Source organism: Bufo gargarizans, unplaced genomic scaffold (genome assembly GCF_014858855.1).
Source record: "Bufo gargarizans isolate SCDJY-AF-19 unplaced genomic scaffold, ASM1485885v1 fragScaff_scaffold_726_pilon:::fragment_2:::debris, whole genome shotgun sequence".
Taxonomy (NCBI): domain Eukaryota; kingdom Metazoa; phylum Chordata; class Amphibia; order Anura; family Bufonidae; genus Bufo; species Bufo gargarizans.
In genome coordinates this window covers 183,384-300,662 of record NW_025334173.1, presented here as the reverse complement: position 1 = coordinate 300,662, position 117,279 = coordinate 183,384, and the positions used below count along the sequence as shown (strand labels likewise).

At 45.5% G+C, this 117,279-nt stretch overlaps 1 protein-coding gene across 1 annotated transcript; it reads right to left on the bottom strand.

Moving 5' to 3' along the window:
- Positions 1-13,561: 13,561 nt before the first annotated feature.
- On the bottom strand, positions 13,562-91,047 carry INTU (inturned planar cell polarity protein). Its single transcript, XM_044273541.1, is given in 18 exon segments — positions 13,562-13,982; positions 14,301-14,491; positions 19,736-19,925; positions 21,777-21,877; positions 22,246-22,272; positions 22,274-22,594; positions 22,596-22,751; positions 24,151-24,369; positions 24,980-25,042; positions 25,553-25,606; positions 39,423-39,612; positions 39,815-39,892; positions 41,092-41,181; positions 46,007-46,125; positions 54,969-55,172; positions 65,990-66,075; positions 66,986-67,545; positions 90,790-91,047. Coding segments are annotated over 18 exon segments (2,868 nt in total). The 5' UTR covers positions 90,897-91,047; the 3' UTR covers positions 13,562-13,870.
- Between the last annotated feature and the right edge of the window lie 26,232 nt (positions 91,048-117,279).

The window sequence follows — 117,279 nt, the reverse complement described above, 5'->3', positions numbered from 1 at the left end:
GGCCAGGAAACACGGATCACGGATGCGGCTGCCAAACGGTGCATTTTCCGATTTTTCCACGGACCCATTGAAAGTAAATGGGTCCGTGAAAAAAAACGGAAAACGGCACAACGGCCACGGATGCACACAACGGTCGTGTGCATGAGGCCTTTTGGTTCCAGTCGGTCAGCTTCTGCACCGATGGAGTCATGTGTGACACTGCAGCTGGAAAACCCCTTTTGGACACGGACATTAGATTTTTGTCATTGGATCATCAAATTCACATCAATGGGGGAATCTTGGGCAAGGGTGCTGGCACAGGTCACCGCTCTGCTGCATTTTGGTTGCGGCAAAGAAAACTGCAATAAAAAACTCATGTGGTCTTGTAACATACCTGCTGTTATGGCCTGTTTTCTTCCTGCAAGGGGAAAGCACACAGCAGGCTTAAAGGGAATCCGTTACCATGAAAATACAATGTAAGCCACAAGCAGCATGTCACAGAGCAGGAGATGCCGAGCAGATTGATGTATAGTTTGACGGGAAAAGATGAATTTGTATTTATCTTGTACTTAGTTTAACTTCAAAGCTCAGAATGGGCTAGAATTTAAGAAGGCGGTCCTATCCACATGTGTTTTTTTGCAGCACCAAAAACACAGCAAAGCCGCAATGTGTGCCAGAACCCTAAGGGCTCTTTCACACAAGCGGATCCTATGAGGGTAATCCGCTGCGTGAAAGAGAACCAAGCCCCATTCCGGACAGCAGAGACACAGAGCATTAACATGATTGATAATGCTCCGTGCCTCTCTGTGACCTTTTTACTACAAAATCACGGTGACAACTGTATCTCAGGCCTCTTGCACATGAACGTATTTTCATTCCGTTTTTTTGTGGACCGTATACGGAACCATTCATTTCAATGGGTTCGTAAAAAAACGGAAGGTACTCCATGTGCATTCCGTTTCCGTATATCCGTTCCGCTAAAGGATAGAACTTGTCCTATTCTTGTCTGCATTACAGACAAGGATAGTACTGAAGTGACAGCTGTTCTGTTCCGCAAAATGCGTAATGCACACAGATGTCATCCGTATTTTTTGCGGACCGCAAAATACATACAGTCCTGTGCAAGAGGCCTCACTGTGATTTTGTAGTAAAAAGATCACAGAGAGGCACGGAGCATTAATAATCATGTTAATGCTCTGTGCCTCTGCTGTCAGGAGCGCGGCTTGGCACTCTTTCACGCAGCGGATTACCCGCACAGGATCCGCTCGTGTGAAAGAGCCCTAAGACCACATGCACACGTTGCGAATTATGTGCCTTTTTTCCCACAGCATAGTACAGTACCAGCAAAGTTTGCAGATTTTTATTTTTTTTCCATGCGGAAAATGACCTGCTGTGCAGATTTCAAAATCTGCCACATGTCAGTTATGTTTGTGGTTTTAGATGCAGAGTTCACTCTCTTCCAATGAAGGATGAGATCCGCACCAAAAACCACTGTTAGAAATTGCAAGTTTTGGTGCCGATATGCTGCAGAAACGCACATAAATCTTATGCGTGTTCACCCACACTCGTGTGCAGGTTGCCTTAGGGTGCTGCCACACGTTCAGGCTTTTGGATGCAGTTTTTGAAGCCAAAATCAGGTGTGGATCATAACAGGATAGAAAGTATTAAGGGGATATAACTTCTCCACTCCTGGTTTTGCCTTCAAAAACTGCATGAAAAAACAGCCCCTAAGAACTCTGAGTCTTTCAGCCAACAATTATCCCATATTGCTGCCCACCAGGGGTGCACCTAGCCTTTCTGCTGCCTGAGGCGAAAACTGAAATGCCCCCCCCCCCCCCCCCCCCCCCCCCGTGCCAATTTCTTAATCTAACCCCTTTGCCACAATGAAAGCGCTCATTGCCCATGACCCTTCCGCTGCCCACCTCTTGCCCTTACCTGGTGCTGCCTGAGGCGATCGCCTCACCTGGCCTCATTGGTGGTGCACCCCTGCTGCCCACTGTTGTGGTAAAATATTAATAGTTGCAATCAGCTCGCATCAAAGTTTGTGTAAGGAAAAAGGCAAATCCATCCTCCATCAGCTACTGCCAGAGAACCACCCAAATGCTACCATCTTGATTGAATTCTCCTGAGCATCTCCCCCCTCCTCCTTGCCCAGTGCGTCCTTTATTGACTAAAACAAAAGGTGTAAAAGGGGCTGGCCCAAGACAAGGATACAGGAAGTGATGACATATCAAAGGACAGGGAGGGGCAGCCAATGTGGCTGTGCAGACAATGGACACACCCCATCCTTGAACACATGTATACAATAATCTACCATTACCACTGAGAGACATGATGACAATCTATAAAACACACACACACATCCTAAGATAAAATGTCTGAATAATAAAATTTCCACAACACCACCAATATGACTCTTTACTATCAATTTGTATCCTGTGTATGTTCTGGCCTAATTCTGCTTTAAAGGGGTTGTCTGACTTCGGCAAATGGCATGGATAGTATTATTTTTTTTGTATATGCATTTTATAATCAGTACTAAATGTCAATTATAATAAGCTACTGTATTTGTATGCAGAACGGTGGAAGGAAAGCTGCATGAACCAGTCACTCAGGCAGTATCAGATGTACGATTCCATGAAAAAAATAGTTCCCATATCACCTTACAATCAACACAGCGCAACTGTACGTCATTGATACATAGTGAATGGATAGAGCAGGTATTACACAGCAGGCACCTGACTACAATGACCAGGCTTGCAGATGACTAGGTCATTTAACCCCTCAGATTATGTGGTCAATAGTCACTACAGCTTCTGAGGGGCTAGACAGAGGGGAAGGGGCTCCCTCTGTTCTCCGATTGGAGCCCCTACGGCAAAATCACAGGTTTTCAATTGCTTACTATGGCAGCCTGGGGCCTTGTGAAGGCTCCCTGGCCTGCCATAGCAAACTATCTGTTAAGCCCTGCCTTAGTCATGCTATTGCGGTATATGGTATAAGCCAGGGATCAGCAACCACTGGCATTCCAGCTGTTCTGAAACTAAAACTCCCAAAATCCTCTTTTAATTTCTACGGGAGTTACAAAAAAAGCTGAATAAGTCAGATGTAAATGTTTTGGTCAGCGATTGTGAGCCAAAACCAGGATTGGAGCCTCCACAGACATAAGATATAAGGGAGAGATCAGCACCTGTTCTGTGTTTAGATCCACTCCTGGTTTTGGCTCAAAATCACTGATGGAAGTCACTGGCCAAAACACTGACTGTGTGAATGAGGCATAAGTATGCAGGTCAGGAGTTGTAATTTCATAGCAGCTGGAGTGCAGGGGGTTGCTGATCCCTGGTATAAGCAAACAGATGATCCCATATGCCAGATTTTGTTTTTAACACAAAAATATACATCATTTTACATATAAAAATAAGCATAAAATAAACATAATTGTTATCACCGCCTCTGAAAATATCCAAACTTTTTTTTTTCATTTAAAAGTTTTTTTTAAAGTTTTTTTATTTAAGTACCCCTAGGGGACTTCAACATGTGATCATTAGATCGTTTATATAGCATAGACAGTCACTGTACCTTCACACAATTTCATTTCATTTAAAGGGTTTTTTAGGGATTTTAATATTGATGACCTATCCTCAGGATTCCAACACCCGGCACCCCTGCCAATTGGCTGTTTGAAGAGAAGGCCGCACTCTGTGCTGTCTGGATCCAAAGGTCTGTTCCGCGGTCCCGCAAAAAAAGAATAGACATTTTACCATAGGACGGGTCGTGCAGGTTTTGGAATATGGATTGTGTAATCCAAATATGTTTGTATTGTACTGGTCTAAAACAAATATAATAAAAATAAAGAATGTGTGAATCTTATGTGCAAATCTAGTGGCACAAGACAAAAAAACGTTTTATAATGCTAGTTTCACATCTGCTGCACCAATTCTGGCAGGCTGTTCCGGCAAAAATGCAGAGAACTGGACAGAAACCGCTGAGCGCAGGGAGAAGGTCTGAAGATGGTGTTCTGGTTCTGACAAAGCTGCCAGTTTGATTTGATGTACTGCTCCAAATTAATTAAGATACGTGCACGGAGAGATCAGACAGACAACTCACTACATGGAGTTAATCAGTATCTCTGGTTTATTTCTGAAAACAACATGGGTTTCATGAGAGGAGGGAGTGGGAGGGGGGTGAAAGATAAAGTATATATTTTCTATTGGCTATGAACTCTCTACTTTTCTGTAACCTTGACGGCCAGAGGAAATTCCTTCTCCCTCCCCCCTGGGTGAAACCGTTACTTCTTTCTTTGTAGCTGCTTGCTTGAGCTGAACAGAAACCACAAAGAAACACATGATAAAAACACAAAGTAAGATTCTAGTTTATAGGTGTTGGCTGAATGCCTGGCCACCATCTTAGCTCAACAAGCAAGTATCCATTTTGTATCAATAGTCCATAACAGTCCCCCCTTGGAGACTTGATTGTAGACTTTCCCTTCGCCTAGCGAATCCCCTGGGCATACCATTCGTATCCTCTTCACCCGCAGTGGCGACAACCTACCCCTTATAGGTAGGCTCCCGGTTGCTCGGACTTGTGGTAATACCCTGGGATTCATCTCACCCTATCTCAGCCAGGCATCATTGTGAGGAGGGGGAGCTGTGTTGAACGATGTTTCCTTCTGTCCTTCTTCATCATAGAGGAGCATAATAGGTCGTTCATCAGTTTTCTTCATTCTTTTTGAAAAGCGGGTCACACAAATAAGAACGAGCTTAATCACTACATATATCACCAATATTATTAGGGCTACCTGCAATATTACCTGGACAATTCCCATGAGCCAACCCCCAATACCTTTGAACCAGTTATTGGGGTTAAGGGAAGAGAAGGTATCAGACCACCATGTATCTTTATCAGCTTTATGTGCATCCAGCCATTTATCTCTTAAATCCGCCATTTTCTCTATACCCACCTTAACTTGCAAATTACCCTGCGGGTCTATGTAATGGCAACAAGAGGGTCCCACAACCTGGCACATACCTCCATCTTTAGCTGTAACATAATCTAGAACTAATGTGTGTTGGTTGGTGACAATGATTAACTGGTTTTGCACAATGTTTGAGGTATTCATAAGTCTCATCACTTCCCATATTTGGTCATCCAGGTAGTCTGTTGCTACTACCAGATGATCCCACATCTGCACTATCATGGGATATATGAAGATGGAACTAACAGTTTTGTTGGTAATGCTCATCTCTACTACATGTGGCTTGCCATTTGGTCTGGGTGTGTTATCTTTGGCCCTATGATACAAGGTGTGTTTAGGTACTGCATTTATGCCAATTTCAGAGTGTGGTACTATAAAGGTGGCAGGAGTAAGCTTGGCGATGGTGCACAGTCCTGTGACATTCTCAGATAACCATTTGTATGCTTTGTGTCCACAAACTAAGTATATATCTTCTGGAACTGCTACTGCTGTGCCATTGAATAATCGGGTAATTAGTTTGGCTAATTGTGTCCCTTTCACCAACTCATATCCTTTTGACTGACTTTCGGTGTCGTTAGCTAATATACCTGTCCGGAGATCCTGTACAGTACGGTGGTTACAGGGCAGATCCTTTCCGTTCTCAGCATCTACACCAATACACTGCACGTGGCTGTCTGTTTTTGAATCATTGCAACCTGAGTGTATGTGTGGACTAAATGTCATACCTTTGGTTTGTACTTGGAGACAATAACAGTGTGTCCAGCTAGGAAAACATGTGACATTAGCCCAGTGTCCCATTCATTACCCAGTGGCGTGAACACTGCAGATATGCTCACTGTCAAAGTCATGATCAGTATGTGAATCCTCATGGCTTATTGTTCCAGGGTCGTCGGGACAGCCTTTACTCTTTTACAATGTGAGGCGTGGATCCAGGTAAGCCTCCCTTCGAGTTTCACAGAGGTCGGGGTAGTCAGCAACACCTGGTACGGCCCCTCGTATCGTGGTTCGAGGGTGTTTCTGACGTGTTTCTTGACCACCACCCACTCTCCAGGTTTGAGAGTGTGTATTCCCTCTAGGGAGTCAGGATCTGGAATGGAAGAGAAAACTTGTGCACATATGTTAGACAATTGTTTACTATGGGCAATCACATATTTAGCAACAGATTCATAATGCATTTGCATGTGGGAAGTACTGTCCCATCCTAGGCCGTGTCCTAAACAAAATTTGGTGTGGAGGCCTAGGGGTGTGTCTAACTGAAAATAGTGCTATTGGCAGGCATTGTACCCAACTGAGCCCTGTCTCCCCAGTCATTTTCAGCATCTTGGACTTCAGTACCCTCGTTCAGTCGTTTGACTTTGTCGCTGCTTTGGGGTCTGTAGGGTGTGTGATAGGCTAAGTGTGACCCTACCATCTTCCAGACTTCTTGGGTTAATCTAGCAGTGAATGCTGGGCCCTGATCACTCTCAATGACCTCAGGTACTCCGAACCTACAGACAAGCTCCTGCATCAGTTTTTTTGCAGTAGTGGTTGCTGTCTGGTTTCGGACAGGGTAGGCTTCTGGCCACCCAGAGAACAAGTCTATCACTACTAGCACATATTGAAACCCTTGGCACATTGGCATCTGGATGTGGTCAATTTGAATCCGTTGGAACGGGTACTGGGCTTTGGGGAGACATTTGGTTGGTGTAGGCTCAGGTCTTCCCGGGTTGCACTGCGCACAGATGAGGCAAGACTGAGTATGCCTCACCAGGACAGGGGTTATCCCTGGGGCCATTGTCTATTAGTTCTTTCATGATGGTCTTAGATTGGTGGGTGGGCCCATGAGCTATTGAAGCTATCAGAGGATAGAGAGCTTTGGGCAGAGATGCTCTCCTTCCTTGGGTCCACAGTCCAGATTCTTTCTCTTCTTGGGCTGACTCTTTTAGCCAATCCAATTTTTCTTGTGGCGTGGCCTGTTTCTGTATTTGTTTCAGGAGGTCCTATGTGATTTCTTCTTGTTCCAGGTCTTCCTGTGTTATCATAATCTGGTCTGACTGAACTCTTTCCTCTTTCACTGCTGCTTCCTTCGCAGCTTGGTCAGCTAGGGCCTTTCCTCTGGCTTCAGAGGTGTCAGCTCGAGTGTGCCTGTAGATCAATAAAATCTTCAGATTCTCCAGTATACTCCCCCCTTGGAAGAGGAAGGAGTGCAGCAGGATGGAGGATGTGGCACCTCTGAATGGTGACATTATCTGGCAGAAGCAAACTACACGGAAGCCGGAGGTGGCGCTGTGCAGTGAGGTGTTTAGGTTGAGTCTGCTGGAGGATGGCAGAAACGTCATGGAGAGCCAGAATAGTGAGGGGATGACCTAGCACAACGTCAGATGTGACGTTTAGAAGAGAGCTGGCAGCATGGATAGCTCTGACACAGGAAGGGGCTTCTCTGGCTACTGGGTCCAGTCTCTTTGTATGGTAGGACTTTGGGGTCCTTCAGGGTCACAGTGACTGGTGGGACATTGAGGTATCCAATATCCTGGGGTCCTCTGGCCCAGAGAGTATTGGGGATGAGGTGCAAAATGGTTTGCAGCGAATCCCCTTGCTCATATAAATCAGTGCAGAATTTTATTGTCAGACATCCGGCATCTGTGGGTGTCACATAATTTGAGTAAAAACCACAAAGACCAAGAAGCAAGACAGTTTCTTATCAGAAAGAGGAGCTTAAACTAACACAGCAGAAACCAACATTTCTGTGAAAAGAAAAAAGGTGGGGGTCAACTGATCCCCCGCAGCTGTCCTGCAGTGTGGTGAAATGATCTGCTTGGAATGATCTGCAAATTTAGCTTTTGTCCATTTCTGTAGTTGTTCTATAAAGAATTCTCCAGACTCATGATCCCGGGGGCCAAAGTTAGCACCTTTAAGTTCAGGGATGTGGATTTGATCCATCATCAGTGTGGAGTATTCACCTGTCTTGTTTTCCACTATACTTTGCAGGTCCGACCATGTGCACCCATAGGTTTGATGCACTTGGGACAGCTTCCTGAAAAAGGGCATGGGATGGGTCTCAGGGTCAGGCAGTAAATTCACTATGGTGAATAACTGTTGTGGGGTGAAAGACACATATTTTGGTGGTCCCTGTGGCCGGTTAAGTGCTAGGGCTTCTTTCAGTGTCTCAAGGTTTCCCTGCTCAATTTTCTGTAAGTTCTTTTGTAACTCTGTAATCTGACCCTGCAGTATTTGATCTTGTGAACGTCGTGATGGGCGCACGGTCATGGGTACAGTCCACTGTGGTGCCAGGGGTAAAGTTGGCGGATCACCGTAGTCTGTCGGGGTACCCCGCGAAGGAGTTTGCATATTACCCGGTGCATTTTGTATGCCCATTGTGGATTCTGCAGCACCGTCTGCATCCCCCTGTTCTGCTTCATCAGGTTGCCCCCCTACCATTATAGGAGTAAGGGTGGCAGGTGAATGGGGTAGCATGAATGTACCGTCCGGGTTTATCATCGGGTACAGCATAGAGATCACCGGGACACTAGGGGTGACATAGGAGTGACGGGGGGGGGTCCGGACCGAATGATATTAAAGGTCCGTTCATGGGCGTTGCCTGGGGTCAAGATGGCGCTGTAGCTAACACGGGAAGTGATGGGACGTGCCGGGGAGTAGTTACCAAGGTGTGGTTTTGTGGGTGGGGAACCCCACAGGGAAGGCACGTATCACGGGAGCAGGGATTCTGTTGACCACATGTTTTGCAGGTCCACCCACCTGCTTTCTTCCCGGCGCCATTATAGGGTGGTGGCTAGTCATGTATCAATGCAACACCAGGCTTACAGAAATATCTGTCTTTTCTCATCAAAATTTAGTTCCCCCCCCCCGGTCTGTTCAAATTCTTTACTACAGTCCAACCACACACGGACCATGTCTGTCAATTAATCATCTTCTAACTTCCCTCTCTTCTCGTTTAACAACACTTGCCAGGTAGCACTACATAGGATGCCTCCTTTACAGACACTTTTAACTCTTCTCCAACTTACTTAATCCTTTTATGAAACGTTTGCCTCTCCTGTCCGCCACGTACTGTTCAGGTGAACAGTAACCCTTCGGGACACTTTCCTCATTTCCCATTATCTCTCGTACCTACTGAAGCCGCCTAAAGACCTCTGCATAGAGTAATCACTGGACGTGAAGACCTTTGAGTTCCGGTCAGCACACTCTGGGCTACCGCGAACCGCTCTCCACCCATCTGTGATCGTCCCCTTTATGGAGATTTGAGTCAGACACCGGGCTGAACTCCGATACAGGAACACAGGAGAACTCCGTGTCTCAGTCAATGATACTTGTCAACAGGGTCTTCACAACTTATAGGCACAACACAGTACATCAAGACTTTAAGAAAACATATGGGGTTCTTACTTTCATGCCCTCGAGGACGTCCCAGACTGCTTCCGCACCCCTCCCTCAGACGAACACCAAGAGGCTACACCAGGGGACACTTTATAGGCAAGGTGACTCAATTTTCCTACCTCATATCACGGGTTGCGATCCCGGTGTCCGTTAGTGCGCCTCTCCTCGTCTGGTCTCTGGGGGTACGGGAACAGAGGGTCCAATCCTCGAGCCCCACGATTGGGCGCCAAAATTGTTCTGGTTCTGACAAAGCTGCCAGTTTGATTTGATGTACTGCTCCAAATTAATTAAGATACGTGCACGGAGAGATCAGACAGACAACTCACTACATGGAGTTAATCAGTATCTCTGGTTTATTTCTGAAAACAACATGGGTTTCATGAGAGGAGGGAGTGGGAGGGGGGTGAAAGATAAAGTATATATTTTCTATTGGCTATGAACTCTCTACTTTTCTGTAACCTTGACGGCCAGAGGAAATTCCTTCTCCCTCCCCCCTGGGTGAAACCGTTACTTCTTTCTTTGTAGCTGCTTGCTTGAGCTGAACAGAAACCACAAAGAAACACATGATAAAAACACAAAGTAAGATTCTAGTTTATAGGTGTTGGCTGAATGCCTGGCCACCATCTTAGCTCAACAAGCAAGTATCCATTTTGTATCAATAGTCCATAACAATGGGACTGAGACAGTAGGCAGTGAAATCTGGGACAAACAGCACATGTGAATTGGTAGATGGAAATAAGAGCAGATTTGTAAAACTCTGTGACCAGGGGTGGACTGGGAACTTTAAAGTGGCCCTGGAACAAACAAATAAATAATAAAAAGTGGCCCCATTTTGTAGTCAAGTGCTAACTGATAGAAGGCAGGCAATACCACCCTAGTAGAGCCAAATACCACAGTGCATCACAAAATACATCCCCAAAAACTGCCACTGGCCAGCTGACGGCCCCCTGGGAAGTTTCCCTGTAGGGTCTATGGCCAGCTGGCCCCAGTCTGTGACCAGCTTTACAGCTGCTACTAGAGACAAACAAATTATACAGTGCACTCTATGAATCTAGTGCAATCATGAGGGAGAGCTCCCCCCAGACCCCTCTCACCAGTTACTGACAGGCACCGTCATTCACTGATGAGGAAGGGGAGAGACGAGGGAGCACTCGCCTCATGAATATAGTCCACATATACATTGTTATTTTTTTTGCCAAATATGCACAAAAGTGGAGGCTTCCCTTTAAATAAAAATTCTGTACTCCTTATGTAATATTTTTGGCATTTCATAAAACAACATTTAATTATTTTGGCTTCTAGGATTAAAAAATAAAATAAGGTTTTGGATATGTACAGTTTTAACTGTAGAAAGTGCCATGGTTTCTTCTTTCCACTAGGTGGCACCAAAGCAGCGGTTATAAACAGCATAACTTAGGTTCTGGTCATATTGATACAGATCTGAATTGAAAAAAAATGCATCCTAAAAAGGGAGGGTCCTAATGGGTGGCATTTTTTATTTCTTACTGGGTAGGGTGCTTTAGGTGGCGAAGCTTTTCTGTCTACCAAAGCTATGAAACCAGACAAGGAGGAGGCTAACTGATGCTGACCTGCGTATACAAATAAATCATATTTTTGTAAACTCGCTTTACATGAATTAGGAAAGATGAGTTTTCTGACCTGGCTGATTTTTCTGCAGATTTCTAAATTTTTACCCTGCTTACTGACATCACAGTTAAAGCATACAAACCAAGAACATTACATCTATAGTCAAAGAATTTTGATGCATGAAAAGAGGCTACTTTTGCATTTGGAGTGCTGGCTCTTGGACGTCCAACATTACCACATCAAGCACCAGTCACAGGCTTTTCCAGGCCGTATCTAAATATATACTCATTTGTGCTCAAATCAGTAATTTGTGGGAATGAAAATACATGGTTGTACCAGAGGTAATGTAGAAATTGCTAGATACGACTACTGGAACTTAAGACAGAGGATATAATATGCTTATCTGCCAAAAAGCAATCACTTTATTAAAACAAGAAAATCCTGCTACGTTCACATAGTTCCTGGAATATGCTTTACCGTGATATTAAATGGTCAAGTTTCCAGGATTTCTTACAATCTGAGATAAAGTAAGACATCTCAATTTAATTGACACTTTTCACTGTGTAAAATGAAGCTCCAGTTGAGGGCAACACCGAATTTCCAGATGCTAGGCAGAAATACCCCCATTACCATACTAGCTGCATAGCTATGTTCATACCAGGAAGGGCGACAGCCAGAGACTTGCTACCACAAAAAGTGCCCCATTAAGCAGTGTCCATACAAATATGCTATGCATAGGTCCCCTACAATGACACACGTACCACTCCATGGCCCTAACAGGAACATAGATGAAAGCAGCCTAGTAGCCCCACTTGAATACAGCAATAGATTCTCATGCCAATGCCTCCAGTGAGTATTGGAGAAGAAAAATCTGGCAGGACAGCCTCATTGAATCCTTGCCACTCCCTCCTGCCCCTCCGGCTGATTTTAATTAGCATGAGTACATAGTCTGCTCAGCATGCATGCTGGTACTTGTAGCCCCTGGATTCAATGAAGGCCATTTTGGCTCTACATAGACACAAATCAAAGGGGGCCCAGCATGCATGTAGGACCTGCACTTCCTGGATTTCATGGTTGCTGTTATGGCACCCAACAGGTGAGCTTTAGTGTTAGGACCCGTCTTATAGAGATCGCCTTGGCGTGCGGCAGATGGGCTCAAATGATTTTGTACAAAATGTATTTGCTAAGCATCTCTAAGTTATTAGCATAGCATTTGCAATGTAATATACTTTTGTACTCTACTTTTGGTTTGTAGAGTGCTGTTGCACCATGTGTTTGTCAGCCTCATTGAATCCTGGCAACTTTGGCATGGGATTTAGGAACGAGGAGAAATGAAACAGGCCTATGAACGGTGTTCCACTGACAAGTCATTATTTTAGTTAAAGGTTCCACCAGATCTGAAAATCCTAGAATTTATCACCATCTATGCTCTTCTCATCCTCAGGGCTCATGCACATGACTGTGGTGTGCTGTCCACATCGATATATGTCAGTTTTGCAGCCCCGCAAAAGAAATAGAACATGTCCTATTCTTGTCTGTTTTGCTGAAAAAGGATAGGACAGTTCTAGAGTGCAGGACAAACTGTTCCGTATCACAGCCAGCATCAGTGTTTTGCAGATCTGCAATTTGCGAACCACGAAAAGAGTTACGGCTGTGAGCATGAGCACTTAGAGGTACTTTTGGCTGTGTCAAAATAATGGCCCCCAAGATGAGAACAATGGGGAGATTTAACAGTTTTTGTGCAATTTGCGCCATATCTCATTTTTACAGCTGGAGATGAAAGTTGAGACCAAATGTATTAAATGTCATAAAGAGCATAATAAATGAAGTTTAGTACAGATTTGCTATATTTTGATGGAAACTGCAAGATTTGCCAACAACTGGGACATTTTTTTTGCCAGTTTGTGGGAGAAGAGCAGAACGTACTGAATATGGCCAACTCTGTGGGAGCCTGCGACTTTTTAACAGAAAGTCTCCATTTCGATTACTGCACGCGACCTTTCATGAGTTTACTCCTCTCTGGGATATGCTAACATCACCTATATTTGCGCCCTTTCTCTGATAACACATTCATAAATGTGATGGTCCTAACGCCACTTTATTAACCACGCCCACCCATCTCGGCAGATGTCTATTTCGGCATGAATCCTTTTTGGAGCGAATACTGACGGTATGTGATTAATTTGGAGCAAGCTAGACGGCTTGCAATTTAGAGCATTTTGCATTACTTTTCGGCGCAGACTGATTGATCAATCTTCCCTGATGTCACCAGAATGTGCCTTTTATGAGCAGCTATTAGCTGATGATGCTAAGGCCTCATGCACACGACCGTTCAGTTTTTTGCGGTCTGCAAAACATGGAAGCCGCCCGTGTGCCTTCTGCAATTTGCGGAATGGAACAGGCGTCCCATTGTAGAAATGCCTATTCTTGTCTGCTAAACGGACAAGAACAGGACAAGTTATATTTTTTTTCGCGGGGCCACGGAACGGAGCAACAGATGTGGACAGCACACTGAGTGCTGTCCGCATCTTTTGTGGCCCCATTAAAGTTAATGGGTCTGCACCCGAGAGAGATATAAAAAGCACAGCACTCCTGGATAGAAATAAAAAAGATTGTACACCAAAATCAGACTCCCTGTAAGTGCAAACATTTTTATTTTTAACATTGTAAGTTTCAAGTAGAAAATAAACCACAATCATTGGTATATTTAGTCAGTAAAAAAAATGCAATAGAAATAGTAAATGTAAAAAAACAAACAAAAAAAACAAAACTTTTTTTTTAAAATAGTTTCTTTAAAAGAAGCAATGTGTCAACAGGTCATCTAGAAAAAGAATTTAGTAAAACCACAGGAAACACCCGTAAAAATCGGTCACAAGTGCAAGTATAAGGCAGACCGCATGGACTACATCAAGTGCTGTTGAAGACATTGTAGTGGACAAGTCCTGCTTGTGGCCAGCACTACAGTGGCATCCCAAAGGAGAGTTTGAAGGCCAGCTCCACAGCAACCTCTGTCACCGAGTCGTGAAAGCAGACATAAAACTCCTGAGGCTGCGGCTGCAGGAAAAGTCTCCTAGAAGAAAGAAGCGGCAGTCATTCTGGGTGATTAATGTACCGTGTGACTTGGCATGGCTGCAGGCCCATTGTTCTGTCCTGCATCACTAACACAGCACTTTATTAACTATACATACTTTTCCCTCTTCCTCGTGTACATATCAGCCGGCTGCCTTTTAGTGATCATAGCAACATTTCATTAAACCACTTCAGCTCAGCTATAACCAAACCAGCATGTGTGAGGTTATGTGCCAATATTCAGTCTTGAAGGAAAATCCCAGTTACCATAAGATTTAAATCAATGACCAAAATAGAAAAAAAAGTCACTGCTTCTTACCCTATTACCCAGTAAGACATTTTGGGAGGTGATTTCTTCTGGTCAGTCCAGTTCTCAGGAGAACATTCAAATAAGACACCATGTTCCTTAACGGGACCGAGCCCTGTAAAGTCCCTGCACGTATCTGCCTTGGAATTGCCATGTCTCTGCAGGATTATATAAGCATTCGTCTTCATGTGGTCGTCAGATATCTATGTCAATTCACATTCAGGTAACAGCCATAATAACGACAGGCAAAAAATACATTATATCAGGGATCCAGCTGTTGTGAAACTACAACTCCCAGCATACACACTTACTTGGCTGTTCTTGTAAATCTCATAGAAGTGAAAGGAGGATTCTGGGAGTTGTAGTTTAGGACATCTGGAGCCCTGCATTATATGACTGTTCATATGTACAGCACCCTGGAAGAAGTAATAGTAATACAAATAATAATGGTATCAAACACAAGATTACCAGGGTAAATGCCACCAGCAGATGTTGCAGCCATGTTTCATTTATGAAAGGACAAAACCTCAATAGGTCAGCCCTTTGGTCATATTAGGTAGGTATTTTTAGGTGTGGGAGTTTTCCAAGATTGTAAATAATCATGCTAAATATAGTAAGAAAAAAACTAAATAAGCCATTACCTGATAAATCCACAACCATGCCAGTGTTCTCTTACCTTGGTGCAATGGAGGTTGTGCCCCTCTACCCACGTGACCTCTTCACCTAATCACCAGCCTCAGTGGCCTGGAGCTGCACACCACTGGAGCTAGTGATTTGCTGCAGCATTTAGGCTGCGGGCACACAGTGCACTTCTGACATGCAGTTTTCAGTTCAGCAGCCTTGTTAACCCTGGTGTTCTGCACAGTGAAAATGATTTAATTCATTTCAGCTAGCTACAATACAAAACTGCATCTATAGGGCTCATGCACACGACAGTATATATTTTGCGGTCCGCAAAAATACGGATGACATCCGCGTGCATTCCGTATTTTGCGGGACGGAACAGTTGGCCCTTCAATGCGGACAATAATAGGATATGTTCTATTTTTGGGCGTTACGGAAATATGGACACACGGAAACGGAATGTACACGGAGTAACTTCCTTTTTTTTTTTGCAGACCCATTGAAGTTAATGGTTCCGCATACGGCCTGCAAAAAAAGGCAACGGACACGGAAAGAAAATACGTTTGTGTGCATGAGCCCTAACTGCATGACATCTGCACTGTGCCAGCACCCTCACAAGGGAAGACGGGCACAACATCACTGTAGCAAGGAAAACAAAGACCAGCGGGAAGCATTGGTCTTCCGATCACAGAGAACGCCTTTAAATCCATAAAATGGATTGTGAAAGTGATTATGGAAAGAAAAAAACAATAGGATTTTACCAAAGGGTTGTTAAGGGCAACTACTTCAGCAAATGTAGAGAAAGTTAATACAAGATACTTACTAATGTATTGCAATTGTCCTTATGGTCTCTTGCACACGACCGTATGGCTTTTTCAGTATTTTGCGGTAATCAAAAAATACAGATGACGTCTGTGTGCATTTCGTTTTTTGCGGAACGGAACAGCTGGTCCCTGATAAAACAGTACTATCCTTGTCCGTTATGCGGACAATAAGGGTACTTTCACACTTGTGTTGTGAGGATCCGCCAGGCAATTCAGTGACTGAACTGAAAACATCCTGAACGGATTGCTCTCCATTCAGAATGCATTAAGATAAAACTGATCAGTTTTTTTCCGGTATTGAGCCCCTAGGACGGAACTCAATACTGGAAAACTTTAACGCAAGTGTGAAAGTACCCTAATAGGACATGTTCTATCTTTGAACAGAACGGAAAAAACAAAAATACGGAAACAGAAGGCATACGGAGTACCTTCCGGTTTTTTTTGCGGATCCATTCAATTGAATGGTTCAGTATACGGTCCGTATGTAGAACGCAAAAAAAACGAACGGAAAAAAAAAAATGTTCATGTGCAAGAGGCCTTACTGGCATCATTCATTTTTCCATCACATTATTACAGTGCTCGTTTTCCAGAGGTTATGACCACCCAGTAATCCAGCATCCGTGGTCATACTTGCACACTATATGAAAAAGTGACGGCCTCTCTCGTGGCTGGGACCATGGGAGTGCACATAGGCCGGCGCTTTTTCTTATAGTGTGCAAGCTGCTGCTGGATTGCAGGGTGATTGTAACTTTTGGTTATGAAAAAAAATTAAAAATTTTAAATTATCTTCAGCAGTTCTTGTCACAAAGCGTTAGGTTTTAGCCTAGCCTATAAGTCGTTATCTCTGAACTCCTGACAGCTCATAAACATTTATTCTAGCCATATTCTTATCGATTTGATAAGAATTTAACTACAATGAGTGTTTATGAGCAGTCAGGATGGAGAGATAAGCTTCACAGGAGTGGTCAGCTGAGTTCTCTGACCGAACACAGTGTAAACAGACAGCTTGCTACTAGGGTTGAGCAGTATACCAGTGTCTGCGATATACCGCGGTATTAAGAAACGGCGATATCACCGTTTCCTAATAACTGCAGTATTTCATGACGTCATAGGAGCGGTCGCACATTGTGCCGACCGCTTCTAAAACGTCCATGTCCTGCCGACTGTATACATGTTGGTCCCCGCAGCGGTCACATCCTCCTTGCTCCTATTTCCCCATGACCCTGCCCACCAAAGTGACACCAAGACCGAGAACTGTGGGCAGAGAGCGTCCCCGTACCTGCTGCAGCATCGCATCCTGGAGTCCATAGAACTCCCAAAGAGCCTGGGAGAACAAAGCTGGGAACATTGGGGACCTCCTGATTCTGGACCCTAGGGTATCCCTCAGGGGGCATGTTAGTCCCCGCAGCGGCCGCATCCTCCTCGCTCCTATTTAGCCCTAACCCCACCCACTAAAGTCAGGAAACGGCTGCAAAGCAGCAAGTGAGGGAGGCTATGCAGGTCTCTCTCGGGGAGTTATCTTGGCCCTGGCCTGCCACTGTCCAAGGCAGGAGAAGTGTGACAGTGGAGGAGGACATAAAAGATAGTGGTCCTCTTTTCCTGCCTAGACTCCCTGAGGCCCATCAGCAGCACCTGCACAGGGCTCTTCATCTCTACCCAATAGAAGGAGATGGGGAATATACCTGTCAGGAGTCCCATGAGTAGAAGCCCCACACAGTATAAGGTCTCCCTGCTGCCCACATACAGGAGCAACAAGGAGACACTACTGTATACTGTATGGGGCAACAAGGAGACATTATATTGATTTGGGGGAGGGGGGTATAATTTCACCAAGTGGCGAGCCCCATGCAGTATAATGTCACCTTGGCCCCAGCCGCCCCATGCAGTATAATGTCACCTTGGCCCCAGCCGCCCCATGCAGTATAATGTCACCTTGGCCCCAGCCGCCCCATGCAGTATAATGTCACCTTGGCCCCAGCCGCCCCATGCAGTATAATGTTACCTTGGCCCCAGCCGCCCCATGCAGTATAATGTTACCTTGCCCCAGCCGCCCCATGCAGTATAATGTTACCTTGGCCCCAGCCGCCCCATGCAGTATAATGTTACCTTGGCCCCAGCCGCCCCATGCAGTATAATGTTACCTTGGCCCCAGCCGCCCCATGCAGTATAATGTTACCCTGGCCCCAGCCGCCCCATGCAGTATAATGTTACCCTGGCCCCAGCCGCCCCATGCAGTATAATGTTACCTTGGCCCCAGCCGCCCCATGCAGTATAATGTTACCTTGGCCCCAGCCGCCCCATGCAGTATAATGTTACCTTGGCCCCAGCCGCCCCATGCAGTATAATGTTACCTTGGCCCCAGCCATCCCCATGCAGTATAATGTCACATTGGCCCCAGTTGCCCCATGCAGTATAATGTCACCTTGGCCCCAGCCACCCCATACAGTATAATGTCTCTTTGTGGCCACATACAGTATAATGTCACCTTGTATCCTCCATACAGTATAATACCTCCTTGTGGTCCACCGCCCCATACAGTATAATGTCTTCTTCTGGTCCCAAATGTTTTTCTTCTAAATGGCCATTTATCGCGATATATATCGTCATCACAATACATTTCTCAATATCGTTATCGTGGGAACATTTTTGATATTGCCCAACCCTACTTTCTACTAGAGAATCTTAAAGGGGTTTTCTAGGATTTTAATACTGATGATCTATCCTCAGGATAGGTCATCAATATCAGATTGGTGGGGGTCTGACACCTGGCACCCCTGCCGATCTGCTGGATGAAGGGAAGGCCGCTCTCCGTGCCAGCGCAGCCTTCGCTTATTTGTTTATGGGTTTACGGCTCTGTAGTATACAAATAGGAGGCTTCCCATAGAAGTGAATGGGACAGTTTGTAGTTACAACTGCTCACCGATGCACTGTCGACAGCGAGCAGGTAAACGATCCAGCTGATCGGCAGAGGTCTGACACCCGGCACCCTCGCCAATCAGGATAGGTCATCAATATTAAAATCCCGGAAAACACCTTTAATATATATATATATATATATATATATATATATATTTTTTTTTTTTACAGGGATTTAAAAGTGCAGGTGAGTTGTGGGGCTGGGGCAACACCCCTGGAAAGTCAGTGGCTGCAATATAGGTGCTTGACCCCAACACCCTATACACAGTCACACTATATTTGTGGAGTGTGGGAGGAAACCCACACAAACTCATTGCAGATTGTGTCTGTGATCGGATGCGAACTTGGGACACCAGCGTAAACCACTGAGCCACCTTGCTGCCCAATTGAAAATTGATTTTAAGCTCAAAATGAGAATAATGCAATAATTAAAAAATATAAATTCCCCACCCAAAAGGTGTCCTTTACCTTTAAACACCTAAAATTAAAAGAACATTAAAGGGAACCGGTCATCACCTTTAGGCTGCCCATACTAACGGCAGAATAAAGTAGACACAGGCAAGTTGATTTCAGCGGTCGGTCATTTATAAGTTAAAAGTAAGTGGTTGCCGAGAACCAACATCACAATCATTGCAGACTGGGCCTGCAAAAGAGTCCCGGCCACCTGAGAAGAGTCATGGTTATTCATGAAGTCCTGCTCTCCTGCCCACCTGCTGATGACTGATAGGCTTCTACCTAATTTTCTCCCTTTCTGTCTAGGAGAGAACTGCCAATCATCAGCAGATGGGCGGTGAGAGCAGGACATTATGTATATCCATGACTCTTCTCAGGTAGATTGGACTCTTTTCCAGCCCTGGGCTGTAATGATTATGACCCTGGTTCTCGGAAACCACTTACATTTAGCTGATGAATGACACACCGCTGAAATCAGCATTTCTGTCACTACTTTATCCTGCCCTCAGTGAGGTCAGCATAAAGTTGATGACAGGTTCCCTTTGAAAAGTAATATTTAGAATTAAGTAATGAACATTTATTAATAAACATGTGATACTTGGTGCTGTTTTTATGTCAAGAGAATCGTACCTCTTCCATAAGAGTTTGCTGAAACACAGAGCGTATGGACAGGCAGCAGCGATGGAAGTTCTTTATCAGCAGAGGGTGAATGGCGCCACTGAGGTCCTCCACCTCTCTGTGTGTTGGAGAGATGAAGACTCCCTGCACAGTTTCCAAGTATATGTAATGAAAAAGTGTATTCTCTGACCCCGATGTTAATCTTGGATAAAAGGGGAAAAAAAAGAAAAAAAAGAGGCATTATACGGTGCAGAAAAAAACACAAAAATAGTGCATCACATGACTAGATGGCATTAATTACAACACAGTGGTAATAAAACAGCCTGTTACCACATTTTGCCCTATGAAACATAGTGGGGGTTACAGTAACCTGGTCTGGCTAGGAGGCAGATTTGGCATATGCCAATTGTTCTTGCAAGACAGGACAGCATTTTCTTATTTAGCGATATAATTGACTCCTTATGTGATTTTATGTTATTCTGGATTCAGAATAAAAACGCACTACTTGGCCAACACTAGTAATTTTAGCATGGACTTGTGAGGTCCAGGTTTGCGGCCCAGCTTGAGACACCCTGCCGTAGACAATGCTAGTGAATACTCTTGCTCAGTTTAAAAAATAATTGAAAAGCTGAGCCCCCAAATTAGGGGTGGGCGATATGGCCTAAAATCTATATTGCGATATAATTTTAAGCATGTGCGATATGCGATATATATTGCGATATATTGTTTTCTATATTGGGGGGGGGGGGGGTGTTTAAATATTTATTTATTTTTACTTTTTATTTATTAACTATTGGCCTCCTTAAGGGCTAGAACCCTTGTCATATTCACCCTAATAGAGCTCTATTAGGGTAAATAGGACTTTACACTCTCCCTGCTGCCCTGTGCATAGTGCACACAACAGCAGGGAGCTGACCATGGCGCCAGCCTCTCATGTGCTCCCCCAGCCTCTTATCCCCCCCCCCAGCCTCTGATCTGCCCCCCTTCCCCAGCCTCTGATCTGCCCCCCTTCCCCAGCCTCTGATCTGCCCCCCTTCCCCAGCCTCTGATCTGCCCCCCTTCCCCAGCCTCTGATCTGCCCCCCTTCCCCAGCCTCTGATCTGCCCCCCTTCCCCAGCCTCTGATCTGCCCCCCTTCCCCAGCCTCTGATCTGCCCCCCTTCCCCAGCCTCTGATCTGCCCCCCTTCCCCAGCCTCTGATCTGCCCCCCTTCCCCAGCCTCTGATCTGCCCCCCTTCCCCAGCCTCTGATATGTCCCTTCTGGTAACGCAAACCCCCCCAGTATTAATCATTGGTGGCAGTGGCCACAGGGTCCCCCCCCTTCCCCCCCATCATTGGTGGCAGTTTGCAGTTCCGATCGGAGCCCCAGCAGTGTAATGCTGGGGCTCCGATCGGTTACCATGGCAGCCAGGAGTCACGCTGCTGAAGTCCTGGCTGCCATGGTATGTTAGTGAGCAGAGAGCAGCGCATTATACTCACGTGCGCTGTGGCTGCCGGTCGCTCCTTCTCATAGGTCTGTGCGGCGCATTGCTAATGCTGTAAGCATTAGCTATCCGCCGCACAGACAGAAGAAGGAGCGACCGGCGGCCACAGCGCACGTGAGTATAATGCGCTGCTCTCTGCTCACTAACATACCATGGCAGCCAGGACTTCAGCAGCGTGACTCCTGGCTGCCATGGTAACCGATCGGAGCCCCAGCATTACACTGCTGGGGCTCCGATCGGAACTGCAAACTGCCACCAATGATGGGGGAGGGGGACCCTGTGGGATATGGCCGGCACATTCATTGGTAGCGCAGTGGCCACAGTCCCTCCCCTCCTCCTCCTACTCTGTCCTCATTGGTGTTCAGCGGCAGCCGCGCACAGTGGGGAGGGATTCCCTCCTCCTCCTCCCTCCTCTGTGCCGGCCGACTCAGGAGAACATGGTGCGCGCGATCATATCGCGGTCCGGCGATATGGCGAAAATCCATATCGTGGCCCAAATTCATATCGCATATCGCCTATATCGCCTATACCGCCCACCCCTACCCCAAATCTTTCCCACTTGTCACTTACTTCACAGTGTTATATAGATCTTCTGCTTCTCTCTCTGAAAGGTTTCTTCTCAAGCTTCCCAAATTAAAAGGATTTGGAAGGGTGTATTTTTTCTTGCTGATCTGAAAATACAATACTATATAGTAAATGTATAGTATAATAAAACGTTGCACATTCAATTCTATTACAATTGAGAGTGAGCCTATATCATGGGAGGAATATAAAAAAACTTACTTGTGATCTGTCTACAATATTTCACCAAGTCAAAAAGTAAAATATCTTCAAGATTAATAGGATGGGATGGAGGGAGCCCACACATATCTGACATTGATGGCTTATCCTTGCGATCCGTCATCAGTGTCTGAGATGTGAATACCCCTTTATGTGTAGAAGTGGGTTGGCTCTAAGGACCATCCAATGCATTTATGGTTCACAGATATTGAGAAATCAATGTGTGGTTAGGCGTACCATTCACTCCACGAATACACACCTTAAGAACACTCCCATTCCCTCCGCTTCCTTTCTGAGCCTCCTGAGCCTTGCGATTCTCTCCTTCCAAATTTTCGGGTCAAGTCTGGAGTGGAGTGGAATCCAACACCAGTGTTTTCCCCTAAACCTTCACTGCCATTATCAGATCCTCCACTACTCCGAGTAGGACTTGGTCTACGAGTTCTTAGAGAAGTCTGGGAATCAGGAAGCGGGCTCTTCTTACTTAATGACTGACTGGCTTTCTTGGGAGTCTGAAGTTTATTCATCATGACAGAACTGACAACACTGTGGAACTTGTCCCGTGCAGAAGGAAGGAACCAATCAGCACATGATAAGCAGGGATTTGGAGACAGTATTCAGCCTTTCTTCTATACTTGTGTCCAGCATTTCTAACTGAAGAAGACAAGCTTTCAGTTGATCGACATATATGTAGTCGGGCCCTGGATTTCCAACTGCTTTAGAAGAGCAGCCGCCAGCTTCTAGTAGTGTGCACAGCATGAAATGTTTCTGTCAAAAAAAGTTGTGTGAAAGTGAAGTCGATACATACTGTAGATTCCTCATTTCTCATACAGGAACATATAGTGGTTCAAAAAGTCAGTGATACAGATAGTAAGAAGAACGAAACAATGACTCAAGATGTTGAGATTTTCCATGACACTGACATCATGGTACTACTTTCTTAGCACATGCAGTAATGTGTTCTGTTGCCAGATGAGGGGCGCAAGTGTTCTAGTTACAAAGTTTCCTGGTTGATAAGGTTGAAAGAAGACACAGGTCCTTCAGATCCTATCTATAATCCTAATGTGTTGATCCAGAGGAAGGCAAAAAACGCTGTGCGGCAGATGCCAATTTCCCCACTTTAGAGGAAATATTCCTTCCCAACTCCAAATAGGAAAATAAATCCCTGGATCAGTGTCCCGTCCCCAGAAATCTAGTACCCATAACCGGTGAAATTATATCTATCGGAAAAGGCATCTGGTCCCATCTTGAAAGTTCTGCCTTCAAAACTGGAGCAATTTCCAGCAAAGATGAAGTTTTACTTTAAAGGGGTTCTTAAAGGGGTAATTAATAAAATAAAATTACTGAAAATAACTAAATATAATTTTATTACAAACACGTTCCCAAATAGCTTTCATTTAATTTATAATGGCTTGTTTTCTGTAGTCGGATAAACATCAGGGGAAATAAAATGGCTGCTACTCTACTAGCACACACAAAACCCGTCCTAATAACACCGCTGGGACGGGTAATTCAAAACTTCAAGGCAGTTAACTAAAGAGCTTTCTCAGCCCTCCTAACTACTCTTGCTGTCATAATCACGATCTTACATACAGCTGATAAGATATCCGTATGTGTAGTAATAGGAGCAAAGTGAAAGTACAGAGAGGAGGACGGACGGGTGGGGGTAATGAGCAGCAGCGCTTGTATGCAGTCTGCTACATTACCACAGCCCACAGTAGTCTGTCTTGTCCCTCCTCGCTGTACTTTCACATTGCTCCCTTACCACACACAGTTGGTATCTTAGCAGCTATATGTAAGTTTTGAATTATCCCGTCCCAGCTGTGTTATTAGGACAGGTTTTTGTGTGCTAGTAGCGGCCATTTTATTTCCCCTGTTAACTGTCCCCTAGAGAAAACAAGCCATTATAAATAGATGAAAGCCATTTGGAAAAGTGTTCATAATAAAGTAATATTAAGGTATTTTCAGTAATTTTATTAATTCCCAGAGAACCCCTTTATGGTTTATATTATTTAGCGATGTTGTCATTAACTAAAGAGACATTTTCTATTCCAGCAAACAAAAACACCATTGATAAAAGAATATTACTTGGACCCATATACTGAGCAAAATGAGTCACAAAAATGAGCGTTCCTGGATATACATATAATTCTGGAGAAATGCTTACCAGGCCTACGATGAGAAGGAAGTACCGTGCCTCAGGCTGACGGAATGCATTCCTGCTCATTGATCCATTCTGTTCTAGATGATAAGAGGGATACACCTCCCTCCATACCACAAGCTGTCCAATCCGCTCTGATGCCAACGATAGCAAACAATAATGTCGGCAATAAAGGGCAACGTCAATCAGATCTTCCGTGGGCAAGTGATTAGCCAACAGATAACCCTAAAAGTAGGGGAAAACATTTTAGGCTTCTTTTTACACTGGCGTTTTGGATTCCGTTTGTGAGATCCGTCATGGGCTCTCACAAGCAGTCAAAAACGGATCAGTTTTGCCCTAATGCATTCTGAATGGATAAGGATCCGTTCAGAATGCATCAGTTTGCCTCCGTTCCGCTCTGGAGGCAGACACCAAAACGCTGCAGTGGCAAACGGATCCGTCCTGACACACAATGTAAGTCAATAGGGACGGATCAGTTTTCACTGACACAAAACAAAACGGATCCGCCCCACATTGACTTTCAATGGTGTTCAAGACGGATCCGTTTGGCCAATATTAAAGATAATACAAACGGATAAGTTTTGAACGGATGCATGACGTTGTACTGTCAGTGCGGATCAGTCTGTGCAGATCCATACCAAATGTGAGTGTGAAAGTAGCCTTAGTAATAAAAAAACTAATGTTCACAGCAAAATACAGTTATGTGATACCATTTCTTCTTGGTCTGCCCACAACCCCCCTGAGCCCATGACTATGTAGGAGTGGTCCATACAATGACTAAGACCAAGATCCGCTGATCCAGGACTTGTTTCTAACAGTTTCAATAAAAACTTACCTTGTAAAACAGGCAAGTCCCTAGAACCATGTACAAGCGTCTCATCTCATAGTAATCTTCAGACTGCAATGGTAGAAAACAATCACTAAAACACAGTGACCTAATTAGATGATTCAGGATGGGTTTTACGTTCAGGTTTTTATTCATACAGTTTCTGAAGCTAAAGCCAGGAATGGATCATAAGTAGAAGACATGTATAAAGGAAAGACAGCCTTCTCTCCTTATTGAAAAAAAAACAAAACAAAACAAAACTAAACATGAAAACCCAAAAATTAGCACCAAGGGGGTCATTTATCAAACTGGCGTAAAGTAGAAATGGCTTAGTTGCCCACAGCAACCAATCAGATTCCTCCTTTCATTCTCCAAAGGAGCTGTCCAAAATGAAAGATGGAATCTGATTGGTTGCTATGGGCAACTAAGCCAGTTTAATAAATGACCCCCTAAATGTCTGCCTGAAACAGCACACACAAGTGTTTCCGCTCAACCAAAGTGCCATATAAAATGGTTTATCAGTATACACAGTGGCATCCATTCAAGTATACAACTACTTCTTACATAATGGGAAGCGCTTACCAGCTCTGCAAAATCGAGTGCCTCCAAATCACTCAGCACTGTATCAATCTCTGTCTGAAATATTAAAAGAAACAACCCACTTAGATATGACACAGTGCACTAAACTGTTTCTTTGTTTCCACTAATATGGCTGGCCGATGTCAAGAACCAGAAGACAATACACATAGGAAAAGGGCAAAAACAGAAACCCTCTGCCTCATTAAAGCTCACATATCCCTCCGTAGATGGACAGGAGCCTGAAATCTGCCCCTACGGTAAAAGTAGTGTGCTGTTCCCCAAAGGTCAAGAGAGGAACCAACGAAGCTGGGCTGCTCCTTCGGCCATATAGCACCAACACTCGATACCTCTTTGCAAGATCTTTCCGGGTCCATGTTAGGCACATGGCACATGAGTTATTCATTTACCTTACAGGCAAAAAATAATAAAATCACATGGATTTAAACACAACATATAGAGGCTACATGTTATAGATATCTTCTGTCAGAGGTATAGAAGAACATATTTCCAATAAGCCCTATGGATAATTCGGGAAAAGAGACTCCCTCCTCCACAACAGTACATAAAATCTGATACTGCAGCCCAGAAATGAAATATTAATAATAAAAGATGTGGTGCTGTGGTGTCTACTAGAAAGATTACACCCCGACCTGGGGGTGAGGAGCGAGCACTCTCCATTACCTTCCATTTCAGTCAGGACTAAACCCCCACACAATGACTTTTACTTCAAGTGTCCATGGCAATGATGAAACCAGCTTGGCGGCTTTGTCCTGGTGCATACCTGTCACTGCATATACGTTCTATGACTTCAGGGAAAGCTCTGAGATTCCCAGCAGAACACCATACAGGTTGGTAATTCTGGTGCAGATGCGGCACAGCTTAAAGGGGTATTCTGGTTATAACAAATTATCCCCTATCCTGTAACTATCAGATCGTGGGGGTCCAACTGCTGGGAAAAATAAAAAATCACACCGCCGCTCCATTCATTTTTATGGGACCACTGGAGAGAACAGAGCGCTGTACTAGTAATGAATTGAGCGGTGGTATGCTTTTCCAACCAGCGACTCCATCCATTTCAAGGGGGGCTCCACAGTGTATTGGACCCCTGTTCTTGTGATCAGTGGAGGTCCCAGTGATTGGACCCCCACTGATCTGACACTTATTCCCTTTCAACTTATAATAACCGGAATACCCCTTTGATGCGTTCTTGAACTGGTTGAAATCTTTGGTCTGGCATCTTTTTTAATGACAGATGCCCGGTTGTGGCCATAGAATAACATCCTATCTGTATGGCCATCCTTGCCAGGCTATGAAGTCCATACAGCTGCTTCTGATGTAAGCGTCATATTGGCTACAGTTCTACAGCAATCACTGAATTATCATGAGGCAAGAACAGAGGTTGGTCTGTCTTTAGACTCCATCAACAGCAACACAAACCCTTTATTATAGGTCTACTAAAGAGTTGTCTGTGGCATTAAGTTCTTATATTTCCATACATTATGGGGGAGATGTATCAAAACTGGTGTAAAGTAGAACTGGCTTAGTTGCCCATAGCAACCAATCAGATTCCACCTTTCATTTTCCAAAGGAGGTGTGAAACATGAAAGGTGGAATCTGGTTGCTATGGGCAACTTAGCCAGTTCTACTTTACACCTGTTTTGATAACACCCTCCCCCCCGTTATCTACAGATCTAAATCCATATCCTTCACACTGGGGGGGGCGGGGGGGGGAGAGGTTCAACCAAATGTAAGTAATGTGTAATTATACCAGAGAGCTCGTGCTGAGGTAAAAGCAGAATATTGCTAAAAAAATCATCCGAAAAGTCAGCTCAGTGGCTTCTGAAGACCTGGAAGTGAGTGGCAGTGTATTTTGGCGCTGCTGGCAGTGCAGATTGGGGCCTGGTTCCTGTAAGGTGATGCATTCTTAAGCTGCATAAACCACACAAAGCATAGTTATCCTTATACACAGCCAGCTAAAAGTAAAGTGGATTAAATGTCGCCTTCAAAGAGCCCAGATAGGATGGAATCCTTCCAGTACCCATTCGGCACGACCACCTCTCAGCTTTAATTAAGACTTGAAAGTCCCAAGAAACTCAAAGCAGTCTGGGTCCGAGGCTAAACCTGTGCTGTTTCTTTCAAATTTAATTAATGCACTGTATTATTATATCTCCTTTTACTATGTTGTTTCTACGTATTGTTTCTCTGCTGCCATCTGCTGGCCGGAATTTGTATGCTGCACGCCTTGTTCCTTATCTATAAAGTTTTTCTCTGCTGGGCGTGGTTTTAGCAGCCTTGGTTCTTTGCAGTGCTGCACTCCTTGTGACTGGAGACACACATCTTGGCTTGGGAAGGCATCAGTTTTTGACCAGCAGTTGCCTCAGCAGTTGCCTCAGCAAAGACATCCACATCACAGCATCTACTGCATCACTGTACTGCATCACTGTATGTCACTGCTCTGGATCAAATAAACCCACGTTCGATTGCATCCTCATGTCTACGTCTGGATCCATCTAACCTGAGCATCTGCCGGTCCGGTCTGCTCCACTGCTTGGATACGAAGGTAGGACAGTCACAAGGTCATTATCAGTTACACCTTCATTCGCCTTCATGTGGGGACAGAACAGTCAAAAACTGCCTTAAAGCCTTATACCCCAGTAAATACCCGTCTCAACGTCCAATGCCCGGCTACAGGTTCCCTCAGAGCCCAGTGCCACACTCAGGAACCTCCCTTGCAACAGGCCCACTCGCAGCAAATCTGCCCGGCAACAGTGCACGTCCCACAAGCCCAAGGGGAAGCACGGCGTGTCCGCAGTAGATATACTCTCGTCTGGAAGTCCTCCACTACTCGCCAAGCCACTTTCTACATCCTATATTAACCCTTGCTCGCAGGATATAAGAACTGTTCACGCACGCGGGGCCTCCCTCAAACCAAAACCCCGCAATTCACTCAAAACACTTTAGGAACCTTATCGGGGTGCCTCATCTGAGCCGCACGGCAATTTTCAGCCCCCAATTCGAAAGTTCATTTTCTTAAAGAGACAGCGCACCTTAAATCAAAATGGCCGAAAAGGACCTCGTACAGTTCCCCAGTGATGAAACAAAGGAAATTCAACCTGATACTGATCATTATGAAGAGCTGGAGGTAGAATCCACACTTCCAGCAGACCAAGTCACGCGACCAAGGCGCTCTCTCAAACCAACTATAAAGATCACAGAAAATTATCACACCAGGAAAGATGAGCTATGTGACAACCTGGAAGAGCTATGGGAACGAGTTTCCTCCCTCATATCAGGACTTAAGTCCTCCTCAGGCGATGCCACCAGTTTACAAGTTGCCGTCGGGCGGCTGAACTCAGCCCATGAAAGATACAAGAGACTGTCCACAAGGTATATAACCTTTCTAAAAGACTCTAATATTGAAGAAGCCCCATCAGAATTGTGCAAGGCAGAATCAATAGACAGACAAAGAGACGCCATGGTGCTGGACGCTAAAGATAAAGTGGAACTCCGCATCTCTCATTTGCAAGAAACTAGATCACACAGATCGCATTCATCCAAACATTCCTCGCGGTCCTACAGATCATCATGCTCTAGAAGCTCCGCCCTGAGCGACAGATTACTAGAGGCTCGCATAAATGCAGAGCTATCCAAAGTGAGGCGTTCCTTCACCGAAAAGGAAGTCCTTGCGAGAACAGAAGCACAGATGGCGGCGGCCAAGAGGGCAGAAGCCAAGAGGGCAGAAGCGGAGGCAGAAGCCAAGAGGGCAGAAGCAGAGGCTCGAATAAAGATCCTTGAATCAGAGAGGGAAGAGGAAATTGCATTAGCGAAAGTAAGACTACTTGAGCAAGCATTGAGCCAAGGCTTTGATTCAGTCTGCTTACCACCAGAGGAGATAAGACGATCCAGTTGATCGCACCAGTGACTATGTTCTGAAACAGTTATCTGCACCGCCCCCAGTGTGCAGTACTGTCCAAGCCAATAACACTGAAACCTCCAAGTCAGCTCTACCTGCAGTGCCAGCGATACCCACAGCACCCGAGCAACCCAATAACAGTTCGCCCAGGCGCGCCCTCTCAAGGGCAGTTATTACAGCAAGATGGCTACCAGGTGTTTCCTGGCCTACCTCCACAGCTCAAGCAGGCAGTCATCAGAATCTACAGAGGCTAGACCACAGCTCAACCCTGCAGCAACATCATTCTACCCGGAAGCATCTCACCCTTTCACGCCAGCACAGCCTATACGCCCCAGGGGCATCACAAGTTGTCATGGCAACAAGCAGTGAGAGATCAGATATGTCTGAGTTTGCCAGGTTTATGGTGAGCAGAGAGCTAATTAACACCAGTCTCTCAAAATTTGATGACCGTGCGGAGAGCTACAGAGCCTGGAAGGCAACCTTCAAAGCTGCCATCGCCAACCTCAACCTAACTGCAGAGCAGGAGCTCGACCTCTTGATCTACTGGCTGGGCCCAGGCTCCACAAATCGCATCAAGAGCCTTAGAACTGTCTATGTGGGACAAGCAGAAGCAGGTCTCGCTGCAGCCTGGCAAAGACTCGAACGCACCTTTGGCAGTGCAGAAGCAATAGAGAAGGCACTATTCAGGAGACTGCAGAACGTTCCCAAGATCAGTCTCAAGGATGTCCACAAGCTTCAGGATTTAAGTGATTTGCTCATGGAACTGGAGCTCGCCAAAAGAGATCCTCGTCTGTCCGGGCTGTGCTACCTGGATACTGCCCATGGGGTGAACCCAATTGTCGTGAAGCTACCATACAGCCTGCAAGAGAAGTGGGCGGCATCAGTCTCAAGGTACAAAAGAGTGCATGACGTCACCTTTCCCCCATTTATTCATTTCTGTAGGTTCATCGATGAACAGTCCCAGATGAGGAACTGACCCCAGCCTCGACTTCCTGGAGTTCAATACTACAGCTTCAGTGACACCATCATCAAGGTATGAAAGTATTGTGCATAAACACAGAGACTTTAAGAGCAGCGTGAATGTTAGGAAGACTAACCTACTATCATCTGCAGTACCCACTGGTAAACAGTACACTACCTCATCAGGAGACAAGGCCTTCAATCGTGAATGTCCCATTCATAAAAAACCACACTCACTGAACAAATGCAGAGGATTTAGATCCAAAACCATACAGGAGCGCAAGAAAGTCCTCACCGAGCTTGGGGTATGTTTCAGGTGCTGCTGCTTCATTGGAGCACATGGCTAAGGACTGTAAATCCATTATCAAGTGTGAGGAGTGTCATAGTGAAAGACACGCCTCAGCTATGCACCCAACTCCACTCACAAGGGATTCACCGGCTGCTGTCACCACCAGTCCCGCTCCAAGTCACGGCGGGGAGCCCCAAAATAACGCCTAACACAGCCACTGCTGTTTCCTGCTCATGCTTGGACGTATGTGGGGAGGGCCAGAGTGAGAAATGTTGTGCCCGCATATGCCTAATCAAGGTCTACCCGGAGGGGCTACCAGAAAAGGCAGTAAAAATGTATGCCATCATTGATGACCAAAGTAACCGCTCCCTAGCAGGACCTAAATTCTTTGAAGCCTTTGGAATAAAGGGACCGTCAGAACCCTACATCTTAAACACCTGCTCGGGTCGCATAGAGACTAGCGGCAGGAGGGCACAAGGATTCATCGCTTGTTCCGTCAGTTGGAATACAGAAATACCTCTACCAACGCTGATCGAATGCGATCAAATACCCAACCATAGGGATGAAATTCCTACCCCGGAAGCTGCATTTCACCAACCACACCTAAGGCACACAGCCAACGTTATCCCACCTATGGACAACAACGCCAAGATTCTACTCCTGCTTGGCAGAGACAATCTAAGGGTACACAAGGTGCGTCAACAGTGTAATGGTCCCGACTATGCACCATACGCCCAGAGACTGGACCTGGGATGGGTAGTCATAGGAAATGTATGCTTGGATCAACCAAGAATCCACTCTTTCAAAACGTACGTGCGTGGAGATGGACGCACAACTTGCATTAAGCCTTGCCCTCATCACTACGAGGTGAAAGAGAAGCCTCCAGACCTCATACAACCACCTGACGACATTCCTCCCTTCTTTGCCGACAACTTGGGAAGATTAATCTTTCACACAAGCAAGGACGATGATAAAGTAGCTTTGTCAGTAGAAGACAGAGAATTTATCAAGATAATGGACAATGAGTTCCTTAAAGACGAAACCAATCACTGGGTTTCTCCATTACCCTCCGAGCTACCAGGGTGAGACTCCCGAACAATAGAGAACAAGCTCTGTCTAGATTTAACTCTCTTCAGCGTACCATGAACAGTAAGCCTGAGATGAGAGAACACATCGTTGCCTTTATCGACAAAATATTCCGTAACAACCATGCAGAACCAGCTCCATCCTTAGGGAAGAACGACGAGTGCTGGTACTTGCCTTCATTTGGAGTGTATCACCCACGGAAACCTAATCAAATTAGGGTTGTTTTCGACTCAAGGGCCGAACACCAAGGCAGGCAAATTACTGAGGGCAAATTACGGTCTAGCAGGCCTTTGGATTATAGGTATGAAAAAACGTGTGGCCCTAAGTACTGCATCAATGTGTGCACTGTCGTAAAGCAAGAGGAAAACAACTACACCAACAAATGGCCGACTTGCCTGCAGATAGACTATGTACAGAGCCGCCTTTCACCTATGTTGGCCTAGATGTCTTTGGGCCATGGATGGTATCCGCACGCAGGACCCGCGGCGGTCACGCAAACAGTAAGCGTTGGGCCGTACTATTTACTTGCATGAGTGTGCGAGCAGTTCACATAGAGGTGATAGAATCTATGGACACATCCAGCCTTATTAATGCCTTAAGACGGTTCTTCGCAATCAGAGGACCAGTAAAACAATTGAGGTCTGACCAGGGAAGCAACTTCATCGGAGCCTGTAGAGAACTTAACATCGACACCAAGTCCATTCAAGATCAGTTGGCGGAAAAAGGTTGCACCTGGATTTTCAACCCTCCTCACAGTTCCCACATGGGGGGCTCCTGGGAGAGAATGATCGGCATCTCACGCAACATCTTAAATTCTATGTTGATGGATGTAAACTCGTCTAGACTCACACATGAGACTCTAGTTACTCTTCTCGCTGAAGTTTCAGCCATTATCAATTCAAGACCCCTTGTGCCAGTGTCTATGGATCCTGAAACACCAGCCATATTGACTCCGGCTATTCTACTTACCCAAAAAACTGAGAGTACGCTTATTCCTAGTGGAGAATTCACTCATGCTAACATCTATCAAAAACACTGGAAACGTGTACAATATCTAGCAGATTACTTCTGGAACAGGTGGCGAAAGGAATACCTCAGTGTTCTTCAAGGAAGAAGAAAATGGCAACACCACAAACCAAACTTGAAGGAAGGAGACCTTGTATTGATGAAAGAGCAACAAACCGAAAGGATTGACTGGCCTGTTGGGCTAATTTCAAAGGTTTTCCCTAGCAAGGATGGTAAGGTCCGGAAGGTGGAGTTGAAGATCTTCAGGAAAGGCGAGCTTAAAACGTTCTCAAGACCAATCAATGAACTCATCTTAATACTACCCATCGAGAACGTCCCTGACGGGTGAACAGGACTGTATTTAGCTTCGCAGATCTTCTCCATTCCAAGTTGAAAACAGGACTATCTATGTTTTGCATTCTAACATGTTTTTTTTACAGGTTGTTTATATTTTATGGACATTCGTCATAGTGAAATCCCCAAAGTGAATTTCAGACGGGGAGTGTGCTGTTTCTTTCAAATTTAATTAATGCACTGTATTATTATATCTCCTTTTACTATGTTGTTTCTACGTATTGTTTCTCTGCTGCCATCTGCTGGCCGGAATTTGTATGCTGCACGCCTTGTTCCTTATCTATAAAGTTTTTCTCTGCTGGGCGTGGTTTTAGCAGCCTTGGTTCTTGTCACTTCCTGTAGCCATTTTCAGTGCTGCACTCCTTGTGACTGGAGACACACATCTTGGCTTGGGAAGGCATCAGTTTTTGACCAGCAGTTGCCTCAGCAAAGACATCCACATCACAGCATCTACTGCATCACTGTACTGCATCACTGTATGTCACTGCTCTGGATCAAATAAACCCACGTTTGATTGCATCCTCATGTCTGCGTCTGGATCCATCTAACCTGAGCATCTGCCGGTCCGGTCTGCTCCACTGCTTGGATACGAAGGTAGGACAGTCACAAGGTCATTATCAGTTACACCTTCATTCGCCTTCATGTGGGGACAGAACAAAACCTCTGTTTCCAGGGGCAGCGTTGTGGCAAACGCATCCAGCTGCCAGACGGCCGGGCACACACAATGAGCGGAATCTGGCCTCGTCTGCAACAAGTACATTCAAGGTGACTACTAATACACTTCATTTATAATAGGGCATATAGAAATCCCTTCTAATATGCGCCTCAGCTGCTGCAGAACCTCTTCAATGATTGATATGAAACACCCCATTCATTTTATAGAGAAGGTCTGTAGCAGCTGGGAAACAGAAAAGCATTATACACCCTGCCGATGCTAAACAGTGATTGACATAAAATAATTTACAACAGTGATTTGTGAGAGACCACTTCTGTAGAAAGAGGGTTAAAGCGGCCGTATGTAGTGTTGTCTGGCCTCCGGACCGCAGGGGGAGTACCATTAGTTGCCAAGCTGCGTCTGAACTTGCCATTTGAAAATATGAGAGACGGCTACTTGGCAATTAGTGGTGGTAATCGGAATGGTCCATGGTCAGACCATACTGTGTACAGGCAACCCTGAGGCTAGGTTCACACCTGAGCGTTTTACAGCACGTTCCTACGCGCTGTAAAACGCTCAACAGGCAAGAACCAATGATTCCCTATGGGAATGGTTGACACCTGAGCGTTTTACAGCGCGTACGATCGCGCTGTAAAAACGCCCAACGCCACAAGAAGTACATGAGCTTCTTTGGGGCGTCTTGTCGCACGTTCCCGTACATAGACTTCAGCGGAAACGCGCGACAATGGGCGTTCGCTTGTTCCGGAGCCGCGTATGCGAGACGCCCGGAGAATCGCGCATACAGAGCGCTCCATCGCGAACGCTCAGGTCTGAACCCAGCGTTGGGGCTTGTTCACACAGTGGATTTTGTGTACACATAATCCATCTCCCATTGTTGGCAGTGGAAGTCCACGCAGCCATTCATTCTGCTGCAGATGACTTCCACACGGATTTCCAAACCACATCAAGAAGGGACCACAGTTAGCAGCAGCGGGTGTCTGCACATGGATTAGCCCCATTGAATAGGACTTAAAGGGGAGTTATTTTTTTGTCCTTGTATGTTTCTAACTAATAAAATGTAAGGGGTTTTCAATGCACTTACTGCATCTGCAGTGGCTGGTTTCTCAGATTCCACTGAGGGTCACATGACCTGTGATGTCAGCTTCTCTCTGTGCTCTGATGATGTTTAGTGCACAAGCCTGAGAGAGCAGATATGAGTCTGTACAGATGTCACTGTGCTGGCCACGCCCCCGAGCACTGCTGTCTGCCCTCTCCTTGGAGTCTTCAGGAATCTTTAACCCCCTTCTGCAACTCACACTCAGGGCTGGAGGCTTTACTGAGTAGCTGCAGACAATTAAGAGACACAGGATCTTCCCTCCTCATCCTGCAGACAGAGAGCTGACAGACCGGAGGAGTTCTGCAGAGCATTGCACAGAAACAGTTAGGGGGGGGGGGGGGGGGGAAGATCCTGTGTGTATCAGCGGTGTCATTGTACAGCTGGGACTTGTAGTCCTACACATACAACATGCTGCTAAGCATCCTAGCAGTCGGACATGTCACTCAGGGCAGCACATTTACTCACTCCCTTTGCAGAGCAGGGGGAGGGGCACTAATATTCATGAGGAAAACCTCTGAGATTACCGTTATTGCAGGTAAACAAAGGACCAAAAGAGAACCAGGGAAATTAGGAAATAGAATTTTTGTTTGCCTAAAACTTGCTTAGCTTAGGGTACTTTCACACTTGCGTTGTTGGATTCCGCCAGGCATGCGGATCCGTCTCACAAATGCATTGCAATACCGGATCCATCTGTCTGGTTGTCATCCAGAGAAAACAGAACCGGTATTTATCTTTTTCACATTTTTAAAAGGTCTGCGTATGCGCAAACCCGGATTAGTTTTTCCGGAACACTCGGGCCGGATCCGGCATTTATGCATTTCAATGGAAAATAATGCCGGATCCGGCAAGTGTTCCGGAATTTTGGACGGAGAAAATACCGCAGCATGCTGCAGTATTTTCTCCGTCCAAAAAACGTACAGTGACTGAACTGAAGACATCCTGATGCATACTGAACGGATTGCTCTCCATTCAGAAAGCATTAGGATAAGGCTACATGCACACGACCGTATGTGTTTTGCGGTCCGCAAATTGCGGATCCGCAAAAAAAAAAACGGATGACGTTTCTGCGGATCCGTTTTTTTTGCAGATACATTGTAATAATAAGATTTCTCCCGTGCATCCCCCATACTCTGGAACTCGCTACCCCAACATATCAGACTCTCACCTAGAGTGGAATCCTTCAAAAGAAACCTGAAAACCCACCTCTTCAGACAAGCCTACAACCAATGACCCTGCTGCCTCTATACCGCCATGACCAACTTAACCCGCACCTACTGTGTCCTTCTCCCATACCATGCAGATTGTAAGCCCTCACGGGCAGGGCCCTCTCTCCTTCTGTACCAGTTTGTAACTCATCTTGTTTATGATTAGTACAATTGTCTGTTATGTATGTGCACCGCTAAATAAATAAAAATAATAATAATAATAATAATAATGCCTATCCTTGTCCGCAAACTAGAAAAAAAATAGGACATGCACAATTTTTTGGGCGGACAGCACACGGTGGGTCCGCATCCTATCCACAAAAAAAGACGGAACGGACACGGAAACAAAACACGGTCGTGTGCATGAGGCCTAAAACTGATCCGTTTTTTTCCGGTAGTGAGCCCCTAGGACGAAACTCAATACCGGAAAAGTTTAACGCAAGTGTGAAAGTACCCTTAGTTATATATTGCTGACCATCAGATTTAGGCCTCATGCACACGACCGTTGTGTGCACCCGTGGCCGTTGTTCCGTTTTCCGTAACTTTCTGCGGACCCATTGACTTTTCAATGGGTCCGTTGAAAACTCGGAAAATGCACCGTTTGTCATCCGCCTCCGTGATCCGTGTATCCTGTCCGTCAAAAAAATATGACCTGTCCTATTTTGACGGACAACGGTTCACGGACCCATTCAAGTCAATGGGTCCGTGAAAGAACACGGATGCACACAAGATTGGCATCCGTGTCCGTGATCCGTGGCCGTAGGTTACTTTCATACAGACTGATCTGAAGATCCGTCTGCATAAAAGCTTTTTCAGAGCTGAGTTTTCACTTTGTGAAAACTCAGATCCGACAGTATATTCTAAAGGTGGGGACGCTTCTAGTTAGAATATACTACGAACTGTGTACATGACTGCCCCCTGCTGCCTGGCAGCACCCGATCTCTTACAGGGGGCCGTGATCAGCACAATTAACCCCTCAGGTGCTGCACCTGAAGAAGGGGTTAATTGTGCGTATCATAGCCCCCTGTAAGAGATCCGGGGCTGCCAGGCAGCAGGGGGCAGACCCCCCTCCCTCCCCAGTTTAAATTTCATTGGTGGCCAGTGCGGCCCCCCCCCTCTATTGTATTAAATATCATTGGTGGCCAGTGCGGCACCCCCCCCAGCCACTCCCCCTTCCTCCCTCTATTGTAATAATAACATTGGTGGCCAGTGTACGGCCTCCCCTCTCCCCCCCCCCCCCCCCGATCATTGGTGGCAGCGGAGTTCCAATCGGAGTCCCAGTTTAATCGCTGGGGCTCCGATCGGTAACCATGGCAACCAGGACGCTACTGCAGTCCTGGTTGCCATGGTTACTTAGCAATAGTAGAAGCATCATACTTACCTGCTGACTGCTGCGCTGTCTGTGACCGGCCGGGAGCTCCTCCTACTGGTAAGTGACAGATCATTAATGCGCAGCACAGACCTGTCACTTACCAGTAGGAGGAGCTCCCGGCCGGACACAGACATCGCAGCAGCCAGCAGGTAAGTATGATGCTTCTACTATTGATAAGTAACCATGGCAACCAGGACTGCAGTAGCGTCCTGGTTGCCATGGTTACCGATCGGAGCCCCAGCGATTAAACTGGGACTTCGATCGGAACTCCGTTGCCACCAATGATCGGGGGGGGAGGCCGCACACTGGCCACCAATGTTATTAATGCAATAGAGGGAGGGAGGGGGGGCCGGGGGAGGCCGCACACTGTGCCACCAACGTATTAATACAATAGAGGGAGGAAGGGGGGGGCCGCACACTGTGCCACCAATGTTATTAATACAATAGCGGGAGGGAGGGGGGCCGCACTGGCCACCAATGATATTCAAACTGGGGAGGGAGGGGGGTCTGCCCCCTGCTGCCTGGCAGCCCTGATCTTACAGGGGGCTATGATACGCACAATTAACCCCTTCAGGTGCGGCACCTGAGGGGTTAATTGTGCTGATCACGCCCCCCTGTAAGAGATCAGAGGCTGCCAAGCAGCAGGGGGCAGTCATGTACACAGTTTGTAGTATATTCTAACTAGAAGTGTCCCCATTACCATGGGAACGCCTCTGTGTTAGAATATACTGTCGGATATGAGTTTTCACGATGTAACTCAAATCCGATGGTATATTCTAACATAGAGGCGTTCCCATGGTGATGGGGACACTTCTAGTTAAAATATACCATCGGATTGGAGAAAACTCTGATCCGATGGTATAAAAGGGACTCCTGACTTTACATTGAAAGTCAATGGGGACGGATCCGTTTGCAATTGCACCATATTGTGTCAATGTCAAACGGATCCGTCCCCATAACGACTTTTTTTTCATGTCCGTGGAACCTCCAAAAATCAAGGAAGACCCACGGACGAAAAAACGGTCACGGATCACGGACAAACGGAACCCCGTTTTGCGGACAGTGAAAAAATACTGTCGTGTGCATGAGGCCTTACAGTGCTATATATTTTTTTTCATAACTCGGACAACCCCTTTAAGCAGCAGTATGACCTCCGGCATACAAAAGGCAAAACCACAGCAGCATCTAAAGCGATGCAAAAAGGCGGGGTGTCCACAACACAGTGGAAACACGGGCACAATACAGCCAAAAACAGACTATCCCTAAGGTTTGCAGCTGTTTGGTATTAGATCAACCGCAAATTGATTGACAAAAAATTGCTTAAGGCCAGACTCTAATGAGCAAGTTGAATGCGGGAAACACGCTGCATGTGTAAGTGTGACGTCCCGACCTGTACTCCTCTGATATAATGATTTATAATGCTGTGCATCCCTGCCAGATCTACTGAATTGTTCTGACATATTGCAGTCAGTATAATTCAGTAGATACAGGTCTGGCAGGCACACACAGCATTATAATACCATGTGATCCTGTGGGAGGAGCACAGGACAGAACGGGAAATCACAATTACACACGCAGAGGGTTTCTTGCATTCAACTGTGTCGTCTAAGTTTGGCCAAAGGCGCGGTTTTACAGGGACCTCGTGGGCATTAACATTAAGCAAGCCACTGCCAATCAATTATTGACAATCTAATACATTACTTGCGGCTTGTGCATTTTTCATCCGTGTCAGCACCTCATGTCCACTGTCCGTCAGTTGCCCCATGTGGCTGTACCCTCAGTAATAAAACTAATAAGGTTATTTTTTAAATCATTTTCAAACATTTTGAACGTGACCTTATTTTACGAAATAAACAGGTTTAGGGGGGCTTATTTAGCCAAGCTCTCCTCGCCACAAAACTCACGAAGAAAAGATACCTTGATATCTTCAGGCAAGGACAGCCATCGTACTCCCGGAAGGTTATCAGCTAACTGCGAGCTACTGGCGTCATAGAACTCCGTCCCCTGGCTTGTGCTTGCACGTAAGATGGATAGCCTCACTGTGCGCTGGAAAAAGAGGCTAAAGAAATGATCAAGGCGAGACACATTTTCTGCTTGACAGAAGGCCCTGCAACACAAAAGTGGAACCCAAATCAAAGAAATGCTCACAATAGTGGAACGGGAAACTTCAGGATAAAAAATCCATTTGGACGTACAGCCACATAGCATGCACAAAGACACTGTGGGAGGGACCCCAAAGAATCGCCTCAGTAATTTTACACACTTAGCATGACAATAGGCTCCCGATTTTCTCATCGCATCCAACCTACCGATCCAAGGACTTGTACATGAACTTTAATGTCCTAACTACATCAGCCGTCATGTTCTTCAAATGTAGAAGTGAAATTCTGACAAAACAAAAGATGTTTAGCAGTAAAATCTCCTTCTCAAAATGCTTTTTAGAGCAGTATTATACAGTGAATGTCCTTTAATGTACATCAGTACCTATTCAGGATTAGCAGATGGTTATAACAAATAAATGGTAAATAGTCTTACTTTCCTCCACCTGAAGTGGACATACAAGTACCATATGTTGGTCTACAGGGTTACCAATGTGTTCCTGCTTCTATGGAGAGGGTTCTGAAATCTCCACTCTTAAGTAAAGGTGGCCCTGCATATTCAATAGCTGTTGGATGATCAATTGTTTGTATGTCTTCCGACTTCGTCCCTACTCTTTCATACACATTTAGCGCCGATCAACGTGTATGTGTACTTAACGAGGAAAGCGGAGAAAGCCGTTGTTAAATGCTTCTGGCGGCAGCCTATCGCCCAGGAGAACAAAAGGATCGGGCAAAAATATTCATTTTGCCTGATCCTTCTATGACTGTTATCAGATGCTCAGGAGCTCCCTATACACATTAATGTCACATTAAGAGCTTTTTAAATTTATATCTTGTGAGTATAATCATTTTTTTAATTACCTTACAGGAGCGACAGTTACACCGTGTTAGGTCTTTATCTTATTCAAAGCTGTACAAAATGTATGCCACAACTCTGACACCTCAACGTCCAACATGTCCAAAACTCCTCACGGTCAGAGAAGTGGAGATTGAAACCCTTCCTGTAGTAACACAACTCATGACTAGAGACCTTTGTTCTACTGCTGGGTCCACCACTGATCATGAGAATGGGGGGCCTGTGCATCCCATTTGACTGGAGTGGAAGAAATGCATACGTGTCTGTTGTTCCATTCAACTCTATGGGACTGCCAGAGTCCTATCTCCGGCAGCCCCATAGAGCTGAATGGAGTGCATGGTCCCAGCTCCATTCAAATAGGGAAGCACGGGCCCTATTCTAGTGATAATCGGAGGCCCTAACAGACCCCCACCCCCGATCCTGTGCAAAGAGGATAAGTTGTCTTCATGGGACAACCCCTTTTACACTTAAAATAAGGTTTTGCCGCAGTACCTCTGCACATACCATGGGAGTTTTCAAAGCTTTTGTCATGATTTTCTGCTAAAACCTAAGATTCTACTGTAAAATGTGAATGCTACAATGTACAGATTGCCACTAAAACCACTGCCAATAAGGATTAAGCCTGCCCTACCTGTCTGCAGGAAGCGAAATCAAGAATAAATGGTCGGACTCTTTCCAGTATGAAACGTGGACCAATTTCTTGTTCAAAATCAGAGACGTGCTTAGAGAAAAAAAATTTAAAAAGGGAAAGAGAAGAATTTAGACTGATGTTAGGATGCGCTGTTGGGTTATATTCTGCCCTTGTCCATACAGGTGGGGGATATATACATACATACATACATCTGTTTACCATTTATGCAAGAAAGCCGATCCAGGGATTTTATTCAGAAATTCTGCCACATTTAGATTTTAGATGGAATTTTTTAGTAGCAGCAGTGCAGGGTACTGCGGTTTCATCCGAATCACCTCAGCCACTACTGATTAGACAGTCTGCAGATAGAGGAGACCATGTAACCAACGTGGAGATCGCAGCACTCGCACAAGCACTGTGGTCTCTTCAAACAGCAGATCATCGGGGCGAGTCAGACCTACTATGACCTGATATTGATGGCCTACTGGGAGTCCGATCCACAAAAACCACTTTAACACAAAGAGAATTTTATCAAGGTGGAAGCTATGTTCAAAATAAACTGCTGCTATTGGTTTCTTTGAGGCAACCAATATGCCCACTATTACTGCTCCTACAAGTCCCTAAAAAGGTATACTCAAAGACTGCGGATTCTGCCCAGTCTGGCGGGTTTAATGCCCCATTCACATTCGCCAAAAAGCTGTGGATTAGCTGCATTGTACCGTAATTGCGATAATCCATATGTATGAATCTGCAGCATAAATCCACTTTTTATAGCAACAGATTTCCTTTAAAAAAAATCTTATAGGATTTTCTTCTGAAAACACTCACATATGAATGTCAACTGTACAGTAATATAAAATGCATTAGAAAAGTCTTTATACTCTCTTACTTCTGTCACAATTTGTTATGTGGCAGCCATGTGCAAAAAATTTTTTTTAAAGAAAAATAAATCACGTTTTTCCCATCATTCTGCACTCAATACCCTATAAATGAGGAAGTGAAAATAGAATGTTAGAAATCTTTGCTAATTTATAGAAAAGGAAAAACTTAAAATTGTGCCGTGACATAAGTATTCAGAACCTTTACTCAGGACTTAGTTGAAGCACCTTTGGCAGCGATTGCAGCCTCCAGTCTTCTTGGGTATGATGCCACAAGGTTTTGGGGATTTTCTGCTAATCTTCTCTGCAGATCCTCTCAAGCCCTGTCAGGTTGGAAGGGAACTGTTGGTGGACAGCTATTTTCACATCTCTCTAGAGAGGTTAGATCAGATTGAAATCAGAGCTCTGGCTGGGCCACTCAAGGACATTCACAGAGTTGTCCCTAAGCCACTTCTGTGTTGTCTTGGCTGTGTGCTTCGGGTCATTGCCTTGTTGGAAGTTAAAACTTTTATCCCAGTTTGAGGTCCAGAGAACTGTGGATCAAGTTTTTATTAAGAATATCTCAGAAATTTACTCTATTCAGCTTTCCTTCAACCCGGACTAGTCTCCTCAGCCCAGCTGCTGAAAAACACCCCCACAGCATGATGCCGCCATGGTAGGCCTGGTATTGGGCCAGTGATGAGCTGTGCTTGGTTTCCTCCAGACATGGTAGAGAGAAACAAAATGATGACAGTCGGAGATCAAACGTCTCACCGGACTTTTACCAACTGTCACATTTGGTGTAGGATGGATCGGGAAAAGGGCGAAGAAAAAAAGCGCCACTCTCAAGGTAACAAATAATAAAGGCTAGATAACACCAAAAGGGGTGAGAGGTGGTGTCAAAGGAACCAATCCAGAAGGATAGTATATCAAAAGGAATCTCATCCAGCGTAATAATAGCAGTAAAAATATAAGGGGTGCCAAGTGAAGCTGCAAAAGGTGCCAGCTGCAAAAGAAGAGCATGGCAGAGGAAGAGATAAAAGTTCAAAGAAGGTGGTCCCTCGAGAGGGACTAGATGAGAATTGGTAGGTATGGTGGTATGGAGAAAGATCTCATACTGAGAAGGTAATAAAAACACAAAATAGACAATAAGCATAAATAAAAGGAAATATTAGTCAACTCACTTCACTGGGGGGGGTCGTATCCAGGATAAGCTCAAGACACCTGGGACGATTAACCCCCCCGGCCATGCTCGCATGTAGTGTAGTAGAGATTGAAGTCGGCAAACCGGTCGTGTAGTGGAGATGGAAGTCAGCACACGGGTCCTAAGCCTCTAGTCAATCTCTTTATTCAATAGATATGCAGCTCGATGCGTTTCAGGGAGTTTTCTATACCCCCTTCATCAGGAGCAAATACATATCTATTGAATAAAGAGATTGAGATTTTCTCTCTTCCACGTGTTCCTCCAGACAGGACGTTTCAATCGAAGCCAAAAAGTTCAATCTTAGCTTCATCAGACCAGATGAGAGTGCATTCACACGACCGTATAAATGGATCCGCATCCGTTCCTCAATTTTGCAGACCAATTCATTTCAACGGGGCCGCAAAAGATGCGGACCATTGTTCAGTTCTGCGGCCCCACAAAAAAATATGGAGCATGTCCTATTCTTGTCCACGGTTGCGGACAAGAATAGGCATTCTCTATATAGCGCACACAGTAGGTATTCGTGTTTTGCGGATCCGCAATTTGCGGACCACAAAACACTTATGGTCGTATGAATGTGCCCTTAGTGTTCATGCACACGACCATAGCCTGTTTTGTGGTTCACAAATTGAGGATACGCAAAACACGGATACCGGCCGAGAGAATGCAGACATTTTTGTTCGCCTTCACAATGTCCTATTTTTGTCCGCAAAAAAGGACAAGAATAGGACATGTTCTATTTTTTTGTGGGGCTGCATCTGACCCGCAAAAAAATGTGTATCGGATGTGGACAAAAACCACAGGCGTGTTTATGAGCCCTAAATCTTTATTCACACATCAGTGTTTTGGTCAGTGATTTCCATCAGTGATTGTGAGCCAAACCCAGGATTAGACCCTATACAGAGATAAGGTATATAAGGTATATCTGTACCTGTTCTGTTTTTAGATCTGCACAATAACTGATGGAAATCACTGACCAAACACCGACTGTATGAATAACACAGGAGTCCTTTAGGTGCTTTTTTTTTTTGCAAACCCCATGATGGCTTTCGTGTGTTTTTTTTTCTTTTAAACTAGGCAGGGGCTTCTTTCTGGCCGCTCTGCCATAAGGCCCAAAATAATGGAATGTTGCAGTGATGGTTGACCTTGTGGAAGTTTCTCTTATCTGCACACTGGATCTTTGGCTCTCAGTCAGAGTGACCATTGGGTTCTTGATCAACTCTCTTACCAAGGCCTTTTCCCTAAATACCGTATTTTTCGCCGTATAAGACGCACCGGCGTATAAGACGCACCTAGGTTTTTGGGGAGGAAAATAAGAAAAAAAATATTTTGAACTAATTGTGGTCTGTGGGTGATGCACTGTTATGGGGATCTGTGGATGACGCACTGTTATGGGGGATCTGTGGGTGACACTTATAGGGGATCCTCTCTGGATGGCGCTGTTATGAGGATCTGTGTATGACAGTTATGGTGGGGATCTGTGGATGACACATATATAGCATCTTATGCTATGTGTCATCCACAGATCCCCTCCATAAGTGTGGGGGTCGCATTTGCTTTTATAATGGGGGTGGGGGTCGCATCTGCATTTATAATGACAGCGGGGCCCGTGCAGTGACTGTATTCTACTACACGGGCCCCGCTTACTGTACAATCATATCCCTAATACCGTAGTTAATTGTTGTGTGCACTGCATGTAAAAGCATAATGAGCGATGATGAGCGCTATTACTTACAATTAGAAGCGCTTGCCGTTCGGAGCAGGGAGGAGGGAGGAGGCAGGAGGCAGGCCGGGAGGACGGGCGCTGGCAGTGTGAGTCATCCGTCATGCGCCCACGCCGCCTGCTTCATTCATGAAGCAGGCGGCGCAGGCGCGTGACGTATGACTCACACTGCCAGCGCCCGTCCTCCCGGCCTGCCTCCTGCCTCCTCCCTGCTCCGAACGGCAAGCGCTTCTAATTGTAAGTAATAGCGCTCATCATCGCTCATTATGCTTTTACATGCAGTGCACACAACAATTAACTACGGTATTAGGGATATGATTGTACAGTAAGCGGGGCCCGTGCAGTAGAATACAGTCACTGCACGGGCCCCGCTGTCATTATAAATGCAGACGCCGGCCCCCAGCCCCTCCTCCCTCACAGCTGATATACCCGCCGCACGGCATCGCGGCGGGTGTATCATTGAAAACTAAGCAAAATCGGCTACATTCGCCGTATAAGACGCACTGCTATTTCCCCCCCACTTTTGGGGGGGAAAAAGTGCGTCTTATACGGCGAAAAATACGGTACTTAGTTTGGTGGGGCAGCCAACATTAGGAAGAGTACTGGTTGTTCCAAACTTCTTCCATTTAAGAATCATGGAAGCCACTGTGCTCCAGGTAACTTTCAGTGCAGCAGAAATTATTTTGTACACTTCTCCAGATCTGTGCCACCACACAATCCTATTTATGAGCTCTAGAGAAATATATTTCCTCCTCATGGCTTGGTTTTTTCTCTGATATGCAATCTCTGCTGTGAGACCTTATATAGACAGGGACATGTCCTTCCAAATGATGTCCAATCCACTGAATTTACCACAGGTGGACACCAATCAAGATGTAGAAACATCTCAGAGATGATCAAGAGAAATGGGAGGCCCCCAGAGCCATAATTGAAGTGGCATTGCAAAGGGTCGGAATACTTATGTCCATGTGAAATTTTAGTTTTTCCTTTTTAATAAATTAGCAGAAATTTCTAAAATAAATGGATAAAATGGATAAATAGAATTTGTAATCCTTTGGCATAAGACAACAATTCAAGGACTTAAATATATTGGTGTTTGTTTGCATGAAGCTGAGCTATGGCTACACTTACCTAACTACACAGGCTCCTGTCACATTTTGCAGCATGTCACTTAGCGTTAGAAATAATCCTCGTACACTTTTCAGCTTCTGCGAAGCTTCAGACACAGGATACTGGTAGAGAATTTCCTGCTGTAAAATGAAGGTCCGTTAGCACACACACATTTCTACAATTTGGATGAACAGGTTTGTTACAAACAAATCCCTGACTTGCTCTGGCATAGGGTGAACAAGGATCCCAGGGCACCGATTCCTGGCGCCATATTTCAGATTTTTGCTGACAGATCCTGCTGATGCAATTCAGGTCATCAGATCCTCATCATCAGCCTCTTCTGCCCTGGCACTGCTGATTCTAGGGGGCAGCCCTGCTATTCTGCACTATGAAAAGTGTGTATCCTATTATTAACAACATTTTATTATTGGCTCTTGCTATTGATGTCGGTAGTGCCCTTGCACACCCAGAATCTGGGGCACATGCCGCACAACTTCACCCAGTACACCCAATGATTAAAGCCACGATCCAATCAGGAGCTCAAGAAGGGATGGTTATCTGCTGTTTACTTTCTTTGGTGGCTGCTTTTTACCCCAGATTCACCAGGACAGACCTGTAACAGTGCCTACAGGGAGTCCGAACATCGGCTTGTGGATCAGTTCAGGCTGCTGCTCTCTCCCTTCCCCCTTTGCTCTGCTTCTTCAGATCGGCTGCTGTGTATAACTAACCATTTCTATTATAGCAAGGACTGAGCCACCACTTCTCACATTGCAGCAGGTGTCAGGCGCTGCACAAATGCTAGTTCTTCCTGCAGTGCCTCTTCAGGGAAAACAAAGTATTACAATTTGCCTATTGAAATTAACAGGTCCCTGTTTCTCTCAATGGATGAAAGCTGCAGGGGTCCTGAAAGTGTAATAATGTTTTTATATTTAAAACATGACCATGAATAATAATAAAAAAAACAAAAAAACAAACATACCAAAAAATTTACAGAAACAGAAACCAGCAGGTACCAGTAAACATCGGGATGGGAGCACCCATCTTTTATTTTTTTTTATACCATTCTGAGCCCTTTCTAAGTAACTTTGCCCGCCCGCCCCCTCCCCCCTGAACACCACCTTTAACTTTTGTCACATTTTGTTTGTTAAAAGGGGTCGCCTCACTTCAGCAAATGGCATTTATAATGTATAGAAAGTTACAAGACACTTGCTAATGTATTGTGATTGTCCATATTGCCTCCTTAGGGCTCTTTCACACTTGCGTTCTTGTCTTCCGGCATAGAGTTCCGTCGTCGGGGCTCTATGCCGGAAGAATCCTGATCAGTTTTATCCTAATGCATTCTGAATGGAGTGAAATCCGTTCAGGATGCATCAGGATGTCTTCAGTTCCGGACCGGAACGTTTTTTTGGCCGGAGAAAATACCGCAGCATGCTGCGCTTTTTGCGCCGGCCAAAAATCCTGAAGACTTGCCGCAAGGCCGGATCCGGAATGAATGCCCATTGAAAGGCATTGATCCGGATCCGGCCTTAAGCTAAACGTTGTTTCGGCGCATTGCCGGATGCGACGTTTAGCTTTTTCACAATGGTTACCATGGCTGCCGGGACGCTAAAGTCTAGCAGCCATGGTAAAGTGTAGTGGGGAGCAGGGGAGCAGCATACTTGCCATCCGTGCGGCTCCCGGGGCGCTCCACAGTGACGTCAGGGCGCCCCAAGCGCATGGATCACGTGATCGCATGGCACGTCATCCATGCGCATGGGGCGCTCTGACGTCACTGTGGAGCGCCCCGGGAGCTGCACGGACTGTAAGTATACCGCTCCCCGCTCCTACTATGGCAACCAGGACTTTAATAGCGTCCTGGGTGCCATAGTAACACTGGAAGCATTTTGAAGACGGATCCGTCTTCAAATGCTTTCAGTACACTTGCGTTTTTCCGGATCCGGCGTGTAATTCTGGCCTTATCTGGCTGATTCATTTTTCCATCACATTATACACTACTCGTTTCCATGGTTATGACCATCCTGCAATCCAGCAGAAGTGGCCGTGCTTGCACACTATAGGAAAAAGTACACGGCTTCCCTGGTGGCCTGGACCATGCACAGGACAGAGCTTTTTCCTACAGTGTGCATGCACGACCACTGCTGCTGGATTGCAGGGTGTCATAGTCATGGAAACATGGAGTATAATGGGATAGAAAAATGAAGTCAGCCAGCAAAGGAGGCAATATGGAGAATCAGAATACATTAATAAGTACATTGTAGTAACTTTCTCTACATGATAAAGGCCATTTGCTAAAGTGAAACAACCCCTTTAAGTATACCATTTCTGACTGAGCAGAAAAAGCATACAAAAGATAACCTATTTTACATCAATACTGGTAAACCATATTTAAAATAATAAGCATAAGAAAAGCCAGAATTGGAACTTTGTTATATCGCAGTAAAATGCCTCCCCCTCCGTGAAGACGTACAATTCTTCCCTACATCCTGTTACTTACAGATATGTATAGTAGACATTTTTATTTCGTATGTTGTACATTTCTAATTTTACACAAATAAACCCCCTATTTGCAGACCGCCTATCAGTCTATTTCTTCAAATGACAGCATGGGCATTGACGTGGCTTGGACCAAAGTGAAGGAACGATTCAAACCAGATTTACACACATCAAAGGAACTGCCTTTACCACTGGATAATCCCTATAGTCCGCTTTGTATGCTCAGCATATTCCCCCGACTTTACCAAACCATTGAAGTGAAAGATTGAAATAACAATCCAATGAGTGGCATATGTTCTTCCCCAAGAAGCTGCATTCCCATTCCCCACAATAAGGGATTTGGGAGCTGTGACGGTTTATAGCACGTGTAGTAGTACATTCCTTCTTGTGGTATACAAGAATAGCCAAAGTGTTACCAAAATGAAAACTTCACAGCCATTTTTCAGGGCCACGAGGCTTCTTTTATAGAATTGATGAATGAGCACATTCATAATGGTGGATTTTACTAGTATTACATCCAAGTCATTAACAGTTGAAAACATAGCCCTCCTGGCTGAGTGGCCGTCTGCCTATGAAATCCTACATCACCTATAGCTGCCGGTGGATCCGCTAGATAATTTAAGCGCATCCAGCGCTAGTCTAAATGTAAGACCTCTTCCTTGCCGTCTTACATTTAGACCAATTTTTACGCCTAAAACAGGCCATGCCGGATACAGTGAACTCTGGAAAAGACTGCTGGAGTTCACAGTGCCTAAGTGATCACGACCTTACTGTTCAGACACAAATGATAAGAATCAGTGGTTTTTTCAGGTGCCTTTCCATGCGCCGACTGTGCAGACCATTATCCAGTAGGAACAATTCCTTCCCGATAACTGGCTGCTCGTCAGTGGAGCTAAAGAGCTGCATTTACATGGGAACTGTATGACTACTGCCATCTCTCATCCTCATACAGATTCATTGTTTCTAGGCAGGAAACAATGATTTGACCGCATAAATGATCATTTCATCCGATGAACAATCGTTTTGCACTTTCGTGGGGTGATCTGCAGCACCTTTACACTGGCAGATTACAGAGGATAAGCGTTTGTACTAACGCTCATTCCCGATAACTGCCCGGTGTAAATCTGCCTTTATCTTCTTCTGTCAAAAATGAATGTACTTTTGTTCCTGGAAATACTGGGTGACAATATGGATGTCATCAGCTCTGTAGATAGGGGGTTCATATCTGTAATAAGACATGCACAATGTATGAAATAAAAAATATCAGCTATAGATCTGTAATAGCAGAAGGCAAAGAGCTGCGTATAGCATATGAGACATGTTCTTATCAACTGACTTAGGCTACATACATGCACACGACCGTTGTGAGTTTTGCGGTCCACAAATTGCAGATCCGCAAAACACGGATTTGCGGAACGGCACGGACAGCCATTGATATAACTGCCTATTCTTGTCCGCAAAACAGACAAGAATAGGACAGGTTATATTTTTTTTTGCGGGGCCACAGAACTGAGCAACGGATGCGGACAGCACACGGAGTGCTGTCTGCATCTTTTGCAGTCCCATTGAAGTGAATGGGTCCGCACCCAAGCCGAAAAAACTGCTGCTCGGGTGCGGACCAAAACAACGGCCGTCTGCATGAGGCTTTATCCTGCAGAAGCTGTAACAGCATCCATATTATCACCCAGCTTTTTCAGGTCCAGAACCATGTGAGTTTTTGACAGAAGAGAATAACTCAATGAATTCAAAAGCAAGGATTCATATTTGTTCCTGAAGATATAAAATGGAACAATCTTTATTTTATTTTTTATTTTACCGCAAAATTGAATATCTGTATATTATATTTACCATAGGACACAGTATTTAAACTCACTTCATAAGAACACATCCACTCATCAGGAGATCAGGAAGCATATACTAGCTCTTTTTTCCATTTCTCCAAAATTGCTCTAGCTACTCTCCATAGGCCAAAAATCACTTTAAATCTCATTTACATAGAACACAATATTCAAACAGCAAAAGAGAAGGAACTTGATCATATAAAAGCAACAGCCTGCTGAAGAAAATGTATGAAGAAAGTAGAAGGAAAGACTCTCTCCTCTAATAAGGAAAACTGTCAAAGCCAATTCTTCTAATGTAATTCATCTAGCCCTCTGAATTTCAGCCCAGTATTTTACATCGGATCCCTAAGCTCTATATAAAAAAAACATTCTAAAAGAAGCACAAAAGATACATTATCTCAATGAAAATGCCAGAACCAGGTCTCTAGGCAACAGAATCAAGCGAGGAAGATGCAATAGTAAGTTAGCAGAGCGCCTTATTTACAAGCAATGTCCATTTATCACCCAAGTTCTGTAGACAAAAATGGACTTCAAGTAAATTTTTGGCTACAGAACTTGGGTGATAAATGGACATCCTCCTGAAAATCAAACTCAAGCAACCGTTCACAGCACAAATCAATGCATAAAACTGGTCTGAGATTACTGTATGTTCAGTAGGGGCTTTTAAGAAGGGCCGATGTATGACCGTAATGAATGGTGATTGGTATAGAACAGGGATCTCAAACTGCGGCCCTCCAGCTGTTGCAAAACTACAACTCCCAGCATGCCCGGACAGCCTACAGGTATCAGCCTACAGCAGGGCATTGTGGGAGCTGTAGTTTTGCAACAGCTGGAGGGCCGCAGTTTGAGATGCCTGGTATAGAACAAGTGGATCCACAGCCTTCACACAGGCCAACAGAAACTGCATGGAGGGCGAAGAATTGTTACTACAATATACACTTTACATTCTGACCAGAGACTATTTTTTTCCAACTAATATTTACTCATTTGACCCCTAATCAGTTGGGCATTTATCGGCCGAACAAACGTTCCTAACAACACTTCTTCCTAATCGTCAGCCCATGTAAAAGAGGCTCTGTCATCAGGATCAACCCTATTAAACCAGACATACCGCTTGGTAGGGCTCACCATGCTGAGATGAGCATGATGCATGCTAAACAGCTGCAGAGAAATCTGAATTTTATTCATTTGCAAATGAGCCATTTAGAGCAGAAGGGGTGGGGCCGAATCCTTGTAGCACTGCTTTTGTAACCCCCTGTGCTCTGCACACTCCCCCCTCCCCTTGATTGACAGGGCTAGACATGAGCATGCTGAAGGCAGAGCAGTATCCTAACATGTACATATCATATAAACCACTTACTGTAGCCTTACCACATTGGGAAGAGTGGAATTCTAAGCTTAGAAAACTAATACATATTACTGGTTTACTCACAGGCACACTATATGATTATAATGAAACCAGTAATATGTTAGCTTTCTAAGTATAGAAAAACCACAGTCCTTAATATGATAAGGCTGTAGCCTGGAGATAAGTGGTTAGCCTTGCATGTAGAGATCCCAGGTTTGAATCTTGGTAGAGACTTTCAGATTTTTTTTCTTCAGATATATTTTTTTTTCTCTCCCTCATTTAACCCAAAATAAAAGGCTATAGCATCATCATATTGAGAATATAATGTTGTTATACTTAGAAAGTTAATACATATTGCTGGTTTATTTATAATCATATATTGTGCCTGTGAATAAACCAGTAATGTGTTTTAGGTTTCTAAGCACGAAAAGCACTATTCCCGATATAGTAAGGCTATAGCTTTTTATTATGGGTTAAATGAGTGGTGCAAAAAAATTGAAAAAAAAAAAAACATATACAAGTCTCTCTTGGTACTTGAACCTAGGATCTCTACATGCAAGACTGACCACTTAGCACCAAGTTATAGCCTTACCACATATAGAAGAATGTTTTTTTTCTGTCCTTAGAAAGCTAATACATATCACTGATTTCTTTATAATCATATATTGTGCCTTTAAATAAAATCAGTAAGATGTATATTAGCTTTCCAAATATAGAAATCCACTCTTCTCCTTATGATAAGGCTATAGTACATATCATATACACTACATACATGCTAGGAAACAGCTCTGCCCACAGCATGCTGATGTCTAGGGGAGGGGGGAGTGTGCAGAGGACAGGAAGTGTTAGAAAAGCAGTGCTCCAAGTAATCAGCCGCACCCCCTGGTGCTCAGACTTGCTCATTTGCATATAAATAAAAACAAACATATCTCTGCAGCTGTTTAGTATACAGACAAAATAAATGTCTTAGTTTAAAGGAAACCTGTCACCATGATTTAGCGCATAGAGCTGGGGACATGGGCTGCTAGATGGCCACTAGCACATCTGCAGTACCCAGGTCCCATAGCTCTCTGCGCTTTTATGGTGTTAAAATACCGTTTTTAGTGATATGCAAATTACCTCCTATGTGTCCTGTAGCCGGAGATGAGTCCAGCGGAAGGGAGCCCAGCACCGCCCCGCGTCCGCCGAATCTCCTCCTTGCCTGCTGACGTCATAGAGCTGCAGTGCCGAAATCTCGCGATGCGCGAGCTAGCGCATGCGTAGTTCGTTCCCTGTGCTGATTCCAGTACAGGGAATGAACATGATGCCGAGACTGCGCATGCGCTAGCTCGCGCATCGCGTGATTTCGGCAATGCAGCTCTATGACGTCAGCAGGCAAGGAGGAGATTCGGCGGACGCGGGGCGGTGCTGGGCTCCCTTCCGCTGGACTCATCTCCGGCTACAGGACACATAGGAGGTAATTTGCATATCACTAAAAACGGTATTTTAACACCATAAAAGCGCAGAGAGCTATGGGACCTGGGTACTGCAGATGTGCTAGTGGCCATCTAGCAGCCCATGTCCCCAGCTCTATGCGCTAAATCATGGTGACAGGTTCCCTTTAATAAGCAGGACAGAGCCTCTTTAAAGGGGGGGGGTTTAAACTAGGCACAATGTGTTGTAGGGCTCGAGCCACTCAGTACCCCCAAGCTTTCTCTGTCAGTTCTTTCCTCTTCTTCTTGATTGACAGGATCAAGTCCCTGCATATTCATTTCACCTGGCCTTGGAGAGGGAGGGGCTGGCACAGGAAGAATATGGGTCAAGGGAGCACAAAGCGGTTTGGGATGCCCTCGGTGCAACTTAACTGCATAAGGATAAAAAGCACTTTTTCTCCAGAATGAAGTGATGGATTGAGAAGTGAGAGTTATTACATTCATCTGAGCTAGTGCCTTGTTTAACTGTGAATTTCCTTGGACAGACTCCGTTACTGCTGCTCTTTGTATTCATGCTCTATGTTTGTGTAAATGCCAGAAATCCAATAAAAACGGCATCATTTCTGGCAACAGAAAACGACAGTTACAATTAATGTGCCCCATTATCTGAACCCAGCATTTAGTGCAGACGTCTGCAGAGCAGACTGCTGGCCAGCACACTGCGATGAGAGGATTGGGAGGCAGAGGAACTCATTGTAGACATTAGCTCAAAATCAAACAAAGCATACCACTACAGGACAAACATCTGTCATGCACCTACAAAAACTCTTCCTATAAACGTAAAGCCTCCAGAAGAAGAGCCTGTATGGAATAAATGACAACCAGTAGGCAGATGGGATTTCTTAACACATTTATGACTGGAAAAACATACAAATGCATTGAGCTGGGGATAAAACATTTAAGAGTGTGGTCACTGAACATTGAGAGCAACCAGGGCGTAGCTATAGGGGAAGCTGCAGCTTTGGGGCCCTGACCCAGAAGGGGCCCATCTAGGAGGAGAAGGACTAAAGGATTTGGTCAGGGCCCCCTCAACAGTATTACACAATGAAATTATATACAGTGACAGTATAGACAGTGTAGAAAACTGATGGAACAGCCGTCGGGCCTGGTCTGAGAGAGCGATCTTTACTAGCCACAGGAATGGGGGCGGCATGAAAGGAAGGGGGTCGTAAAAACAATTACTGTGGGATGCAGCCCCATTCAAAAATTTGCTGTGGAGCCCAGTCATTTCTAGCTACACCACTGAGAGCAACTATTGAGCAACTTGTCATACTAATTGTACCCCATTTAAAATAGTTCAGCCAAAGTCAAGATTTTACTAAAAAAGTTTTTTGTGTGGTAGCCAGTCAAGTCACAACATTTTATACATATCGGCAATTTAATCCCCCCTCCCCCAGTTTACCCTAAGATGTGTTCAGGTTAGGAACAGGTGATTATAGGGTGGCCAGTCTGAGTGTCGAGGAAGACTCTTTTTACCTTCTCCATCAAGAAATAAAATAAGGCTGGCACAGCCTAGCATCGCATTGACATTCCTTTCATTCTTGGGTAGGTACAGTATTAACCAGATGTGAGACCAATGTACAGCTGACAACAGTCCCAAATTTGCAGAGAATGTCCCTAATTTTCACAGACAGTGCCTGCAATTTCAGACTGTCCTGGGCCAACAGTAGGTGGGATGTCTATAAGTCCCGCCTAATTGGTTTGGGGGAGTATGGATAGGGAAAAACTTGAAATTACTGGAACACCCCTTTAAATGAACGCTGTCTGCTCCTGAGACTATCCAGATGATGGTGTACACAAAATAGAAACTGGATTATGAAGTCACTTACCTCTTCTTTCAAAGTGTCAGAGTCAAGCCTGAGTGTCAGGTACATTGCTATGTGAGGCATGTCCTGCAGGAGTTGTTGGTAGTTGGTGTGTTCCTCACCCCAGATCAGCTTTGTCATATTGCTCATGGGTGGCTGCGGCACATAACTTATATTATCAGATGGAATTTCAGCATCAAACACAGTTGTTTCAAATGTCAGCTTCACCTATTAGGAACAAAGCAGTAAATATTATTTGCCGAAATTGGACATTACACAGGCACTTTATAGCAAGTCAGTCAGTTAGGGCCACTGTCATTTCGAAACCAAGCGCAAACAGACAATACTCCTCTCTCTTTATGTCTGTTACAATATATATGTGGGTCATTTACTAACATCCTTATGGGGGACTCGCCACTGGGGACTGGAGAAGGCTAGGCCACGGCTGGAACTTCTGCCCCGGCAGATTTACTAACATTTATAGAAATCGAAAGAGAAGAAAAAAAAATTATATTTAGTCTGCAACAAAGTTGCAGTCCCAGATCACCGTTCTCCTTCTGCGCTGCGGTTTCATTGTGAGGTGGGTGCCTTTCACAAACATTCAACATAAATGAATAAAAACCACGCAGCTTAAATTTTAGTAGAGTTCACATTCACAGTCCACAAGGAGTGTCTTTCGGATATACAGTGATCCCTCAAGATACAATATTTTCAGCATACAATGGTCATTTCTGACCCATTGTACAGACTCCACATACAATGTCTCAGAGTCAGACCCAACCAATCAAAGCCACTTCTCTGGTAAAATAGCTGGATTAGGCTACTTTCACACTAGCGGCAGTGGACTCCGGCAGGCTGATCCGGCGGGTGAACAGCCTGTCAGATCCGTCCTGCCACTAGTGCACATGTGCCCCCGGACTGCCACTCTGTCCCCATTGACTACTGCATGCAGTACTTTTAGTCCGGCTGCCTCTCGGCGTGCCCTGCCGTTCTGCCGCTGGAACTCCGCCCACTGCCGCTAGTGTGAAACTAGCCTTAGTTGCGAGTCAGCAGCTATTCCTGACTGTTATATGTAAGAACTTGTTATATCTTTCTTAGTTATCTGCTCATTTTTCTTAAAATCTTCATTTCCTCTTATTTTAAATGACATTTTGGGGCTCTGGAACCGATTACTCAACTTATAATGGTTTCAACATACAATGATCGTCTTGGTGCCAATTAATATTGTAACTTGAGGGACCACTGTAGTCTTGAACACAATTGAAAGTCAATGGAGGACGGATCCGTTTTCTATTGTGCCAGATTGTGTCAGTGAAAACGGATCCATCCCCATTGACTTACATTGTGTGCCAGAACAGATCCGTTTAGCTCAGTTTCATCAGACGGACACCAAAGCGCTGCAAGCAGCGTTTTGGTGTCCGCCTCCAAAGCGGAATGGAGACTGAACGGAGGCAAACTGATGCAAACTGAGCAGATCCTTTTCCATTCAGAATGCATGAAGGGCAAAACTGATCTGTTTTGGACCGCTTGTGAGATCCCTGAATAGATCTCACAAACGGAAAGCCAAAATGCATGTGTGAAAGTAGCCTAAGAAGGAAATAGTGACATCTAGAAGTAATGGCACCGCATACAAGATAATGGCAGAGCTTTCATGTGACCACATGGCAGTCATCTACATGCTGGAGTGTCCTTGTGGCCTCCAGTATGTAGGACGAACCACTAGGAAACTCAAAGTAAGGATCCAAGAACACATACGTAACATCAAGAAAGGACTAGAGAGACACACTGTGTCTCTGCCCACTTCAAAAAAATACATAATTTTTTTTATAGGACTTGAACAGGTCCGTAACTGTTGGAGGGGCGGGGAACCATTGAGTAAAATTAGTAGAAGGGAAGTTGAATGGATCTATCTACTTGGTACCCTGCAACCTGAGGGTCTAAAAGTCGAGTTCTTCATAGCGGATAAGTAAATGAACCAATATGAGGATATACCGTTAGCATTTAGTACAGTTTGAGGCATATTCGTTAATGCACACATTAAAAAAAGAAAATATGGGGATGTTCGTACCCAATAATGGAGCAATGGTTCTATTTTGTGAGATAGGGATGGTAGGAATGTATATACTAACTAAGGTGAGAGGAGATAGGTTATTGTGTGTTGGGTGACGATCCATAGTGATCTACAGGGATTACCTGCTGTGATATAGAGAATAAAGTGGTGAATCTTGAAGGTATGTCGTCATTGTGGTAGATCTTGATGAGGAGAAGAACTTTGAATTGTGATGGAGATGTAGGAATTCAGACGAGGGCCGTATATTACATTGAGGAAACTAATGAGTGAATGCTGAATGGATAAGATAGGACTCGTGATTTCATAGGAGGTGGAGATAGGGAAATTAGTGGAGTATAGGATATTTAATTAATTTATTGGTGACTCATTTAATGTGAAAGCTGATATTTAGATTCCGTGCTAATTAGATGGTTTTGGAATTATTATGTACGCTTTTAATGTTACAATCATGTGAATGGAGGCTGAAGAAACGCCCAGAATGGCTTGAAAAAAAGAGCAATCAGGATGAGTGCGCAGGTGCCCCTGATGAAGCAGAGGCGAAACCCGGGTCGGGCGTTTGATGAGAGGACATGCACATTTTTAAAATGACAGTTATTTTATGGATTTTGTGAGAACAATAAATTGTTATCACTCAGTAAGCGGGACTTCACTATGTCGGGCCGTCTCTTCTTTCATTCTTAGGAGACTAGAGCATCGATATATGTGAGAACCAAAGCTCTATATCTGAGGAACTATATCCGAAAGACACTCCTTGTGGACTGTGAACTCTACTAAAATGTAAACTGCGCGGTTTTTACTCATTTATATTTACGAACATTTATGCCTGGATACCGGAGTAAATATTAGTAAAAAACTACTCCACTCAGGAAGAGGAAGAGTTTCTTACTCCAGGTGCACAGACTACTGGAAGATGCACCTAATTAATGACACGGCGTGCGCCTTTTTCCGTATTCCAGCAGCGCCGGGGGGAATCCAAGAGTGGTCTTTGTAAATGACCCACAGATTCTTTATGTGGTGATGGGAATTTATCAAACCCTGCTTTTATGGTCTTTTGGACCTATTTGCGCAAAAATGTTGAGACTTTTTGCATTTTCACACCACTAACTCCAGGTTTGAAGTGGATGGGAAAGTGGGCACGGTTAGCCATGTTAGGGTCCATTCACACGTCCACAACTGTTTTTGCGGTCTGCAAAGCACAGACACCAGCCATGTGGGTTCCGCACATGGCAGGCACTATAATGGAAATGCCTTTTCTTGTCCGTGTATGTTTTTGCGGGGCCGTGGAACGGAAGTGCGGATGCAGACAGCACACAGTGTGCTGTCCGCATCTTTTGCAGCCCCCATTGAAAATGAATGGGTCCTCACCCGTTACTCAAAATTGCGGAACAGATGCGGACCCATTTTGCAGACGTGTGAATGGGCCCTTAATCAGTTTCACTCCAGATTTATCATTGCAACTTTTAAAAAAAAAGTCACAAAAAAGAAGAAATCTCACTTCAGTAGGGGTGGCATAAAAACCTGGAGTAGCATTCCTTGACAAGTGTCAGATAAGTCTTAAAGATGCACCACATTTAACAAGCAGCATGCAATGTTTGATATATTTGGGACAAACTACACCAGACTCAGGTCGGTGACAGATTCACTGAGAAGGGGGAAGCAACAGTCTGCAGATACACTGAAAGTGAAGGCTGTAGGGGGAAACCTGTCAAATCGTTTACTAAAGATCAATCATTTTTGTAGCCCTATCAGTACTTTTCTAACAGCTAACAAAGACTAATAGAGACATTCAATAAGTTTGATAAGAATCTAGCTTTAAGGTGGATTTAGATGGGCCAACAGTCGGCTGCTCGTTCAGTGAAGGGGACCGTGCATTTACACGTAGCGATCTTCTTCACTGTATGAGGACATCACACAGAATCATGGCTTCTGAGCAGCAGAGCGCTGTTTAGACCACACGATCTGCCGTGCAGAAGCCATGATCGGTGGGTGGTGCCTGCATGAACAACAGGATCACCCAATGAACTAACGTTTCGCTCGTTCATCGGGTGATCGGCAGTACATTTATACGGCCAGATGATCGGGAACGACTGTTCACAGGAACAGGGTCGTTCCTGATAATCTGGACAATCATTGGTGTGTCTAAATCCACCTTTAAAAAAGTGTTTATGGCCCGTCAGGAATGCAGAGATAAGGGCTACAGATCAAGTCGCCTGAGCAGCTGTCTGACAAATTCACTGAGAAAAAGGAAGCACTGAAAGTGAGAGAGAAACGTTTGAAAAATTTGAATAAAGACCAATTGAACAAATGATTGGAATCTAGTTAACAATAATAATAATAATAATAATAAAAACTGCCTTTAACTTTATAGCCAGTTTCACACTTAGTTTTTTCTATGTGGTCAGCTGTGATTTTGTTTGCAGTGTAAGGCCCCATGCACACGGCCGTTGTTCACGTCGTGCGCTCCCTGCTGCCGCCGCAATACAGTAATACACTGGTATGATCTATACCAGTGTATTACTGTACTGTGCCGGCAGCAGGGAGCGCACGGCGTCCTAGCAACCAGTGACGCCGTGCGCTCCTGCTCTCAGGAGGGATCCAGGCCGCGGTTCCACGGCCCGCACACGGCCGTGAACAACGGCCGTGTGCATGGGGCCTAATAATGTTACATAAATGTAGAATCAAAGTAATAAAAAAAAAGATGAATGAAAGAAAAGTAGAGCATATTCCACCGAAATTGGTGGTGCTTTTTCCTTTGTGGTTGTAAAGCAGCTTTGTGAACATACCTACTAGAAAACATTCAAAGATGACCTGCATAAAAAGTGTATAAAATGAGAAACCAGGGGCGGAGCTTGCCGATGGCGGAGTGAGCAGCACACTGCCTGAGCTCCCGTGCACCGCCGGCATTTACAGCCTCATATAGCACCCAGAAGCCCGCAGATCTTTCATGGGTCGCAGGAGGGGCACAGCTGGCACCCCTGCACCCGCATCGCGAGAATCGGGGGACATTACAAGGTTCCTCTACCCGACAAGCCAGCCGGAAACTCTGAGCTCCGGCGCCACTACCTCCAAGATGGCGGAGCAGGCGCGGGAATCGAGCGCCTCCACTCCTCTGACTAGAGGGAAAACCGCGGCCCTCATCACCAAGAATCAAGGGGATCATGTCTCCGGAGGACCTCCGGTCTCCTATGCAGCAGCAGCGGCAGCGGTGAGTCCCACCTTGGGGTTCGCTCCTCCATCGCCAGCCTCCAGAGATTCAGAGGCCTACTCGGGCCCACAGCTCTCCCACCGCAGCTCCCCTGCTCTGTCGGCTGCCTCTAGCAGATCGCCCGCTACCCTCCCCCATGAGGATGACTGGGACTGGAAGCTTCACTTGAAATCCCTTCCCACTACCGCTGAGGTAGATGCTTTACTCAGCAGGATGGAAGCGTCCCACAAACAAGATATTGCGGCCTTGCACCAGGATATCAGGCATGTGGGGCAGAGGGTGGAGGAGGTGGAGAACACCCAGGAGCAGATCTTTAATACCCTGGATTGCCATCGCGCAGTCATTAATGAGCACGCTGCCCAAATGCAGGACATTCTAACTCATATGGACGATATCGAAAACCGCAATAGGCGAAACAACCTCCGTATAAGGGGGGTCCCTGAATCTGTGGAGGATTTGCCTACCTGGGCGCAAAGCCATTTTGCTGCACTATTAAAAATTGATCCGGACACGATCATTGAGATAGATCGGATACACCGAGCGCTGGGCCCCAAATCAATGGACCTGAAACGTCCCAGGGACATTATCTGCCGCATTCACTTTTATAAGGAGAAGGAGTCCATCCTCAAAGCTGCCAGGGCTGCAGCTGGCCCTGAAATGGGCCCGAATACCATCCAGATCCTACCGGACCTAGCACGCCGCACCTTACAACTTAGGAAGGCCCTGAAACCGCTTTTATCCGCACTCAGGGACAACGAGATCCTATATAGATGGGGGTACCCTTTTCAGCTCTCGGCCAGGAGAAATGGGAAATCTGCTACGTTCAAATCTATTGAAGACCTCCCTGGATTTCTGGCTACGCTAGACCTTCCTGTGGTGGAGCTGCCTGACTGGCCCAGACCCCTCATGGTACCGCCCGTCAGTGATCGTGAAGGATGGCAAGAGGCGAATCCGAAACCGCAGAGGGTCCCTAGACGCCATTCCAGACCGCTTGTTTGAACCTGATCGGCTTTCGCGGGACTTCACATATTACTCTGATACGCTAGTTCAGCATACAGTATTCATGTTATATTGTTTTACGCAATATGTTGTATATTTTTAATATTCTTACTTACATGCCGGGGGTCAGTGGGGCTGCTGCCTTGCCCTTGACCTCTCCTCCCCCCGTTAGGGGTTTCGACATTTGGTGTCGAACGTGGCTATAGTCACTTACTAGCCTGCCTCGGAGCCATAGTTTTTGGCTCTCTCTTATAGGAGGTTTTTTATTTTCCTTTTTCTTTGTCGTTCTAACTGCGTGTTGCTTGTGAGTCCGTGTCTCCTTCCTTTAGTTTGGTTCCCTGTGTTTCCTCCCCTTCTTAATCCTATCCAGTTTTCTCTCAGAGGTTGGTGAGATGTCCCCTCTCTCTTTTTGTACGTATAATGCCAGGGGCTTGAATAAGCCAGAAAAACGTAGTCAGATTCTATACCGCTTTCATCGGAAGCGGGTCATGTTTATTATGTTTCAGGAGACCCACTTTAAGCTTGCCTCGGTTCCCAGATGTGAACGTGGGTACTACACAACGTGGTTTCATAGTCCTAACCCCGTCAAAAAAGCAGGTGGTGTTTCGATTGCCTTCCACAAATCTTTTCGGCCTACGATCTTGTCTACGGACATTGATAGTAGGGGGCGCTATGTATTCCTCAAGCTGTCTGATGGTCCACGCGTGTACACAGTTGCTAATGTCTATTTTCCCAACCAGGGGCAGATCCCGTATGGCTCTAAGATTCTCAGGAAATTAGCTCGCTTTGCAGATGGCTCCTCTATCATCCTGGGTGGTGATCTGAACATGGTGATGGACCCGGATCTGGATTCTTCGTCTGGTAAGTCTGCTATCTCTCCGGCATCCCTGCGTTCCTTTAGGGACGTCCTGTCCTCCCTCCGCCTTGTAGATCTTTGGAGGGTACTGCATCCGGGAGTCAGGGATTTCAGTTTCCATTCTTTGGCCCATAATAGTTATGCCAGACTAGACCACTTATTTATTTCGCAGTCTTTCCTAGAGGCAGATCCACTCAGCTCAATAGACGGCTTCCTTTGGTCTGATCACGCGCCTGTGTATGGTCTGCTAAGGTTTCAGCAGACGCCCTCCCGGCCTTTTACATGGAGGTTGAACGATAATCTTCTTAACGACCTGGTGTGCATGTCAGACATTCGGAAGGCCATCTCTGAGTTTGTAGTTAACCACCAGACAGATTCCTCCTCCCCGCCGATTAAATGGGAAGCCCTTAAGTGCGTGCTCAGGGGGATCTTCATATCCCATGGCGCTAGACTCAAAAGGGAAAAATCCGCAAAACTCGCCTCCCTACTTTTACAACTCGACAGGAAAGAGACCTCAAATAAATTAACCCCCTCGGATCAGTTGAAAGCGGATATCTCGCTTCTTCGCCAGCAAATAATTCAAATTCTAGACCAAAGATCCTTATGTCTACGTGATAAGGTCAAATTTGGATTTTTTGAGTACGGCGATAAAAGTGGGAAGTGGCTTGCTAGAGCCCTGCATCCTAGATTACCCCAGACCCAGATTCCCTCAATTAACACTCCTAACAAGGGAATTGTCTATGCTCCGTCCGAAATCACATCGGAATTCCGCACCTATTATAGCTCTCTATATGACCTGAACACAGGGAGGGACCCCACGTCGGTTTCCTTTACACAAGATACTAAAGATTATCTCGACCAATTCGGCCCTGAACGGATCCCTAACGTAGAATCTCTAGCGCTGGAAGATGACTTTTCAGCCCCAGAAATTGCGGGAGTTATAAGAGAACTCAAAAATGGGAAAAGCCCAGGCCCGGATGGCCTTACCCCACGCTTTTATAAGCTTCTTTTGGAGGAGCTTTCTCCCTTATTGCTTGAATCCTTTAATTCCATAGCAGCAGGAACCCCCTTCCCTCCTCAAACTTTACAGGCCCACATAACGGTTATACCCAAACCTGATAAAGACCCCTCTTATTGCTCCAATTATAGGCCTATTTCCCTTTTGAACGTGGACCTCAAAGCGTACGCTAAATTGCTAGCCTTGCGGTTACGCCCCCTCATCCCGAAGTGTATCCATCAGGAACAGGTGGGTTTTGTCCCGGGCAGGGAAGCACGCGATAGTACCTTGAAGACCTTGGGCATCATAGCTAGGGCTAAGAATACTAGGTCTCCTCTGTGTTTGCTTTCAGTGGACGCAGAGAAGGCCTTCGACAGGGTCAATTGGGGCTTCTTAGCCTTGACCCTGGAGCGTATAGGACTCGGCTCTAAAATGATCTCTCTATTCTTCTCCCTCAGCCCAGGTTAGGGCCAATGGCCTTTTATCCGCGCCTTTCGCTATTAAGAATAGTACACGCCAGGGTTGCCCCTTATCCCCCTTCCTATACATCCTGACCATGGAATCCTTAGCTAATGCACTGCGCGGTAATCAAGCTATAAAGGGGGTTAGAGTTGGGACTAGGGAGCATAAACTGTCCCTTTTTGCCGATGACCTGCTTCTCTACCTGTCGGACCCCAGAATAGCCCTTCCTTCGGTCTTGAGGGAATTTGAGAGGTTTGGGAGACTTAGTAACTTTAAAGTTAATATCCAGAAATCAGAAATCTTGAATATCTCGTTGTCACGCAGGGAAATTTCCCATGTTAAAGAAGGCTTCTCGTTTAAAGTAGCTTCTGACTCGATTCGTCATTTAGGCATTAACCTCCCTGCAAACCCTAATCTCCTCTTTCAACTAAACTACAAACCTTTATTTAGGAAAGTAGAGGTTTCTCTCCAGAAATGGTCCCCTTTGCAGATTTCTTGGTTTGGTAGAATTAATGCCCTAAAAATGGACATCTTACCCAAATTCCTCTACCTGTTGTTTCAGACTGCCCCGTGTATTATACCAAATAGTTTCTTTGCTCAGCTGCGGTCATTGGCCTCTAGGTTTATTTGGAATGGCACTAAGGCCAGGGTGAGTTACAAAGTCTTGTCCAGGGCTAAGAGTGTGGGGGGAGCTGGCTTACCCGACTTCCAGGCATATTTTAGAGCCTCCATCTCTAACTGTGTTCTGGACCTTGTACACAACCGATCTCTGAAACTGTGGGTGGACATAGAACACACCCTTGAACCTCATATGGTACCTGGGATATTTTGGCTCCCTACAGCAACACAAAATAGCCTTCTACATACTCTTTGCTCTCCCCTACTTCAAACTCTGACTAAGCTATGGAGTAGATTTGCATCCAAAATCAAGTTAATTTCAGCGCCGGGCCCTTTGACGCACATTGGAGCTCACCCTGGCCTCCCCTCACAGATCAGGAACCTTCCATCCTTCCGTACGGTCCCCCCTCCCCGGATCCTAATTAGGGACATCTTTAACGGCTCGGGGCTCGTACCTCTCGAAGAGTTATCACACATTTTCCTAAATTCCCCGGGGCGCTGGTTCCACTATTTTCAACTTCGTAGTTTCTTGGGCTCTCTGGCTCCCGGATCGCAGTTGTCTGCCCCTCTGACAAATTTTGAAAAGCTTTGTGTTGCCAATTCAGGCCCAGATCACGGTATCTCTTTGATCTATGGCCTGTTGGGTGCCGGAGGAGATGGGGACTCATCACTCGTTGAACAGATGAGAAGTGTTGGGTTTGCCTCTGGTTGGGAGAGTGAATTGACGTTCTCCCTGTCCTCTGAGCAATGGAATCGCTCTCTCTTATTCACGCATAAATCATCCATGTCTTGTCGCTTGCAGGAGTTGAATTATAAGATCCTCTCTCGTTGGTATAGGACTCCGGTTAAGTTGCATCATTTCTATCCATTGGTTCCCAACACCTGTTGGCGGTGCCATTCAGAGGTTGGTTCCATGCTGCACATCTGGTGGGACTGCCCTGTGGTCGCTCCATTGTGGCAAGACGTTTTTGCTCTGTATAATGCGCTTTACCGGTCTACTATATCTCCTTCCCCTTTGATTGCCTTGCTCTCTGTTTTTCCGGGTAGGATCAAACATGTCAAGATGGGAGTACTTAAAACATTTGTCCTTTCTATGAGGCAGATCATACCACGTCAGTGGAGATCTTCAGACAGTCTGCAGAGGATTACATGGATACGGGCCCTAGATGCCTTATTCAGGATGGAAGAAATGGAAGCTGAGGCCTTTAATCGAGTCCACACGTTTACACTAACCTGGGAACCCTGGAAACAATTTAGGAGCTCTTCTCGTTTTCAATCCTGGTTGGTCACAGGTGACTGTACCTGGTCTGCTTGATATGCTGTCATGTTCTTCCCCCTTCCCCCCCCCCCCACGCTCCACCCCCCCCCCCCCTTCCTTGTCTTTTGTGTCGTCGTGTTTGTTCTTGTCTGTTCCCCTGTCTCTACTAAGTTAATGATTTAGTCTGTTCCGACTGAGGGTTTCATGTTAGTAGCCCTTTGTTTCGCCTGCCATCAATGAATAACTCAGGATTTGTCCTTAGTTTATATAGCCTTACTTTCTAACAGTATATGTTACCTGGTATTGTTGGAATCTCTCCTTTGGCATTTATTTGATGGCAATTGTCTTCTCGAGTCCTCATCGCTGTGACCCAGAGAACTATGGTGGTCTCTGATTCCGTCTATGCACCCTATTATATTTTTATTTTATTTTATTGTTTTTAGTTTTGTATGGTCTTGGAATTGGAATTGGAGATATATTTTTCATACAAGGTCTTGATTGCTATGTCTGATTGTTGTGTTCTTTTTCTATTTAATAAAAATAGATTCAACAATAAAATGAGAAACCAGAACATTTTACCTGCATGGGCCCCGGTATACAAGACAGCACCCTCTCTATGTTTTCTGAGGTGACTTCCACATCATTAACTGCAACAAGTGCATCTCCTGTAAAAAGAAGAACATTGCAGGAGCAAAATTCTAGGCGACCAGTATAAAGTGGAGTTTATACAATTTCTCAATGCATAAGGAAGCATGCGGATTGTGACTGTGAAGGTCCCAGAAGCGGCTGAAATCACCACTCTCGGGCTTGCACTGCTGGAGGATGTTACATAGACATCAGTACTTACATATACACTCATACATGATGTGCTGTGCTGTCAGCGCCAGGACTTATATAGACTCTTTATAGACTTCCAGCTGTGCAGAGGGCATGGGTGCATGCCCGTGGCCTCGCTAATAGCACTGCACAGGTAGTCTCCTTCTAATCCAACCACTTTATTGCCTGCTGCTTAGTAAGATTTGTGGCTCTAGGGTTCCTGCTTGGTGGGTATATTAGGTGTGCGATAGGCTGTCTGCACACATATCCCTGGTAAAAGGGGTTGTCTCATGAAAACACCCCTGTTCCAGATGTCATTTTAGGGTATATGGACATCATAAAGTCTAAAAGATTTAGCATTCAAGTTGATAGCAGCTGATCTCCAGGGACTTCTGAATGTATATATATCGACCAGCTGAAGGCCAGGCTGCCTTCAGTTTGAAAAGGGTCACCATGGTGAGACAACCGGTGTAAAGGAATTTATTTTGTGTGACAGCAGGAGGATGGGAGCAGCAGTACAATGAATAATAATTAGGAGCAGTAGTTAGCGCATGAAGAGAACTATCTAGTTTTTTCAAATCTAGGGGAAAACTAAATGGCCTTCAAAAGGTGCTGATGGATGCTAATGTCTGTAAAGCGCTGCGAAATATAGTAGTGCTATATAAGTGCATAAAATAATAATAATGTACAGTAGTGTATAACTATTGGACAAGTATAAAGGTTGGTACACATATAACATGAGACTGAATGTCTAGTTACCGATCAGGATTTGGCCACAGCGGATAGATGGACTATTTGGAATAAAACCATGAACAACAAGCTTCTCAAGGTTAGTCCACCGATGTGTTGTGTCAGATCCACCTTGCTTTTCCAATCGCTTGCTGTTCTTGGAAGATTGATGAACGATCCCTATCAGTCTCTGGAGCAGGCAGGACTTCTCATAAGGTCCACTGTCAAGTAACCGGTGTGGATTCACATAAAGGCAAACATCCTTATACTGCTGATGAATAAGCATTCCAGTTCTGTGGCTGGGCTGGTGCTTGAGGATGGACGTGGGGCCCGCTGGTCCATGCTGTCTAGAAGAGCCCTGCTTGCTAAGGTGCTTATTCCTCAATATTTTTGAAAGTTTTTTAAAACGTGGTTTATTTTTGTTCTTCTTGGCATCTTCCGAAATAACTTCAGCTACATTTTCACAAAATCTAACATGGTTTACAGCAGGATTTAGAGGTAGAATTGCTTCTTCCTCTCCTTCACTCAACTCAAGATAAAACAGTTCCCCATTCTGCTCTACTCTCTCCAACCATTCTGGCTCCAAGTCACTACAAAAAGATTCAAGAGATAATACAAAGATTAAGTAAAAGTCCAACATACAGACTAAAAGCAGGGTGGTGGGTTGGGGAGGAGTCGTATTGTGACTACAGGGGAAATACCTAGGGAGCTACTGACTGGGACTACCTACTGGCATCTCTGTTCTGATGACTGGGGAAGTGAAGGGCACCGTACACATATTATTTACAATTACAGGGTAAGAAGAGGAGCACAGTTACCATGAGGAGGTTAATAAACATTGACAGATAAGGCAAAGATAACACATTCCCAGGATATATCTAATATATAAAGCTGAGTGTATGTATGTATGTATGTATGTATGTATGTATGTGCGCATGTATGCATGTCCTCTAAAGGAATCCGCACCGTCGCATTTACAATCACGAAATTTGGCCCACAGGTACATCAGGTGTCCAGGAAGGTTTTAGACCTGGTCTCAGCTCTCTAGCACGTACAATTCCTGAGATATTCCCAGAAATGCAAATATGGCACATCACATGACCTACAATAGCCAATAGAAGCCTGCTGGTCTTTTTTCTTCATATCCCAACTGCCATACACACGGTCACATGTCCCTTATCAGCCAATAGAAGATCGCAGGCCCTTAGTCTCCACATACACACAGTTTTACACCAGGTTTCCATAACAACCCAGCCATTTTTCTTAACTGCTGTAGGTCAACTTTAAAGGGGCAGGGTGCTGTGGATAACACGCCCTGAAAAAAACCGCCCCAAAATCCATCTAAGCCACGCCTCCGATCTGGTTAGGCAACGCCTCCTCCCAATCTGCAGCCCACAGTAATTGAAAAAATGAAGGTAAAAATCAACTTCTTTCAGTTGCAGGGGTGGGAGGGAGAGTGACTATCGCCCTGCAGCTCAGACTCAGAGGGCACAGTGCTGCTGTCTGAGAGTGAGCTGTTCAAAAGGACATCTCTGTGTCCGCCCCGGCCAGACGAAGGACAGGGAGTCTGACAGCTGGACTGTCTGGCCTAAAACTGGACATCTGGCCACTCTAGGGGCAGATTGGTGTCGAGGTCACCGTTAAGGGGCAGATTGGTGTCGAGGTCACCGTTAAGGAGATGGAGTACTGTCCATAAGGAGGGGGCGGGATGCCGTCGAGGTCACCGTTAAGGAGATGGGGTACTGTCCATAAGGAGGGGGCGGGATGCCGCCGAGGTCATCGTTAAGGAGATGGGGTACTGTCCATAAGGAGGGGGCGGGATGCAGTCGAGGTCATCGTTAAGGAGATGGGGTACTGTCCATAAGGAGGGGGCGGGATGCCGTCGAGGCCACCGTTAAGGGGGCGGGATGCCGTCGAGGCCACCGTTAAGGGGGCGGGATGCCGTCGAGGCCACCGTTAAGGGGACAATCCGCTATGGAGGTCAGTGTTAAGGGGCGGGGTGCTGTGGAGGTCACATTTTAAGGGAAAAGAGCTCTGTAGAGGTCACTGTTAAGGGGGCGGGTGATTGTGGAAATCACTGTTAACAAGACAGGGTACTGTGGAGGTCACTAATAAAGGGGCGGCCGCTGTGGAGGTCAATGTTAAAGGGGCAGGGTACTGTAGATGTCACTGTTATAGTTGATACTGTCGATATCTTTTAACGACATACACAAACATTAAATTAAATTAAATAGATAAAAATACCCGTGTGAAGCAGTGTCCACTGTTAAAGGAGAGGAGTGTTGTGGAAGTCACAGTTAAGGGGGCAAGTAGGGTGCCCATTTAGGCCACCCTCAAAAGACGGGCTTAAAACCCCACCCCCAGGTCCCGCTAAGCCACGCCCCCACCCAGTTTGGATTGAAAAAATGAAGGTAAAATGCTGTGTCCTTCTGCTAGTCTAATATATAAAGCTGAGTGTGTGTGTGTGTGTGTGTGTGTGTGTCCGCTAAATGAATCCAAACCGTGGCATTTACAATCACAAAATTTGGTACATCAGGTGTTCAGGAAGGTTTTAGACCGGGTCTCAGCTCTCTAGGACGTACCGTTCCTGAGATATTCCCCAAAAAATCATTAGCCAATAGAGCCTGGTCACATGACCCTTATCGGGCCAATAGAAGTTTGCAGGCCCTTAGTCTCCACATACACAGTTTATCACCAGATTTCCATAACAACCCAGCCATTTTTCTTCACTGCTGTAGGGCAGCTTTAAAGGGCCAGGGTGCTGTGGATGACACTGTTAAGGGAGAGGAGTGTTGTGGAGGTCACAGTTAAGGGGGCAGGTAGGGTGCCCATTCAGGCCACCCTCAAAAGATGGGCTTAAAAACCCACCCCCAGGTCCCGCTGAGCCACGCCCCCACCCAGTTTGGATTGAAAAAATGAAGGTAAAAATCAACTTCTGTGAGCTGCAGGGGTGGGAGCGAGGGTGACTTTCTCCCTGCAGCTCACACTCAGACACAGTGGCGTACCGTCAATATAGGCAGACCACGCACTGGCTATGGGGCCCGTGAGGTTAGGGGGCCCTGCCAGGCTGCATGGCTCCGCCCCCTTTCTGACCTGCATACACGCTGCATAACAGTAAGTAGAGAAATAAATACCGGCCCCAGTCCTGTGTTTCCCTCCTGATTCCTCCCTACTCCTTGCCTCAGCTGATGAATGGAATTGGCCCCTGTCTGTCAGAACAAGCCAAGTACAGCTGGCCAATAATCAGGGAGATGCTGTGCTGCCTGCGCTGCTTATTGGCCAGCTGACACCTGACCTCTGCTCTGTGCTCTGCCGGCGTGAGGTGTTACAATCCAGCGCCTTTGGAACGAGGGCAATGTGAGAGAGAGCACTTAGCCCATCCATCTTCCGTGCAGCCCCTGGCCGAGGTCCTAAATCCTAGTGACCTGCAGGAGAGACTGGAGAGTATGGACGGATTCAAACAGCAGACGAAAGTGCAGCAGTCAGCATCTGTGTGAGTGACTGCGCTGCAATGTGAAGGGAGGAATATAGGGAGGTCTGTGTGGCTTGCACTAGTAGTAATAGCTTACTATAAGCATCTTTGCCATGGACATACAACCCTTCCCTCATAGACCCAGCACCCCCATAGATATACAACCCACCATCCTGGTATGCTTAAAAGTTCTGAGGGACAATCCATTCCCTGCCTCTCATTGCCCTATTAGAAATATCGCGCGTGTGTGTGTGTGTGTGTGTGTGTGTGTGTGTCTATATATTTTTATTCTTTCATTATAATTTTTTTTTTTTCCCTTCCTGCTCTGCTATGTACATGAACAGCATTGTGATGGCAAAGGCTCAAACAACCTGTGCCATTAGCTGTTGGTATAACACACTGCTTTAACTGTCAGGACTGGAGCTAGAGCCAATTACACAATTTTAACCCTGACAATGCTCTGTTTGAAAATTGCAAACATAATAAATAATGCACATAAAATTAAAAAAAAAAGTTAAAAAAAATAAATAAAAATATCCACTAAATAATTTTTTTCTCAATTAGGGCTCATGCACACGAATGTATTTTGTTTCTGTGTCCATTCCTTTTTTGTGCGTATAGAATGCTGACCCATTCATTTCAATGCGGATTCGCATTTTGCAGACCGCAATATACATACGGTCGTGTGCATGAGCGTTTATTCCAATTTTCTTCATCAATATCACTGCAACACCCTGCAACAACCATCAGCTTTAATAATTGTACTTTTTATTGGGAGGGGGGGGGGGGGCAAATCTGAGTTTTGCTATGGGGCCCCAAGATTTCTATGTACGCCCCTGCTCAGACAGCACAGTGCTGCTGTCCGAGAGGGAGCCGTTCAAAAGGACAACCGTGTCCGTCCAGGCCCTGCGCAGGACGGAGGACAGGGAATCTGATAGCTGGACTTTCTGGCCTAAAACCGGACCTCTGGCTATCCTAGGAGCAGGCTGCTGTGGAGGTCACTGTTAAGGAGATAGGGTACTGTGGAGGTCACTAATAAAGGAGCGGTCGCTGTGGAGGTCACTGTCAAGAGAGGACGGGACTGTGGAGGCCACTATCAAAGGGGCAGCAGGGTACAGTGGAGGTCACGGTTAAGGGAGCGAGGTACAGTGGAGGTCACTGTTAAAGGGGCAGTCCCTGTGGAGGTCTGTTAAAGGGGATGGGAATGGTGGAGAACTATAACCTATGGTCAGGCCTACCACTTTGAAGATGCCAAATATTTTTTTTTTGTGGCACAAACAATAATTAAGACAAAACCATAGACATTTATGTATTTCCCTCTGAAAGTCAATACTCTGTAGAGCACCTTTTGCTGCAATTACACATGGAAGTATATTGGGTGGGGGAATGTTTCTATTAGGTCAGCACACCTAGACACCTTGATTTTTGCCCATTCTTCCAAACAAAACTGCTCCTATTCCTTCAAGCCAGATGAGGTGGGTTTGTGTACTGTAGTCTTCATGTCATGCCACCAATTCTAAAATGGATTGAGTTCTTGGCTTTAGTTAGGTCATTCTAAGACATTTAAATGTTTCTTCTTAAAGCAGCGGTCTGAGATTTTAATACTGATGACCTATCCTCAGGAGGGGTCATCTATATCAGATTGGAGGGGGCTAACTTCCAGCACCCACGCTGCAGCCCCTTCCTAGGGCAGTGACGTCACATTCTTTGGTTACATGCCTATTTGCAACTCAGTCCCATTCAAGTGAATGGGGCTGCGCTGCAGTACCAAGCACAGCCGCTACCCAATGTACAGCACTACACTTGGCAAGCGGAGAGGAGACCACAGCACCACAGCCACCTCAAAGAGCCGATTGGTGGTGGTCCTGGGTGTTGGATCCCCGCCAATCTGATACTGATGACCTAACGTGAGCATAGGTCATCAATATCACAATCTCAGAAAACTCCTATAAACCACTCCAGTGTAATTTTATCAGTATGGTGTGTTTAGAGTTACTGTCCTGCTCGAATGAACCTTGGGGCTACCAGACGTGTCTAAAACAACAGTTCAGTGACACAATACTGCGTATGGGGCTCCGAAGCAGACGGACGGTAACTGCACCTCTGCTAACCACGTTGCATCGGCTTCCATTTTTACGCAGTATTGGAACCGGACCTTCGTTGATTGGAACTGGACCTCCCACACGGTGACTCGACTGTGTAGAAGTGCTTTTTGGGGAGATGGTGGCTACACTGGTTCAGATCTTGTATGATCCAAAGATGCCATTTTACATCAAATTAGATTTCAATGCCCAAAAATAGTTGACCTGGACCTTCTGCCACTCATCAACTCTTTAATACTCACTTCAAGGATGGTGGAGGAATTGTACCGCAAGCAGCTAAGGGTAACTTATTTTTTCTTAAACAAACCAAGAGAATGAAAAACAGATACCCCCCCTCCTGAGACAGAAGCATTTTAGTATTCAACCACAGCTCAAGCCGCCTTACCCAGCCCAGCCTCATTCATTTGTGGCTTTCAGACGGGAGACTGAATAAACAAGCATATCCACAAGGGCTGGGCTATTCTTTACAAGTGTTCAACATGAATGACATCTTTCTAATGCTGCTGCCACTTGGTAATCCTTGGTCACATTATGAAGATAACTTTTTGGAGTAGATATTGCACATTCAGCTTTGGTCATTCTTGTAGGTTTTTTTGAGTGACAATTTTTAGTTTGGGTGGTGTCTAATTTATAAAGTGATGCAACATATTTTAAGCCAAAATACTGTCCCTAAAATGGTACAGACCAGTCTAAAATTTAAGCTGGATTTTCTAAAAGGACAGAAGTGCCTCCAAATTCACATATATATGTATCACATATTTGTGAATTTGTCATAAAGTCATCTTACAATTACAACCCCTAAGGTGAAGCTGGCCTGGGCCCACCACAGCCAAAGCCACTGATACTTAGTATCTCCCCGCTCATATACATGTTGTACTGATCTGGAATACACTACACGTACCAAGAGGCAATACTGTTTTTCCTCATAGACTAATACAGAATCCAACATATACCATGCTATCATGGTTCTAGTACAAACCTGTGTCTCTTGGGGGGGGGGGGGGGGGCACACAGCTGTATAAAGAGTGTCTTTGTGCCCATCATACAAGGTCCATGCACTAAGCTCTGCCTTTCGTACACATCTTAAAAGGTTATCTCATAAAAAGTATTTATCACATACCCATATGAAAGGTCAGACTGCTGAGGCCCCCAGCAATCCTGAGAACAAGGTGTCCTCGAGTTCCCTCTCTGAGTGGAGCGGTAGTGTCCATGTTGGTCCACCGCTCCATTCACTTCTATGGGACTGACAGACAAATAAAATGTCTTCTCCATTTATACTGAATAAACATTTTCCCCAGAGAGCTATAATTAGAGGTTTAGGCCAATTACATCTTTATTTCCCTAGAAAACCTACAATTTTATTTTACATGCTCATGCTAGGTTTATTTAGTACCAGATCAGCAGATCCACCAGCATGTCTGAGACGTTACGAGCATCCAAATAAAGCAACATGAATGCGAACAAAAAAGGGGGTCTTCCATAATTTGTTATCTATGACTCCTCACATGGGTACTGTAGTGAAAGGACAGGGTTTCCATTTCCATTTCCAGCAAGTAATGCTGTAGAATAGATCATGGCATCCTCATCTTTACAAGGCAAAGCAGGAGCGGTGCAGCCAATTCTGCTTCCGGTAAGTGCTCCATTAAATTCTGGATTGCAAAACTGCTAAAAATCACCACTTTAAAGGAACGCATACGCCAGACAACTTCACATGGAACCTTTACTTTTCTCAGATAGAAAGCCTTGATGGGCTGTGCACCATACGGTCATAATTAGTGTGGGGGGAAAAACTCCACACTAAACACAGGAGGGAAGGGGAATAGTAACTGGGCCTGGAAACTAGGGAAGGAACAGGTCACCTCCTAACCAACCCTAATCCCGGCCCTAACTATCTATCAATATGAATAGACCTTGAAGGTAGAAATATTCATATGCTGTATACCTAGGCCCTTATATCCCTATAAGGCCCTGGAATGAGGTTAGGACCAGAGACAACCTAGATGGACGAATGGAAGTCTCTGGCCCAGATACAACAACAGGGAATATAACAAACACAATATAATAAAAACAATAAGAAAATACAAGACTTATCTGAAAGTAGAAAACTGGCAACTCCAGAAGCACCAGAGTACAACCGACCAGTTAGTTAGAAGGCAGGAAAAAAAAAAAAAATAGGCCAGGTTCACATGGACACTTTAAGTCTGTATTTTGGATGTGTGACCTGGCCTGACCACAAATGTAACTGACCCGAACTCACAGCATCATAGATGCCTAATCGAGCAGTCGAGCCAGGACACTTATCTGTCAATAATGCACCCATGTGGTCCTGGCCTTACATGACAAAACAATGCAGATTTAAAGTGGTTGTCCGGACAGGAAAGGTCACCAATATCAGATTGGTGGGGGTCTCACACACGGCACCACCACCTGTAAGATCAGCTGTACTTAGCAGCCAGCGGTGCCGGAAAGTATACAGTGGCCGGAGATGGAAGCAGAGAGCTGTCCACTCTTCAGTGACTCTGCCAACATACTGCAGCTCAGCTCCCATTCCCTTGAATGAGAGCTGGGCAACAGTAAGGCCTATTTCACAAGTCCATGTCCGTGATGACATACGTGACAAGATGGTCTTCGATTCATCCTTGAAAGTGTCAGTGAAGGGTCAGTGTGTCAGCTGCATTCCACAGACACTGCAAGGCTGAAAATGAGTGAGAGGGGCCTAACCCATCATGGATACTACATGGTGGACAGCTTTCTGCTGCAGACAGCTGATCATCGGGAGTGCCAGGAGTCCGACCCCCCACCAATTGGATATCGATGACCTATCCTAAGGATAACTCACCAATATCCAGAATTCGACAGCCTCTTTAAACAGAACATGTCAGTTCTAGTACTTTATATACATTTCCCACTTTTTTCCCCAATTTCTGGAGCATCTTTTCTTGGAACTCTACAATGTGCCTGTTATTTCTACTAGACATTTATCATTACAGTGATAACTAGTCACTATCATTCCTCTTGTCATAGGGGGGGTTCCCTACACAGCGATACTGTCAGCACTGATTGGACGGTGTCACGACCCAGTTGCCATTTTATTCATACATTTCTAGGAGAAATAAAACAGGAACAGCATAATTCAAAGTTAAAAGGTGATCCAGAATAGTTATATTATGAGCAATACAACTGAAATCCCACATGACAAGTCTACAAATAGCAGCTCTGTGTACAGGGAAATGACGCACAGATTACCCGGACATATTGCTTCCATGGTAATTCTTAGTCATTCCCAACAATGTAACACATAACAATACCGTTATCTGACACATGGATGCTTCTCTGAACAGCTCCTACTCTTATCCATACATTACGGGGTAAAATCTACATTATGTGCAGACTCCCAAAAAAGTTCATTGACAAACACTCATTGAAAAGACAAAAAAAACAACTCACCAAAAAGTTGTTGCAATCAAATGAAACTTTCTATGATTGTAATGATGATATATGTAAGTGGATACATTACGTACAGTTGAAAGGAGGCTCTAGCCTGGATACAAGATGAGATATGGCTGGACATGGAGGCATACGGGGTTAGTACGGTATCCTGCAGCACATTTGACCACACATATTACAGCAGGTCCTGTAGATCCTTCACACTTGTGGGTTGCTGATCCCATAAATGCTCAATTGACGAGAACTCTGGCGACCGGGCAGGCAAAGGAAGCGTTGAGGTCGCACTACGTTTTTTCCCAGAAGAGTAAAAATACTCCTCTTACCAATTTTTAGAAGTACTAAAATCGGTAGTTAGTCTTACCGGTAACGTTCTTTCCAGGAGTCCAACATGACAGCACATGGGAGGATGTCCAATCCAATCTCTGTTGGGACAGGAAGTGAGACAGATTAAAAGCCCCCCCCCTTCCCTCCGATCTCCAGTGTCTTCTAAATTACTACACCGGATGGATGCAACACAATTTTATTACTAATATGATAAGCAATGTTACCATCACACTGAATCACATATTAGGGAGGGAATTAGGAGTGCTGTCATGTTGGACTCCTGGAAAGAACGTTACCGGCAAGACTAACTACCGATTTCCAGGACGTCCCCCATGACAGCACATGGGAGAGTTACCAACTTAGCCATCAGGGAGGGACCACAGCCTGTAGAACCTTACGCCCAAAGGAAAGCTGACGATTGGACGGTAGGTTCAACCTGTAATGTTTACAAAAGGTGTTATAACTTGTCCAGGTGGCTGCCTGACAAATCTGATCTATAGAGGCGTTCGCCTTCTCCGCCCAGGAAGCTGCGACCGCCCTAGTAGAATGTGCCCTGATAGAGATAGGACAGGGACTATCCTGAAGACGATATGCTTCTACAATTGTTGACTTAATCCACTGTGTCAGAGTCCTCTTAGTCACTTTCTTCCCTCTTCCTGCTTTACCAAATTGTACAAAGAGGTTTGAGTCCTTCCTATCAGGTTCTGTTTGGCGAAGGTATTTAAGGACTGCCCGACGGACGTCCAGGCAATGGAATTTCTCCTCTTCCGGATCTCTAGGAGAGGCGTAAAAAGAAGGTAAGAATATTTCTTGTTCCCTATGGAAAGTAGAGACGACCTTAGGGAGGAACCCTGGGTCTAGCTGAAGAATTATTCGATCCGGGCAGACTCTTAAGAAAGGTTCCTTCATGGATAAGGCCTGAAGTTCACCAATTCTGCGTGCTGAAGTGATGGCTACCAAGAAGGCCGTCTTCCAGGAGAGTAATTTTAACGGAATGGTGTCCAAGGGTTCAAAGGGCACCTTACAGAGGGTATCTAGAACTATAGATAAGTCCCAAGGAGGAACAGTCTGTCTCAGAGTGGGTTTTAGTCTGGATATAGCCTTTACGAACCTTTTTATCCAACGATGCTCTGCTAGTGGGTAGTCCAGGAAGGATGATAAGGCTGATATCTGCACCTTGATCGTGCTAGGGCGTAGTCCCAGGTCAAAGCCCCTCTGTAGGAAGTCAAGAATCTGCGCGATGGAAGGAGTTGATCTGGACGGATGTGTATCCGCCAACCAGGAACTAAATCTGCTCCAGATCTTCCTATAAATAGCATTTGTCACTGGTTTCCTACTTTTTTGTAATGTGGAGATCACAGCATGTGACAAGCCCTGCCTGCTCAGCATTCTCCTTTCAGGATCCAGGCTTTCAGATTCCATTTCTCCAGATTCGGGTGGAGAAGGGACCCCTGAGTGAGAAGGTCTGGCCTCAGAGGGAGTGATATTGGTTCTTCTACCTTTAGCCTGTCTAACAGGGGATACCAGCTCCTCTTCGGCCAGGCTGGGCCTATGAAAATGAACTTCCCCGAGCTCTGGCTGATCTTCCTCAAGGTGGCCGGGATAAGCGGGATTGGCGGGAAGGCATATGCTAGATCCATGTCCCATGGTTTTGACATGGCATCTATCCCCAGAGGATCCCCGCTGGGATCTAGGGAAAAGAACTGAGACGCCTGGGCGTTTTCTTTGGAGGCTAGAAGATCCACCTGGGGGTACCCCCATTTCCTGCAGATCTGATGAAAGACTTGCCTGTTAGCATCCATTCTCCCAGATAGAATCTTCTTCTGCTCAGGTAGTCTGCTGTAACGTTGTCCTTCCCTCTGATATGGAGGGCTGAGATAGATAGGATATTTCCCTGTGCCCAAAGAAAGATTTTTCCTGCGACCTCCTGAAGACCTGGGTTCTGAGTTCCCCCTTGATGTCTTATATAGCAGACTGTAGTTATATTGTCTGACAGAACTTGAACGCGATTCCCTTTTAAGAGAAGTTCTGCTGCTTGGAGAGACTTTAGTACCGCCATTAATTCCCTTACGTTTGAGAAAAGCTGACTCTCTGCCAGGGACCATGAACCCTGAAAGAGATGATCTTCTATGTGCGAACCCCAACCAGACATGCTGGCATCGGTTACCACCGTCAAACAAGGTCTTCTCAACCAGTGAACCCCTCTCTGCAGGTTGGCGGGAGTTATCCACCAGTTCAAGGACTCTTTTATGGACGTTGGGATCCTGATCTTCCTGTCTAGAGACCTCTGGTCTTTGTCCCACTTGGTGAGAACTAGACCCTGTAGTGGCCTTGAGTGGATCTGGGCCCACTGGACCATCTGTATACAGGATGTCATCAAGCCTAGTATCCGCATGGCCTCTCTGATGGAGCAGAGGTTTCTTCTTTGGAAGGAGGATACTTCTTCTATGAAAGCGTCGCGTTTTGAATCTGGAAGAAAGGACATCTGTCTCTGGGAGTCCAGAAGGGTGCCTAGAAAGATCTTCCTTTCGCTCATGCAAAGATCTGATTTCTCTAGGTTGATTATCCAGCCTAAATCTTGTAGAACCCGTAACGTCGTCTGCAGATGGTTCCGCAGAAGGACCTCTGAGGATGCTGTCAGGAGGAAGTCGTCTAAGTACGGGACTATTGTTATTCCCTGTTGTCTCAGGAAAGCCATTATATCTACTATTAGTTTCGTAAAGATGCGTGGAGCACTTGAAATCCCGAATGGAAGACATTGGAACTGGAAGTGATGAACTATGCCGTCTAACGTCACCGCGAACCTGAGGAACTGATGATGGCTTGGATGAATGGGGACATGATAGTAGGCATCTTTGAGATCGATGGTGCACATCAATGCCCCTGCTGGAATCAGTGGAACCGTTGAACGTATTGACTCCATCTTGAACCTGAAATATTGAATCCATCTGTTCAGGAACTTCAGGTTTATGATCGTTCTTAGTGAACCGTCTGTTTTTTTTTTACCCAGAACAGTTTGGAGTAGTGGCCTCTGCCCTGTTGGGGTCTTGGAACAGGAACTATTGCTTCCATTGCGCAAAGTTTCTCCAAGTCCTGAACCATCTGGTTCTTTAGAGACGGAGACTGGGGAGTGGTAACACAGAATCTCTGAGGGGGAGGACGACAGAACTCTATTTTGTACCCCTCTCGTACAGTCTGAAGTACCCAGGGGTTCTGAGTTACTCGAGACCATTGATGACTGAAGAACCGAAGTCTCCCCCCCACTGGTCTGGCGTCATTTATTCTGGTAAGAGGAAGTGTTGGGTTTGAGAAGGAACCCCCTCCCCTTCCCACCTTTGGGGTAGCTCCACCTGCCCGATTTGCCTTTCCCTCTACCTGAAAAATTCTGTGTTTGTCCCTGGCCTGAATCCTTCCGAAAGGAATGAGTCTTCTTAGATCTCTCCTCCGGAAAGCCTTTTTTCTTGTCCGCGGCACTCTCAAGGATTGTATCTAGGACTGGGCCAAACACATGTGAACCTGAGAAAGGGATCGAACAGAGCTTATTCTTTGACGCTACATCCCCTGACCAACTTCTTAGCCAGAGGGCCCTTCTAGCTGTATTCGCGAGGGTGCTGTTTCTAGCTGAAATCCTGATGGATTCGACTGAAGAGTCCGCCAGATAGGCCGTAGCCATCTTAAGAAGGGGAATGGATTCTAAAATGTCCTCCCTTTGGGTTTTTAGTCTAAGGTGGTTCTCTAGCTGATTCAGCCATAACCCCATAGACCTGGCTACCAAGGTGGCAGTAATATTGGCATTAATAAGAGCAGACGAACACTCCCAGGCCTTCTTAAGTAGACCCTCCGCCTTCCTATCCATAGGGTCCTTTAAATTTGAGGAATCCTCAAAGGGGATGGTGGTCTTCTTTGTGACTTTCGCCACCTGAATATCTATCTTGGGAACTTCATCCCATAGTTTAGTATCCTCAGGATTAAATATCAGCCGATTTTTTAATTCCCTAGGCATAACTAGTTTCTTTTCGGCCTCCCTCCATTCCTCCAGAATTATCTCCTTCAGATGGGAATTTACTGGGAATAGGCGAGTCTTTTTTGCCCCTAACCCCCCAAACATCTCGTCCTGAACGGATATGGGAGGGCTAGCTTCCTCTACTTGCATGGTATCTCTAACCGCATGGAGGAGGGCATCTAGGTCTTCAGTAGAAAATAAAAATCTTTTAGGGTGGTCTGAAGAACCAGAAGCAGAGATGGTGTCTTCCTCAATCTCTCCGTCCGAGACTTCCTGATTATCAGAATCAGAGTCCTCCTGAGTCCTCCTTTTTGGGGGAGGGGAGTCGGGTTGAGAAGGAGGTGGCGGAGGGTTTAGAGAAGAAACCGTAGCCTGTACTTCTTCACGAACGATATTCCTAAGTTCTGTGAGAAAGGACGGCTGCTCCTCCTTCATTAACCTGGCAATGCAATCGGCACATAACTGCTTCTTGTAAGATATATGCATCCTTTCCCCGCAAGTCGCACATTTTCTCGGTTTCCTTTTGGGATCTTGGAGAGCCGACTGCCCTGAACTTTTTTTATCCTAGGAAAAAATCCGAGAAACCGTGCTCAATGACTGGGGAGAGTACACCAGGGTATAAGGATAAGGACACTTACATGGGCTGCAGCAGAGGGGTCAGACACAATCTCGGATTTAGCTGACGCTTGGGGCTCCATGGTGGCTAAGCAAACACACAGCAGCTCACAACTTCCCCACTGGGGCTTACCGCCACCTCTGCTGCCGCGCTGCTCCGTTCTTATAAGGGGAACTCAACCCCCCAGGGGGAGGGAGTCAACCCCTGAGCGCGAGACCGGGCTTCCGGGCCTCCAGCGCTTGTGCTGGGCGCCGCCATCTTGTTTCCGGCTGACCCGGAAGTGACGTCATGGCCGCGTCACGAGATGTGCGACGACGCCGCCGTCAGGAGCGCGCCGCTGAGCCCAGAGCTCCCGGAGGAGAAGCGGCATCAGCGTCCCGCCTGCCGCCGTCCAAGGCAGGCCGGGACAAGCTAGAGAACCCCCGGAGGGGGAGCTAGCGGGGCCGTACGGGACGCCGCCCGACCTGGCCTGAGAGGGGAGTGCCGGACCCCGACCCGACCTGGCCCCCGGTGCCTAGGTAAGCACCCCGATTCCTAAGAGAAAAACCTGCTCACTTGCCCATCCCCGTAGGGACAGGAAGACACTGGAGATCGGAGGGAAGGGGGGGGCTTTTAATCTGTCTCACTTCCTGTCCCAACAGAGATTGGATTGGACATCCTCCCATGTGCTGTCATGGGGGACGTCCTGGAAATTCCATATATATATATATATATATATATATATATATATATATATATATATATATATATATATATATATATATATATATATATATATTACGTAGTGCTACATAAGGGCTGCGTTCTTTTCTTCCGGCATAGAGTTCCGTCGTCGGGGTTCTATGCTGGAAGAATCCTGATCAGTTTTATCCCCATGCATTCTGAATGGAGAGAAATCCATTCAGGATGCATCAGGATGTCTTCAGTTCCGGACCGGAACGTTTTTTGGCCGGAGAAAATACCGCAGCATGCTGCGCTTTTTGCTCCGGCCAAAAATCCTGAAGACTTGCCGCAAGGCCGGATCCGGAATGAATGCCCATTTAAAGGCATTGATCCGGATCCGGCCTTAAGCTAAACGTCGTTTCGGCGCATTGCCGGATCCGACGTTTAGCTTTTTCTGAATGGTTACCATAGCTGCCGGGACGCTAAAGTCCTGGCAGCCATGGTAAAGTGTAATGGGGAGCGGGGGAGCAGTATACTTACCGTCCATGCGGCTCCCGGGGCGCTCCAGAGTGACGTCAGGGCGCCCCAAGCGCATGGATCACGTGATCGCATGGCACGTCATCCATGCGCATGGGGGCGCTCTGACGTCATTCTGGAGCGCCCCGGGAGCCGCACGGACTGTAAGTATACCGCTCCCCACTAGTACTATGGCAACCAGGACTTTAATAGCGTCCTGGCTGCCATAGTAACACTGAAAGCATTTTGAAGACGGATCCGTCTTCAAATGCTTTCAGTTCACTTGCGTTTTTCCGGATCCAGCGTGTAATTCCGGCAAGTGGAGTACACGCCGGATCCGAACAACGCAAGTGTGAAAGAGGCCTAACATTATTGGGTTGCTATTCACGCAGGGAAACCGTTACCAGTCTCCTCTACAGTTGCAAGAAAAAGTATGTGAACCCTTTGGAATGATATGGATTTCTGCACAAATTGGTCATAAATTGTGATCTGATCTTCATCCAAGTCATAACAATTGACAATCACAGTCTGCTTAAACTAATAACACACAAAGAATTAAATGTTACCATGTTTTTATTGAACACACCATGTAAAAATTCACAGTGCAGGTGGAAAAAGTATATGAACCCCTAGACTAATGACATCTCCAAGAGCTAATTGGAGTGAGGTGTCAGCCAACTGGAGTCCAATCAATGAGATGAAATTGGAGGTGTTGGTTACAGCTGCCCTGCCCTATAAAAATTTAAAAAACCACACACACCAGTTCTGGGTTTACTTTTCGCAAGAAGCATTGCCTGATGTGAATGATGCCTCGCACAAAAGAGCTCTCGGAAGACCTACGATTAAGAATTGCTCATTTGCATAAAGTTGGAAAGGGTTTAAAAGTATCTCCAAAAGCCTTGCTGTTCATCAGTCCACGGTAAGGCCTCATGCACACGACAGTTTTTTTTCACGGTCCGCAAAAACGGGGTCCGTGGGTCCGTGATCCGTGACCGTTTTTTCGTCCGTGGGTCTTCCTTGATTTTTGGAGGATCCACGGACATGAAAAAAAAGTCGTTTTGGTGTCCGCCTGGCCGTGCGGAGCCAAACGGATCCGTCCTGAATTACAATGCAAGTCAATGGGGACGGATCCGTTTGATGTTGACACAATATGGTGCCATTTCAAACGGATCCGTCCCCATTGACTTTCAATGTAAAGTCTGGAGTTCTTTTATACCAGTTTTCTCCAATCCGATGGTATATTTTAACTTGAAGCGTCCCCATCACCATGGGAACGCCTCTATGTTAGAATATACTGTCGGATATGAGCTACTTCGTGAACCTCAGATCCGACAGTATATTCTAACACAGAGGCGTTCCCATGGTGATGGGGACGCTTCAGGTTAGAATACACTACAAACTTTGTACAAGACTGCCCCCTGCTGCCTGGCAACACCCGATCTCTTACTGGGGGATATGATAGCACAATTAACCCTTTAGGTGCGGCACCTAAAGGGGTTAATTGTACTATCATATTCCCCTGTAGGAGATCAGGGCTGCCAGGCAGCAGGGGGCAGCCCCCCCCCTCCCCAGTTTGAATATCGTTGGTGGCACAGTGTGCCAACCACCATCGGCCCCCCCTCCCTCCCTCTATTGTATTAAATCATTGGTGGCACAGTGTGCCAACCACCATCGGCCCCCCTCCCTCCCTCTATTGTATTAAATCGTTGGTGGCACAGTATGCCAACCACCATCGCCCCCCCCCTCCCTCTATAGCAGTAACATTGGTGGCAGTGTGCGGTCTCAACAGTAGAAGATTCATACTTACCGGCTTGCTGCTGCGATGTCTGTGTCCGGCCGGGAGCTCCTCCTACTGGTAAGTGAAAGGTCTGTGCGGCGCATTGCTAAAGAACTGTCACTTACCAGTAGGAGGAGCTCCCGGCCGGACACAGACATCGCAGCAGCAAGCAGGTAAGTATGAATCTTCTACTGTTGAGACCGCACACTGCCACCAATGTTACTGCTATAGAGGGAGAGGGGGTGGCGGGGGGGGGGGGGGCGATGGTGGTTGGCACACTGTGCCACCAACGATTTAATACAATAGAGGGAGGGAGGGGGGCCAATGGTGGTTGGCACACTGTGCCACCAACGATTTAATACAATAGAGGGAGGGAGGGGGGGGGCGATGGTGGTTGGCACACTGTGCCACCAACGATATTCAAACTGGGGAGGGGGGGGGGTCTGCCCCCTGCTGCCTGGCAGCCCTGATCTCTTACAGGGGAATATGATAGTACAATTAACCCCTTTAGGTGCCACACCTGAAGGGGTTAATTGTGCTATCATATCCCCCTGTAAGAGATCGGGTGCTGCCAGGCAGCAGGGGGCAGTCTTGTACAAAGTTTGCAGTGTATCCTAACTAGAAGCGTCCCCATCACCATGGGAACGCTTCTGTGTTAGAATATACTGTCGGAAATGAGTTTTCACAAAGTGAAAACTTAGATCAGAAAAAGCTTTTATGCAGACGGATCTTCGGATCCGTCTGTATGAAAGCAACCTACGGCCACGGATCACGGACGCCAATCTTGTGTGCATCCGTGTTCTTTCACGGACCCATTGACTTGAATGGGCCCGTGAACCGTTGGCCGTGAAAAAAATAGGACAGGTTATATTTTTTTCACGCCCTCGAAACACGGGTCACGGGCGCGGTGTAAAAACGGTGCACAAGCCGAGTTTTCTACGGCCCCATTGAAAGTCAATGGAGCCGCAGAAAAAAACGGAAAACGGCACAACGGCCACGGGTGCACACAACGGTCGTGTGCATGAGGCCTAAGACAAATTGTGTATAAATGGAGAAAGTTCAGCACTGCTGCTACTCTCCATAGGAGTCGCCGTCCTGTAAAGATGACTGCAAGAGCACAGTGCAGACTGCTCAATGAGGTGAAAAAGAATCCTAGAGTGTCAGCTAAAGACTTACAAAAGTCTCTCGCATATGCCAGCATCCCTGTTAGCGAATCTACGATACGTAAAACACTAAACAAGAATGGATTTCATGGGAGGATACCACAGAGGAAGCCACTGCTGTCCAAAAAAACATTGCTGCACGTTTATAGTTGGCACAAGAGCACCTGGATGTTCCACAGCAGTACTGGCAAAATATTCTGTGGACAGATGAAACCAAAGTTGAGTTGTTTGGAAGAAACACACAACACTATGTGTGGAGAAAAAGAGGCACAGCACACAAACATCAAAACCTCATCCCAACTGTGAATTATGGTGGTGGGGGCATCATGGTCTGGGGCTGCTTTGCTGCGTCAGGGCCTGGACGGATTGCTATCATCGAAGGAAAAATGAATTCCCAAGTTTATCAAGACGAATGTATAGGATAGGAGGCAGTTATAGGACAGTCCTATACATAATATGTTGGACTGTTGCACAGTATAGTGTACCGTATAGACCGCTCTGATCACTGGACACTGCGCTCATACATAAACCATACAGGAAAATAGACCTCTCAATGGTCCAGGGTACTTACATAGAAAAACTAATAGCCAAGAGGCTAATCTAACCCTTATGTTAAATCATAACTTTCATTTGATTGCTCTAATACCTAAACACAAAAAGGAAAAAAATGATTTTAAAAACCTGCTGTTTCTCTAGACGACCCTATGTTGATAGTAGTGTTAATAGAGTCTCAAAGGTCTGTAAAAGTAGGGTAGCTGCTTTTATAGCAGCAGATAGAAGCCTGCAGGGCACTTCTGGTGTCACATCACCTGGGCACATGGTCTTTGCTCAGCAGAGGCTCCGTTCCCACCATGCTGTCCCTGGCACTTCATCAGCAACCGGCAATGGTGCGGGGGTGGCGCGCGCTCCCCGTTTTCATAATAACTGACAAGGAAGCCGCTGCTGTGTTAAGCGCGCGGGAGAAGAGGGGGGGGGGGGGGAGAGGATCCGCCAACGGCGTGGCAGCCCGCTGATATTGGCAACACACAACAAAGCACTGTACTGTATGGAGCTCGGTTATTGGAGCCTTCAGGCACCAGCGGTATTGCTGCGCTGCCTGTGCCGTTCACAGCACTCAGTGCTCTCATGAATGGCAGTGAAATCATCGTGCATATTCATACATATTAGACATTTTTAGGGAGTAAAACTGCCTGTACAGGCGACTATGACGCTTGAACAGGCGTTATTGCGACCTCTGCCTTGCTGTGTGCAGGTAAGCATTATCCTGCTGAAAAATGCCAGTTGGAAGCCCTGCCATGAGAGACAACTTATGTGGCGTCAGGATGTCCTGGACTTATCACTGAGCTCTTAGTGTCCTTTAAGTCACTACTTGGAGTGACCGACTGTAATATACAATATCCTTGCTGTAAAAGGCACACCGAAACCCTTATGTGCGCTTCCAGGTCCGTGCGGCTGTGTTGTAAAAGACAGAACATGGTTCTTTGGCCACATCTTGCAGATCGTGGACTCATTGAAACCAATGGGTCTGCACCGCGATGCGGGGTGCACATGGCCAGTGCCTGTGCTTTGCATGGGCATGTGAATTGGGCCTTTTAATGATTTATAGGGGAAGGGACTCTCCTTTGGGTACCATTCGGTTAGGTATAGCCATGAGCCGCCTCATTTCATTTCTAATTGGAATCAATAGACAAGAAAAGCACTCGCTGATGTTTATGGCCGCACGGTACAATGCCGATCCCAGCACAGGGGGCGTCACACACAACCCTGCATTCCAACCCCTATCTACCAACTCCCAGAATCCTCCTTTCACTTCTAAGACATGCTGGGAGTTGTTGTCTCACAGCAGATGGAGTGCCGGAGGTTGCTGGTCCCTGGTTTCCAATATACATAAAATGCACATTTACTTCTATCCAGAGATCGGTTCTAAATCAATTTACATCAGCAAATGTGCGCGTTAGAAATTGACACCCATGACAGCAGAGAACAGAGGAGAGGATTATGTTCCAGCCGCAGCAGTGAGCGCAAGGTAACCGAATCCAGGAGAGGATGACCCCACCAAATCTGCTCTGGATGTCATTGTGCTCACCGACCAACCCAGGAGCTGCATCAGGGATGGCCTTCAGGGGAGGGGGGGGGGGGGGGAATATATAAGTCGGGGGAGCTTGTCATGTACAAAGCAGCAAGACATACCCTGGAAGAGTCCATCAAGAACACGATTAATTCTACTCATTACTAGTGTAGTAGACCAAGCTTCTCCCCACCACCAGCACTCAGAGGTCCAGCACAAGATGAGGTCATAGAAGTTGGCCTCACTGGAACCTCAGGTGGCCCGTGCCATTGCCACAATATGGACGCAGGACACAAGAGGGGGGGTCCGTATCCCACCTCTCAGCAATAGCAGGGGACAGAGGCACGTGCACAGATATTCTCCATACTAGGGTTTTACATCCATGTCCGATCCACATTCTTGCAGATTGCACACAGACCCATTCATTTCTATGGATTGGAAGAAGAAAACAAATGGACGGTATCCGCATCTGTATGCCTGTTCCGCAAATTATAGAACATGCCCTGTTCTTGTCCGTATTGCAGACAAGAATAGCCTTTTCTAGTGATGGGGGTGAGAAAAAAAAAGCGTATTGCACATGGAAGGTGTCCGTATTTTGCAGATCAGTGATTTGCGGACTGGAATATACAGACATGGTCATCTGAGGCCTAAGGCCCATGGTATTATAGGGCTTCAGAACAATCCATAGGGCCCCGTTCACCCCTGGAATAATGTATCACACACTAAAAAGTTTATGGGTGATGTATTCCAGTGTATACAGTGGCATCCCCGCAGCCTCCCATCATCTAAGGCTCCATTCACACGTCCGCAATTTCATTCCGCATTTTGCGGAACGGAATCGCGGACCCATTCATTCCTATGGGGCAGCACATCCCACGGAATTGCGGATCCACACTTCCGGGTCCAAACTTCCATTCCGCAAGAGAATAGAACATGTCCTAGTCTTGTCCGCAATTGCGTCCCGTAAATAACAGCCATCAAAAAATAGGGCATATCCTATTTTGTCCGTTTTCACTGATCGACAGCCCCCATGCAATTGAAGGGAACCGTTTTTAACGGCCGTTTTTTTCTTTTTGCTGTCATGTGAATGTAGTCTAAAGGGATTGTCCGAGATCCTGAAACTGATAGCTTCTGCTTGGCGGTGGGGGTCCAACTTGAGGCACCTCTGTCGATCAGCTGTTTGGTGTTGGGGACACGGTGACACTCCTAGACGTCATGCTCATGGCTCAACTTGGCTTAGGTACTGCTCAGTCCCAATCAAGTGAATGGAGCAGATCCGCTATACCAAGCACAGCTGCTGTCCAATGAGGGGCGTTGTACTTGGTAAGTTGTGAGGAGGCTACGGACTCCTCAAACAGCTGATCAGCGGGGGTGCTAGGTGTTAGACCCCAACCGATCTGATATATCCTGAGAATAACAACACCCGGAAAACCCCTTTAAAATACATCAGCTTGTATTAGGCTCTGTTCACACTGTGTTTGGGACAAAATGCAGTGTAATCTGCAGGCAGAAAGTTATAGGACAGGAGGAGCTGAGCAGATTCAGGGTAATGGGTGATGTGGGCGGAGCTACCAGTGATTGACAACCTCTGTACTAGAGATGGGCCAAGCCAGCTGTGGATGCTACATCCGAAGCCGTTCGCAAAAAAACTCGTTATAATACTGTACGGAGATTAGTCTCCGTACAGTATTAGAATGTATGGGCTCTGGTGAGCTGGAGTTAGTTATTCACAAGGTCGCGCGAGACTTCGGTAATTGATTATTACAGTGGAAAACCACTTTAAAACTGAACTCGGCTCCAGTTCCAAGTGGTACCTGGGAAGCGAAGCGGAGTTCGGTCCCAAGGTTTTTCACAGTAATAAATTACCAAAGTTATTCAATGAAGTCTCGCGCGACTTCGTGAATAACTGACTTCGGCTCATCAGAGCCCATACATTCTAATACTGTACGGAGACAGATCTACGTACGGTATAGTGAACGTTTTAGCAAAGCGGCTTCGGATGTAGCAACTGAAGTCACTTTGCTCATCTCTACTCTGTACGCTTTAGGCCTCATGCACACGGCCTTTGTTTGGGTCCACATCCGAGCCGCCGGATGCGGCTCGGATGCGGACCCATTCATTTCAATGGGGCCGCAAAAGATGCGGACAGCACTCCGTGTGCTATCTGCATCCGTGGCTCCGTAAAAAAAATATAACATGTCCTATTCTTGTCCGCGATTTGCGCCTTCCGTTTTTTGTGGATCCGCAGTTCCATATCCGCACTTCCGTTCTGCAAAAAAATAGAACATGTCCTATTCTTGTCCGCAATTGCGGACAAGAAGAGGCATTTTCTATGAGAGTGCCGGCGATGTGCGGTCCGCAAAACACATATGGGACGTGTGAATGGACCCTAATCATGCAGGGTTAGCTGTCAATCACTGGGTGGCTCCGCCCACAACACCCCAGAGCATAAAAAGTGCAGAGGTGTAAAGTAAAGTTATACTGAATCTTCTCCCATAAAACTAGATATCAATCTGCTCAGCTCCTCCTGCTCTATAACCTGCTGCCTGCAGATTTCACTGTTTTCTATAGGCACATTGCATGCAATGAACACCCATCACCTCTATGTGAGGACGGCACTAGTTCTTCAGATCTTGTGACTGACAGATTATTAGGCTAGGCCTAACCTCCGGCACTGCAGCTGTAGTAGAACTACAAGTCCCCAGATGTACACTTGCTTGGCTGTTCTCAGAACTCCATAGAAATGAATGGAGCATGCTGGGAGTCGTAGTTTCACCACAGCTGGAGTGCCGGAGGTTAGCCATCACTGGGCTAGGTCTACACGGCAGCATTTGTCGCAGGAAAGTCGTGCAACATTTTTTTAATAATGAAAGTCAATGATGTTGCACTTGACAGTTGCATTTTTGTGCAACTGTCACATTACAGTCGCAGTGCGACACCACTGACCACCATTATAAAAAAATGTCGCTCGACACTGGGGCGACATGAATGTTGCGCGATACATGTGGCAGTGCAGCCCTAGCTTTATGTGACTGATGAAGACCCGCACGCGTTGGTATCCTTCTCAATCGGACTACAATCAATAGGGTCTGTTACAATCATTTTTCATGGAAAGTGGTGGCTGAGGCGCCATTCACACAATCATATTTTTAGTCCGCATTCAATCATTTTTCACGGATCAGACGCAGACCCATTCATTTCAATAGGGCCACAAAAGATGTGGACAGCTGCCCGCATCTGTATGTCCGTTCCACATGTCCTGTTCTTGTCCGTTTTCCAGAGAAGAATAGGCGTTGTTTCCATGGGTCCACCAAAAAATAAAAAAAATGTAACGCAGACGTCACCCGTAGTTTTTTGCAGAGCACAAAAGACATACAGTCGTGTGAATGCTTTCGTGCATGAGGGGATTACTGTAAGAACGCCCAGAAATCGCTATAATGAACTGGTCTAATGGGCGGCCTGGCGCTGGGCGCTGGTCGCCGACAGAATAGCGCTGATCCCATAGAAATGAAGACATCGGGCAGTGCTGGACCAGAGGGGTAGTTCTCTGCCCATGGCCTGCAGGTGAACCCCCCTTCTATAACGCTGCAACACAATACAAGTGTGAACGCACGCCTACACTGTCCTGTAGACGTGTTCAGAGTGCTGGACACATGTCATACACTATATATGTGCTCAGGTACCTGGGGCAGCTGCTGCAGTCAGTGTGAGAAGATGAGCGGCTGTCCCATCCTCCTCCCTCATCCTCCTCTTCTTCCTCATGGAGGTTAGTGTCCCTCAACACTTCCATGCTCCGCTACAAGTTCACAGCACAGAACAACATGCCTCACACACAGTGCACACCACGCAGTAACGCATATGATGGCGGCCAGCCGCGTCACTGGGCTCCGTCGGTCACCTCACAGCTGAAGAAAGCGTTAGTAGCAACCGTTCCAGGTAAGTTGATAGCTCCGCCTCTTTCCGGACTACAGAGTTAGTGATTGGTGCCGACCGAGCACGTGATCTTCTGCAGCGCATTGGATTCTGGTCTTTGTAGTTAATCCAGGCTGCTTCTGTGTAGACTAGATAAAATCGATAAAGTGCCTCACGCGTGGTGTAACTGTGGAGATAAGCGAGTGAAGGGCAGAGGTCTGCTGGGAGATGCTGTATGTGCATTTGTATCACTGGTTATTAGCGTGAGATAAACTACAGCTTTGTATAATGTCCTGCATGTGAATGTTGCATCTACTCCCCTATAGGGATGCCCGGGAGCGTACTTGCTCAGTGCCCGTGCTGTGGACCGCAAATTACGGTTCACAATGCTCAGGCGCAGGCCGCGTGCACTCCACTTAGGGTGTCCGCCTCCCAAAGCGGAATGGAGACAGGACGGAGGCAAACTGATGCATCCTGAGCGGATCCTTTTCCATTCAGAATGCATTAGGACCGAATGTTTTGGACCGCTTGTGGGAGCCCTGAACGGATCTCACAAATGGAAAGCCAAAATGCCAGTGTTAAAGTAGACTTAGTTGCCCATAGCAACCAATTAGATTTCACCAGCCATTTTCCAAAGGAGCTCTGAAAAATGAAGGGTGGAATCTTATTGGTTGCTACGGGTAACTAAACAAGTTTTCCTTTACACCAGTTTTGCTAAATCTCCCCCATTCTCTGTTTATGTAATTGCAATGGTGCCGCCCGGTGTTTAATCTGTATACTAACGTGCACGTCCACCTACTGAGGTGGTTGCACGTGCTCTGCATAGTTCCATTTTTCAACTACCATCAGGGATATCTACTATTAGGAGCTGTGACTGTGACAGTTATAGGGAGAGAGCTGCACCAAAAAAGGACAAACCCCCTGAGCTGCCAGCCTGAAGAGACTGTCTGCAACCTTCAGCACGCCAGCTGTCGGGGAACTACTTTCTAACTGCCTAGAAGTGAATGAAGCATTCTGGGAGTTGTAGTTTCTGAACAGCTGGAGGTTGCCGATCCCTGCTGTACCAGGACATTTGGAGCAATGAATGAGGAGATCTCTGGATCCATGTGAGGTACAGGGCTGGTTCTAGCTTTGGTAGAAAGAGATTGTCATGGACTATATGATGTCTGATTTTCATTTTTAAATCAATCATGGCATAACCGTTGTGTAAGAAATAGGGTGGGGTGGCAACCCCCCTTACTTTACCAGACCTGCAAAGGGAAGATTACTTACCTGCTCCGCGGCGCTGGCTCCTTCTCCTCTAGGCCTGTGATGCTCGCCTGGGCTCCTTCAATGTAAATATCCGCTTTGACATTGCCGCAGCCAATCACTGGCCTTGGTGGAGACATGTGTCATGTGGTCATTTGTCATTAAGTAAGGGGAGCTGGTCACCAGTAATCTTCCTTTACAGTTGCCACAGGTCACTTCTATCCACACTTCTATAACATCATGGACCTTCAGGACATGGGTTTCTATGGACAATTATCTGCCTGCAAGTGTTTCATCACCGAGCACAATGTCAAGAGTCAGATGGAGTGGTGTAAATATATATATTTTTTTTACGCACTTATATAACCCTGACATATTCCACAGCACTTTGCAGACATCATCATCACTTACTGTCCCCAATGGGGCTCACAATCTAAGGTCCATATCAGTATGTCTTTGGAGTGTGGGAGGAAACCCAGGCAAACAGGGGGAGAACATACAAACTCCATGCAGATGTTGTCCTTGGTTGGATTTGAACCTAGGACCCCAGCGCTGCAAGGCACCAGTGCTAACCACTGAGCATGGAGTCTGGAGCAAGACCTTGATTGGCATTCATAGAACCCTAACCTCAACCCCATTGAGTACTTTTGGAATGAACTAGAACAAAGATTGAGAGTCCTATGAGGCCTATGAACGTGTCATCACTCGGCTGTGGGACGGGCACGGCACCACTGCCTTCTCAAGTGTCGGACCCCACTGATCAGATACTCATGACCTATCCAGAGGATAGGTCAGCATTTAAGTCTCGGAGAGCCCTTTTAATGCCTAAGGATTTAGATTGAGATGTCATAAATGCTCCTGTAGCCACTCTGTATGGTATCACTCTGATTTCTTTAACCAATTTCTTTTAACTAGTGATATTCCTGATGATTATAGGAGGGCCAATGTGTTTTCCCTTCCATAAGCAGAGTATGTCACTTCCTCTCACTAGCAGAGAGAAGGAAAGGGAGGGGAGTGTCTGAAGACAGCGCCGCCTAGCATCACTCACAGGCTCTCAGCTGATCGCCGCGCCGGCAGTGACAGTCTCAGCTAATCGTCTGCTGCTGAGCTGACGCCGTGGCCGCCGCTGACTGACACGCCGGCCGCACGCTCATGCTCACCGCCCGCCGCCGCTCACCGCCAGCTGTCAGGTGAGGCTAGCTGGCAACTGGTCTACAGTTTGAAATGGAATCCTGTGCCCAGGTCTGAGAAAGGCTTGTACCCGGGCACAGGATTACAAACCCGGACTGTCCGGGTCATTCCCGTATGGGTGGCAACCCTAGTGATGACATCATCGCAACCATCTGAATCGGGACACAGGTGGCATGATGTGTAATCACAACTGCCTAAGCCAAGACACAGGTAGCGCAATGACATCAGGAACTGCAGATGGCGGCATGGAACAGGAGTCAAGTATTTTTTTTTCTTTTTCATTCATCCGCTTGGGGAGCATACTATTGCTCACAGTTTTACGGGTTTTGTTTTTATAGCGTTCCCTATGCGGTAAAACTGACCTGTTACTTTCATCCTCCGGGTCAGTATGATTACGGTGATATCACATTTGTATAATTTTTCTTGCATTTTAAAGGGACACTGACAGGGCCAATAAGCATATTGAGGTGTATATATGGCACTACAGGTCTTATAATGGGTATTACAATCATATAAGTATCCCCCCTGTCCACATTATACAAACAGTAAACTTTAAGTTTTATAACCTGCTCCAACGGTCTGCAATCTGCCCAAGGGGCGGCGTTTCACCTCTCTTGCGCCCAGCCAGCCTCCCCAACTGCCGATTTGAAGCGCCGCCCAGCTCATGAATATTCAGTTTGCTGGGCGGCTTCTGCGGTCCCCGCTCTGAAGCGCTGCGCTGAACAGTGCCCTGCGCATGCGCCGGATCTTGTGAAGTCGGGGACAGTAAGCGCCGCCCAGCGAAGTGAATATTGATGAGCTGGGCGGCGCTGGGCGGCGCTTACTGTACCGGACTTCACTGTACCGGACTTCACTGTACCGGCTTCGCTTAACAGTGCGCCGGGCACTGTTAAGCGAAGCGCTTCAGAGCGGGGACCGCAGAAGCCGCCCAGCAAACTGAATATTCATGAGCTGGGCGGCGCTTCAAATCGGCAGTTGGGGAGGCTGGCTGGGCGCAAGAGAAGTGAAACGCCGCCCCTTGGGCAGATTGCAGACCGTTGGAGCAGGTTATAAAACTTAAAGTTTACTGTTTGTATAATGTGGACAGGGGGGATACTTATATGATTGTAATACCCTGTATAAGACCTGTAGTCACATATATATACCTCAATATGCTTATTGGCCCTGTCAGTGTCCCTTTAAGGCTAATTTCACATCTGCGGCAGGGTGATCTTGCTGCCATTTCTGGCAGAGAATGCCGGTAATTGGCCGGACACAAACGGCAGCATGTTGCAGATGTGAAACTAGGCTAATACTGAAAAAAATCCTTGAAATATTTTTTTTCCCCTTTTTACCGCCATATTCTATAGCTTATTTTTTAGTCATGTGTATGCAGCTGTGTGAGGGCTCATTTTTTGTTGGGTGATCTGTACTTTTCATTGATACAATTTTGGGTTATGATTTTTTTTGGGTAACTTCATTAAATTTTTTTGGGAGGCGACCAGAAAACAGGAGAAGCGGCCATTTAGACTTATTTCCATTTCTCCATTTCACATATAGGATAAATAGATAAATATTATTTTATTTTAGGGGCTTTTTCGCACAGGGCGATGTCTATAATGTTTATTTTTTTAATTCATTATGTATTAATTTAATTTTTAATTGTAGGGTACGGGGGAGACTTGAATTTTCATATTTATTTTATTGTCTTTAATATTTTTTTTTTTTACTTTATTTTTCTACACTTTTTAATAGTTCCTAGGGAACTTGAACAAGCAATCATTATATTGCTTCGCTCATAGACTCAGATGCATTGTCTTCCTATGGAACATATGTTCGGCAGCCTTGAATCATTCAGGAGGAACGAGTCTGCCGCACACAACATCCGGCTCCTCAGATCCTCACTAGGGGGAGCTAGTGCACAACCAGGAGCCCGAGAGGAAAAAAAGAGAAAAATGCAGCAGCACCCTGCAAAGCAGATAAAGTACAATAATGCCAAATATTATAGTGCTAATGCTACGCTTATTTATAAAGTGAGATGCTAGGCCAATGCATTTTGTACAAAACCATCTGAGCCCGTCTGCCGTACGTCAAGGCGATCTCTGTTAGACGGGTCCTAACACTAAATACTACCTGTTATGCGCCATAATGGCCGCCATAAAATTCAGGGAGTGTTGGATCCACATGCATGCTGGGTCCAGTCTGCCTTTTACCATTTTTGGTGCCATAATGGCCTCCATTACAAGGGATGCAGGTACCAACATGCATGCTGAGCCCACTCTATACCTCAGACGGGCTCAGATGGTTTTGTACAAAATACATTTGCCAAGCATCTCACTTTATAAATAAGCGTAGCATTAGCACTATCATTTTTGGCATTATTGTACTTTATCTGATTTGCAGGGTGCTGCTGCATTGTCTCTTTTTTTCCTCTAGGTCTTTGCCATGGCGGCGTGCACCTGCGCACGGGGAGGTGCTGACTAACCCCCTTTTTTTTCAACCAGGAGCCCACTACATTTGACCAAGGCATCTAAGGGGTTAAATGTGTCCTATAGACGTTATTGTCGATCACATACATTAGCCCTGGGTGTTTAAAACAGCAGGCACACCGCGGCTATGGTGCCCGCTCGGCCAAAATATATTTACGTTAGGTGGTCGGGAAAGGATTAAAATCTTAAAATATATCTAAGATATATTTTGTTTGTTTTTGGATAAAACTCAATAAAATGGTATCTGATAAAAAAAATAATATATATATATATATATATATCTAAGATATAAAAATATATCAGTGCACACAGTAGCGGAAAAAAATGGCTGCTTTTTGGCCACCTGCGCCCATCCGTCAAAAAAATTGGTACCATCGTAATCATACTTAAATGCAGAACAAGGTCATCATGTCATTTTTAGTGCACGGTGAACGCTGTAAACACAAATATCTGAAAATCATGGTGGAATTGTGGCTTTTCTTTCCAGTTTCCACTAGATCGCTTCTCTCGTAGACTCCAATGGATTAGCATTGGAGTCTAGGAGAATGATCTCTAATTATCTGTAAACCTTTCAGATGGTAGAGTTTTGTGACACTGTTGCTCCTGCTCCATGACATACAGTTTTGAAAGGTCTGTATTGGATGTTGTAGGAGATACATCGTATTTAGCCTTGATTATTCTGCGTCTATCCTACTTGATGTTGGGAACACAATATGCAGTGAGAGGTGGCCTTTTAACTGTGAAGAATTATAAAGCTGAACCTTGACAAATGGTGGGATCCAATAACGTATTGGATATGAGGCTGTCACAAGCCACCAGGTATTAGAGGGGAGATAAGTGGCTGTTAGACATCCTTGATGCTGCTTATTGTGCTGAAAATGATAAGATTGGATAGGTTTATCTAAATGGGAGCATATGTCTGTTTCTTTACGTACGGGGTTCACAATTGATGCATCAGTAAAGAAGAACACATTATCAGAAATGCAATCAAATAACTTAAGAACAATTATGATCACATAAAGTTGGATATTATATCTAAAGTACAGTACATGTTCCCCGGGTGGACCTGCTTTCACTTCCGGGCCCTTTTCACAAGTCTTAAAAAAAGAATTGTACCTTACCTGTGCAATAGGATGCTCTGAACCGAATCCAGGTCATCTAGGTTCTTACTGACAGCCCGTGGGATGATATGACCACCAACGTTAAACATGGTCCTTCTAGAGCTCGACTCATAGCACAAGAGAAGGTGTTTCTAGTCCATGCTCATCTTGAAGCTGTCTTATTTCTGGATGCAGTAATTATATGGAATCTCACAAAAGTCATTTCTACAGCAATAAGAGCCTTGAAGCTGACTGCTTCTTTAATGCAGCCCTCTTTGTGCCCCATCCTTCAACCCATCTCCAGCAGCGGAGTGAGTGGCCACATTCAGGTCCCTTGTCCCCTCCTCCTTTAGGGACCCAGTGTGCCGTCAGCACAAGCAGTGCGGTAAACTCTGCCATCCTCTCTCCTGTCTCTCAGCAGCTCATAGTTCTGATCTTTCCAAAGTCCTCAGCCCTCCCACTCCCCATTCATCTCACACAGTGAGAGCTCTGAGACTTGTCCAGTAGTGACTTGTCAGGTATAGCAAGCTCACGTATACTAAGGATTTATAGCTTCAGTTGTAAGTACTTACGGTAATTCCTTCTATTTAGTGAGGCTGTTAGATGATTCTTCTAGGAAAGCTGGGTAACAGCTCCCTCAGCAATTGTCCTCTGGGTTTCCAAGATACCCCACAGTCAATTCGCCTACTTTTTGAACAACACGGGGCTGGGAGGTATATCAAAAGTTGGCTGGCAGCCAGTGTGGATGTAATAGTGGGCACAACTCCTTCAGGCACCATGCATTACAAACATTTGTGAAATAATGTGGTTCTGTAATTGGATGTCACTGCTGCAACAAAGCCGTTTGTGAGACTTCTTCCCTCCTAGATATTCCACAGTCAGCTGTGAGTGGTATTACTGCGGAGTGGCAGACCATGGAAAGACACACGCAGGGCGCCCAGTGTATAAAAGTCACCGACGCTCTGCTAACTGCAGAGTTCTAAACCTCCTCTTTCATTAACATCAGCACAAAAACTCTGCACCAGGAGTTTTATGGCATGGGTGCCCATGGATGAGCAGCTGGGAACAGTTTGGGAAAGCCTTACATCACCAAGCGCAATGCCAAGCATCAGGTGGTAGTAAAGCATGCCGCCACTCTGAAACAGTGGTAATGTTTTCTGTGGAATGATGGATAACGCTTCTCTATCTGGTAGTCTGATTGTCGAATCTGGGCTTGGTGAATGCCAGTTGAATGCGACCTGCTTGACTGCAAGGTGCCAACTCTAAAGTTTAGTCAAGGAGGCATAATGCTGTGGGGTTATTTTTCAGAAGTTAACCGAGGCCCCTAAGGCTTGTTTCACATTTGCTTTGGCCAGATCTGGCAGTCTGTTCCATCCAGTGCCGGAAAATTCTGTCCAGCCCCGTTTACTATAAAACGGTGTGCATCAGTTTTCGTCTGGCCGATTCTGGGCATATTTGCCGGGTTGTGGTCGGATCTCTGCTGGCCCTATTATAGTTATGGGGCCGGTAGTTATCAGGTAGCGTTCAGCAGTGCCGGATGCAGACATCTCTGGCGGGCTGCTCCCTGCCGGAGATGTCTTATGCCAATGTAAAACAAGCCTTAGGCTACTTTCACATACAGTTGTGTTCAAAATAATAGCAATGTGTTTAAAAAAGTGAATAAAGCTCAAAATCCTTCTAATAGCTTTTATTTCCATACACACCAATGCATTGGGAACACTACACATTCTATTCAAAATCAAAACATGAAGAAAAATATATCAAATTTGTGTGGATCCTCTAAAAAAAATTAAGAAAAGTGAATATTAGACTGTTCAAAAAAATAGCAGTGTTTGTATTCTTCTCTACAAACTCAAACATTCACTATATAAACTGAAAAATGTTTGAAGATTTTGCTTTCCTTTGAATCACTTAACTAATATTTAGTTGTATAACCACTGTTTCTGAGAACTGCTGTACATCTGTGTTGCATGGAGTCAACCAACTTCTGGCACCTGTGAACAGGTATTCCAGTCCAGGATGATTGGACTACATTCCACAGTTCTTCTCTATTTCTTGGTTTTGCCTCAGAAACTGCATTATTTAAGATCCGGGGATTGGGCTGACTCCATAATTCCAATCTTGTTGTTCTGGAACCAAGATGTTGCACGTTTAATGGTGTGTTTGGGGTCGTTGTCTTGTTGGAACACCCATTTCAAGGGCATTTCCTTTTCAGCATAAGGCCTCATGTACACGACCGTTGTGTGCATCCGTGGCCGTTGTGCCGTTTTCCTTTTTTTTTCGCAGACCCATTGACTTTCAATGGGTCCGTGGAAAAATCGGAAAATGCACCGTTTTGCAGCCGAGGCCGTGATCCGTGTATCCGTGTACAATTAACCCCTCCAGGTGCGGCACCTGAAGGGGTTAATTGTACTATCATATTCCCCTGTAAGAGATCAGGGCTGCCAGGCAGCAGGGGGCAGACCCCCCCCCCTCCCCAGTTTGAATATCGTTGGTGACACAGTGTGCGCCCCCCATCGGGCCCCCCCTTCCTCCCTCTATTGTAATAAATCGTTGGTGGCACAGTGTGCGCCCACCATCGCCCCCCCCTCCCTCCCTCTATTGTAATAAATCGTTGGTGGCACAGTGTGCGCCCACCATCGGCCCCCCCTCTCTCTATAGCAGTAACAACATTGGTGGCAGTGTGCGGCCTCCCATCCCCCCCCCCCCCCGATCATTGGTGGCAGCGTGGTTCCGATCGGAGTCCCAGTTTAATCGCTGGGGCTCCGATCGGTAACCATGGCAACCAGGGCGCTACTGCAGTCCTGGTTGCCATGGTTACTTAGCAATAGTACAATAGTAGAAGATTCATAGTTACCTGCTTGCTGCTGCGATGTCTGTGTCCGGCCAGGAGCTCCACCTACTGGTAAGTGACAGGTCTGTGCGGCGCATTGCTAAAGAACTGTCACTTACCAGTAGGAGGAGCTCCCGGCCGGTCACAGACATCGCAGCAGCAAGCAGGTAAGTATGAATCTTCTACAATTGTACTATTGCTAAGTAACCATGGCAACCAGGGCTGCAGTAGCTTCCTGGTTGCCATGGTTACCGATCGGAGCCCCAGCGATTAAACTGGGACTCCGATCGGAACTACGCTGCCACCAATGATCGGGGGGGGGGGAGATGGGAGGCCGCACACTGCCACCAATGTTGTTACTGCTATAGAGGGAGGGGGGCGATGGTGGGCGCACACTGTGCCACCAATGATTTATAACAATAGAGGGAGGGAGGGGGGGGCGATGGTGGGTGCACACTGTGCCACCAACGATTACAATAGAGGGAGGGGGGGCGATGGTGGGCACACACTGTGCCACCAACGATTTATTACAATAGAGGGAGGGAGGGGGGGCGATGGTGGGCGCACACTGTGCCACCAACGATTTATAACAATAGAGGGAGGAAGGGGGGGGGCCGATGGTGGGCGCACACTGTGCCACCAACGATATTCAAACTGGGGAGGGGGGGGTCTGCCCCCTGCTGCCTGGCAGCCCTGATCTCTTACAGGGGGATATGATAGTACAATTAACCCCTTCAGGTGCGGCACCTGAGGAGTTAATTGTGCTGATCACGGCCCCCTGTAAGAGATCGGGTGCTGCCAGGCAGCAGGGGGCAGTCATGTACACAGTTTGTAGTATATTCTAACTAGAAGCGTCCCCATCACCATGGGAACGCCTCTGTGTTAGAATATACTGTCGGAAAGGAGTTTCACGATGTAGCTCATATCCGACAGTATATTCTAACATAGAGGCATTCCCATGGTGATGGGGACGCTTCAAGTTATGTTCGGGTGTCCGCCTGGACATGCGGAGGTAAGCGGATCCGTCCAGACTTACAATGTAAGTCAATGGGGACGGATCCGTTTGAAGATGACACACTGTGGCTCAATTTTCAAACGGATCCGTCCCCCATTGACTTTCAATGTAAAGTCTGGACGGATCCGTCTGAGGCTACTTTCACACTTAGAAATGTTTTAACAATATATCCGTTTGCAATTGCACCATATTGTGTCAACGTCAAACGGATCCGTCCCCATTGACTTGCATTGTAATTCAGGACGGATCCGTTTGGCTCCGCACGGCCAGGCGGACACCAAAACTACTTTTTTTTCATGTCCGTGGATCCTCCAAAAATCAAGGAAGACCCACGGACGAAAAAAACGGTCACGGATCACGGACCCACGGACCCCGTTTTTGCGGACCGTGAAAAAAAACTTGTGTGCATGAGGCCTAATGCAGCATGACCTCTTCAAGTAGTCTGATGTATTCAAACTGATCCATGATCCCTGGTATGCTATAAATAGGCCCAACACGGTAGTATGGGAAACATCCCCATATCATGATGCTTGCGCCACCATGTCTTCAGTGTACTATGGCTTGAATTCAGTGTTTGGGGGTCACCTGACAAACTGTCTCCGGCCACTAGACCCAAAAAGAACAATCTTACTTTCATCAGTCCACAAAATGTCTCTTTAGGCCAGTCAGTGTGCTCTTTGGCAAATTGTAACCTCTTAGGCACATGTCTTTTTTTCAACAGTGGGACTTTGTGGGGGCTTATTGCAGATAGCTTGGCTTCACATAAGCCTCTTCTAATTGTAACAGTACTCACAGGTAACTTTAGACCTTCTTTGATCTTCCTGGAGCTGATTGTTGGCTGAGTCCTTGCCATTTTGGCTATTCTTCTATCCATTCGAATGGTAGTGTTTCGCTTTCTTCCACATCTTTCAGGTTTTGGTTGCCATTTTAAAGCATTTGCGATAATTTTAGCTGAGCAGCCTATCATTTTCTGCACTTCATTATATGTTTTCCCCGCTCCAATCAACTTTTTAATCAAGGTATGCTGTTCTTCTGAACAATATCTGGAACAATCCATTTTCCTCAGAATTTCAGAGAGCAATGCACTGTAACCAGCATGTACAACATTTGCTGCCTTCCTTCCTTAAATAAGGGCAATAATTGCCACCTGTTTTTTAAAGAATGAATGACCTTACTCATTGAACTCCACACTGCTATTATTTTGAACATGGCCCTTTCAATTAGTGATTCAATTACACAGAATGAGCAGAATGCATGTCATGACTGTTGGGTCTGTTGGATTTCTATTACTCTACTACACCTGCTAGTAAATTATTTGCCATGTAGAAATATAATTTCTACCAAAAACAGTGATTGATCAGGTTAGCGATGTCTGACTGCTATTATTTTGAACACAACTGTATGCATTATTGCTATATGGTTTTTGAGATCTAGCAGGGGATCTCAAAACCACAGCAAAACGCATCCGTTTAAATAATACAACCAGCTGCATCCGTTCAGAACGGATCCAGTTGTATTATATTGAAAATGAAGAATCGAATCCGGCATTAAAAACTTACATGGTTTTTGGTGCCAGGTCCGGCTTGTTAAGTTTCCCATGCTGCTTGCAGCGGTTTTGTGTCCGGTCACAGAACACAACAAACCAGAACACTGGTGCACTCTGTTCCAGTTTGTCAATGAAAGGGGACAAAACTGAAGCGGTTTTGAGAGCCTGTGTCGGATCTTAAAACCTGAAAGGAAAACGCAGATGTGAAAGTAGTCTTAGTTCCAATGAAGGTAATTCTTAGGGGACAGCCACATGGTGTCAGGTTTTCTGATGTAGTTTTTGAAGCAAAAACTAGGAGTCAATAAAAAAAAAAGGAGAAGTCGTATCTGTCCTTTAAACTTTCTCTTCTTTTATGATCCACTCCTAATTTTGGCTTCCAAAACTGCATCAAGGTACCTGACCATATGACTATATCCTTTTTGGACACTTGTATGCTTCCATATTTGTGGGAAGAGTTTGGGAAAGGCCTTTTTCAGTTCCATCATGACTGTGCCCCAATGCACAGAGCAAGGTTCATAAAGCCATAGTTGGGTGAGTTTGTTGTGGAAGAACTTGACTGGCCTGCACAGAATCCTGACCTCAACCTTATTGTACACCTTTGGGATGAACTAGAACAGAGGTTGAGAGCCATGCCCTCTCATCCAACAGCAGTGTCTGACCTCACAAATGTTCTTCTAGATCAGGCATGCTCAACCTGCGGCCCAACAGCTGTTGCATAACTACAACTCCCAGCATGCCCGAACAGCCTAAAGCAGGGTATTGTGGGAGTTGTAGAGGGCCCTAGGTTGAGCATGCCTGTTTAATGTTTCTCCATATAGTATATATTTACAAAACTACATTGCCCCACTTGTACATTGGTGCATGAATGTTTGTGAACCCTTTAGAATTTTCTATATTTATGCATAAATTTGACCTAAAACTATATCAGATTTTCACACAAACATCTAAAAGTAGATACAGATAACGAAACCAAAGAAAAGAATCGAAAATATAACATTTTGTCATTTATTTATTAAGGAAAATTATCCAATATCACATGTCTGTGAGTGGAAAAAGTGAACCTTTGCATTCAGTATCTAGTGTGACCCCCTTGTGCAGCAATAACTGTAGCTAAACGTTTACGGTAATTGTTGATTAGTACTGCACATTAATTGGTTTGGAGGCATTTTAGCTCATTCCTGTTAGCCCAGCTCCCCATACCTGAGATTGTGTCTCCACACGCAGGTACGGACGCCGGGCTTCTTCACTCCTTCCTGCAGCTGCACGCCGTGCTGACAGGTGCTGGCATCGGGGTTCTTAGCTGTGGTTCACATTCCTGCCACCAGCATTTCCCTACTGGATCTGAGCAGAGCTTGCACTGTGGCTCAGAGTTCCTTGTGTGTATTTAGGGTGTGTGCGGGTGAGTTTCTCCTCCCTTTGTGAGGCAGCTTGCGCACGCCTTCTATCGTCCCCTGCCTATAGCTGGTCTGCAGGAGGTATTTAAAGGTGCCTCCTTCTACAGGAAGGCGCCTGAGCAATTTAGTTTCCTAGCTTGTTTAGTTTCCTGTTTGAGCAAAGGTGTTCTGTTGGTTCTTGTCATTCTGTGTATCGGACTTCGAATTACATTTTACGGACTTTGCCTGATTTCCGTCTGCCCTGACCCTGATCTACATTTACGGACTTTGCCTAACTGCCGCCTGCCCTGACTTCTGCCTTTGTACCCTGACTACGCTTTTGTCTGATCAGCCTCTGACCTCCTAGCATCCACTGGAGGTCAGTCCAGTGGGTTCACAATTCCCTCGTGTTCCAATTCCCCTCTTTAGCACCTGGTACCCCCTCTGGATAGTCTCTCCTTACCATCAGAGGTATTGTATGAAGAACGAGGGGTGTGCTTGGACATCTCCATCAGAAGGAAATTGGTTACCAGCTGTTCATAACAATTCCTCTGTACAAAACAGTTTCAACTGTTATTTTGATGGGTTTCCTCCAATGAACTACAGTGCCTTTCAAAAGTATTCACACACACACAGCCCCCCCCCCCCCCCCCTTGACTTTTTTCATATTTTGGTGCCTCACAACCTGGAATTAATATGGATTGTTTGAGGATTTGCATAATTTAATTTACAGAACATGCCCACAACTTTGAAGATGTTTTTTTATTTTTTTTATTGTGAAGCAAACAACAAATAGGACAAAATAACAGAAAAAATGTCAATGTGCATAACTATTCACCCCCCTAAAGTCAATACTTTGTAGAGCCACCTTTTGCGGCAATCACAGCTCCAAGTCGCCTTGGATAAGTCTCTATGAGTTTGCCACATCTTACCACTGGGATTTTTGCCCATTCCTCCTTGCAAAACTGCTCCAGCTCCTTCAAGATGGATGGTTTGCGCTTGTGAACAGCAATCTTTAAGTCTGACCACAGATTTTCTATTAGATTGAGATCTGGGCTTTGACTAGGCCATTCCAACACATTTACATGTTTCCCCTTAAACCACTCAAGTGTTGCTTTAGCAGTGTGTTTGGGGTCATTGTCCTTCGGTAGGGTAAACCTCTGTCCTAGCCTCAAATCATGCACAGAATGGTACAGGTTTTGCTCAAGAATATCCCTGTATTTAGCACCATCCATCTTTCCCTCAACTCTGACCAGTTTCCCAGTCCCGGCTGCTGAAAAACATATCCACAGCATGAGGCTGCCACCACCATGTTTCACTGTGGGGATGGTGTTCTTTGGGTGATGTGATGTGTTTGGTTTGCGCCAGACATAGCATTTTCTTTGATGGCCGAAAAGTAAGATTTTGGTCTCATCAGACCAGAGCACCTTCCTCCATTCATTTTGGGAGTCTCCCACATGCCTTATTGTTTTTAGCTGAAAGTAATGGCTTTTTTTTGGCCACTCTGCCATAAAGCCCAACTCTATGGAACGTACGGCTTATTGTCATCCTATTGAAGTTAGATAACAGGAATAGCTCACTCCTCAGCAAATTAGGACCAGGTGCTCTAGGCCAGAAAACTGTATCACCCGTACAGGAGAAAATATTAAAAAATGGATAAATAAACTGGACTGGCACTCTGTATGTATGAAACAATGGATAAAATATACGATAAAATAATGTAAAATACAATGTAAAGTGATCACACAATTTATTCAAATAATAATAGTAAAATCAGATAATATGACAAAAATGGATAAAAATAAACGCTGCGCAGCAGGATAAGATTGAATTCACAATCATAAAACTAATGAATCCTTAAAACCAATATAACTGCGTATGTAAGCCTTGATGGTAAAACAAATAAATAGATGCTGTGTCTTTTCTTTTAAATGAAGAGAAAAAGTCACATTAAAGGGGCAATGGTGAGTAATGTCTGTACTCAGAAGGGGCTTTGAGGAAAGCAGGTTCCCAAAAATAGCTTTTCGTTGGGTATGAAATAAAGTGCTGTGTGCTATGAGGTTAGCAGTTCGTCTTACCTTAGCCCCAGATATTCAAGGTAAGGATAGGTATCATATACCTGATGGTGTGCGGTCCTTTCCCATATATCTCGGCAGACGCCGAGGTAGCGTGGTCGGTGGTGTGCTTCTGGTTAGATCCACAGCAGGGTATCGTGGAGGCTGATGGCCGGACTGTTAGTATCCCAGAACGCCGCGTCTCACGTGGTATGTGACGTACCTCCCGTCCGTGACTGTGTTCAGGTATCGCGATAACTGTGATCGGTAGATACTTCAATGAAGAAATTTTCTTACTGGAGCGCTCCAATTTTTTATGAAAGAGTCACAGACTTTGTGTCATCTGTAGACAGGCCTTTAGGTGAGATGGGAGCTATCAGCTGTTTTTACGCCAAACGCGTTTCGGGGACCTCTTTCCCCTTCTTCAGTGGCAGCCACTGAAGAAGGGAAAAGAGGTCCCCGAAATGCGTTTGGCGTAAAAACAGCTGATAGCTTCCATCTCACCTAAAGGCCTGTCTACAGATGACACAAAGTCTGTGACTCTTTCATTAAAAATTGGAGCGCTCCAGTAAGAAAATTTCTTCATTGAAGTATCTACCGATCACAGTTATCGCGATACCTGAACACAGTCACGGACGGGAGGTACGTCACATACCACGTGAGACGCGGCGTTCTGGGATACTAACAGTCCGGCCATCAGCCTCCACGATACCCTGCTGTGGATCTAACCAGAAGCACACCACCGACCACGCTACCTCGGCGTCTGCCGAGATATATGGGAAAGGACCGCACACCATCAGGTATATGATACCTATCCTTACCTTGAATATCTGGGGCTAAGGTAAGACGAACTGCTAACCTCATAGCACACAGCACTTTATTTCATACCCAACGAAAAGCTATTTTTGGGAACCTGCTTTCCTCAAAGCCCCTTCTGAGTACAGACATTACTCACCATTGCCCCTTTAATGTGACTTTTTCTCTTCATTTAAAAGAAAAGACACAGCATCTATTTATTTGTTTTACCATCAAGGCTTACATACGCAGTTATATTGGTTTTAAGGATTCATTAGTTTTATGATTGTGAATTCAATCTTATCCTGCTGCGCAGCGTTTATTTTTATCCATTTTTGTCATATTATCTGATTTTACTATTATTATTTGAATAAATTGTGTGATCACTTTACATTGTATTTTACATTATTTTATCGTATATTTTATCCATTGTTTCATACATACAGAGTGCCAGTCCAGTTTATTTATCTATTGTCATCCTATGTACAGATACGGTACTCCAGTCTCTCCTGTGGAATTCTGCAGCTCCTCCAGGGTTACCTTAGGTATCTGTGCTGCCTCTCTGATTAATGCCCTCCTTGCCCGGTCTGTGACTTTTGGTGGGCGGCCGTCTCTTGGCAGGTTTGCTGTTGTGCCATGTTCTTTCCATTTGATTATGATAGATTTGATGGTGCTCCTCGGGATCATCAAAGATTTGGATATTGTTTTTTATAACCTAACCCTGACTTCTCAACAACATTGTCCCTTACTTGTTTGAAGAGTTCCTTGGTCTTCTTGGCAGTGTTTGGTTAGTGATTCCTCTTGCTTAGGTGTTGCAGCCTCTGGGGCCTTTCAAAAAAGGTGTGTATATGTAATGACAGATCATGTGACACTTAGATTGCACACAGGTGACATCATTTCACTAATTATGTGACTTCTGAAGGTATTTGTTTGCACCAGAGCTTTTTATGGGCTTCCTAACAAAGTGGGTGAATACATACGCACATGGCAATTTTCTGTTTTCTATTTCTAAACAATAGTTTTATTTATATATTTTTCTAGTTTCACTTCACCAACTTAGACTATTGTGTTCTGATCAATCACATAAAATTAAGATTAACAAAACATTAAACTTAAGGCTGTAATGTAACAAAATACGAAAAAAGTCAAGGGGGTGAATATTTTGCAAGCACTGTACTTCCTTCAGGTCCTTCCACAGCATTTCTATTGGATTAAAGTCAGGACTTTGACTTGGACATTCCAAAACTTTAATCTACTTTAACTGTTCTTTGGTTGAACAATTTCTATGCTTAGGGTCATGGTCTTGCTGAATGACCCACATTCTCTTGAGATTCAGCTCATGGACAGATGTCCTAACACTTTCCTTTAGAATTTTTTGTTCCATCAATGATGACAAGCTGTCCTGACAGCAAAACCAATCCAATCTATTATACCACCAACACTGTGTTTAACAGATGAGATGAGGCTTTTATGCTGGAATGCATTGTTTACTTTTCTCCACACATAACACTTCTCATTTAAAGCAAAAAGTTATATTTTGGGATTATCTGTCCACAAAATATTGTTATACTAGCCTTTTGGCTTATCCAGGTGATCCTTAATAAACTGCAGACAAGGAGCAATTGTCCCTTTGAAGGGCAGTTGCTTTCACATTACAGTCCTGCCATGCACGCCATTGTCATTCAGTGTCTTCCTGATGGTGGACTCAAGAACATTAACATTAGCTAATGTGTGAAAGGACTTAGAGGTTACCTTGGGTTCCTTTCTGACCTTGTGGACTATTATACGCCTTGCTCTTGTCATGATCTGTGACTGTGGATTAGTGGAGTCCAAACTCTTTAGAGATGGTTTTGTAACCTTTTCAAACCTGATGAGCATCAACAACTGTTCTTCTGAGGTCCTCAGACATCTCTTTTGTTCATGCCGTGATACATTTTCACATATCTGTTGTGAAGATCAGGCTCTGATTGATTCCTGTTCTTTAAATAAAATAGGTCACTCACACACCTGATTGTAATTTCACCTTCAAATTACCTGCTAAATCATAAAGGTTCACATACTTTTGCCACTCACAGATATGTGATATTGGATTGTCCATCAGTCCGATAAAGCTGAAAAGGTGACTCATCGTAGAAGACAACCATTTGCCAATGAGCCATGCCATGAAAATTTAAGCCTTTTTTGTCTATGCAATTTCTTTAGCAGAGGTGCATTGACCATCCATCTGGTTTTTAGCCCCATACACAGTAGGGTTTGCTTAACTTTTGTTTTAGACACATATCTGCACAGCCTATCGCACACCTTATATACCCACCAAGCCAGCTCATGACATGTGACTTCCTTTATGAGCTACGTGCTGTCAGTGAAAGTAGGACGTAGTTATAATAATGTGACTCGACTGTGTATACCCGGTAGGTACGTACAGTGTGCACTTAGAGAAGACATTGTTCCCCATTAAATAGCAACTCATGTTTCATGTAGATCATGTTTTTTAGAAATCCTCATAGAAATATATGAATAAATTGACAACTTGGTGTTACCATTCACCTTCTCAAAGGGTTGTAACCCTACACACTCTGGCACTGGCAGTATGGATTGGAGAGTGTGAGAGTTTGTAGAGACATATCCTCCAATGGTAACACTCATTTGTCAATTTAATTATACATTTCTAGGAGAAAAAAGCTGAGAAACGGCACAGTGTTTTATGAATAGATGCTCCAGAATTGTTAGTTCATGTGGGATACAGTTTTTTTTACTAAAATACCAGAAGAGCCAACAGGTTCTCTTTAAAATTGGAACCCTGTAGATTTTTTATTTTACAGGCCATTATTCTTTTGTGAGAAATACCAGTGAAACTATGGGAAGCCTTCTGAAATCCAGATGAGTGGGACCCTGAGAACTCCAGACAGCAATTAGAATCCTGTGTATCCTTGTACAATAGTAATACGCTCACTTGTCTGTGGCATTCTTCCTGTAGTGCCTGAACTCGCTGCTCTCAAAGCCTCCTTGACTTGTAATCTTGTTCTTTTCAAAGCCTAATATGATCCTGGGTGAAATCTGAAGTATTCCCAGAGGAATGTAACCCTTAACCTTTCCAAATGAAACGTGCTTAGACTTTAAGCAAAATTTGTGATAGAATGTAATGTTGAAAAATTACTCAACCAATCAGCCATAATATTAAAATCACCAAATGTTGTCTGAGTTTTCTTTGTGCTGCAAAGACAGCTCTGAGGGTGACCTTTGAAGGTGTCTCTTTTAAAAGGGGTTATCCCACGAAAAGTATTAAGACTAGAGCATTCCAAGTGAAGTATTGTTGCAATATTGAGGCAAAAAAATATACCATTTTTATGTTAGTACATCCTGCTTTTTTTTCCCTGTGTCTGAAATTCTGATCTATTTTGCCTACATCCAATAGTGGACTATCATGCTCAGTAGCTTCCCTGCCCCCTTTTCGTCCTCTGATTGCCAGCGTAATGAAGTGGCACAGACTTACTTCATTCATTCATCCCTACTTCTGAATTAATATATTTCTCTCTAGACAGTGGACAAGATGAAGGGGGGGGGGGGGGTGTAGGGCTTTGTGTGAGAGACTATTTTATATGCGGGGAGGAAGAGGTTAATAAGAGCTGATTACAATGCACCCTAGGAAAATCTGACGGCTGAATGTCTCATGTGACTAGCTGCTGTGTGCCCTCAAAATGTAAAGACGCAAAATGCTAAAGAAGGACCAAAAAAGGGTTAATGCTAGATTGCAGAGCAGCATTTTTTGCACTGACATAGTTACAATAATAGTGTGTATTATTCAAGATATTTTTATTATATTAATACGTATGATAACTCCTTAAACTTTACCATCAATTTGTGCTAAAAAAAATCTACTGTCAGTTCAGACTAGTTGGGCTAGCCTTCAATGGGCACCCAAGACACTGTTGTCAGTTCACCGCTGTCCTCTCGGACTGCTTCTGTTAGGTATTAACCACTGAATATCTGGAACACCCTACTAAACCTACCGTTTTGGAGATGCTCTGACCCATTCGACTAGTCATTACAAGTTGCCACTTGTCCAGGCCACTTAGATCCTTACTTTTGCCAATTATTTTTTTTTGCTTGTTCTCTTCTCTCAGGATAGTATAAGGGAACAGGGGGTGCTGACTTGGTGCAGCGTATCAAGGATACCAGGATAGTCCATAATAAAACACCATAGTCCCATAAAACAGTATCTCAGAGGCCCACTTGAATTAGGGTAATCTCTGGGCTCATCACTTTAAAGGGAACCTGTCATGTGGATATTTGATTATAATCTAACTAATTATATACAATCATTAACTACTAAAAAGTACCTTAGATGTATTCACTTGCTGGTGTGACAGATGGTTACCTCATAATATACACACAAAGATGCCGCATGCTAATGAGCTGATTGGAGTCCAGCGTGATGTCATTGAGTCCAGCGTATATTTAATTCAGAGCTATAGCCACTCCCCTGCCCACCTGCTGCTGATTCCTATGGAAACAAACTGTCATTCAGCAGCAGGTGGGCGGGGAGAGTCAGGAGCTCATGAATATTCATGACTCATCATTATCAGCTGGAGCTTTTCAATACAAGATGTTGGCAGATTAACTGGGTCAATTAAAAAAAGTGACCCAGCATTTTGCTAAGCGAATCAGTCACTTATTTATGTTGTCCCTTAGTTAGGACACCATAAAACTGGTGACAGGTTCCCTTTAAGTTCAAGGTTGCACATAAAAAGTCACAGCACATAAAAGTCCACATCATTTAAAATGGCATATAAAATAGGTGCTGTAATGTCCCTTAATCAACCTGAAAAGGGGGTTAACCCCTTAAGGACACAGCCTTATTACACCTTAGGACCAGGCCATTTTTTGCAAATCTGACCAGTGTCACTTTAAGTGCTGATAACTTTAAAACGCTTTGACTTATCCAGGCCATTCTGAGATTGTTTTTTCGTCACATATTGTACTTCATGACACTGGTAAAATAAAGTAAAAAAAAAATTGGGAAAAATTTGCAAATTTCAAAGTCTCAGTTTCTCTACTTCTGTAATACATAGTAATACCCCTAAAAATTGTGATGACTTTACATTCCCCATATGTCTACTTCATGTTTGAATTATTTTGGGAATGATATTTTATTTTTTGGGGATGTTACAAGGCTTAGAAGTTTAGAAGCAAATCTTGAAATTTTTCAGAAATTTACAAAAACCCAATTTTTAGGGACCACTACAGCTCTGAAGTCACTTTGCGAGGCTTAGATAATAGAAACCACCCAAAAATGTCCACATTCTATAAACTACACCCCTCAAGGTATTCAAAACTGATTTTACAAACTTTGTTAACCCTTTAGGTGTTGCACAAGAGTTATTGGCAAATGGGGATGAAATTTGAGAATTTCATTTTTTTGCCTAATTTTACAATTTTAACCCATTTTTTCCACTAACAAAGCAAGGGTTAACAGCCAAACAAGACTGTATCTTTATTGCCCTGACTCTGCCGTTTACAGAAACACCCCATATGTGGCCGTAAACTACTGTACGGCCACACAGCGGAGCGTAGAGTGAAAGGTGCGCCGTTTGGTTTTTGGAAGGCAGGTTTTGCTGGACTGGTTTTTTGACACCATGTCCCATTTGAAGCCCCCTGATGCACCCCTAGAGTAGAAACTCCATAAAAGTGACCCCATCTAAGAAACTACACCCCTCAAGGTATACAAAACTGATTTTACAAACTTTGTTAACCCTTTAGGTGTTGCACAAGTTTTAATGGAAAATAGAGATACAATTTCAAAATTTCACTTTTTTGGCAGATTTTCCATTTTAATATTTTTTTTCCAGTTACAAAGGAAGGGTTAAAAGCCAAACAAAACTCATTATTTATGGCCCTGATTCTGTAGTTTACAGAAACACCCCATATGTGGTCGTAAACTGCTGTACGGGCACACGGCAAGGCGCAGAAGGAAAGGAATGCCATACGGTTTTTGGAAGGCAGATTTTGCTGGACTGGTTTTTTTTGACACCATGTCCCATTTGAAGCCCCCTGATGCACCCCTAGAGTAGAAACTCCAAAAAGAAACTACGGGATAGGGTGGCAGTTTTATTGGTACTAGTTTAGGGTACATATGATTTTTGGTTGCTCTATATTACACTTTTTGTGCGGCAAGGTAACAAGAAATAGCTTTTTTGACACCGTTTTTTTTTTGTTATTTACACCATTCATCTGACAGGTTAGATCATGTGGTAATTTTATGAAGCAGGTTGTCACGGACGCGGCGATACCTAATATGTATACAATTTTTTTTATTTATGTAAGTTTTACACAATGATTTCATTTTTAAAACAAAAAAAATGTTTTAGTGTCTCAGAGCCATAGTTTTTTCAATTTTTGGGCGATTATCTTAAGTATGGTCTCATTTTTTGTGGGATGAGATGACGGTTTGATTGGCACTATTTTGGGGTGCACATGACTTTTTGATTGCTTGCTATTACACTTTTTGTGACGTAAGATGACAAAAAATGGCTTTTTTAACACCGTTTTTATTTTTATTTTTTTACGGTGGTCACCTGAGGGATTAGGTCATGTGATATTTTTATAGAGCCGGTCAATACGGACGCGGCGATACCTAATATGTATACTTTTTTTATTTATGTAAGTTTTACACAATGATTTCATTTTTGAAACAAAAAAAATCATGTTTTAGTGTTTCCATAGTCTAAGAGCCATAGTTTTTTCAGTTTTTGGTCGATTATCTTGGGTAGGGTATGATTTTTGCGGGATGAGATAACGGTTTGATTGGCACTATTTTGGCGTACATGCGACTTTTTTGATCACTTTTATTACCTTTTTTGGGAAGTAAGGTGGGCAAAATCTCAATTTCATCATAGTTTTTTATTTTTTATTTTTATGGCGTTCACCGTTCGGGTAAAGTAACTTGACCGTTTTATAGATCAGGTCGTTACGGACGCGGCGATACCAAACATGTGTAGGGAATTTTATTTTTTTCATTTTTAATCAGTGATAAATGTGTTTTTTGATTTTTACTTTATTTACTTTTTTTTTGACCCAGACCCACTTGGTTCTTGAAGATCCAGTGGGTCTGATGTCTGTATAATACAGTACAGTACAATATATATTGTACTGCACTGTATTTTACTTACACTTTGTCTGAACAGATCTATGCCTTCAGCACAGATCTGTTCAGAACCATGGACAGCAGGACGCCTGAGAAGGCGTCCTGTTGCCATGGGAACCTTCCCCGTCTGCTCAGTAGTGGCCAGAACTGCGCAGACGGGGAAGGGTGAGGACGGGGCTTCGGGGGGCTGCCTGGGAGCTCTCTCCCTCTCCATTCGGGGGGCTGCAAAGGCACAGCAGCCCCCCGATCGGAGAGGGAGGGAGCTCCCTGCGCTGTTAACCTTTTCCATACAGCGGTCCATGCAATGTGCAATGTGCTGGCACCCTGGTATACCCACTAGACGCCAACAATTATTCAATGGGAGGCGGGCGGGGGATCGCGATCCCGCCTGCCGCACCGCCCGCCTCCCGCACCGCCCGCAACCCTCCCCCTGCACCTCCCACCGTGCTCAAATAACTCAGGGGTGCAGGGGGGAGGGATACAGGAACATTTTTGGAATACTAAAGTTTCTGATCCCAGAATCAGAAACTGCAGAAATCACAGCAAACCGCAGGTCTGAATGGACCTGCAGTTTGCCGCGATCGCCAACATGGGGGGGTCACGGGACCCCCCGCGCATTTAGCCTAGGTGCCTGCTCAATGATTTGAGCAGGCACCGGGTTACGATCACTGCCAGCCGCACGGCAGTGATCGAAAATACACAGGGCGTGCATGTACGCCCTGTGTCCTTAAGTACCAGGGCACAAGGGTGTACCTGTACGCCCTGTGTCCTTAAGGGGTTAAAAGGGTTAAGGTGCAAAAAAAAAAAAAAAACTGCTCAACTTGGCTTGAGTTCTTTGAAGCAGGCAGGGGGTCCTGTAAACAATATGGCATTAGAGCAATTGGTATTTTCAGTGGCCTACCACCACCACTGAGCCGTGGGAAACTGGCAGAAGCTCATAGGGCCAAAATAAAGGACTCCTGTCCTGGAAGGGTTAAATCCTCAGCAATAAGGGTCCTTCAGCAAAAATAACAGTATGGCCTGGCAGGCCTACTCACAGATGTGTATCAGTTCCACTTTGAGCATCAGTGGCACATCCTGGTTCTACTTGTAAATTGGGCCTGATTCAAAGATCCACATATGGCTGGGCACACAAAATTGTATTCAGTGGCAGTTGCAGCATGAAGGGTCCTCTTATAGGTATGGGCCCCATAGGCCTAGGGGTGTATTCCGCAGGAGGCCTTAATGCAGTGAGAGAGTCGCTGGACCTGCGTGTATTCCCAGCAGGGGGCTCTGTGGCGTCAGGGGTTACGGACTGTACTTGGCAACTCCTGGCATAGGTGAGTTTCCCCGGGGCTGTAATAGCAGCTGCAGCTACAATAGATGGCCGGCTGGTAGGGACAGGTACCCTTACCTCTGGCTCAGAGACGTCTGAGTCCTTAGATGCACTCTTTTTCCCCAGTGGCGGTGACGGTACCCTGGAGGTGGCAAGCTGGCTCAGGCCTCGCAATTAAAGTTCAAGTCGGATGATCTGGTCATCCAAGCTTTCAGACGCTGCGTCGCTGCTGGGATCCTCTGTCATCACCGCAGGTGCAGGTAAGTGATCCAGCTTGTCTTGTGCGGCCGCTGCAGCTTCAGGTGCCGCATCCGCACTTCTTCCTTTGCGAATATTGTCCAGGGCTACATGGAACTTTTCCAGGTTCTCGAATTCCCTGATAGTCTTCTCTCGGCGGGGCAGCTCAGGTGACGGGTAAGGGCTTACCTACTTCTCCACCACGGTCGCCTGCCAAACACATTGGGACCGATGAAAGAGCTCCGCTCCTGGAAAGTGGTATGGGCTGGCTCTGGGAAACGCTCCGGTTCGTGTGCCGGGCTGGCAAATTCTTCTGGCTTCTCCCAGTCTTCCGATTTCAGCTTGGGACGGGTCACAGCTGTAGCGTAGGGGCCTCCCTCACGGAGGTTATGTAAATGTTCGGGGAGGTAGCTCCGTTTGACGGATCTGCGATTCACATACAAATCCCTGCCGGTCGTATAGTCCTTAATAAAACCGAAGTCTCGGTCTTTGTCGAAGGCCACCACCAACCCCATTCTCCTTTCCAGGTGGGGTTGATTGTCGGTGTGGCGTTCATATACATTTTTCGCCAATTCCTCTAAGTAAATTTTGGTTCGAGTAGTCCTTTTAATCGCGGCCTCTCGCACTTCTGCCATCAGTGCCGACCATTTCATAGAGGGCCTGACAATGTCCTTCCACGAGCCAAAGTAGGGCTCAGGCTGGGCCCCTGGGCGACAGGCAGGTGGGTCTCTCCGGTCCCGGAGAGTAGGCTGGTGGAGCCTCCTCTTGCTCCATATTCGTGGGGTTAATTTGTAATCCAACAGGTACTGACATCCCTTCAGAGCAGTCTTCACTGGTCAACATGCTCGATCCTTCTCTGGAGAGCGACAGGGCGGCACCAATAATTGTAGACAAGACCTCCCATTGCTCTGGGAGGCCGCCCCCCGAGTACCCCAGCATAGGGGAGGCGGAGTCCATTATCGCAGACATGCAAATTCGTAGACAGGGCGGTGGCGCAGACACACCGTCTTTCCCGCACTTTTGCAGAAGGCGTCAATTTTTCCCGCCAGCAAAGTACCAAGATGGCGCAGGAAATAAATCCAGTCAGTCTTTAGGCGGCCATCTTTTTAAGCAAAATGCTGTCTATTCACTGACAGCAAGCGGTGGCTAAATAAGCAGCAAAACAGTCCATGCAATATACAGTCTTTCACACCGCAAATTTTTACAGTCCTTTGGCCCAGCAATTTCAAATAAACAGTTAGGGCTTATTCACTTTATGGGCAATTAACGGCACACAGTTTTAATTCCACAATGGCGCAGGAATAATCCATTAATTCTGTTCGTGACGCCAAAATATGCAGTACGCCGACCTGCAGGGTATTGCGATGTGAGGTCATGGTTAATGGGCAAGCGAGGGTTACTCACAGTTTGTAGGAAACCCTGGGCAGGCGTAGAGCAGTGATGGAGAGGCTGGCACAGAAGTCCTCTGGGGCACTCTCTGTATGTAGGGACCAGGCCTGATGTTGGGTGAGGTGTCCTGGATGGTGCAGATGTTTAATGTGCCTGGGGCAAGGTGGCACACCGATTTATAGTTGTAATAAGCGAGGAACACAGGTTGTGGTGAACCAAACTTTTCTTTACTAGTGATAGAATAGAGAAAAGGACGGCTCACCCCTGATTCAGGATGGCAAGGTGCACCAGTCAGATGTCGTACCCCGACCACCAGAAAAACAATAGTAGTATAAAAAGAATGGGCACTCTTATATCTGATATAAGAGTGCCCATTCTTTTTATACTACTTTTCTTTACTAGTAACAGTTCAACTTTGTACAGTTGGGTGTCAATACAGTTCCATATATCAGGTTCACTTCACAAGCAGGTTTTCACAATAATGGCAGGTATACTGTTCCTTGCAAGATACTCAGAGGGCAACAACAATACACTCAGATCAGGCTGTACCTTC